The sequence below is a fragment of the Ostrea edulis genome, chromosome 4 (assembly GCF_947568905.1).
Source record: "Ostrea edulis chromosome 4, xbOstEdul1.1, whole genome shotgun sequence".
Taxonomy (NCBI): Eukaryota; Metazoa; Mollusca; class Bivalvia; order Ostreida; family Ostreidae; genus Ostrea; species Ostrea edulis.
In genome coordinates, this window is record NC_079167.1 from 69,675,367 (window position 1) to 69,819,545 (window position 144,179).

The window sequence follows — 144,179 nt, forward strand, 5'->3', positions numbered from 1 at the left end:
GTTTATTGTCTCTCAATAAGGCCTCTTTTGACTTGTGTTTAATCGTAGTGTCGTTGTCCGATGGCAGGAGATGTACTACTACAGATGAAAGAAGATTGAATCTGCAAGAAGAGTCAAATATCCATTTCATGACAGGTAAAGAAAATTCACCATTAAAAATGCGTTGTTGTAAACTAGTTATATTTCACAGACAAGCTGTCCTGTTATTACGCATAGCTTGTTCGGTTTTTTATTTTCCCCCGAAACACTCACAATTTGCTCTTTTGGAATACAAGAATTAACTTGACATGTTTAGTTACAATACACAGTAAGAGGTATATGGACCACATCGCTCACCTACCTAGATCCAAGGTTCATATTAAACTGAGTTGACACTACATATGTATATAAGGATTTTTTTTTTTTTTTTTTTTTACATAATTACAACAACAAAAAATATTTTCCAATAAACCCAATTAATGCTTTAATCCGCTATGGTGCATGACTTTGACATCGAACTCCAATTGATATTACATTATAATGCTTGTATATTTGAAGAAAAAAACTACAGCCTTGGTGGCTATTGAAAAGCATTTCAAGAATGTCTCCGTATAATACGCCATGTATGTAGAACTATGAATTCTCATTGTGGTCCCGCCCAGACTCCCATGATCATAGAATAATAACAGAATCCTTCATTAGTACGACCATGTGATTGGGAAATTTCACTGAGGGACAAGATCGAGGATTTGTCGAGTCCTAGACAGCGAATCTTGTTCCCGAGGTGGAATTTCCTTATCCAACACGAGTAAATAATGAAGGATTACTTTTCTTACATTTTATTCACAGTTTAGTGCATTAATTCAGTTCTAGCTTTGAAAAAAAATCAGAATTATCAAAATCCTCATTTGAACTTAAATGTAAAAACTAATCAAACAATTAGAAAGAACATACCCGAAGATGGCTGTCACCAGAAAGCTACATGTATATCAAATCAAAATTTGAAGAAAACGAAATAAAAATATTCTATTACATGTGACGTCATAAGCAATGGCATCATATCAGTGTAAGACAGAAAACTCTTACACTGGACAAGCCTTTTTAGAATACATGAGAATACTTGACAAATTTTACCCTTGTGGTGTTTTCGTAGAAGAAATCCCCTTTATATATCTTTCAAACACAGCTGTGACCCGGTCACGAGGACATAGTTTGATACACTATACATACATAAGATACTTGCATTTCATTTGTACTATAGGGGTTCTAGAGAAGGTTTCTAACGATTGCTTCATATATTCCATGTAAAACTTTAAACATGTTTTGTGGTCCAGCACTGACCCTTGGGTTCATGTTTTCAACAAACTAAAATCTTCATTATAACTATGTCACATTTGTAAGTTTTTATCACAACAGGTGTAGTACTGCCTTAACATACAATGTAAATGTTTATCACAACAGGTGAAGTACCGCCTTAACATAATTGATTCATGTCATTCAGTCCTGTCCTATTTTGAACAGATGCAGCAAAGTCCCTATTGGTGACAGCTGTTTGAATAGATGAGAATTAAACCTGTTGGAGTTTGAATTATCAAACTGAAAATTGTTTGTGTTGTGTCATTATTTGGTTACTTAAGGACGAAAGGACGACACAGTAAAAATACGATAATACAATTGACATCGTTTCGACCCACAATAACGGAAAGATAACAGAATAAAAAAGAATTTCAGGCAGCAAGACATAAGCAGAGCCTCGTCCTAGACTGCGAATCTTGTCTCAGTTGGAATTTCTCACTACAATCTGCTACTAGCGATCTACTTTTCGCGGTGTTCTGTCGTCTGTTCACGTCGCTGTGATATCTAGATTCAATCATCTTTCTTCTCCTCTATTCAACTAGTGTCCAACCTCTAAAATGCTCCACGCCAGTTTTTCTCTCTGCAAGTCATAGATGCCATAGTTGGAGTCTATTCGGCACCCTGTACTAAGAAAACAGCACGGAATCTTAACGGAGATCCTGAATTCACCTGCAAAAATCCTAGTTTGGGTGTCAGGCGCTCTACTTAGATCCTTGTCACATAGTGTCGGAACAGTGCTTTGGTCTATATGATGTCTAAATTGACTTGACGCTGGATACCACCAGTGGATCCATATATTAAAGTGTCTCGTGTTAATTGAATAGCAAATGTTGTCCTATATAGAGCCCTGTCAACCAGCCTCACAGAGTTCAATAAGGTCTACTGGGTGCCAAGGAGCCCCAAAACAATGACGTTATTGCAGGAGCCCCAAAACAGTGACGTTATTGCAGGAGCCCCAAAACAGTGACGTTATTGCAGGAGCCCCCAAAACAGTGACGTTATTGCTGGAGCTCCAAAATAGTGACGTTATTGCAGGAGATCCAAAAACAGTGAAGTTATTGTTCCATTTACGTCGGAACTCGTCAGGTATTGTGTGCTAGTTTTTTCTTGGACAGTATGAATTGATAATCCGTTTTGAGCTGCAAGTTTAAATCTAATAGATTAATTGCCGGGCGAAATTACGACATTTGCTAAGCTGCAAATAAGAGTGAAGAATAAAAGATTGTAGACAGTAAAGGGAAATGACGACAGAATGGTCGCAGGCCGAGACGAAGGAAAGCAGATCAAAGGGACGACAAAATTGGGTGTTTTGGTCGTCTTTTCCTTCTATTGTCCGGTCGTCTTTTCGATAATTTGGAGAGAGAAACGACAAAATGCAAATCGTCGTTCTGTCGTCTTCTCGCCTTCGAAATAACGAAACGACGACCAGTCACTGCTTCCTGTATATACATGTAACAACCTGACCAAATTGGCTGGGATAATGTTTCTAAATGAAAAACTTAATAGATATTGCGGAAAAGTCCACGGAAATCTAATTTGAAAGTTAATTCAACCAGTACCCAGTGCTCTCGGATAGCAGAGATATCAGAGAGAAACTCGATTAACGGGAAACAAATGACTTTGTAATTTGGTGAACCGTACAACCCTACATTATTATCAAGAACCATTCAAGCATCTTTTCCTTTATAAGTTGTGACAAATCATATTTTAAAGCAAACATGGATAACTGTCGCATTCAGTTTGCAACAACATATTTTTAAACGGCACCGTTGTGTGAATAGTCGAAATCGGAGCAGAAAATGTGACAACTTCCCAGTTTTATTGTCATCAATGACGAATTCTGAGACTCAAATTGATCTCTGAACGTGGCACTCCTTTGGCGTGTTAGTTTGATCGTAAGCGAAGTTGACGGAGGTTGTCTCAGGGGAGGTAATCAGATTTCATTACCAGAAAAATAAAACGGCCCCAGAGCTTTATAATCCAAACAAACACAAGATTTGTACAATATACCATAGTTATGTGTTAAATACATTATATATTAGCCACGAACAAGTTGACACATCCCAGATATTTTTCATGGATTCGTACACTCCAAGATATGTTGGTCTGAATGACGTGGTTTACCATTAAAAACCCGTTAAAAAAATTATGAATTATACATCACGAGGGCTTGGAATTCTTTTAGGGGTGGTGGTGGAGAGGGTGGAGTTTGGAATAGAAAACCAATAACCATAAGATTTTTAGAAACCGTGTACATCAACATGAGATATTATAACTACCTGAGTTTTCTGTCAAATTTGACTTTTTTATTGTGCTCCTTCACAAGATGGTCAATGGATCCGGTAAATTCTAAATAATGAAATGTCGTCGTGGTGACTACTGCGAAATTCGTCCAATTAAACTTCTTCAAAATATCAATCATCAAAATACTTTGATGATATATCGTAGGAGCCATTTGAAGAACTGTAGAATCTTGTTTGTTCTGGAAATATACATCATAGAATCATATACACTAATCATAAAATCAGGTATACTTAAAATGATATCAGTTTCATTGGAATATTTAAAAAACCAAAACTTAGAGACACAGGGTCTTCTTAATGATGTTACTAGATGCAATAATAAGAGTAGCATTGCCATATAAGTTCTTCCTAAACACGTGTGTAATATGTCCTCTTGTTACATAAATTAAACAGTTACCATCATAAAGCATGCCTAGAAATATACGACTTGAATCAGCTCAGGAGTATTTATGAAAGACATTTGGTAACAATCTACATAAATATAGGCAAATCGAAAGCTACAGAATACAATATAACAATGTACTATAAGATGCCTTTATTTAACCATTTTTAAAAATCGCCGGAATTGCGTACCATGTATTTGGAGTTTCAAACCTTTATTTTACATATCAGGAGTACCCAGATGTTTGGAGGCCTTGTGATGCGTAATGCCTTGGGGAGACGATGTTTCGTTTAAATGTTTGTTTTTCTTTCCTTTTTGTATTTCTAATTCATTAGAGTGAATCCACACTCATTAGTCCCTTAACGACGAAGTCAAATGGGACTTTAGGTTTGCGTTCCGTCTGTCTGTCCATCAGATCAGTTTTCCGCACTTTTTTTCTCTGTTCTTGCAGATATTTATTTGATATTTGGTATATTCTCTTCCCGTTGATTTTTCACTTAGTGATGGCCCTTGGACTTACATATGTAGAAAAACAGCATGAATTATCCGTTTTTCAGACTTTTTTCTTGTAGTGCTTGCAGATATTCATTTGATATTTGATACATTGCTTTGTCATTAAAAGTTACAGATATAGTTTGAATTTCGTCTCGGTCCATTGATTTTTCAGTAAGTTATGGCCCTTGGTCTTAGAAAAATAGCACGAGTTATCAGTTTTCTGGACTTTTTTGTTGTTCTTGCAGATATTTATTTGATATTTGGTACGTTGCTTTGCCCCTCGACTTAGAAAAAATTAATTTACATCCACTTTTCCTTTTTCTGTAGATAAGAGTACTACACTCATTAAAACTTCTAGCATAGTAATACAACAATGTAGGTAAATTATTCATGATCACCTACATGTCACAGTTCATTGACTTGGTTAAAGACTTAAACCTTATTATAAATTTGTCTTTTTTCCTGGTCTAGTCTTTGTACCTGAATAGTAGTTGATTTCCAACCATTCCTATCCTGGTTCTCCAATTTTCCCCTTAACCATAACCTACTGAATATTGTTGCGGTACAATAATTTTTGCAACCGGTAGGGGACTATGTATTGCCATGCAGTACTCTCAGAATGCTTGTTAACATTACTGCTTCACAATATCAGAATTAGCCTTGAGTGCATTTTAAATTTATAGCCAAAGGGTGTGTATGTTGCATTTCGGGAAAATGTCACAATTATTGATCATTTCTATACATCGTAATGCACGAATGCATAGTTGCATTGCCTACGAAACAGAAAAAGCGCCAACACCTGTTCAACACCTGATTAGCTGACTAAATATCTGGTCCATTTAGGTAAATTTAAACGGATAGTAGTTTTGAGTCATTTTTTAACCAAGCGAATTTTTACCGGTAATCACTCTTATATGTCCTGTGATAATTCACGTTCACATTTTCGTGAAATTGTAAGCAACTCACTAATGAACACCGTTTTAAGAAATTTTGCTTCCTGGACATAAATTCGATATGCTTAATTTGCATATTCATGACCTTTTTCGGAAATTCACTTCCGCATGCGATCGGGTGCTGATGATGTGGGAAATGCACATGTACACACAAAGTCCTGGCGTGGAGGAAATAAAATATGCATGAAAATGTATCGATACTATGTAAATATTATTTTGATAACAAAAAATTAGCATCGTGTGTTTACCTCCTCATTCATAACTTTACATGTGTATGTCGGAAAATACTTCGGAGTACACATTCAATGCATAATTAATGAGATCGCCGCCATTATCGAATCGGAAGATTGCTAATCAATTTACACTTCGGATACTTTGATTGCTACAGCGGTGTTTTAACGATGTCATTTAAGTTTGAATCTTCGACTTTCGACAACTTTAGACTTGGACATGCATCAAATTATTCAATATCATTTTACTTTTACGACTATCACATTTACTTTTACGACTACCACATTACTTTTACGACTACCACATTACTTGTACGACTATCACCTTTATTTTTACGACTACCACATTACTTTTACAACTACCACATTACTTTTACAACTACCACATTACTTTTACGACTACCACATTACTTGTACGACTATCGCCTTTATTTCTACGACTATCACATTGCTTCTACAACTACCACATTACGTAGAAGGCGACTAAATGGGGCGGTCCTTCGGATGAGACCGTAAAAACCGAGGTCCCGTGTCACAGCAGGTGTGGCACGATAAAGATCCTTCCCTGCTCAAAGGCCATAAGCGTCAAGCATAGGTCTATATTTTGCAGCCCTTCACCGGCAGTGGTGACGTCTCCGTATGAGTGAAATATTCTCGAGAGGGACGTTAAACAATATTCAATCAATCAATCATTACTTTATGACTACCACATTACTTTTACGACTATCACACTACTTTTACGACTATCACATTACTTTCAAGACTATCATTTTATTTTTACGAAGATCTCTTTACTTTTACGACCATCACTTTAACTTTACACTGTGATGTAGATGTAAATTTTCCAGAATGTTGTTATCAATGCATGTATTGTATATAATGACGATGCCACACACTGAAATACCATCGGAATGATAATCTAACTTCCTTATCAGGAGTCATAGTTAAAAATCATTTGAGGAAATGCCATTTTCAGGCTTAGAGAACCGAGCATCAATTCCCTTGGTTTAGTTTGGAGACACCAAGACAGAAGAAAATGGCCTCTCCAAACAGAATTAATACAGACTGGAATGAAAAACTGGGTTCCTATTGTATTTTTTGTTGTTGTTGTTGGTAGAATCAAACGATTGATGCTGTGTCAATACAGATTGTGACTTCGCATAATGCACAGGACACATGTTACACGAAAGCATTAATTCAGCATTCCAATAACGATTTTACATTACTAGGTAATTGATGCCTAGCGAGTAATTTGAAGAAACTAAATAGCCAACTGTTCAGAATACGGAGGACATGAATTTCATACAGCAGTGTCTGGTATCAAGCGAAAAGTTTTGAACTTTAGGAAAAGACTAGTATTATTTATTGTTTTCAATTTTTGTGGTTCAGTTTATTTTATAAAGGTATAAGAATCGCATATATAATGGTTATTGTACGGAATCACATACATGCAATGGTATGCAGGTCAACTGATGCCAATGAGTATTTCATTCTCCTTCCCTCTAATAAAAGCGTCGGACTATTCATTAATGTATTTCGCGGTGAAAATTTGTAACAAATTGAATCCTTCTACCATGCCTCTGTATCAAATCTGAGAGATGTGTAAACTTTTTACTTTTATCACAGCAGACATTTTAAAACAAAATACAAAAAATATATTTCAAAATTTTGAACCTGTTCTAAAACAATACAAAACATCTAGCTGGTGTGACGACAAAAAGAAAACTTCAGCGGATGCAGCAATTTTTTTTCAAATTCTTCGCCGCACTAAAGAATCATTCTTCTTTACAAAACAGACAAGAACCGTAGTGGTTTGGGTGCTAAGCTCGCTTTCATATGGATGAAAAGTGGAGGATATGTGCAACAGTATTTTGAAATTGAAACTTTCAAATTTACTTTATTTAGTCAAGAAATGCAGTTTTAGTAGAAAGCCATCTGATTTAAAAAAAAAAAAAAAAAAAAAAAAAAAAAAAAACTTCTGCTGGACTCGAACCCACAATCTACAGTTCAGCAGTTGACGTGCTAAACTACTGAGCTACTCATCTAGGCGATGATATTTGAAATGAATAAATATTACTGATATTTATTTTTTCATGTATGTTATAAAAGGAAGTCAGCCATTATGACGATGTAGAATATACCTCCTTAAATCTCGGTGCCGTGTCATACCTAGGACATATAAATTCCTTCGACAAGTGCGAAGTCTTGGGTCACGGTAGGCTTTGACACAATAAAGAACCCTTGCTACTACGATCTTGAGCACCTTTTTGGACTAATCTACTGACTTGTACAGAAAACAAAATTGTCTGTGTATTGTATAAATATTTACGTCTGCAACATTCTAAAAAAAGTATTAGCAATTCACAAAATCCTGTCTTCATGTGGTGTCCCAAATATATGGGACGGGCAAGATTCTTTAGACAAAAATATGGTCCTTGCCATTGTCAAACAACGTTAAGTGATCAATTCATTCAAAAATGGGAAAGTGATGTTAATAATTCATCAAAAGGCCAAATTTATAGAATTTCGAAGTCCCACTTTGGTCGTGAAAAGTACCTTGAAAATTTACCTATTAAACTTAGAAAAATATTTATCAAATTCAGAACCTCGAATCATCGGCTCCCAGTAGAGACAGGCAGGTGGGCAAATATTCCTTTGAATCTAAGGTTTTGTACACTTTGTGATTCAGGTCAAATTGCAGACGATTTTCATTTTATTTTAGAAAGCAAATCAATGTGTGCCATAAGAAATAATTTTTACATCCAAGGTATTATACAAATCCAAATGTGGTTAAATTTTCTGAAATAATGTCAACTACAAGTGTTAAAAAATTGAGAAACCTATGTTTGTTTGTAAAAAAAATTATACGATTTAGTCAGTCCTCCATAACTCATACATATATTATATTTTGGTTTTTTCTCGCTTCCTTCTTTTCTGTCCTGCCCTTATCTGAACATGACTATGTTTGTGTCTCTCTTTCCTGTGTCTCTATCCCTTTGGGATGTATCACGTGTACTTGACCTCATGTACCACATATTGTTGGTTTGAGTGCATAAAGAAACTTGAAGCAACTTTCAATGGTACATGTAGTTCGATTACCAACAGCTAGTGACGTCATTATTTGAGTGATGAGACGTAAAACGAAAAAAATCATCACTAGAATAATGTTAACTCTGCACGTGAGAGTAACCGGAACTCTGCACGTGAGAGAGTAACATTAACTCTGCACGTGATAGTAACAGTAATTCTGCACGTGAGAGTAACAGTAACTTTGCACGTGAGAGTAACAGTAACTTTGCACGTGATAGTAACAGTAACTCTGCACGTGAGAGTAACAGAAACTCTGCACGTGAGAGTAACGTTAACTGATCAGATGAATTTTTCGAGATGATTTTCAGTAGTGATTAGTAAAGGGTGGATCGGGGGTTGGGGGGGGGGGGGGGTTCCGGACCTTTCCCCCCTTTCACGAACCCCAAAAATTAAGCTATTTAATATTAACGAGACTTTAAGTCAAAATGATATGAAAATTGGATACTTACATGTAATTCCATCATTCAAATTTATCAACACCAGTATATCATTTAATGCTAGGATAAATAATACGAAACATTGATACATATTTACGATATTTTTGTCAGATACAAGTATCACTTAAGAATTCTTTAAAAAGTACATGAAACATAACAGACCCCTGGTCTGTTGGAAGTAACCTTTAAATCAGCTAAATTATCTAACATCAGATCCGAGTATAGCAATAAAAATGACTAGACGGGATAGGGACAAATAGTAAATAAGCAAAGCATTTTTCGTGTATAAAACTGTTAAGATTCCCTTAAGATGTTATGTACACATGCAAAAGGTGTAAATGAGGGTAGGATGGAGATTGTGAAAAGTAGGTAAAACATCAAGTGCTGGACCCCCCTTTCAAAAATTCCTGGATCCGCCTATGTTATAGTCATTTTGTTGATAACCCTGCGATCAGTGGAGTGAAGACTAATCGGTTTTAAGACATTACTAATTAGTGATCTCTGTAGAGTTCACTAAATGAATCACTAGATTTGTAAGCTTATAACACCGCACGATCATTTTGACAAATTACATGTACTCAATTTGTTGGACTTCATAGGGTATCAGAAGTTAATGCTTTTAGATTTGGTTACTGATACTTGAAGAGGGGAAATAAGTAAGATTTTTTCCAGGAACATTTTTGGTGGTAAATTCATTGCAGAGTGGGAACATCCTTGGCCAAAAACTGAATAAAAATCTAAACCTACCTGTAAAGCACCAGGAAATTCCGAATCCCAGGAAATGACTGGTATTTTAAAGTATTCCGCCATATTGATGATATAGTTTGGTGTAGGATCCTTTGTAGGGTGTAATTGAAAATATAGAATAGTATTTACGTGTGATTTAAAAATAGTATGACAAAATAAATCCAGAATTTCCTGTGGATTTTGTTTGTCTATGATGATATTATTTTGCTTCAAAATATAGTCTGAATATTGCTGAGACCTCTTAAATTCTCGTAGCCCCATTGTGTAAAAAGCTTCAGAGAATGCGCTCTTTAGATTTTTGTTTAGTCTGGCTCTGTCGGGCATTATCAAAAATATCGACGCTTGGGTTGCCTCCCCACACATTAACGGGAATAACTCCGTGATCATCAACACCAAACAGCGGACTATGATAGAGCACATATTTTCCATGTATCACCTTTTGTCATTGAAAGAATCTAATAAAAATGAAAATCCTCCCCTTTCCCTCTTGAAATTGGGTCCAAAATAAGATATTCTCCTCAATTTTCTTTTTATTTACTGCTCCCAAACTTAAAGAATTATCACATCACTTGTTCCATTATTAACCACTTTTATCGAAAGTGAACCAATTGCGAGAACGAAATGGCACAAATTGTTGCTTGTCTGCTGCATGATTTGTTGTGGTGTCATTTCTTCTGCTGAAAGCCGCTCGCAGCTCAAGCGGCCGATAATCCACGCTAGAACATTACTAAGAAGATACAGCAACCTTCCCAATGGGTCCTCTCCGGAATTCTAAAATATACACAACGGTTCCAGTTTCTTTAATCCACTGAACGCTTCCGGGGAATAGGTCCAGCAATAAATGTTGATGCTTGATCTCTTTGTCGCTGTTCGTCATATCAAAATATACAATATGGTGTTGTATTGATCGGGAAAAAAATGCGCAAATGTAATATGTAAGTTTGTTTGACTTTATTATCGACGTCAGAACAAGATACTGAAGATACAGATCCCAAATGAATATTTATGTTTACATTTAATTTTAAACAGTGAATTTGCAGCGAAGATGACCAAAATCTAATTCCAGTTTATAATCTCAATTTTGTTTTTAAACTGAGAGAGAGAGAGAGAGAGAGAGAGAGAGAGAGAGAGAGAGGACCTCATCGCTCTTGATTTACTGTTACTAGAGGAATGACGTTTAAAACAATTTATCAACATGGTTTCTCTGTTGATCATTCTAAACTAACATTTATCTTACTACGACACTGAGTGACGAATTCGTAAAAAAAAAGAATAAATTCACATTTCCCATGGATCTTTCTCCATCTGAAACCCAGAATAGTTGAGTACTATAACAAATGCCGACATTCGTCTGGCTGTATATACTATACCATGTTTCAAACGGATAGCAAAACCACGCTATCATGTTTCTCTGGGAGCTTTTCCTAATTCCGTTTAAAGCAGTTCTTGGTCATAAAAAGTCAATATATACGATGATTCCAAGCAAATCTCAATTTAGCACGTTAATTGTAGCTCATTTATCAAATAAAAAGAATCTTCTTTTTTCATGAAAAATTGCTTGACGTTTGCATTTTAGCCAAATGTGTTATGTTCAAAGGACCCCTGCCTGGCGACACGGCTACCATTCACAAATACTTCTCTATTAGGAAAATTTCTCTCAGATTAATGGGGGAAATTTGGCAAAATCTCATACATCGATTTTATGCCAAAAAACAAGAGATGGTCTGTGTTTCCTCGAATACATTTGTTTAGTTCCTTAAAGAATACCAAACATTACAAGGCAGAAATGTTGGATATTAATAGCCATGTCAAGTAAACTTTGTATCATAAATATGTCTGTCTGTGTTAATTTGATATCTCTACATACAAACATGACTACTTTTTATTGGGAAAGTGGATCACCCTAATATATCGCCGATTTTCTTTCTTTTATCTCTCTGTTGGTATAATAAAAAATGAAAGATTGCGTGTCAATCTATCATACAAGTAGTTTAAAAAAAATATATTTTCATTTGCCTCCGAGGAAATCGTTTTACAAAAACTAGTACAAATTTTCTTTCTTGTGTAATAAGTTTTTTGTCATATTCTTTTGAATTGCTGATTAAAGACGCTATCTTTCAAATTTAAAACGAGAGGCCCGTGGGCCTTAACGGTCACCCGAGCGTCTAACAATAGACAACCATTTTCGCTAGCCAAGGGTTTACGATCCGCTCCGCTTCTCTACAAAACCTTGGCAGATTTAGTGCGATTTTCGTAGCCTCAACTTTCAGCATATATATGATTGGACGCAGGGAACGTCCACTGCTCAATCAGAGAACGTGTTACGTTAGATCACGTGCAAAACAAAGGAATTTAAATACCTACAACTGTCACTCGGCCGTGTATCAAATACATATCCAAACCAATGATGCCACGTGCGCAGTTCAGACTCGTATCTGCGTAAAGAATTGCATTTTATTTACTACAGTACCGTACCACAAGTTTAATACTACGGAAGCATATTAGGGCCGCAGCAGTATCTTTTTTTAGTTTGTTATAACAAATTAGTAATTTGTTATAACAGATTATCAATATCAACAATCGATTACAATATCAACGACAAGACATCATAATAGACAATCATGAATTTTCTCTCCATAGTTTCCACATATCAAAGGTCTATGTCAACTGACAACCAAGAGGCCCATGGGCCACATCGCTCACCTGAGTCACTTTGGTCCATATCAGAAGATTTTCCTTATCTATTTGCATGTAAAACCGTAGTCCCTATTATGGCCCCAACCTACCCCTGGAGGCCATGGTTTTTGCAGACTTGAATCTACACTATGTCAGAAAGCTTTCATGTAAATGTGAACTTCTTTGGCCCAATGGTTCTTGAGAAGAAGATTTTTAAACATTTTTCCTATATATTTGTATGTAAAATTTTAATCCCCTATTGTGGCCCCATCCTACCCCAGGGGGCCATGATTTTAACAAACCTGAATCTGCACTATATCAGAAAGTTTTCATATAAATCTCAGCTTTTCTGGCTTAGTGGTTCTGGGAAGAAGGTTTTTAAAGATTTTTCCTATAAATTTGTATGTAAAACTTTGATGCCCCCCTTGAGGCCCCATCCAATCCCCGGGGTCCATGATTTTAACAAACTTGAATCTGCACTATATCAACAACAACAACAAAAACGAAAAAAAAAAACAAAAAAAACTTTACCCCCTATTGTGGCCCCATCCGATCCCCAGGGGGCCATGATTTTAACAATTTACAATCTGTACTATATCAGGAAGCTTTCATATAAATCTCAGCCTTTCTGGCTCAGTGGTTCTTGGGAAGAAGATTTCTAAAGATTTTTCCTATATATTTGTATGTAAAACTTTGACCCCTATTGTGGCCCCATCCGACCCCCGGGGGCCATGATTTTAACAATTTACAATTTTCATTATATAAGGAAGCTTTCATATAAATCTCAGCTTTTCTGGCTCAGTGGTTCTTGAGAAGAAGATTTCTAAAGATTTTTCCTATATATTTGTATGTAAAACTTTGATCCCCTATTGTGGCCCCATCCGACCCCCGGGGGCCATGATTTTAACAATTTACAATTTTCATTATATAAGGAAGCTTTCATATAAATCTCAGCTTTTCTGGCTCAGTGGTTCTTGAGAAGAAGATTTTTAAAGATTTTCCCTATATATTTGTATGTAAAACTTTGATCCCCTATTGTGGCCCCATCCGACCCCCGGGGGCCATGATTTTAACAATTTAGAATCTTCATTATATAAGAAAGCTTTCATATAAATCTCAGCTTTTCTGGCTCAGTGGTTCTTGAGAAGAAGATTTTTAAAGATTTTCCCTATATATTTGTATGTAAAACTTTGATCCCCTATTGTGGCCCCATCCGACCCCCGGGGGCCATGATTTTAACAATTTAGAATCTGCACTACCTAATAAAGCTTATCTATAAATTTCATCTTTTCTGGCCCAGTGGTTCTTGAGAAGAAGATTTTTTAATGGCCCTACCCTATTTTTACCTTTTCTTGATTATCTCCCCTTGGAAGGTGGCCTGGCCCTTTATTTTAACAATTTAGAATCACCTTTACCTAAGGATGTTTTGTGCCAACTTTGGTTGAAATTGGCCCAGTGGTTGTTGAGAAGAAGTTGAAAATGTGAAAAGTTTACAGACGGACAGACGGACGGACGCCGGAATATGGGTGATCAGAAAAGCTCACTTGAGCTTTCAGCTCAGGTGAGCTAAAAAGCTATGGCCCGGACAAACTTAGTATGAGAAACGGAAGAAGATGAAGAATTCACACTAAAACAATATTTCCCCTTTCTGGGAAGGGGAGGTATATTTATTCATAAATATTCTTAAAGAAAAAATGTGAAATACCACCGGTACAAAAACTTTTCAATCAAGAACATGCATACATTTTCAATATGGGTTTCCTGCAAACTGAAAGTTATGTGCTCAATATATCAGGTCTAGCACCATGTATTAGAAGGCTTTTAAGTTACAATTATAACTAAAGTGGCAATAAAGCAAAACAAGAGGTTCATGGGCCTTAAAGATGGCCTGAGTCTGAGCTAATCTGCAAACGCTAAATATAATATGAATAGAAATTACATATATGTAGCTTAGATATGCAAACAGGAAAATTAGTACCTTCTATTATTCTATTGTTGATTTTTCACTTTTCTTATTATTATTATTATTATTTTTATTCTTTTTTTTTTTTCCTTACCGATTTTGTGCAGAGGATTTCTCAGAGATGGCTTGATCGATTTACTTCAAATTTTTAGGGTTGATGCATTGCTATTTGAAGTTTATATCTTTTTTTGGATTTTTGAAAATTCACTTCCGGTTGGAAGTTATCTCCCTTTTATCGACTTTCAGATGACCAATAAAGCATGTGGGCCTCTTGTTAAATTAATGATTTTAAATAGCAATTTAGTAACTTGAAATAACGAATTGATAATCAGTAATTTGTTATAACAGATTAGTAATTTGTTATAACAGATTAGTAATTTGTTATAACAGATTAGTAATTTGTTATAACAAATTAGTAATTTGTTATAACAAATTAGTAATTTGTTATAACAAACTAAAAAAAGACACTGCTGTGGCCCTAATATGCTTCCGTAAATATCAAACATATCTTGTAATTCGTTGTTTTATGTTCTATCTAGCCCAGATTTGAATAGTTGCGTCAGAGCTATTTTCCTCAATTTGGAATTCACCTTACACACGTGGGGTTATTTTTAGACGTAGACTCAACGACTACATATATTTCATGGGTTTACACATGTTTATTTTCTAAATAATATTCTCACTGATTTCTTTTTCAAGTATGCAATTAAGAGGTTGTTAAATTTATTATTAATATTTTGATTGATTTGCATACCACATTGCGTTACTCTCTGAGCACAGCCATTTCTAAACAACTTTTAAACAGTAGCTGAAACACGATTTTCATTGGATAAGAAGGTTGTTTTCTCCATCCGCTAGAGGGCGCCACTCAAAGCTACGAAAATCGCACTAAATCTGCCAAGGGTTTGTAGAGAAGCGGAGCGGATCGTAAACCCTTGGCTAGCGATGATGATATAGAACATGAATTAGAAGTGTTGTGAACAGAATCCGAGAACTGGATGTCATTGTAATTAGAAAGGATGTTCATTTCTTCTGATTTGTGCCAACAAATGAAACTATCTTTAAATTACTAAGTTGCTCTCCAAACAAATATTTATCTTTTAAGTTTAAACTAAAATCTTTTTATCTATTGATACAAAGTCATACATTCTTAAATAGACTTTACAATCAGTACCCCTTGCTTGTAAGAGGCGACCAAATGGGGCGGTCCTTCGGATGAGACCGCAAAAACCGAGGTCCCGGGTCCCCTGCTCAAAGGCCGTAAGCGCCGAGCATAGGCCTAAATTTTGCAGCCCTTCACCTGTAGTGGTGACGTCACCATATCAGTGAAAGATTCTCGAGAGGGACGTTAAACAATATTTAATCAATCAATACAACCTAAAGTAACATTCCGAATAGGATATGGAGACAATTTCATTACAATGGCATTGAACATGATTCTTGATCGTGACACATTATCCGACTATAAACAATCTTTGTGAAACGTATGAGCCAGAGGTTCGGGAGTAAATAGTATTTCTATAGATGATTGATTGAATATTGTTTAACGTCCCTCTCGGGGATATTTCACTCATATGGAGACGTCACCACTGCCGGTGAAGGGCTGCAAAATTTAGGTCTATGCCCGGCGCTTATGGCCATTGAGCAGGGAGGGATCGTTACTGTGCCACACCTGCTGTGACACGGGACCTCGGTTTTTGCGGTCTCATCCGAAGGACCGCCCCATTTAGTTGCCTCTTACGACAAGCAAGGGGTACTGAGGACCTATGCTAACCCGGATACCCACGGGATTGGCGGAGAATGAAGAGAAATACTGAGTTTGACATGTAAAATTAAAACTTTTGGAAAATATAGCAAAATTACCATGTGCTTCGCACTTTTAGTCAGTTTGTGAGTAAATGTCCAGAGTTTACACATTGATAAATTCTTCAAAAAGACTGTTTAAATAATCCTTTAATGGTTCGTGACGTTTTCGTGGATCATATAGTAATAAATTAAATCTTCACTACTTACCCATTTTGTTTGCTTTCTTAAAGACCCCAAAATCACGGATCACTGGATGTGGGCGGAGCTCATCTATGGTCATTGTTATTTACCTGGCCAAAAGATCAGGGTGTTATGTATACTTTTGATATACACAGGACATGTCTCTGGGGCGTCTGCAGAGTTTCAGTGGTGACAGTGTTTGTATAATGGATGTATCTCCTACGACATTGTCGGAAACCCACGGTCGCTCGCTCTATTCGTTTACCTACTGTGGGTCCCAAGGCCGATATTTTCGCATAACTCATTAAAATGCGTGATCTTACGTGCCCTTTTGAGTACCAATGGAAATCGCCGTAATCATTCCCGGTACTCAAAGTGTAAGCTGTAATGGCGGCGCCCATGAAAGTGTGTTTTGTTGTGCCACTATCAAAGACATAAAGATGAAAATTCCAGATTTGGCACCCAAAATGGCTGATTATTTTAACTAATACTTCTCTTTCACGTGTGCCTTCAGAAATCCTGGATCCGCCTCTTGTATGTTTATTATCATCACTGCTTCATGGCACGTGTTAAAAAAAAATACATTGCTCCCGTATGATGGAACTACGAACTCGTGCTGAACATGTAGACTTGTACATAGACTCGTACACAGTACGATAGTAAACGCTTGGTAACACAAGCTTTTTCCTCCCCTGTCTTTATAGACACAAATACACCCTCCGCTTCAATAATGCAGGTAAAGCATCTCGCTGAAAGTTTTGTAACTTGTTCAACTTAAACGTGGTCAAAATCATGTTTTTCTATGCTACCGAGGACTGGAAATAAGAGGCTTTTTCATTGGTTGAATATCGCAATAAGGAATGGTAAAGCGACCAATCGCATACAGAAGCCGAGACACACCTTCCAGCGAAAATACTGGCCTTGTGACCCACGGTAGGTAAACGAATAGAGCGACCGACCGTGGGTTTCCGACGAAGCTCCAGCGGTAGCTGACACAGTCTACACCCACCACCTACCCCCCCCCCCTCTCTCTCTCTCTCTCTCTCTCTCTCTCTCTCTCTCTCTCTCTCTCTCTCTCTCTCTCTCTCTCTCTCTCTCTCTCTCTCTCATTCATTGGCTGAATGAATAATTTCTTTTATAAATATAGAGCTATCATAAATTGATAAAATCAATTATTTCTGTTTTCAGGAAGTTACACGTATATATATAGAGGAGAAAAGAATACAATTAAATGTTAATAATTGCAAGAAAATAGCAGTGGTGGACAGGTCCATGCTATCAAAACTCTGGTATACTGGGCCTCCTCAAGATCTAAAGAATGCCTGTACTAATTGACTGTTATTGCTATAAAAACACCTCTCTGGGATCCCTCCAGACCACAGTCTCTGCAGATGTCACTCCATTTGGGGGTGTTAACTTAAAATTGGGTCTTTAAATTGTATGGTTGGTATTTTTTTTAAATTTTATTTAACGGTTTTTTTATTTTGGTTGTTGTTGTGTGTGTGTTTTGTTTAATATCCCTTTCGAGAATGTTTTCACTCATAAGGAGACGTCAATGTACGTCACCACTGCCGGTGAAGGGCTGCAAAATTTAGGTCTATGCTCGGCGCTTACGGCCTTTGAGCAGAGGGGGAATCTTTATCGTACCACACCTGTTGGGACACGGGGTCTCGGTAGTTTTTGCGGTCTCGTCAGAACGACCGCCCAATTTACTCGCCTCAAATTACAGTAAGGGGTACTGGGGACCTATGCTTACCCGGACACTAGGACGTGTTTGTGTGTTTATCGCTTCATTAGCATAGTGCAACATTAATCACAATGCTTTTCCAAGGGCCCTGAACAGGTTTTGTGATACACTATAATAGCGGAGCCAGAATTTGTTCAAGGAGTGTGCACTTTACATGGCACTTTTTTGCCCAAGAGAAGAATTACAGTAACCTTTCTTAAATTAAGATTTTTCGACTAAAAGTGCGGTGCGCAACCTCCGTAATACCCCCTCAAAATCGTCCATAATCCTGTGTCTCGTAGCATGGTAACCTCCGAGATTGCGAAATGTTGTTATGAAATATAAAAGACGAGGCATTTATATTTCAAACAACATTTCGAGACCGATGAGTTTATCATGCAATATACACGGTCGACAGGGGATGCTTACTCCTCCTATGCACCTAAGCCCACCCCCAGGTATATCCAGGGGTCCGTGCTTGCCCAACTCCTTATTTTGTATTGCTTATAGGAGTTATGAGATTGATCACTGTTCGTTATCTTTGCCTTTCACGAAAACAAGAACTTTATTACTATTCTACAATAGCCAAAAATATACAGCCGATCATTCACTAATATATAGCTACGAATTAGGCCACCGTGACGTCATGGCAGTTTTCGAATCGGACTAGGCTTACATGTTTTTGCTGACGAAAAGGATGAGATGGTAGGGTATACTATATCTATTTTGAAAAAAAACAACTTATTTCAAGTATTTAGATAATGTTGACGGATTATATCAACTGTTTTGAATGCATAGTCCAAGAAAACTACACATACGTGGAAGAGGGTTAACTTGTCTGTGCATCGCCATGTTTGTTTAAATGTGTAACAATTTCGGAATGCAGACGATTGATTTATATTGAATGACAGATGTTCTTCAGTCATTTATAAATTGGTTTTGCAACATATATTGATTAATTTTTATGATTATATAATTGAATTATCAGTCATAGACTTTTATGTTGTATTTGCAAAACACCAGATGCAAGCGAGAATTGTATCAATTTCATAATCAGTTATTACGTATAAAAGTATATCGTAGAATAATGACCGCGGCATTTTGATCTTTGCAATAACCATGGCAAAATCAAAATCAGATCTTATATACCTGTATCTGCTTCGAGAATACCCGCACACATATTGTCTGTACATGTTTGTTATGTTATGTACGTGAGCGGATCTAACGTCTGATTCTCAAAATTAGATTCTCTCTCTCTCTCTCTCTCCCTCTCTCTCTCTCTCTCTCTCTCTCTCTCTCTCGATCTCTCTCGATATATATATATATATATATCATCATCATCATCATCAAAGTAAATCGATGTTTTGCTGAATTCACAATTTATCATGTCATGTATTGATATAGTTGGTTAAATTAAACCATTACAAATCAATGTTAGTACAAAAATGGATATTGAACATTATTTGTTCTCAACTTGCTGAGTCATAGATTCGTGGGAAGTTCGATCTTCCGCCAACAGATGGTACTAAATATAAAATTAATTAATCGGAGAGACTAAAATACATGTATTTGGACATGGTAATTAACTTGAAAATTGTAAAAGAATTAGTCAATAACTTTAAAAAAGAAGACATTCTCATAACATTTAGAATGTTAAAGCAGACATATGAAATGGTATGCGTTTCTTTCTCTTTCTTTCGTTATTTAAAAATTCTTTTTTATCAGTATACATGTATGTATAACATAATGCCAAACAATGTCATTGAATGGAACAATTTTCCAAGATATTATTTTCACTTATACCATGATAACTTGTGAATTTGATGAAGTAATGTTTGCAGTTTCTCGTGTTAGGTTTTTTTTTCTCCTAGGGGACGGTATATTCACCTGAACGTTCCACCGAAATGAATACAACATTTGATTTCTTTAACATCGGACCAAAACTAAAATGGGAATTTCAAAATTGATACGAGTGTTATCATTATTTATCTATTTTTTGTTTTGTGTGTGTGTCGCGTCTCTACTCACTTTCGACTGTCTTGCACTCAGATTATTAAGAAAAAGTAACTTCTATCACGAACCGGAATTACAATTATTAAAATTAGTAACCGGTATCGCTTGGTAAATTCTACATGTTCTAATAGGCGGTGTTGACCAGGTATCGTTTAGTAGGCTCTAGGAGCCAGATTTACATGTAGTGTTTTAAATTCAATCATATAATAAAACAATTATTGGCATTATCCCGGTCAGTACGATGCTTCAGCTAATCTCCAAGTTCGATATTTACCTCATCATCCAAGCTAGATGGATTTTGTACGTCTCAACGAAGAGTATCATATTTACCCCCCCCCCCCCCCCTCCTCCAAATGGCAATAATTGATTTTTAAGCGTTGTAACACTGCAACTGCATTTTTTAAAAATTAGAATTTATGACCACATTTTCTTTTAGAATTTCAAAATAATTTTCGTGTAGGCTTGTACATGTATGTATACACATGCACTTGGCTTACATACCTAATATGAAATCGTTGTGAAAATTGACACGCATTATTTCCTGGTTACGCTATTGAAGTGATCTACAATCATCTTTAAATGGGAGGAGAAGGTCGTCTATAAGCCCATATTATCGATGGAGGCATTCGCTCACGTCTTTGGTACTTGTATCAGTGGAAAAGTAAAGGAGAGAGAGAGAGAGAGAGAGAGAGAGAGAGAGAGAGAGAGAGAGAAGTAACATGAAAATAATTCAGATAATTTTTCGGTGTTAAAGTTGGTTAAAAAGTTATTTCACATGAATTGTTTACTAGTGTAATTCTCGTCCTTTTAGATCAAAATTCGGTTTGTAAGATAACATTCCATAACAACCCCGTCTGTTTCTCTTTCCGTGAGATAGGTGTGATAAAGATGAGTTTCAGAGTATCAATGAAGAAATCTTTATTCAGCTTCGATGGTAAACGCCGGGATGAACCACAAAAGCTCGTAAACTTCTTCCCAATGTGGGGGTTCTTATTTTGATTTTGCACAGATGTTGGCGTGAGGGGGTCGTTAGTATGGGAAGAAATCGGAATGTCCAAGTAGGCGACCATTACTAATTATAAGGAAACAGACAATCAGATCAATAGTACTACTAGAATTTGTTTTTGTTGTCCCAGTTTTACAAAACAGTTTGAATTTCGTTCACTACCTCATCATGATTTGAATTTAGCGTGATAAAGACACGTGCGGACTCTGACGTAGTGTTATATCTCTCTGTCAAAAAATATATCACAGTTTTCACTAGACAGTTTTATTGGCGCACTGTGAGAACAAACAGAAAATACACAATATTGATACCAAGATAAAAACACCAGCATTGAAATCAGCAACTCTTTGGATTTTTTATGATAAATGGATTGGTGGGGGCTGGTTATTGAAAACTGGCAATTTTGCACCTTTTGTTATTGATATAAACGAAGTAATTTTTTGCTGAATCAGGGATTGGTAGGGAAGTGGTTCAACAGTGCACATGTACTAGGTGAAATCTTAGTATAGAAGATCATCAATGCAAATATTTCCTAATGTAGAGGCTCTTGTTATTGTATGTACATGTAAAAATGCTGGAGTATTTGCATTAGTACTGTGGCACTGTTTCCCCAAGAAAACAGCATATCTCTTACCATACGTTTGTCATTCTATCATAGAAAAAGTCAAACATTTTGAGCAAGATGATTTTTTCTGAATCACGAAACTTACTTTGCTGTCAGCGTGACAATATCAACCATAATTTTATTGTTGAAACCTAATTTTCGTGAGTTTTTGATTTTGTGGCTTTGGTATGATTTCACTGTTTGAATACATGGACTGTTGTCCTTTATTCACTCCTCTTAAGTACATATTCTCTGTTGACATAATTTCGTAGACTTGCTCAATGACAGAAAGAACGAACATCGGTGTTCAACATTAGTATATCCGACGTATTGTATTAGCTCTGTCTAAGCGAGCTTAGTCTAATGACACAAAACTAACTCATGACTCGACCAAAAAGTCGTATATTCTCCAAACCGATCTAAAGGCAGGCGTCTCCAAGGAATAAAAAGGAACCCGATCATTTCCCTCTTTGAATAGCATATTAATTCATATTTGAATTAAAAATATGTATTGCCCAAAACATCTTTACTCTTGGAAGTAGAAAGATCAGATGATTGGAGACTTTTCGCCTGGCAGAAAGTGGAGTAGATAATGGATTTCTTGCAATATTTTATTTGCTTCCCACAGAACGTGAAACTGAATTCAAAATAAGTAATAAACCTAGGGATTTTCACTCTTCCTGTTCATTAAACCTAGAATTTTGTCGAAGAATGTTGCTTAGAAAATGTCTGAAATTGTAATGCAATTACATTAACACTACCGAGACCATATTTTCCGAAGTAGTCTATTTTGTCAAAAAAAAGAGTTTCGTCCGACAAAATGATTGTATCAGGAATTTTTGAATTAGATTGTGAATTGATATCAATAGTATTGATTTAAACGTCTATTTTGGTCAACTTTAACATATGAAAGCATTGAATTCGGCACCTCTGATATTTTGCGTCTGACACGCAAGAAGAATATCTTAAGAAATATGGATGAGAATGGTACGTCTGTAGTCCGGAGGATACCATGTGTTCAAACCGTCAAGCAATAGGAAACACTTCTAGAGCGGTGTGAATATCAATAACGTTAACTGCTTCGTTTGCTTTTACAGAGGACATTTTGAGGCACTTAGTTTTTACCTTACAAGATATATGTGAATGAAAGTACAGGGGCGGACCACAAAATTTTCAAGGGGTGTGTGACCCAAGTTTGTACCCTTTTCGCCAAAAATAGTGGAAGAGCTCAAAACGGCAAATATTAAAAGATCAATTGTGTTAGCATTATTCAACCAAAGTGGGCGTGTAACTATAAATCCGCCACTGAAGTATAAAAGGTGAAGATAACGAACAGTGATCAATCTCATAACTCCTGTAAGTAATTCAAAATAGAGAGTTGGGCAAACACAAACCCATGCATATACCAGAGGTGGGATCAGGTGCCTAGGAGGAGTAAACATTCCCTGTCAACCGGTCACTACCGCCGTGAGCCCTATATCTTGATCAGGTAAACGGAGTGATCTGTAGCCAAAATCAGTGTGCCAAGTATGAATTGTCATTTTATCTCGAAGAAATCAAAACCCTGCAATATCTATAGTACATGTGGTTATATCTTCTTTCTCTCCAGCTAATTCTTTGCAAGTTGATTTACAAAGGCTCCAAAGAGCTGGCGGACTTCCCCTTTCACTGACCTTGAACTTTTATATTTAAATTTGAAGAATAGTAGGAACCAATATGTTGGTGTATAATTGCACCTGAAATCGCATTCAAAGTACACAACAAGTATTACAAGAGAATTATCATATATTCTCCCAGTACATGTCTTTGTAAAAACCAATGCGGAGCCATGCAGAACTTCAATTTATGAAACATTGGTAAGAAAATATAACTTATCAAAGAATTTCGAAAGCTCCATTTCAGTGATCGTCACATTCTAAATATAGCATTGAAAATCAGAACGAACAAATCCTTATAAGCAAAGTCACATTATTGAAAATTTTACAAACGCTAGATAAGACAAACGCTAGATAAGACAAACACTAGATAAGACAAACGCTAGATAAGACAAACACTAGATAAGACAAACGCTAGATAAGACAAACTCTAGGTAAGACAAAAACTAGATAAGACAAACGTTAGATAAGACAAACGCTAGATAAGACAAACACTAGATAAGACAAACACTAGATAAGACAAACACTAGGTAAGACAAACGCTAGATAAGACAAACGTTAGGTAAGACAAACACTAGATGAGACAAACACTAGATGAGACAAACACTAGATGAGACAAACACTAGATAAGACAAACCCTAGGTAAGACAAACACTAGATAAGACAAACATTAGATAAGACAAACACTAGATAAGACAAACGCTAGATAAGACAAACACTAGATAAGACAAAAGCTAGATAAGACAAACTCTAGGTAAGACAAAAACTAGATAAAGCAAACACTAGGTAAGGCAAACGCTACATAAGACAAATACTAGATAAAACAAACGTTAGGTAAGACAAACACTAGATGAGACAAACACTAGATGAGACAAACACTAGAAAAGGCAAACCCTAGGTAAGACAAACACTAGATAAGACAAACATTAGATAAGACAAACACTAGATAAGACAAACACTAGATAAGTCAAACACTAGATAAGACAAAAGCTAGATAAGACAAACTCTAGGTGAGACAAAAACTAGATAAAGCAAACACTAGGTAAGACAAACCCTAGGTAAGACAAACACTAGATAAGACAAACATTAGATAAGACAAACATTAGATAAGACAAACACTAGAGAAGACAAACACTAGGTAAGACAAAAACTAGATAAAGCAAACACTAGGTAAGGCAAACCCTAGGTAAGACAAACACTAGATAAGACAAACATTAGATAAGACAAACATTAGATAAGACAAACACTAGAAAAGACAAACACTAGATAAGTCAAACACTAGATAAGACAAAAGCTAGATAAGACAAACTCTAGGTAAGACAAACACTAGGTAAGTCAAACCCTAGGTAAGACAAACATTAGATAAGACAAACATTAGATAAGACAAACACTAGAGAAGACAAACACTAGGTAAGACAAACGCTAGATAAGGCAAACCCTAGGTAAGACAAACACTAGATAAGGCAAACACTGGGTAAGGCAAACGCTATATAAGACAAACACTAGATGAGACAAACACTAGATAAGACAAACACTAGATAAGACAAACTCAAGGTAAGAATGTCATCATTTTCTTTCCACATTGTTCGAAATACCTTAAATTTTCACCGGTAACTTTGGAAACCTATAGGATACAAAAATATGATACATTATTCCTGTTTGTTTGAAAAAAAGTGGTTGAAAATGTAGCTGAAATTTTCAACAACGAAAAATTTCTGTCAGTGACATTGCAATGAGAGAATCTGTTGAACTCCGAGTTTCTGCATAACAATTTTCCTAAGTTTTTTTCTGTCAATGAACTCGAACTTCGACAAACAAACATGGTTCAAGGTAACAACACGCTGTCTGATCATTAGCAACATTAGTACCACATATAATCTACTGCTTCTCCATCTACTCGTCGAGCGACCTTGACAAATTGATATTAATCCAAGGTCATGAAACATTTTCCTCTCGTAAGCAATTTTCGTGTCTGGGTGTTAGCTTTGCTCCTTTCAAAGGTTGATTACAGGTTCAAGAGTAGAGAAGATAATAGATTTCATGCATTTTCATCGTACGAGCCGCATTAAAATCCCTTACCCAAAGGTCAAGAATATCTCTATGTGTTACATGTACAGTACACGTAGATGCCGCCAATCTCGTTAGTGCTCTGCAAAACACGGATGCTTGATTTTCAGGTGTGACGAGCTTTTTAAACAATTGATGTACTTTCATCACATGGTCCAAAGTGCCTTGTCCATTCATCACAGCCCTCAGTCAGGGGCCACAAATAATATAATTGCAGTAAAAGCACTCTTGGTCGTCGGGACTATGCATACAGTTTTGTCTTCTAGATAGACGTCCTGAGGCGATGAAGAACTTTCTTAAATATTTCAATATTTTCTAAAGGTTTCAACCCCTCCCCTCATTCCCCAGTGGACCAGGGGAAATTTTTTGTCGCCTATAGATATTATACGCTCAATGTGTTACCTTTTTAAAATTGTTATATTCATACTTTTTTTTTTTTAAAAAAACTTCGCCCAGTTGTAAATGAGAAGTTGAAAATGATCAAACGATGACGCATGGTTGGCGATGGACAAAAGCTGATCGCAGTGGGTCACTGAGTGCATCGGATGACCTAAAAACTGAGTAAGTCTTGCACTCAATGCCGAACAAACGAATATTGGAACGAAAGAATGGTAACTGAATATTTTTTTCTTGGGACTGGGGTATGTACACTGTAATGTTATCAACACACCCGTGTAATTGGTTATGCTGGGATAGTCAGACTTAACTACCTGTATATATACAAGAACACTTAAATCACCCAAGGTGTGTAACAAATATTCAAAGACAACGGTACACCACCTCAAAATGTTCAAACACACCGGTACACCACATCAAGGTGTTCAAACACACCAGTACACTACATCAAGGTGTTCAAACACACCAGTACACTATATCAAGGTGTTCAAACACACCAGTACACTACATCAAGGTGTTCAAAAACACCAGTACTCCACATCAAGGTGTTCAAAAACACCAGTACTCCACATCAAGGTGTTCAAAAACACCAGTACTCCACATCAAGGTGTTCAAAAACACCAGTACACCACATCAAGGTGTTCGAAAACACCAGTACACCACATCAAGGTGTTCAAAAACACCAGTACTCCACATCAAGGTGTTCAAACACACCGGTACACCACATCAAGGTGTTCAAACACACCAGTACACTACATCAAGGTATTCAAACACACCAGTACTCCACATCAAGGTGTTCAAACACACCGGTACACCACATCAAGGTGTTCAAAACACCAGTACTCCACATCAAGGTGTTCAAACACATATGTACACCACATCAGGGTGTTCAAAACACCAGTACTCCACATCAAGGTGTTCAAAACACCAGTACTCCACATCAAGGTGTTCAAACACGCCGGTACACCACATCAAGGTGTTCAAACACACCGGTACACCACATCAAGGTGTTCAAACACACCAGTACACTACATCAAGGTGTTCAAAACACCAGTACTCCACTTCAAGGTGTTAAAAACACCAGTACTCCACATCAAGGTGTTCAAAACACCGGTACACCACATCAAGGTGTTCAAACACGCCGGTACACCACATCAAGGTGTTCAAACACACCGGTACACCACATCAAGGTGTTCAAACACACCAGTACACTACATCAAGGTGTTCAAACACGCCGGTACACCACATTAAGGTGTTCAAAAACACCAGTACACCACATCAAGGTGTGTAATAAGACACTGGTACACCACATTAAGGTGTTCAAACACGCCGGTACACCACATCAAGGTGTTCAAACACGCCAGTACACTACATCAAGGTATTCAAATACACCAGTACTCCACATCAAGGTGTTCAAACACGCCGGTACACCACATCAAGGTGTTCAAACACACCGGTACACCACATCAAGGTGTTCAAAACACCAGTACTCCACATCAAGGTGTTCAAACACATATGTACACCACATCAAGGTGTTCAAAACACCAGTACTCCACATCAAGGTGTTCAAAACACCAGTACTCCACATCAAGGTGTTCAAACACGCCGGTACACCACATCAAGGTGTTCAAACACACCGGTACACCACATCAAGGTGTTCAAACACACCAGTACACTACATCAAGGTGTTCAAAACACCAGTACTCCACTTCAAGGTGTTCAAAACACTAGTACTCCACATCAAGGTGTTCAAAACACCAGTACTCCACATCAAGGTGTTCAAACACGCCGGTACACCACATCAAGGTGTTCAAACACACCGGTACACCACATCAAGGTGTTCAAACACACCAGTACACTACATCAAGGTGTTCAAACACGCCGGTACACCACATTAAGGTGTTCAAAAACACCAGTACACCACATCAAGGTGTGTAATAAGACACTGGTACACCACATTAAGGTGTTCAAACACGCCGGTACACCACATCAAGGTGTTCAAACACGCCAGTACACTACATCAAGGTATTCAAAAACACCAGTACTCCACATCAAGGTGTTCAAACACACCGGTACACCACATCAAGGTGTTCAAACACGCCAGTACACTACATCAAGGTGTTCAAACACACCGGTACACCACATCAAGGTGTTCAAACACGCCGGTACACCACATTAAGGTGTTCAAAAACACCAGTACACCACATCAAGGTGTGTAATAAGACACTGGTACACCACATTAAGGTGTTCAAACACACCTGTACACCACATCAAGGTGTGTAATAAGACACTGGTACACCACATCAAGGTGTGTAATAAGACACTGGTACACCACATCAAGGTGTTCAAACACACCTGTACACCACATCAAGGTGTGTAATAAGACACTGGTACACCACATCAAGGTGTGTAATAAGACACTGGTACACCACATCAAGGTGTACAAATACATTCACAATATAATCATTTCTATCTGAACGGAAGTTGGATGATTGGTACCTCAGGCCCCCAAACTGCCCCCCCCCTCCCAATGACATCGTCATTAACTCTAAGCCATATTTGAGACCTCAAGTTTTTACAAAGTCTTTAACTAGAAATATCTGGAATTCTCCTTGATGGAGTCATCGATTCCAGTTCCCTGGCTAGCTCCGTTTTCTATGTATATGTTTAAGCGGGGGTCACAAATTGGCGGTTACCTACAATTTAAACTCAATAATTTTCTGATAAATTTGACATCTAGAATGTAAGGTCATGCAGTCATGTAACCAAAATGGGTAGAAATTCTACGATGTACATGTATATAATATAATCAAACAGTTAATCATGTGATATTTGTATTTCTATTCACCTTTTTAGGGACTGAGAACTTTGAAGTTCGAAATGAAGTCAAGGTTATCTGAAATGTAAACCCTTTAAGAACGTTTTTGAGTTAACCCTTCTGAATTCCTAAACCGCCAAAAAGCTCGATCTGTGCTATTTTCCTCTTTTTCAAAGAAAGTGGACGCTTAATGTGTATGTTAATTGCAGCTAATCATCACCATATTTCATTTTTTTTAACCTGACAATAGACAGCATGAGCATGGATAAAAACTCCCTGATTGTCTAAATGATCAATTACTTAAATTCAGGGGTCAAAATTCGCGAGTCAATTACCTAAATCACTTTTTATACGCCCGTCTTAAGACGGGACGTATTATGGTATGGCGTTCATGTCCGTCCGTCTGTCTGTCTGTCCGTCCGTCTGTTAGCTTTTTCGTGTCCGACCCGTAACTTAAATACTACAAGGCCTAGAATCATCAAACTTTGTCTGGAGATACATCTTGGGTAGAAGGTGTGTCGCACATTAAAACCAGGTCACTGTGACTTTTCATTAAGAAGATATCCGTCTGTCAGCTTTTTCGTGTCCGACCCGTAACTTAAATACTACAAGGCCTAGAATCATCAAACTTTGTCTGTAGATACATCTTGGGTAGAAGGTGTGTCGCACATTAAAACCAGGTCACTGTGACTTTTCATTAAGAAGATATGGCCATATATGGCAAAAACTTGTCCGGCTCATAACTTGAAAACTATTAGACCTAGAATCACCAAAATTGGTCAACTAATGCATCTTAGGTAGAAGGTGTGTCGCATCCTACTTTAAGGTCACTGTGACATTTAATTAAGTTGATATAAAAAAATGTTTTAATGGGTACAATCTATACTGTTAACAATATGTGACGGGCGTATCATGTGCCGTGGCGGTGCACTTTATTGAAAAAGTTTTGATTTTCAATGGACGAAGTACCTCCTGATGACTGTGTCATATTGTAAATTTTTATTTACTGGGTGCATGAGTGTAAATACAAAAATTACAATATGACAACGGAATGAGAAAACCGGACGTTGAAATCAGTGTTGCGGTACACATATATAGTTTGTGTAGATTAATATATGCTGTGGATTGATATCTAATGATGACAATTTTTGTGGATTAAAAAGAATTTGGTTTCGCTGGAGTGTAGATTCTGTACATTAAAATATTATGTAAATTTGGAATTTAGTGGAACTTTTTGAGAACATAAGCACACACAGAATCCAATGAAATTCACCTGCGATGATACCCACAAGGTCCTGCACTTTAAAAGAAGAATTGGGTTCAAACGAAATACGCATGTATAATGATTCCACGCTAATGTCTGTATTCGTCATCAATCAAAGTGACTAAAATCGTAATGAGCCGACCATTTTCGCAAATACTGCTTTAACATTTTTCTCCTTTGTGATCGTGTGATGCAAGCTAGGAAGTTAATGGAAACATTTATAGAAACATTAACTTATAAGACAAAAATAATGTGACACCTCGTTTCTGCAATATAATATTTATCATTAAATCGCTAAGAATTTGTAAAGGGTTCTTCTGCACAAGTCATATAAATTATGTTACAGACAAACCCGTCAGTCGTAATGTTTGTGAAAGAAGAGGAACGAATTGTCTGACGACGTAATTATATATTGTGAGATGGAGGTCCAAGTCTTCTTCCCACAAACTGAAATAGGACTACCATTGTAACTGCACATAATGCATCAAAACCTCAAATTTCCTGTATGGTAACTTTTTGCCTTTAAAATAACAGACATTTTTATATATTTCAATAATTAGAATTCTCAAACAACGTCATATTTACAGAAGAAAGACCAGAATTCCATAGCCTTTGTTTTTTTCTTTCTTCTATAGGTTCTTGGTAACTGTAATCTATTTTATTATAGCTCATTAGGCCAATTTATACATTAGAGAAAGAGGAGAGGGATATAAGAAATCACATTATCGCCCATCTTCGCAGTTAATGTTCGAAACAGACCACGTGCCCTGTAAAGGATACTCCGATACATAAGAGGAAATAAGAAATAGTGGTATATCGAGCAAGTTTTCATGATTCTAATTTGAGAATAGGACACCCATCCCCTATTCCCTTATAACCTCTTCCCTCGAGAATGTTTGACTTATTTTAAACCAAAAAATCACAAACAAAATTCAAATTCTATTTGATTTACATTAATGCCTTTTGTGGGCTCGGATATTGATACGATGTGGTAATTGATTTGGAGGGCCGTAGTGTCTATACTTCAGGTACCTGGGTTTGCAACTCGCAGCTAAGTTATCGTCGAGGCTTCATCGTTATAGCATATCAAACATTGAAATATTTGATATTTTCCGTTTGTATTGTATAATTTGTCATTGGTATTGTATGAATTTTTCCTTTGTATTCTATATTTTCCATTTATATTCTATATTTTCCCATTGGTATTGTACGATTAACATTTGCATGGTAACTATGATCATTAACTTCCCTAAGATATTCGTATAGCACAGGGTGTCCCGTTTATATTTAAAACGTATACATTTCCAATGTTTTTGCCTTTGATATCGCGGGGATTCCTGCATGTTTCAACAATGGAATGAAATTATTTCGGACAGAATTCAGTTATAATTACTTTTATTTGATATATCTATCAAATAGTTTATTCCATCTACTATTCTCATAAACTTGGGTTTTAATCAAGACGTGGTTTTATGAATCTCGCGGGTCACATATTCTAAAATTTGTGACATACAGCATTCAGGAAACATTTTCCTTATACGCTAAATTACTAGTCAACAGAGACCAAATCATGCATGTTTAAACCTGTATTAAATTCTATGTTTTGAAATTGCTTTCCTTAAAACGTTTGCACCTATGTAAGAGTACAAAGCTCTACAACAAATTGAGTTTCCGCAACTAGAGACTAGTAAGCCAGAGAAATTGTTGTTTGGGTTTTGCGTTCAGTCCGAAATAAAAATCTGTCAACCAATAATGGAGATTCAAACAAGAAAAAAGAAGATGCAGAAAGATATTGTAATCACAGTCTGTGCTAATAGTTAAGTGTGACGTGTATTTCAAAACACAATTTTATGTCAAGATGGTAGATTCTTCGTATGAAATCAGCAAAGTTACCATATTCTAGCCAAGCTAGTATACACCAGTGGCTGTCCCTATAAGACATGAAGTGCAGATATAAGCAGAGCAAAGCAAAAATTACTTATAATTCAAACGGACGCAAACAGAGGAATAAACATTTATTGCTTTAATAACCGTCCCACTCATTTATTTTTCAAATTTTATTTTCTTTATCTTAATTTTTTTTTTAATTTTGTAAGTTTAATTAATGTCATTTGTCAATTTCAATAATCAGTATGTTTAGGTACGTAGCCTCATTTTTCAAAGTGGGAGGGACGTGTCAGCCAATGTTTTTACTTTGCGCAATTGTGACTAAATCTTCAGATCCTCATTATCAGATTCGAAAAAAAAACCCACCAACAATTATCTTTCATTTCTACTACAAATGACATGTTGAAGAACTAACTCAGAATTTTGCATAATCAATCTTTCTGTTTTTTGGTTTTTTTTAAATTTTTTATTTTATTTGGATTTTGTATTTCTTGTAAGACATACCGGTCAAATTGTCAATAGTTGACCAATATTGCTGTGTAGCATTTTTTGGGGATGAGAAAAATTATTTCGGCCTCTGCATCAGAGCCTTTAGAAATGATACGATCAAAAGGTTCCTGACAAATTCGTTAAATGCATTATTTCTCAGGGTCTTGGGTTCAGAACCCAGGGCGAGGCGGCATGGATTACATCAACATCTAACAAAACAAACTGAATGTATAGCTTTAAGAAAATTTTAGAACGATATACTATTTAGAATTGTAATGAAGGAAAACTATAGGACATTAGTGATAATGTTGAGGTGTTATAAAGTTTTATATTTTGTCTCATTGTATCAAATGTACAATCTAGTACACTAAAAATATCAAAACTCCATCGGAACTCGAACACATAACATACAAACTACCATAAATCTCTCTCTCTCTCCTGTATTGGCTGTAACGCACTGAGCTAGCTCGACAGTGGGAAACAATTAAAAAGAAGGTTCAGGTCGGTCTACCGGACAAACTGGGTGCATAGTTTTATGGATACACGTATTTGTGCCTAAAAGAATAATTTTGAATTGTTTTGAATATCGAACCGTCATGAGCTGTGGTTGGTTCTTTATTTAAATAGTGAATAACGAATAAATGATCATAGAACGACAAGACGGGGAGACTCTATACCCCCTTCCTCAATTAAATAAAAAATCCAAGATTTAAGGTGGCTATGATAAATCAACGACAAGGCCTTTGAGTAGATTTAAGGTGGCTATGATAAATCAATGACAAGGCCTTTGAGTAGATTTCAGGTGGCTATGATAAATCAATGACAAGGCCTTTGAGTAGATTTAAGGTGGTTATGATAAATCAACGACAAGGTCTTTGAGTAGATTTAAGGTGGCTATGATAAATCAATGGCAAGGCCTTTGAGTAGATTTAAGGTGGCTATGATAAATCAATGGCAAGGCCTTCGAGTAGATTTCGAACATTGACAAGCTCACACTGCGTGCACTATCTAATCCGCCAGAAAACGACAGCATCCCGCGTTCGAAAGACCCTTTTGTCGCAAAAGACCCATTTGTTGCACACAAAGGCCCATTTGTTGCACCATCAACATGCAACACTGTTGTTGTGCAGTGTTTCAGTGAAAGATGAGGCCCACTACCCCCCCCCTTTCCTAAAATTCTTTTGTTTTCGAAATTGCTGTAAGCGAAATCACACTTGGCAGTAATGCGATACTGTAGTTTTTTGTTAAAAATAAAAACAAAAACGCCCGTGAAATGCACTCAGCAAGTGCAAATAATTGAATTTCCTCCATGTCTCGTTTAGATCTGAGAAAATGTAATCCAATTAATTGAAGGGAAAACTCGGGGAATATCATTAGCACCCTTTAATGGCTGAAATATTTCATTATAGAAGGACACAAGAGGCAATAAATATTTGAAAATTGAATTATCAAGGTTTGCTTCACCTAGATTTTCAAACAACTAATTCTGTTAATCTGCAATTTGCTCCTCTCTATGACAAATGACGCATTTTGATTTCATTTCGTCATTTTTTATAGAACCAATCATCAGAAGTAGAGGATTTATCACTCCTTTGTTTTCTCTTTAACATGCCTTTCACTACAAAATGAAATCGTAGTAATTCTCACTTTCAAGTCATGCTGATTACAAGATCAAAGGTAGTTTCTGCTTTAGAACAAACAAACAGTTATTTTGAACATTCAACACAGATGCTATCACTATCATAATATAGCCATTTTATTCTGTGAAAACAAAGTAATTGTTTTCAATTACATCAATGACTTCTTGAATGAAATCATTTGGGGGAATTTTTTTTCTTTTCGTCTCTGAGTACATGTATTTTTCAACAAAGAAATAATTGAATTTCAGAGATATCAAAGAAAGCTTTAATTTCAGGGCAAGACACGGCTATCATTACACATAGTCCTTTAAACTACACTATATATCAGACTGCAAACCTTAATGCAACATTTACAGAAATAAGGAAAACAATAGTAATGCTCATGTTGTAAAAGAAGCCTTTGCAATATATCACCAAAGGATCACCATTCAAACAAAGAATTGTTTTGATAAAAATGGATTTTTTAAAGTATGAAATTGAAGAAAGATGTCATTTTATTAAAGTATAACTTGAGAAATTCTTAAATTTTAAATGAAAGCAAAGGTGAGCAAGCTAATATATCCCACAACAATGGTAATGCTCCACATAATGAATGGTAATGCTCCACATGATGAATGGTAATGCTCCACATGATGAATGGTAATGCTCCACATGATGAATGGTAATGGTCCACATGATGAATGGTAATGCTCCACATGATGAATGGTAATACTCCACATGATGAATGGTAATGCTCCATATAATGAATGATAATGCTCCACATAATGAATGGTAATGCTCTACATGATGAATGGTAATGCTCCACATAATGAATGGTAATGCTCCATATTGAATGGTAATGCTCCACATAATGAATGGTAATGCTCCATATTGAATGGTAATGCTCCACATAATGAATGGCGATGCTCCACATAAAGAATGGTAATGCTCCACATAATGAATGGTAATGCTCCACATGATGAATGGTAATGCTCCACATAATGAATGGTAATGCTCCACATAATGAATGGTAATGCTCCACATGATGAATGGTAATGCTCCACATAATGAATGGTAATGCTCCACATGATGAAAGGTAATGCTCCACATAATGAATGGTAATGCTCCACATAATGAATGGCGATGCTATGCATAAAATACTACTAAGTAGATGGTACTATTGTTTAGAAATGCAAATTATGTAAAATGTTATAAAAGAACCACTCTAATTACACAGGGTTTGAAAACTGCGTGGTTTCCCGCAAGTTGCACCATCTGAGAGTATATTAGGGTCAAACTTTTATGTTCAGAAGGGACAGAACTTCTTGGGAAAAAATCAAATCAGAATTTCCTGTGAATATGCAATCTACAAAGTAACACCCATATTTAAAGCTACATGACATTTTCTGCAGTATTTTCAGAGGAGTTGCGCTGACAAAACTGTTTAAGTGGTATATCTAATTTTGGTCAAACTTTTAAGTTAAAAAGGGATATAACTCCCAGAAAAAAATGAGTCAACAATTTCGGGTAAATATGCACATCTACACAGCAATTTCTTATAACTATACACAGTTTCATGAAATTCTGTTGAGTGGTTTCAGAGGAGGAGGTCAACTTTTAAGTTCAAAAGGGACATTAACCCCTACCCCCATTAATATCAAAACTTCCTGTAAACATGCACATCTACACAACAAGTCCTTACTAACTACAAAATTTCATGAAATTCTGATAAGCAGTTTTAGAGGAGTTAAAAAAATTAACGTTGCTCTGAAAAGCAGAGGACTGATGGACAAAGGGGTCAAAAACATTATACCTTGAAGTTCCACAACTGTTGCACGAGATATAAATATACATGCACCAACAGCACTGAGAGTATGGACATAAAGTTTGATGATCCTAATCTTATTCAGCTTCATGACTATACCCATCTTCCATGTACCAGGTTTGATGATCCTGGCCTTATTCAGCTTCATGACTATACCCATATCTTCCATGTACCAGGTTTGATGATCCTGGCCTTATTCAGCTTCATGACTATACCCATCTTCCATGTACCAGGTTTGATGATCCTGGCCTTATTCAGCTTCATGACTATACCCATCTTCCATGTACCAGGTTTGATGATCCTGGCCTTATTAGTACACCTTTTCACCCTTCACACAAGTTGCTGATGACTGAACAGGAGACACACTGCAACATCCAATACAACCCGTCTATGATGGTTGAATATGTGCATCAAGTTTGATTATCCTAGTAATACAGTACTTCTATCTTGTTTTGTGCCTATAGAATTATCCAGGGAAGTTTCACCCTGTCCTTTAAAAGTTTCTCTAAACTTGAATTTTATATCTTAGTTTTATTAGTACTATTTCCATCTTTGTTTGGTGCCTGCAGAATGCCTCATGTAAGTTTGACCTTGAAAAACAAATATCTATCAAAGTTCCTTCCTGAAATTACTGGGAATACATGTATACCAGACTGGATGACCCTCACTAGTACTATATTTATCTGATCCTCAAGGTGCTGACCGACTGACAAACACACTGCGCCATACAACTAACAAGACCCATCTATGACGGGTGTGTGAAAATTATGGAAAAGGCAAAAATAAATATGTGGAAGTGTTTGGATCCACATGCACCAAATCACATAAATCTAGCTAACTCTATTTACTACATGTATCAATGAACATAACTATAGGCATAGCTCATCATTATGCAACTCAAACACCACAATATAAAATTGATTCTAGCATAATATCTCGATCATTATCACAAAAACAAAATTATCAACAAGAGGCCCATGGGCCACATCGCTCACCTGAGTCACCTTGGTCCATATCAGAAGACTTTCCATACAATGTATATATTTGCATGTAAAACCGTAGTTCCTATTATGGCCCCAACTTACCCCTGGAGGCCATGGTTTTTGCAAACTTGAACCTACACTATGTCAGAAAGCTTTCATGTAAATATCAGCTTTTCTGGCCCAGTGGTTCTTGAGAAGATTTTTAAAGATTGTCCCTATATATTTGTATGTAAAACTTTGATCCCCTATTGTGGCCCCATCCGACCCCCGGGGGCCAGGATTTTAACAATTTAGAATCTGCATTATATCAGTAAGCTTTCATATAAATCTCAGCTTTTCTGGCTCAGTGGTTCTTGAGAAGAAAGATTTTTCCTATATATTTGTATGTAAAACGTTGATCCCCCTGTGGCCCCATCCTACCCCCGGGGGCCATCATTTTAACAAACTTGAATCAGCACTATATCAGAAAGCTTTCATGTAAATCTCAGCTTTTCTGGCTTAGTGGTTCTTAAGAAGAAGATTTTTAAAGATTGTCCCTATATATTTGTATGTAAAACTTTGATTCCCTATTGCGGCCCCATCCAACCCCCGTGGGCCATGATTTGAACAAACTTGAATCTGCACTATGTCAGGAAGCTTTCGTGTAAATTTCAGCTTTTCTGGCCCAGTGGTTCTTGAGACAAAGATTTTTAAATGAACCTACCCTATTTTTGCGATTATCTACCCTTTGAAAGGGACATGACCCTTCATTTGAACAAACTTGAACGCCCTTCACCCAAGGATGCTTTTGGCCAAGTTTGGTTGAAATTGGTCCATTGGTTCTGGAGAAGAAGTCGAAAATGTAAAAAGTTTACAGACACACGGACGGACGGACAGACTACAGACAATGGGCGAGCTTTCAGCTCAAGTCAGCTAAAAAAAACAAACCCCCCCCCCCCCCCCCAAAAAAAAAACAAAACTCATTATCACATTTCTGCAATAATTAATTTAATACCATTAATTTTACATAATGCAATTGTTATATAAGGTGCAAACAACTAGCATTCCCTATCTTTTCTGTTGGTAATCTTTCAGTTGACAATTATACATAAATACAACAATAAATAACAAAGAATCAAATAACAAAATATCATAACCAGAATACATATATATCCCCAAATAATTACTATCAAAGGAGTGACAATATTCATCGCATGGAATCCAGTGTTAATCAACATAATTATACAGATATACCATCAGGTAATTTTGGTGTTGGGAATATTTGGGAAAAATATATATAAGTAGTCTTAAATGTTGGCACTTTACTTCTTGGTATATCATATTCAATGTTTTAAATGAGAAATGTGGTACTTTTACTTTAAGTGAATTTTTCGGTCCTCCAAAAAATAAGCCAACAATTCTTGTACACCGCACTTACCCAATAAAGGGTATATCAAGTTGTATAACTTTTAACACTTACCCTTGAACTGGCTCATCATTTAAAAAAACATAATTACAGGGGATTTATACTTGAGTCAAGTACAGCATGAAATTGATTTTAATATTGCACTACAATTCTAAAAGTGATTTAAAGGCTAGTTAGAAATGACTGTTTGACATTAAATAGACATCACATCTCATTATCTCATCAAAAAACTCATCTTAAGGCCACTTCACACAACGAAGTTCATCCGAATTTACTCAGGACACAGTTGTCTACCTCGCCACATGTTCACAATGGGTTGCAAAGTAGATCAAGTTAAGGAGGTATGCTACACCAGAGAAATTTGATGTAGATGAAAAGTGGAGGATATGTACAACAATATTTTGAACTTGAAAATTTTCAAATTTACTTTATTTTGTCAAAAAATACAGTTTTAGTAGAAGGTAATCTGAAAAAAATTTAAAACCCCTGCTGTACTCGAACCTGCAACCTACAGTTCAGCAGTCGGTATTCTAACCTACTGAGCTACTCGGCTAGGTATTTAAATGGAAAAGGAAAAGTCAAATATTGCTGATATCGATTTTTTCATCCATGTTTTTAAAGGAAGTCAGCCATTATGACGATGTAGAGTACTACCTTAACTCAATTTAGATATTTTTCTTTAGAGGTGACTCAGGTTAAGTTTACCATTTTGAGAACTGCAGTGTGAACATGATATAGGTTAAACAATGTCGAGACAGCTCTTACTAACAAGCATAATTACATTAACTAGATATCCGTTAATGACTAGTGCATCATTATACAAAAGTAAACATATATATATATGCAAATGCATGTAGGCAGAACATTTTCAAAATTAATTGAGATGTGTTTGTGAAAAACTGATGCCCCTGTATGGCCAAACTCCAAGGTCATGAGGTAAAAAATATTGCTACCAAAAGAAAGGTTAATTGTGTAAAAAAAAAAAAAATCAATTAATTAAAAAAAAATAAATAAATAAATAGACATGTGGAATATGTATGAGAGCCACATCAGCAACCATTCGAAAGTTATGGCCAAGGCTAAAGTTTTTCAAAAGAAGGTCAACCCCCAAGGTCAAGATCACAAGGTAAAAAATTTGGTACTTAAAGAAATTAAGGTCTTGTCAGAAGGAATACACATGTGAAATATGAAATCCTTAATTAACACCATCCATTTAAAAGTTAGGACCAAGATCAAAGTTTTTGCAGACAAGCAGACCAAACACTATATGACCTGAATCTCAAAAAACAAGGTACGATTGTATATACATAAAAAGGCCCCCAAATTTTCTCTCTATAAAATGTGTCTGGAATTAATCTTAATCAGCGTTTTAAGAAAGTAAAATATATGCCAGGTATACTATGTCAACAAAATCAGAATGATATTCCTAATTGGATAGCATTATGACATCATGATTAAGACATTTCCTGCCTTTTTTTCAAAATAAGCTTGAAAACTGTCAAATGTCATACAGATTATTGCTCAGGAAAAGATGTGCGCATTTGTCGAACAAAATGAAAATGATATATATTTTGTACTATTTTAAGATGAAAAACATGCTTGAATATGAATTTGCTCGACGCATGCGCTGTATGTTTTCTGAAAGGAAAACCTTATAAATTTGTGGATATTTTCATTGAAAATGGAATTTTTGCAATTTTATGCAAACTTCTAGCTCTTGTCAAACGACACAAATCATTTTGCTGATCAAACTGAGTGGATTTTGGGTTTGCTAATCCATTCCTTATTTGAATGCCAGGGTTTGAGCTCCAAGTGAAATCATCGATATTTTGGGCCAAATGACTTTAGAAACTTCTTACCGGGACTAAAAATACTACACAAATATCTTAATAGAAAGTTTAGTTTGGAAATCAGAAGACAAAAATACTCTCCACTCCCATCAAATTCAAATCCACTAAAATTGTTGCCACGAAAGAAATATTTTACTGCCATATTTACTCAACAATTTCTCTTGAAGTGAAGTAAATATCCTCAGGAATGAATCATTCGAAGATGAAACAGCTGCATTAATTTTATCATAGAGAGCATCACCAAAAATTATTGCACAGTGCTTTGTGCATGTACTACATCAAATAATTTGTTAACATTACACTCAACAACACTAGCATGGAGATTTCATTACTGAACATGCAACACATCAAACAGACTAACAAAGGGAAAATAATCAAAATGATAATTAACAAAAACAGATACTCAAAATTGAATTAATATATATTGATCATTATTCATAGATTTGGCAGTTGATATAAGGGAATATCCTATAGATGCAACATATATCAAAATATTGGCAAAATGGAAAAATATTTGCATACATGTATGGAAATTCATAATCATTATAATATGGCTAGTGATTAATATATACCATGGAATCATCAAATTTCACGGGGACTCAATTTTCGTGGATTTCCTGGGTACCCCTTTATCCCATGAATTTCAAACCACAACTAAATAACAAAATGATGTTTCAATATGTATGGAAATCATATCCACAAAATTAAATCTCTGTAAGACTATAGAATATAAAATGTAAACTGTGAAAGTGTAAAATCTCAGAAATCCACCAAAATTGGCCTCCATGAATTTAAATGATACTGCAGTAAATGAATATATCTGATGACACTATGAGAACTTTACCCCAAAATAAAAACACTTAATGATTAAATGGCTATGACATCAACCTCAGCAAGAAAGCAATTACATGAGCCAGAAAATTTTGGACTTGATAAAGTGCATTTAAAATGACTTCACAATAAATGAAGGATTCAATGACATAAAAAAATATTTGTAGACAAATTTTCCAAAATTTTGATTGATTACATTGGCAATATTAACATATGATATATATGAATAACATTAAAACATTTTTTTAAAACAGACTGAGAGTTAAGAATTAAGACACTGTTGATAATGAAAAGATAGAGACAACCACTATTTCTGTAACAAGTGCTACAAAGGAAATGGTCCGTTAGTTTGGAATATATGCCAACAATAATCTATTTACACACATATACAGGACAAGCTTTCTCTTAATTAAACACATGGGACTCAAAAGTCCCATACCATTACCTAATGGCACAAATCATGTAGTCATAAAAATTATTTACATGCCAACTGTCTGGCTTCGTGAAGAATACTGCAGCACATACCTATGTATTGGGCATTAAGCATGTAGTTTTTAGGAACACTCTTACTAAAATAACAGGGGCCAGTTAAACAAAAGTTAGTTCAGTTTAACTGACAGTTAACTTCAAGTTAATACGCTATATAAATGTTCTCAATAATGGCAAATCAACAGTCAGTTAAAGTTAATTAACCTTCATTCAACTGGGCCCAGGTCCTTAACAGTATTATACAAGCATTAATCATGCCTTCGGTTAAAATGTTCAATGATACTACGAATCCATTTGCTGAAATTATGCAACATGGTTTTCATCCTATAGTAATTACAGTTGAACGTCGATATCTCGAACACCAACATCTCGAATACCATGGATATATCGAAGTGATTTGGAAGTCCTAACCACTTATTCTTTAAGTATTTTACCCTTGATATCCCGAATCCTTGGATATCTCAAAGTTTTTTTCTCGACCCCATGGAGTTCGAGATAACGAGGTTTGACTGTACATGATGGGCAGCATAAAATTTATAACTATATTTTTCACTGCAAAGAAAGTCATTTGCCCACATGAACAACCACATGATCCATGACCAATTCCACGGAGTTATTACGCTTTCATTACAGCTTGCAAACTCTTAATCATTCATAACACTTTCTATTTACATTGTATTTCTAATGAAAATAAAAATGAATGAAATAAATGCTTATTAATTCCCAATTCACCCCCACATAAAAATCATAATTCATCATGTTTGATTCTATTCATCTTCGAATCTGCGTCCCTCAGAATGTCTACAAAACGTTTCTTCAGCGCTGACTGGGACAGTCTCTCTATTGTGTGAGAAAACAGCAGCTTCTGCAGTAGACTAGCTTTCCAGATCTTCCCATGACCATTTCTGTACCTCCTCCACAGCGATCTTAAGGCACCCTCCGTCAGCCTTCCTCCTCGGGCTCGCCTCTGGAGTAGAAGGCTGATCCTGCGCTTGATGTTACGTTGCTTGGCTCGGAGGCAAGTCACGACATGTACGACCCGCTTCCTGTTTTGACTGATACAGGCGTTACTGCACACATCCACCACAGTGTCAGTCTTCAGGTTGTTAGTGGCATGGGTTAATACAAACTTTATCAAGTTGGGCAATGTCTTGGGGACATCAGTTGGATATACCACACTGTCTTCCTTTCTGTAAAGACAAAATGTAAAGGTAAGTTTACAATTAAAGTTTATTCATTTTACGACGATTAACAAACAAGTTCTACAATTCATATTGATGCGTCTCGATAGATCAGATATTGGCGTAAAGGGGTCATCGATGTGGGAGGAAACTAGAGTACCCGGAGGAAACCCACATGCCCGAGTGGGCAACTGCAATATCCTCTCACATACCACTGCCAATCCTTAGGATTGACCTCTGGTCACAGCAGTGAGAAGCTAGTGTGTTAACCACAATGCTACCCAAACACCTTATGTACAGATAAGAAGCACATACACTTTTCAATGTGTATGATTTGCCAAAATGCTTATTCATATACATGTACTAATACGCAATTCAATATTTCTGTCACTTTCAGGTTAAAAAAAATGTTATATGTTGCTTGGCTTTGTTTTAGAAAACATTAACTCTACATCAGTGAGAATATCTTTTAATTTTCTACTACAAATGGTTGTCTTTACATGATCTACATGGCAGAAATATGAAATATGCTATTGAATTCTGCTGTACAATGCTGAACATGAAAGATGACAATAGTTCTTAATAAAAACTCTATGCCTCAAACTATGACCTTGACAAGTAACCTTGACATTTTCCTGACATACAGCTTTCTACCCGATCTTACAACTGCATGACCAGAAAAAATGTCCCAGATTTTAATCCCCAAGATATACATGTATATATCCATGGAAACTCCTACCTCTATGACATCACATCTAATGATAATTTAATCTGTTTTCTATTATGAATGACTATAATAATAATGCCTAAGTTTTGTGAAAAATTCTAGATAATTTTTAGCAATCAAAATGGCTTTATATACATGGTAGTGAGTGCGAGTTGATTTTGTTTTAGTTAATACAATTCAAAGTTAAGTATTGAGAGAGATTGTTCAGAACATTTTGTTTTAATACAATCTTTGAACAAAGTACTGTTCAATTCGATTACTACACATAAGGTGTCTGGAACATCAACGATTTCGCTTAAAAAGCACCATGTATCACATGTTCTCCCTGATGTCAGAGATAAGTCATCAGGAAAAGTAATCATGATTGTGGTGGCTTTAACATTGCAGACTTTCATAGGCCTGCCTACAGTTTGTCTGATTATAACCTTACAGGGGCAATTACCACTGGTCTCTTCCCTCTGAAGACCTCGTCTATTGAATCTGAGCAGTGTTCTGTGATATTCCCTCATAAAATCTTATCCTGTGATGAATACATCATACTTTTGTACAAATACAGGAAAGGACAAGATCAGATTATACTCTAATCTCTGCAAACCTAAATTTAATTGTGCTACGGGGATAAGGAAGATGGAGAAGCTTCTCGCTCAGTCATGCTATTTGCAGTGTCTAGTGGATCTCCTTAATGGGTTTCTCTTGCTTAAGGAGGGCCTTCTGAGCATCCCCGACCTTTCATGGGATATCATTAAACTTTTACTTAAAATAGACAAATATCTTAATTACCTATCTGGTTTATGCAATGCAATGAACATGAGATAGCTACATGCAAATTCATCTGATAAAACAAAATTCATGCATGCACGGCCATTTTTTTCTCGGGTAACCATAATTCATTGTCTGTCTTGATAGCTTGTAGGTGGCTAGGTGCATGCATTTTAGATACAATATTTTGTCTGCTTGCAGTTTATCAGAATCTAAGATCAGCTTGTACATACATGAGTGTTTAGCTGCTGTCAAGGATAGGTCTGTTTTACCAGAAGTCTTCCTGAATATGAAAAATGATCAGGAGGAGGATAGTTGGCATCAGAGAGCAAATATTAATCTGACTCTCTCACTTATCCCCAATAACTGGTTGTAAACAAAATATGTATTTGAATGCTACTGACAGTGCCAATGAAAGACCTCAAATATCAATTAATTCAAAATATCACAAGACATTTATGCCTTGTCGTAATTTTCTTGCAAGAAAAACATCGTTATCAAGCATTTCCATAAAAGAATTAAGGGTCTTCTCCATAACACACTGGGAAAGTGCATCAGCCTTTAAAACAGAATAAAATCAATAGGTCTTATATTCTGACATTCTTTTGGGAAAAGGTAGGATAAATGATGATCAAGAATGGTGACAACATTCGGCTTCAAATAGACGTACATATATCTCCATGATTTTCGGTCATTCTCAATTAACATGCATTTTGGTGAAGACTTCGATGGCCTTGAAGTAATCTTCCCATGTGTAATGAATTGATTTGAAATTCAATTTCAGTGGTAATTTAAAGATCAGCTCCCTATTGGTTGGCACCACCCAAGTGAATTGCTTGTCTGATAGCAGAAGATAAATGTCAATGAGAATCAAGTGGTAATTTTTTTACTAAACATTTTCTTTGGTGCTTTGAACCTTTATACAATTTAGCCTACAATATGCATGTATCACTTAAATAGCACCCCCATGACAGCCCAGTATCACTCCTGCATGACATGAATAACCACTGTGCCAAGTTTCAATCAAATTGATAAATCATTTAATATTCACAACTGCACTAGACAATTCCACTGTCTATAACTAGATTTCTGAAGTAAACTCAACTTTCTTAGAATGCCCCCTCTCTTCTCTCTACACTTTAGTAAACAAATAATGTAGAAAAGAAGGATGTATATATCAAGATAATGGATTCATCGCTCTAAATACTAATTTTAATAACTCTAAAAATCCAATTATAGGAAATGTGATGAAGCTAGTGACAAAGAGATAGAATTGCTGGCTTAAAACACTGAATCCCAGTCCATCATGTACATACAATAATTGACCTGTCAAAAATGATGATGGCTTTACCAAAACAGCACACATTCCATAGAAGTGGGTTTATTATCCACTGAAGTCAGTTTATTAAAACATCAGACTCTTCTACATCGATCATCACAACAATGTACTAGGATGTATCAAAAGAAGGCTTAAAAACTATTGGTAATTCTATTCTACTTGTTCAAAGGAATTCACATATAAAATGCATATTATGGAGTCACCTATTGCAGAATTGCAAATAACTTAGATGGCAGTTTCAAATGTCTTCAACCAGCCCCTATTTATCACTTGAGACGCATTCTCACGGAACCGAGGCAAATGGTGTTGGTGATATACAGGACTGGCCTGATACCTATATATGCATTCTAACTGTAGTTTTAATTCATTTCATAGTTAAAATACCTGTTAACTGTAATATAACACAAGCGTGGGGTTCCAATGATTATTTTTTATCCAATGTATCACCCCGTAACTGCAGAGATCAGCAAACAATGCATGTTGCCACACGATACGGTCTATATAAAAGCCCGTAATTTACACGGGTTGTTTCCACTGATACACAATCTGTATATTGTCAACATATGTAATTGGCATATATATTTTCATTTAATAACACTTTTGCATATATGTTTTTTAAGATCATTAAAATATAGACTATTTTGCTATTGTCATCAAAAGCTTTGAATCTACGAGAATAAGTATTCAATATCGCGTAGACTTAACATTTGATCAGAAATGGGTTATATAATGTATTCACAATAAAGTTTACCGTAGTAGTTACCGTTTTTCTAGTTTATATTTGCCAAAAAATCAAATGTATGCCAGATAGAGGACAAAGATCATTGTTTATTTCCAGTTGTCTCGTAGATTAGTGAAATAGTCTTGTGTATTTTTCTAGCATTAGCAGTAGACAAACAAGATAAAGATGCGAATATAATAGCGTAAAAGGAAAAACACAATGTCCCATCAACTGTTAGAATTGTGTTTTATCGTTGTATAATAGGTTTATGCATTAATGTTTGTATATATGTATAATTATTCAAAATAGCGACTTATTGCCACATCCCTTCCCCCCCAAAATGTATCAAATGAAGTTTTATGGTCCTAATTAAGTCTTACAGTGTGAAAGATATGACACAGACAAATGGATGGGAAAAGTTATATCATAATATAGCCCATCAAAACAAGGGTGTACAATAAATTCTAGAGTGTGACAGACGGAAAGACACACAATGTGAACAGTAGTCTATAAAGTGCTCAATAAGCAACACAAAAATGGAAAAGCGCATTTAAAACATAAATTGTATCTAAAAAGAGGTCACTCTTTATTAATATTAATGTGATATTCTTTTGTATCAAATATGCCTTATCATTCAGTATGATTATTTCTTTTTAATGCATTTCAAGTTTTACAGAGAATTCAAGATTAGATTTCTTGGTAAGAATCCTTCTGCATCATTCTGCTCCTAAGGACTAATATAATCTCCAGCAACAGTTTTCTTTTAGATATCAATGACACAGACCTGTCTTCATATTTCTACCAGTATTGGTAAAAAAACAACAACCCAACCTTCTTTAATATTCAACTCAAATGCTGAAAACCCCTTGAGAGACAGGGGCAATGTCACAACACAAAATTCAACACCACCATTTTGACAGGACTGCCTATCTTAAATATCGCTACGGCAACTGTTCATAATATCAATCAATTTCCAAATATTGGTCTCTCTTACAGAAATAATCTTCATAAGATCAGCAATGGTAATGAAGACAATGAAATGTCTAAACCAATTTTTCTCTATTTGTAAGCGAGGTTAGTGATGATGATATGAATGAACACTTATCATCAATTTGGCTTTGGGGTTGATCAGGAAGACGAACAATACACCAGGCTGTAATTATTTCGCTGTGTCCTTCTTTTGCATATGACAATAACACGTAAATGATTCTCAAAATTGATGAATTTTCGAAAATGGCAAAATGACACCTAGGTTTCTAAAATAGAAGACTATCTATATTTACAATTACTCCTTAAGTTCTGTTGAGAGATTGTATCAAGGGAAATTAAAAAAAAACCCAGTTAAAGTTAGATCACCTTTTCCAAGATTTTGATGAATGACACCAGGAAAAATGGTACATTTAAACCAATTTACTCCCCCCCCCCCCCCCCCATCCCCTTCCCAAGTCTAAAATCCTTCTCAAGGAAACATTGAAGTTTAACAACTTTTGTGTTTATTTTTAATACAATATCATGCCCCCCCCCCTTCCATCTTTATACTTGGCAAACACAATAACATTTCCATCAAATCTGATGTCAATCTGATTTAAAATGTAAAAACTGTGTTCACAAATACCCCCATACATGTACATCAAAATAGCAACGAGAGAGCTACAGAATAGAAATCATCAAAATAGCAATGAGAGAGCTATAGAATAGAAACCCCTAAAGATTGGTTTTACGTAAAAAAGATCAAGGTGTCTTGCAAAACTGTACTTTCTGTCAAGTTTCATATCAAAACATGCACCCACATACATGTACATGTATCAAATCGACCAACTTCACCTTATATAGTACAGAAAATTTATCAATGACAAAAGCAAGAGGCACACGGGCCACATCACTCACCTGAATCACCTTGGCCTTTATCTAAAGATTTTCCCTAAATATTTGCATATAAAATTTTGATACCCTATTGTGGCCCCACCCTACCCCCTGGGGCCATGATTTTACAAACTTACATTTGCAATATGTAAGAAAGCTGCCATATAAATTGGAACATTTTTTGCCCAGTGGTTCTTAAGAAGATGATTTTAAAAGATTTTCCCCTAGATATTCACATGTAAAACTATAATTCCCTATTGTAGCCCCACAATACCTCTGGGGGCAAATATTTGAACAAACTTGAATTGAATCTGCACTATGTCAGGAAGCTTCCATGTAAATTTGAACTTTTCTGGCCCACTTCTTAAGAAGATTTTTAAATGACCCCACCTTATTTTTGCAATTATCTCCCCTTTGAAGGGACATAACGCTTCATTTAAACAAACTTGGACCCTATTAACCCAAGTATGACTTGTACCAAGTATGATTGAAATTGGCTAACTGTTTCTAGAGAAGATTTTAAAAATTTGTCAGTGTATTTTCACTATTTCGCTATTATCTCCCCTTGGAGAAGGGCGTTGCCAATCATTTGAACAAATTTAAATCCCCTTCATCCAGGAATGATTTGTGCCAAGTTTGATTGAACTTGGCCAAGTAGTTCTTGAGAAGAAGATGAAAATGTGAAAAGTTTACATTGACAACGATGACAGACAAAGGAAAGTTTTGATAAAAAAAAGCTCACTTGAGCTAAAAAGATATCTTGAATGATTACATATAGTACCATAGGGGATACACATGCACACTGTTCACAAAATTTGTGACAAACAGACGGACAGGGCAAAGACAATGTCTCCCCATAAAGGGGGGGTGAGGAGTAGAGAGGCATGATTTTAAAAGGACTCCATGCTTATCATAACTATACTTTTATCTGCTGGATGAAAAAAAAATCAAATACTTTCCACAATAATAAAAACCATGCCATCAAGTGTGGTCAGTATAAAGTTTGATGTTTCATTTGAACCAAAACCTCCTAATCCAGATAAATTGAGTGAAATGCATCTCAAAAACACCAGACAGTGGTAGTTACATCTACAGGCCAATTACATGCATCTCCAAAAACACATTTCTAGGCCAATTACATGCATCTCCAAAAACACATCTCTAGGCCAATTACATGCATCTCCAAAAACACATCTCTAAGCCAATTACATGCATCTCCAAAAACACATCTCTAAGCCAATTACATGCATCTCAATTTTTTTTAATATACATGTACCAAATTCAAAACTGCAGCATGGGGTTCAATACACTGGGTAGAAAAGTTACTGAGAAATGGAGCTGCTTGAAATTTAACCTTATCATGCAATCCTGATATCATGGGGGAATAGAAATATGACTGCTAGGGAATGGATCTACTCCTAAAACCTTTTTGAATATATAAAGTTCTGTTTGTTGATGCTTGGGGAAGAGAAGAAACTCTTCACAGTTTATATGAAATCTGAGAGATTTATGTTGAAAGCTACTAGCTGTGTGACAATGGAAACATAGAAAACTTAAAGATAGAAGGTATGTTGTGACCTTGACATTTGACCTTATAATCCTACCATCTATAAGTGTCGTTAGTTAACCCTGCTGTATAAAGTATGAAAGCTTTATGTTGAAAACTATTGAGGATACTGTGTCACAATGAAAGTATAATGATGGACAGATAAACAAACAGGAATGTCAGACAGTTGGATGAACAGACAAAATGATTTCTATAGGGATCAAGCAATTTCAATGTGGGGCCCTAATAATTTCACTGAAGTCATTGACGTCACTGCTAAGAATTTATAGGCAAATGATTTGGTCTTTCAAATTTCCAAAGGGATTGTAGAAGATTTATCAAAGCCAACTCAGTTTAAGTTCACTGACCTGAATAATCACAATTTCTGATAAAGTTCTTCATGATATTTAACATGAATGATAATTTTTGTGTTTTTAATGTTTCTCTTGGGTCGATCTGTGCAGAACATAATTTTTTTCACACTTCAATTTTTCAAAGAAGAATACAGGTAAACATGACAAATACCCGTATTGTATGTGTGTAGGATGACAAATACCCGTATTGTATGTGTGTAGGATGACAAATGCCCGTATTGTATGTGTGTAGGATGACAAATACCCGTATTGTATGTGTGTAGGATGACAAATGCCCGTATTGTATGTGCGTAGGATGACAAATGCCCGTATGGTATGTGCGTAGGATGACAAATGCCCGTATTGTATGTGTGTAGGATGACAAATACCCGTATTGTATGTGTGTAGGATGACAAATACCCGTATTGTATGTGTGTAGGATGACAAATACCCGTATTGTATGTGTGTAGGATGACAAATGCTCGTATTGTATGTGTGTAGGATGACAATTGCCCGTATGGTATGTGCGCAGGAGGACAAATGCCCATATTGTATGTGCATAGGATGACAAATAGGCCTGTATTGTATGTGTGTAGTATGAATGGATTATCAGTGAGAGCTAAATTTTCAAACACAAAGTATGGGTATCAAAATCAATTGATACTCAGTGAAAACCAACATGATGTAAATAAAGGTACCAATCAGAAAAAAAATTGTCACTCAACTCTTTGTTAACCAGTGAATTATTATTTTTTTTTGAAAGATGTAGTCTCATAACTGAAACGGTGTGTGCATACAAATAAATTGTGTTAGGGTGGTATGAAAATTTGTGTGCACACACCATTGCAGTTATGGGACTACATCTTTCAAAAAATAATGATTCAATGCTGATGTTTACATTTTTTAAACCTCTTTTACCGTGAGCATCTTTCAAATATATCTTAAATCTCCTGCCTAATTCTTTCAGTAAGTAGCGATTAACGGAACAGCCATGGAAAGCAAAAGTATGATGTCATGATGTGAAAGAAAAAGAGAGCACAATGCTGAAAAAATACAAGAGGCCCATGGGCCACATCGCTCACCTGAGTCACCTTGGCCCATATCTGAAGACTTTCCATACATATTTACATGTAAAACCTAAGTTCCTATTGTGGCCTCAACCTACCCCTGGAGGCCATGATTTGAACAAACTTAAATCTACACCATGTCAGGAAGCTTTCATGTAAACGTCAGCTCTTCTGGCTCGGAAGTTCTTGAGAAGAAGATTTTTAAAGATTTCCCCCCATTATATTTCTATGTAAAACTTTGATCCCCTATTGTGGCCCCAATCTACCCTCGGGGGCCATGATTTGAACAAACTTAAATCTGCATGGTGTCAGGAAGCTTTCATATAAATCTCAGCTCCTCTGGCTCATTGGTTTTTGGGAAGAAGACTTTTAAAGATTTTCCCTATACATGTATATTTCTATATAAAACTTTGATCCCCTATTGTGGCCCCATCCTACCCCCAGGGGCCATGATTTGAACAAACTTGAATCTGCACTATGTCTGGAAGCTTTCATGTAAATGTCAGCTCCTCTGGCCCAGTGGTTCTTAAGAAGATTTTTAAATGGCCTTGCTCTAATTTGGCATTTTTGTGATTATCTCCACTTTGAAGGGGACATGGCCCTTCATTTAACAAACCTGAGAGCCCTTCACCCAAGGATGCTTTGTGCCAAGTTTGGTTGAAATTGACCCAGTGGTTCTGGAGAAGAAGATAAAAATGTAAAAAGTTTACAACACCGACGACGACTGACAACAGACAATAAATTTTGATCAGAAAAAATAATAGTCCAATTCTTGAATTGATTTTCAATTAATTATCATAAACATCAACTTATTAACAAAGTTGTACAATCTGAACTGGGTTTGAACAGTTCATATCTTTTCAAATCTATCTATAATTGTAAACAATGTAGGAATAGTCACTATAGGTGCTAATCAGCCATGTTGTCACTTTGAGAAATTGAAAGTACAATTACTGAAAGAAGAATTGTTGAAAAATCCCACACTTGGATTAATTTCTTGTGTTTGTTTAGTGATAATAACCACATTAGAGGTAAGATAAACTTCTCTAGCCCATCGAATGAAGTGCACTCGTGTTGTCTGAGACGGGAATGGACTACAAAGCTGTTTTCATTCTTCACACATGCAGCCGAGCACAGAAACTGGTAATTTTGTCTGTAATAATAATATTATAGGGGTCTATCCCATACCATCCCCTTAATAAGTGGTAATAATGATTTTCTTAGTAAGTGGTATGTTATAGACCCCTACTATTATTACAAAACTGCCACTTCCTGTGGGCCAATATGCCAGATGCAGACAACATGCTCGACAGTGTTCATACATCAAACAGATTTATAGTAATTCAGTCTTTGCATTTATAAGCAAATATACTTCAAAACTCTCTAATGCATTTATCACAGGATGAAAGTAAATGTAAATATAGTATATATAAAGTTTTATAGGTATCATGTACATTTACAAAGTCTGCAAGGCCAAGGTTAATATCAATATTTGACAACTAAACTCGACATATTTCATGAACCAACCTTTAACCATGTTCCTTTAAGTGATGAAATACTGTATAATGGGAAATTAACAAGATGTTTTAATTTCACTATGTTCACGGTTTGTTATTAACCCGTGAAATCAAGCCCATAGTGAATAATATATCAAAAATAGTTCAATAAATTTTTTAATCGAAATTTTAAAAATAGATTTTTCTACAACGTGAAATTAAACCTATCGCAACTGTGCCTTAGTAACAAATCATGAAATTTTACTCGAGTCCGTGGAATTAAGCAATTAACTTACAGTGCTAATACAAAGACTACTTATTATACATACGTATAAATCTCTTAGCTATGACCATATTGATTAAAGCTGTGGGTGATATCATGGTGGCATATAAAACTGAATTCATACAAGGTGTAGAGTTAAAGACAGCTTGCTCAGATGACACAAGTATCCAAAGGAGCAATTACTCTGTAACATGCAGTACAAGCAATGCATCAGAAATATCTTGTCTATCAATAATGCAATTTCTCTGTTAACATGCAGTATAAGAAGTGCATCAGAAATACTTTGTGTATTAATAATGGAGTGCCATTACACAATCACTTCATTTCTGAACATGAAACATGACAGTCAATTGTCTTTCTGAACCAAACATAACCTCTGATCATGTACTTCATAAATCACACAATTAGTCTTTTTGACTTGTAATCAATATCTCTGATTCCTCTGTTTATTCCCCGATCCCTCCCCCTGGCTTATTGGTTCATTTACTGCACTAGATGTCTCCCAAGCCACCAGCTATTTAGTCATCTCCTGTCAAAGCAGAAGTGTCTTTCTACAATTCTTCATTAAGATTACGGTCTTTATTTCATAAATTATACCAATGAAAAAGTGTTTTGTAAATTCAGTATGACACTAGTCTGTGTTGCGCCCCGCTGAACATTTTCCTCATCTGTTACCAACACTTGACATCTGATATGGTCTGTTAATTAGCTTAGTACAATATCTCTTTATACTTTGTGAATGAAATGCATCTGTTGCTTTTGATGAAAAGTATGCAGGATTGATTACTCCAACAAAAAGAATGTAGAGTTTCATGAGACAGGTACAACCCTTCACACCATGTGTGAGATGTACACAGACTACCCATAATTCACACCATGTGTTACATCACAGAGATCAGCAATCTCCCTAAGTCTCGTGTTATCTCGCGACACACGGTACTTCTGTAAAAATACACACATTGATATAAAAAAGTTCAAATCTTACAAACCCCATCACCAACATTTAATACTTATTGATGTTGAATCCAAGTTTTTCTAACTAAAAGCGTCTTGGATTGCACATCTGCTAAATACTAAATCCAGTCTCTTAACATTTCTTGAACATAAATTTCAAAAAGAAAATCTATTGCTGAGGAATATAATTAAAACAAACTTAAGAGATGTAAAAGAATATAAAGATATGACATTTCTGCCGTTGTTCTATAAAGAAGTAATTTGCGCTTTTAACAAAACTAAAATGATTAAAGATATCTCTATGACTACTTCAGACGAATTCTTATCTTTACCAATTTGGAAAAATAACCTATTTCAGTTCAAAAACCATCCAATTTATTTTCCCAATTGGGTCAAGTCAGGAGTTCTATACACCAAAGATTTATATGATAACAATGGTGTATTTAGAGATTTAAAATATTTTCAAGATTTAATCTCTCATAGAAACAATATTATCTGTGAATACTATATTTTATTTTAAAAACAATGTTCAACCGCTTTACTCGTATATTTGAATGCAAAAAAGCTCCCTATATTAATATTAAAGACAACATGCATGTATTATTTAAAGGAAATAACTTTGTAAATATATTGAATATCAAATCATCTTTCTTCTATAACATATTAGTTGATAACAAGTTCATTAAACCAATCACAAAAAACTTTTGGACGGAAAAGTTTGACATTCCGAAATCTTTATGGAAGACAATTTATCTCTTAAAAGTCGCAAAAATTTCAGATAAACAAATATCAGAGTTTAACTATAAATTGTTACATAAACTTTTGAATAATAATCTGAATGTTAGCAAATGGAATCCAAATATACAAAAATATTGTGAAAACTGCAGTGAAATTGAAAACATAGAACACCTTATTTATGCCTGCAGAACGTCCAAAAGAATATGGAAAAGGATTAATAATGTACTAAATCTTGATATTTCTTGGAAACATATCGTCATAGGCTTTTATAATGAAACAAATCTATCAGAGGCTCTTAATATTTTTATTTCTTTCATTGCACTGAAGATTTATAAATATAAAATGAAATGTAGACTAACTGAAACCTCTTGTAACAGTGAAAATTTATATATCTCAGTGAAATGGGCTTTAAATACATATCAATACATTGCAGAAAAATCGTATTCAAATGTATGTATTAAAAATATATTTAAGAAAGTTTGTACAACTTTTGATACTTCTTGATTTGAATTTTGTATATGAGAGGCCCGATGTGGAGGGAGACGGCTCCTTCACATTTTGTTTACCTGGAGGCAATTGGACTCTTCCTGTATGTGGTAGTGTGCCTTTCAGGTAAACAAGGGTAGCCTTTCATGCGATAAATAATAGTGTTTTTTGTGTGTGTGTATTTATGAATAGTATGACTTGACAATCCAATCTAACTATTGTAAACTTTATTGCACGAAATTGCATTATGTTGATAAATTATTTATATATTTGTTGATATTGAATTAAATAAAAGATAAAAAAAAAACCCAACATTTAATACTTGATATTTTCACATGGTTTGCCAAAACCAGCAAGAATGCTAATAATTTGCCTAATTTTGTTTTTATATTAATACACGTAGTATAGTTGTTAATCATTGAATCATTCAAAAACTTGTCCAATTTATAATAGGAATGAAATAAACTTAATTTACCATCAATTTATCAAACTAATGAATAGAAATTAATAATCAATAGGTGGGTGGGTAACATATTTTAAGGATCAAACATACTGCTGAAGGCATTGCTTTTCTCTGTTGTATATGTCTCCAGTTACATCCACAGATGCACCTCATCACACCATGTGTTACACAAGCATTATTAAGTGCAGTGCTACATCATTTTACTATTCCATTTTTATCAATGACAGTTTTTAAGTGCTTCGTCTCTACAGATTTCAATTCCCACTTTAATTTTGATGTGAAAAGACCCCCAACAACAAGGCTCTGTCTCTTAAAAGATAATGAGCGAATCTGTTACATGTATGAAACCTACCAGATGCACCCAGAAATTTCTTAAAGGCTCAATTTCAAATCCGGATTCTTTAGTATCCTTTACATGGATTAGGAAAAAGACATCCAATATCTTAAAACTGTCTGCAGGAAAAAGTGACTACCTGGTAGTTTATATTCCAACAAAGATCACATTAGTCCAAAAAAAAAAATAATATAAATATTGATCTATCTTTACCACTTTGCTGTTTCATTAAAAACAACATTGTAAATAAAATTGACTTTAGACAACATACCTTCGGGAAAAAAGCGAGAGCACTGAAAATCTAATGGGATAATTTAGACAACATTGTCTTGACACACATCGACAACAATCTCATAAAACTTTTTCAAGTAACTGGACACCTACACATACTTGACTCTTTTAACTTAAAAAGTTATTTTTTCAAACTCCATGAAGAAAATTCACTGTACTGATAGAAATTGTTTTGTCTTTTAACAGTGTCTCTTCATGTTTCTAATTTTTCTTTTGTCAAGTGACCATACTTCTCTTTACTTTTAACAAACTATATGTCTGTTGTTAACAGCCATATCACACAATTTTTAATTAGAAAAAAAGAACTTCTGATATGACATGAACCTATATCTATAAACACTGCGGGAACATTTCTAGTCTACAAACACTGTGGGACATTTCTAGTCTATAAACACTGCAGGGACATTTCTAGTCTATAAACACTGCGGGACATTTCTAGTCTATAAATACTGTGGGACATTTCTAGTCTATAAACACTGCGGGACATTTCTAGTCTACAAACACTGCGGGGACATTTCTAGTCTATAAACACTGCGGGGACATTTTTAGTCTATAAACACTACAGGAACATTTCTAGTCTACAAATACTGCAGGGACATTTCTAGTCTACAAACACTGCGGGGACATTTCTAGTCTACAAACACTGCGGGGACATTTCTAGTCTACAAACACTGTGGGACATTTCTAGTCTATAAACATTGCGGGGACATTTCTAGTCTATAAACACTACAGGAACATTTATAAACACTGCAGGGACATTTCTAGTCTATAAACACTGTGGGACATTTCTAGTCTATAAATACTGCAGGGACATTTCTAGTCTACAAACACTGCAGGGACATTTCTAATCTATAAACACTGCTGGGACATTTCTAGTCTATAAACACTGCGGGGACATTTCTAGTCTATAAACACTACAGGAACATTTCTAGTCTACAAACACTGCGGGGACATTTCTAGTCTATAAACACTGCGGGACATTTCTAGTTTATAAATACTGTGGGGACATTTCTAGTCTATAAACACTGCGAAGACATTTCTAGTCTATAAACACTGCGGGGACATTTCTAGTCTATAAATACTGCGGGACATTCCTAGTCTATAAACACTGCGGGGACATTTCTAGTCTATAAACACTGCGGGACATTTCTAGTCTATGAACACTGCGGGGACATTTCTAGCCAAATGTAGGTGAATGATGTTGATCATTGATCTTGAAAGGTCTTAAATAAAATTATTTATCCAGAAAATCACCTCAGAAATAGAGAGCTTTCAAAATGGACATTCTGAATAATAGTGATGGCTGGCACTGAATTGTGGATTTGGGGAAACAGAAAGAATTGTAATACTGATTTTGCTTACCTCTGAGCTGGGAAGAAGAGAATTGTGGGATATGAATCCAATGTGAACTCCCACTTGAGATCATTTTTGTCTGCATCAATTCTAAATAAAGCAAGCATTACCTGTTAAAAAGTTAAATAACCTGTAAATAAGAAATATAAGATCTCTATAAAGTAGGGCATTTATTTCATTGCAATATGGCATAGCCCCTGCAAGTGTTACTGGAATCAGAACACAATGAATTTTGGAGTACTTGAAAATAAGAACATATGAATCCAATCTTAAAGGTAAAAATAGCTCCCCCCCCCCCCCCCCCCCCCCCCCCATGCAAGAGTCATCGAAATCAGAAACAAAATATAAAACAAGCGCTAGTTTATGAGGAAATTAAGAGTGTCCTTTCCAATGATCGTAACCTTTAACATTAACATTTCTTGAAAACCAACAGGGACCCAGATCAAAACCAACAGGGACCCAGATCATTCTGCAAGGTTTCATTCTAAAGAGCAAATGAAAAATTTAACAAAAAATGTAACATACATGCATCTTGCTCAATTTTTGGAGGGGGGGGGGGGATTTTCCCTTCTATTACCATGACATTTTATACTAAGGTTTGGAAACCAAAAAGAATCATATCTTCACGCAAAGTATCCATTCCTGATTGTCTTATAAAAACTGGAACAGAACTGTTGTCTAAATTTTGTCCACAAGAAATAACAGATTTCTCTATGACTGACCTTGAACTTTCCCCGTAACCTTCACAACCAAAAGAAACCAGAGTATCTTATAACTCCTGCAAGTTTCACTGAAATGTATACTTTTAACCCATAGGAACCAATGTTTTTATACAATGAATCATTCCTGCAAGACTGATAAAAACTGGATAAGAGCTGTCTTTTAAACCTTGTATACTAAACCATACACAGATGCTTGCAGATGAATGGCCAAGTTTTAAACTATATTCCTCCACAATGCTCTTGTAAGGGAACAATGAAAAGACAGAGTTATGTACATGTGCAATGTATATGGAATGAGAGACTTAAATTCAAGTCACAGAAATCCTTATTTAAACAAAGATACCTTGCAAACATCAGATCCCTGGAAGAGGAGAAATATGTTCTTAACTGAAGGTACGTGTGTGAGAAACTGGAACAAAAACCACACCACTTGGCAGTCATCAATAACACCACATCCTGAAAAAGAATTCAAACTATCTAATAAATCTATAGTTTTAAACTCACTGAACTGAAAAAAAAAGCTCTTCTTCCTCCACAATGGTTACCTTTTTGGACTGCATGACAACAGAATGGAATGTCTCAGAAGTAACTTCCTGTACGCAGACATTGTCATGTGACTGTGTATCACAGGAGTGCTTGGGACTCTCGGAACGCAGATGGCGCTCTAATGCACTTTCTGTATAATTCTGAATGAATCTTGCTGCAAGATGAAATCAAAATAAGTGTATGTATAAAACATTTGCATTCTTTACAAATTTTGTAGAACTGCGTTATGAAGCAGAAGTTGCAATAATAAACAAAGTGCAATTACAATGTGACTTAAAATATACTTACCCAAGACTTTTCTAGAGAAGGATTCCCTGAGAATATAATTAGCTTCATTCTGAAAGTAAGAGCATGCTTGATTATGACAACTGTAGTGATAATATAATTTGCTTCATTCTGAAAATAAAATTACAGTACTTCTGCGCACCATTCTTCAGATAATTATATTGACTTGTCAGATCTCTATATCGATTTGCCAGAAACTTGTAATTACAATTGCGCATTAACTTAAAATAGGATCTATCGACATGTCAGAAAATATACATTGATATTAAAGAACTATTAGATGGCAGTTAATGGCATTAAGATGCCTTTCTAGACCTTTATCTGATGAGTCAACATAAAGATCTGACACATTGACATAAAGTTCAAGCAAGTCAATTACGTGCAAGTAGCAGCTTTATTCATATTTTAATTGGCCCTAATTATGATTATAGTCTATAGACAATCATATAGGATTCAAGTGTTGATATGAAATGATTGTTCAGATAACTTTAGCATTGAATCCTGAGTGTACTATGTATCCTCTCAAAATGTCAATCATTACTGTATATGTAGTTATTTTAGCGAGATTCATATTTTCCCACCTTTGTTAATGAAGCAAGAGTGCAAATTCATGGTTGAGATAAAATATAAAATCCTCTATCTATTCATTATCATATATACAAAAGAACTGCTAAATGAGCCTGAATCATACAAATGCCATATAATATATATTAATGGAGATTCAACCAAATTTTGAATAATTAAATTGCTAAAATAAATATACCCACAGGGACTGATTTTCTAAGCATATAAGCATTTCAGCTCTCTGAAATTGTGGGTATTATGTGTGAACCATGATGAAATTGAAAAGTTGAATCTTTTATCTACATGTTGCAAGTATGGTTCATGCATGGTGCCCATGACTTTTAAGCATCAAACTGCCAACAAAATTGACATTTTAGACAATTTTCAAGGTAAGTCAACAAGAAGTCCACGGGTCACCATGCTCACCAGAGTCATCTTGGCCCTGGTGTTCTTCATCAGAAGATTTTTACCCTCTTTAATACAATGACAAATTTTGATCCCATATTACGACCCAAACCTAGCCCCAAGGGGTTATGATTTTACCAAATTCAAATCCACGCATCATGGGGATGTTATAATATACAGACCCTGAAACGTGCTACTACACCTTAAAAACGAACCGAACCTTTCCGTGCAAGAAACGAACCGTACCATTCAAGAAACGTACCGTACCGTGCAAAAAACGAACCGTACCGTTCAAGAAACGTACCGTCCCGTTCAAGAAACGAACCGTATCGTTCAAAAAGCGTACCGTACCGTGCAGAAAGCATGCAGGATAATATTATGCAAACCCCGCCCCCAAAAGCCCGAAAGCGTACCATACCGTGCAGAAAGCGTGCAATTTATGTCACGTGACCCACTTTTTCAGCCACAGTATATTATTTTCACAATGGCGCCCGATGGGAAAGGAGGTCATAGACTATCGCTGGCTATTCGAAGCATTATCCTCAAACATCACGAATCAATAATTTTGACAGATCTTTTTCTCTTCTACATTGATAACGACCCATATAGATAGATGTAGATTGGCGGATTTATTATATACACTAATAAACAATTTTTAATTACATCGACAGAGAAATAGATACATACGTGTAAAAGAATGTAAACAAGTTAAATTGATGCAAAGCATCAAATCGGCCGCAAAAAATTATTCATTTCAGCATTTTCAAGTATTTCAACAATATATAGAAAAGGTATATGAAACATTTTTATTGCAAACTATACACTTGCCTTACTTTTCTGTTAATTTTTTTTAATTCAATTTTCAGTGATCAAAAATAAAGTCAGGGAAATGAAAATCGGACTTCGCGTGATAAAGGATAGGAATATATATGTATTATCATCATTTTATTTGATTCAAAGACAAATGCAACAGATATCTAACATTATTGATTATGAATGACTGAATGCTGACAAAAAAGGACGTACAAACTTCACGTGCAGATATCCTGGATCTTTCATAATGCCGATGATAAATCACAATAAATGTGAAGTGCAGAAAATAATCATTGTGTCATTTGCGACTTTAGTGTATTCAAAACAAAATTCACTTCTTCTTAAAAACTTTTCCAATTTAGGCACTGTAATTTATATCCGGAAACTTAATACGCTTTGTTTTTACACTTACGCACGCCCATGTCGGGGAGCAGTTCATGTAACAACTTTTTATAAAATCGTAAATTAATAAATGTCTGATGAGAAATGAAATACAAATTGAAACGTAATAACAACCATTAAGACTTAGACTTAAGCAAATTCTAAAAACTTTTATTCATAACTTTTATGTACGTTATCAATATGGAATTATTCCATCGAAGCAATCAAAAATAACGTCTCATTTCCCCATGTGCACATTCTAACACAACCACAAATCCTGCAGCCGATAATCAAAGAGCCGAATAAGACCGATCGAGTGAAAACAAACTATCGAAACGTACAATTTATACGAAGTCAAAGCGTTCAGGCCACGCCCACCTCATTAATAAAACGTACAAACCGTTCACAAAGCGTGCAGCTAGTTTTAGCAAACCGTACCGTGCAAGAAGCGTACCGTACCGTGCAAGAAACGAACCGTACCGTTCAAGAAACGAACCGTACCGTTCATAAAGTGTACCAAACCGTACCGTGCAACTGGTGTAGTAGCACGTTTCAGGGTCTGTAAATATGATTAACATGGCCTTGCTGTTCAGAAGATTTTTACATTGATTTTACACCCTATTTTCCAAAAAAAAAAAAACAACAACCAAAAACCAAAAAAAAAAACAAAAAAAACAACACAACTTACTGAGTAAAAGCTATTTTCCCCAGTCATTTGAGAAAGGGAAAAAACCTCAAAATTGTAATTCAGGTCCAATAAAACTGGTAAAATTTAATATATTTACCTTCTTATCAATAATTATCACAGAAGGTTTTTGAACTGCCACAGAACTGGGAATACTAAGTTTCTCTAGTAAGGCTGAATTTAGTGAGCTATCTAAGAAAAACAGATTAAGTGTTCTGTTTGTCCTGCAAGCAGAGCCAGTAAAATTCACAGGAATGAAAATGGCATCAAAGTCACTACTAAACTGGTTTGGCTTCAGTAAATTTTGAGTTTTTTGCAGTGTCATTTTCTTGCATATATTTTTCTTCCATGAAGATTCACTTTGGCGAACAAATTTATCACTGCTTCTTCTGGATGAAACGGAAGCACAAGTCTTGTAGGATAAATCTATCTTACATTCTCGACAACACAACGTCCTATATTCATTGGTATTATAATTTTCAAATGTGTCTAAACAAAACGGAGTCTGGATACCACTACCGAAAACTGCATCCTCAGCAAAAAAAGAAGATAATCCAAGGTTACATGGCTGGGACGAAGCTGGAGTTAATTTCTTCTCCATGTATCGACAAAAATCACAAATTTTCTTGGAGTTGTGTAAACCGTTGTCTGCGCCTACAAGTGATACACAACAGTTTCTGTCTGGATAAGAGAACTGGCTCTCCTGCACATCATGGAAATTTCTACAGAGAGTCTGTTGGTCTGCGTAACTATGGAGAACGCTGGCTCTGTCTCTCATACTCTGACGGAGAAAAAATTCCAGGTATGGCACCTGATGGCAGTAGTGGTACAATAGGCCAACTTCCCTCACCTGTCGAAAGAATTCATCAAAAGTAGCGACACCTTAATTCACAACTGATAAAAAAATCAAGGGCAAACATGTGACCCATTTTACTGAGAGCATAGTAAACATGTTGATTTTTTTTTATACCATATTTAGATAGTAGTTCGTGTGGTACACATGATTCACCGGAGCAAACACCAGAACTGCTGGCCCTTTACCAATGGCTGTTGACAGCTCCAAGCTTTTGTATCCCGGCAAATTAAGCCATTGTACGATGGGCTACAAAGACACATTTCAAATCCAATAAAACAAAAATATCTCACCAATGTGTTTACATTTAATACAATATAACATCTCAGGGTGAAGGCATTCATACGAAAATCAACATCTATTTATGATGAAGTGAAATTCAATTCTATCTGGAAAGCAAAACAACAGCATGTATTTTTCAGCTGCAAAGCAAGGAATGCTGTTTTCATGGCTTTGAACACAAGGATAAATATTCGCTGTTACAAGCTACAAGTGAGCATGATTTTAAAGACGCAACAGATCATGGCCCAATGGGTGTGAAGGAAAGTTTCAATATACATGTACCTCAGGTTTACGTAAGGAATTCTCTCATAGATGCCTGGCAAGAATTTCTTTGTCTAATATTATGATTCACTCAGAAGCTTTCCATAGTCGTTTATTGAAGGATTAGAAATTTTAACTAGTATATATAAATGATAAATTTTTCACCTGCATGTAAAATATCATGATCATATTCATCTGTTAACTAAGAAATGTAATGCTCTATGTTCCAGCATTAAATATGCATGCTTCACTTTGAAATGATCTGCAATTTAATATTCACAAAAGAAAAAAATGATCCCTCTCAAAGTTGCTCTAGACATGAATGTTATAATATCCTAATGGCTTCATAAGATTTCTCTTGAAAGAAATTTTTACCAATCCTCAATTTGAATGTTTTCACCATAAAATGTAACACAAATCTGTTAAGGCAAGTTTGGGAAATATTACTTCATTTTACTACTTCAATTTCCCAAAACATGGCTAATGGGTGTAATAATCTGCTTTTCTGCAATCCCACTATATCATTTCACTGAAAGATGACTCTTTTAAGAATCCTTTTATTCTGCTCTTCTTTGCATGTTTCTATGATACCTTGGTAATAATGAGTATTGAAAAACACTAACAGTATGTTTTAATTGCCATCAAAAATTAATTTCTTTGAAAGTAGAACTCCATAAAGCAGCAACTCACATAACATTTTAAGATGAATTGGTCTCAAATGACTAAAAACTCTAAAAATCAAGATGTCATAGAAAACTTTACTATTCTAACATCCCCAGAAGCAGAAAGCAAAGTTTCAACATCTGTTAAAAGCGAAAATTTACATTAATTTACACGTCACATTATGACATTTAACATTCCCATCTTTTATGTCAAATGGGACGATAAAGTTTTATTGCCTCACATACAACTAAATAGGTCAATCAAAGAACTCCCAAGTCACATTGTTTCATACAGCTCCCAGGGAAACAATGGTGTAGGATTACTGACATTCGGAGGGCACATTATGGCCACAAAGAGGCCACCAATAAATCAATTATCCCTAATGATGTTGAATCATTGTTATTATCAAAGGAAGTATAATTTTCCTTCTGCCAATGCCTACAAAGTCCATGTTTCATCCAAAATAGCTAATGTGAAAGATTTTAATACTCTGAGGAAAAATTTGATAAGCTCTTGTTTCATCTTGCAACATGGTCTTGAACACTGGCAGAACATGAATGGTTCAATAACAGTTACATCCCTCTAGCAGTATTTAACAAGATGAGTACAGAGGAAGATGGTTACTCAGAAGAAATATTTTCAGATGTCCCTCCGTCACATCCATAATCTGTTCAATGACAGCCCTAACTTCATTAATTGATAAAAAGATATACTTCTTTACAAGATCATTTAGAGACAGCAAAACTCTATCAAGGCCCTGTGATGTATCGGTGACATTTTTCAGCATTTAGCATGTCTCTCCCATAAGGACTTGGATAAAAGATAAATTATAGTATTTATTTAATAAACCATATGCTTAATACTTATGTTATACATGTAATACCCCCAGTAGAAAGTCTTTTACTATCCACTCGTGGTATCATAACATACTCTTGAAGAGTAAAAGGTTTATTTTAAATAATTCATTATATCTTTATTTAAGTACCTATGGTCTCTCCAGGTTTCAAAATTTAATCAGCTCTTGCAACTCAACAAATCCAAGTTTTGTGAAAATTCTAATTAATACACACTGCAATCTAATTAAGATTTGATCCTTTGATCCGCTCACCTACTACTGCTTCACAAAGCATCTAACAACTCCCCATTAGAGGTCATCTCAGATTGAACTTTTGCATTAACCAATCAGTGATTACCTTCAAAATCTTGGTGATGGTATACTTTCAGAACGATTAAATTTTTAACATTATATAAACGATTTTCAAGATTCACAAAGATAATTATTTTTAGAAAACAGACAAAAAAAATATGGATTTTTCTTTTGACGCTTGACAGTCTAAGAAACTTCCCAATAATCCAATCATAGGAAATGAATCAACTCTGTACGCAATTAAAAGAGACTATATTGAGCCGGTAGTCCAATTGTAAGGACTACCTTTGAGTGATTTTAACAATGGGAAAAATCATTTTTCAATGATATAGCAAAAAATAACATGGGCCAAAAATGTCCCAATATGCAGTATATAATATAGGAAATAAATTTCATTTTTGAAAATACTTGAGGGTATGAACTGCAACGCCATCATACTTCATGAAGTGCAATAGGGCTTGGTGAAAAGTATACCAAGGTGAAGAATTGCAGTTCATAACCTCATGCATTTTCAAAATGAAATTTGTTTCTAATAATTGACATTTTAGTTTCATTTTTTGTTGGAATAATAGATGTATGAAATAATTCTGAATTCCTTCGTGCATTGTTTACAACTGCAGTGTATTTGTGAGGAAATGCCTGTCATTACAATTTGTAAAGATATCAAAGGCAAAATCATCTGAAATGTAAATAATAAGTAAAACATATGGGTATTTCCTGAGAATAACAGGTCACTGTGTTTTATGTATACTTGCATGCATACAGTATTGCTGTAATTCTTAATTACCGTGGTACATCTAATGTACACATCAGTTATTATAGTACAATTTGTAAGTTTTTTTTTTTTTTTTTTATTGGCTCTTTTTGGACATATATTATCATATAAACAGGATGTTACATGCAACTTCAATATTTCAACAAACATGTTAAACACTGTGTGAAAATTAATAGCAATATTGTACAATTACTTTGAAGATAAAGAGAGACTAGTATATGAAATATGCATAACTAATTCATTTAAGGAAGATACATCTTACATTGAAATTATTTTGTCTTCTATCTTTTTCCATACTTGGTTATAATAATCAAGATTTCTTCTGCCACAATAAATTGATTTTTTAACAAACAGTTTTCTTCTCAAAAATTGCAAAAAAATATATAAAGAAGGACCACTGTGCCCTGTATCTGAATTAAACACAAACTGTATATAATATTTAGAAAGCAGTATACAATAATTCAGACTTTCACACTTTTCTTCATAAAATCCAAATATTATGTCTTGATAAGAGATATCATTTATATAAGTAATGTTTAATCTATTCCACCAAGTTTGGAAATGCTTCCAATAAGTACCAACATATTCACAAAAGTAAAACCTGTGCTCTATTGTATAATTTGTAAGTTACTGGTACATATAATAAACAGAATTGTCAACAAGTAATTCCAATACCAAAGACTAACTTAAAAATAGATTTTCGAATACTCAGAGAGAAAATAAAATCCTGCATGTTTTAATGCTGTTATCATTTCAGTACCTTTTTATTCAATGCTTTATTTCCAGATCTTAACAAAACAACAGAGCATCAGAATATGACAGTTATAAAGACATGTAAGAAATATTACTTCAGGGATTTTAATTATCATAAATCAACTTACTGTTTGTTCATTTTAATTTTTATAAATCACCTTACTGTTTGGTAATTCTAATTAACATTGATTACTTTTAATTACTGTTTGGTAATTTTAATTATCATAGATTACCTTACTGTTTGGTAATTTTATTTATTATCATAGATTACTTTACTGTTTGGTAATTTTAATTATCATAGATTACCTTACTGTTTGCTAATTCTAATTATCATAGATTACTTTACTGTTTGGTAATTTTAATTATCATAGTTTACCTTACTGTTTGCTAATTCTAATTATCATAGATTACTTTACTGTTTGGTAATTTTAATTATCATAGATTACCTTACTGCTTGGTAATTTTAATTATCATAAATTACTTTACTGTTTGCTAATTTTAATTATCATAAATCACCTTACTGTTTGCTAATTTTAATTATCCTAGATCACTTTACTGTTTGTTAAATTACCCATCTAGTTGAATTTTAAATTCTGTCTTGTTTTGACAACAATCCACATCTTCACACTTCAGTGAAGGGATATCGCTCAGCTTGTTACAGCGCCTGGGGCACGCCACGTGTGGAAACTTTTTACATTAAAAAAATAAATTAAATACAGTTTAATTAATTCCATAATTAATTAGCTAACACAAAATTTAGTGCAGGTTCGTATATTGGCTGGAACAAACCTGCCATAGCCAAAGTACAAAGATACTCTATTGTATTAAGCTTTCTTCACATCACCACATTATTTTCTTGAACAAAACTTCAGTGTCTAATGATATAATATGTGTTATACATTATCCTTCTTTATTATCTATTATCAAAATACTAATTCATCACTTTATCATAATGGAATTTCCCTTTCTCTTACTAAATAATGACTCGACCGGAAAATCGGGCGAGTGACCGCTTACCTACAATTGATCAATTTGACAACCCTATAATAATAGGCACATAAAACATAGTCTGTCAAGTACTCAAGCAGAGGGTCTCGATTCAGCTCCTAAATATTGAATGGATGCTATACACAATTCAACTGTACAACAATATACTAATACCTGTTCCTTGTAATGAAGAGCCCACTTCCAGATATTGGAACTTGTCATGTTTTTTGTCCTTGGATACAGCTACAAGTAAAATTAAATACTATCACAATCTGCTTTTTACACTCGTTCACACACTATAAATTTACGAATGTCTTAAACAAATAACTGTGAAAATTGATGTAATTCATTTTTTAATTCACATATACTTTAATATAGTTTTTATTTATTATTTGAATCAATTTCATCTGCAAAATTTATTTGTGACAACCCAATATATGCCCTAGCTACTCCGTGTAATTACATGCATTACAGAGTCGTAACAGACTGACACATAACTACAGTAGTTACATGTATTACAGAGTCGTAACAGACACATAACTACAGTAGTTACATGTATTACAGAGTCGTAACAGACTGACATAACTACAGTAGTTACATGTTTTACAGAGATGTAACAGACACATAACTACAGTAGTTACATGTATTACAGAGTCATAACAGACACATAACTACAGTAGTTACATGTATTACAGAGTCGTAACAGACAGACACATAACTACAGTAGTTACATGTATTACAGAGTCGTAACAGACACATAACTACAGTAGTTACATGTATTACAGAGTCGTAACAGACTGACACATAACTACAGTAGTTACATGTATTACAGAGTCATAACAGACACATAACTACAGTAGTTACATGTATTACAGAGTCGTAACAGACACATAACTACAGTAGTTACATGTATTACAGAGTCGTAACAGACTGACATAACTACAGTAGTTACATGTATTACAGAGTCGTAACAGACACATAACTACAGTAGTTACATGTATTACAGAGTCGTAACAGACTGACATAACTACAGTAGTTACATGTATTACAGAGTCATAACAGACACATAACTACAGTAGTTACATGTATTACAGAGTCGTAACAGACTGACATAACTACAGTAGTTACATGTATTACAGAGTCGTAACAGACACATAACTACAGTAGTTACATGTATTATAGAGTCGTAACAGACTGACATAACTACAGTAGTTACATGTATTACAGAGTCGTAACAGACACATAACTACAGTAGTTACATGTATTACAGAGTCGTAACAGACTGACATAACTACAGTAGTTACACGTATTACAGAGTCGTAACAGACACATAACTACAGTAGTTACACGTATTACAGAGTCGTAACAGACTGACATAACTACAGTAGTTACATGTATTACAGAGTCGTAACAGACACATAACTACAGTAGTTACATGTATTACAGAGTCGTAACAGACTGACATAACTACAGTAGTTACATGTATTACAGAGTCGTAACAGACACATAACTACAGTAGTTACATGTATTATAGAGTCGTAACAGACTGACATAACTACAGTAGTTACATGTATTACAGAGTCGTAACAGACACATAACTACAGTAGTTACATGTATTACAGAGTCGTAACAGACACATAACTACAGTAGTTACATGTATTATAGAGTCGTAACAGACTGACATAACTACAGTAGTTACATGTATTACAGAGTCGTAACAGACACATAACTACAGTAGTTACATGTATTATAGAGTCGTAACAGACTGACATAACTACAGTAGTTACACGTATTACAGAGTCGTAACAGACACATAACTACAGTAGTTACATGTATTACAGAGTCGTAACAGACTGACATAACTACAGTAGTTACATGTATTACAGAGTCATAACAGACACATAACTACAGTAGTTACATGTATTACAGAGTCGTAACAGACAGACACATAACTACAGTAACTGGTTGACAAAGAATACACTAAAGAGTTTAAGATTAAATTTGCATATATTTCTTCTACTTGAAATGGAAGCTTGTCAAGAGATTTAAAAATGATAACCATTTTTATATGTTAAATTTTTCTTGCTGGGAACTAGCTGCAATAATGTAGCCCTCTCAGACTTTTTTTTTCGGTGGTGGTGGTGGTGGTGGGGGGGATACACATCAGAAAAAAAATCGGAGAGGGCTACATTATTGCACAGCTAGCTGGGAACATGCATTGACATCTTCCCTCCAATGGATGAAATATTGACAGGATGTTACTTGAATTATACAGAGTTATTCCACTTTGACTGGCCAAGTACATACCAAGGATTGATTGAAGGTCCTGATTATAATGATTTCCTCAGTGTCTGTCATACCAAGCTCATCGGCCAGATACTGCTGGGTGATAATGCCACATCGAATCGGCTGGAGGGGGTCTGTGATCAAACAATACTTATAAGAGTCCTCAATAAACATTCAATTTGTAAACCCAAAAACTTTTACAAGACCTCTCAGCTTTCAGTCTTAGTAAAGCCACTTTATATAAGATGCATTTTTATTTCACACTGTACTTACTAGCTGTCAGAATTTAGTGTTACTTTTGCTCGTTCTCAGCATTCAACCATAGGCAGGATATGAACATGTGATAAAAATATGATATGTCAAAAAATAAACGTCATAATAGTGGCTGCTGTCGCTTTACTAACTATGACATCATAGCCTACTAAAATATATTGTTATACCCCTTTAAAACAGTTCCTATGTAACACCTTATGAAAGAAAGTCCAACATTTCGACTGTTCTGGCAACTGTTGGACCGGGAACTGTTAAAATCTACTGTTCAAAAAGACTGTTGACCGATGATGTCATATGGCGCTAACTCGAGTTATGTTTTCCAGCATTTTGCAGCAGCAACGGAAGATGAAATTCAATTATTTTTTCAAAGTAGGGACAGGAAGAACGTAAAAAATTATTTGTTCATCATTTTCTAGAATTAACTGTATAAAATTAAGTTTATATATTTTTATTTCATTCTTGTTAAAGCTGTTATACGCAAGTTATGTGTACATGATTCTTGGTCTGCTGATTTGTTTACGTAATGGCGAGGTTCACTGATTTGACTCCTGATGATATACAGAATTCATTATATGAAAAGTAGAGCAGAAACACGAAAAATATAACTATCTATTAGGATATTGGGTATATTTTCTTTTAAACTAGTGGAATCGGTGATAAATGTATGTGGTCTTGATGTAATGTATATAGATTACATTTAAATCTTTCATTAAAAGAGCCATGTAGTTAAATAATTTCATAACTTATTTAGTAAACAGAAGATTTATTAATTGCTAACGTCATTTTCCGTCAAAAAAATGTGACATTAGCAACAATTTTTTTAAAAATAAAATTAAAAGTGAAAGGAAAGAAAACTTTTATAATTCTATTTTTTTTTTTTTTTTTTTTTTTTTTTTTTTTTTACATTTTCTTGATCCTGAGTGTTAATATTTTTAGTTTACCTAAAAAAAAATCACCACAGTTTGGCACTTTCAAAAGACATTCCCAATGGGAGTCAATACAAACCTTTTTCATGGAATATGTCTTATGTCCTCGAACCCAGTCAATAACTGTATATTATGTCTTGTAGTAGTCTATGATGTCATAGCAATTTTAGGGATTTTTTTCTTCATTTTTCTCAAATTTTTCCACCACTCCTCCTTTGAATATGATTAATTGTTTTTTATGTCCCTCCTCCTTTGAATATGATTAATCGTTTTTTATGTCCCTCCTCTTTTGAATATGATTGATTGTTTTTATGTCCCTCCTCCTTTGAATATAATTGATTGTTTTTATGTCCCATCAAGAATTTTTTCATATTCAGACATTACCAGCTGTAGGTGAACCACAAATTTAGACCTACATGTAGTATGCTTAGCGCTCAGTGACCCTATTCACAAAATATCTGATGACTAAGATCAAAATTTACAAACACTGCAATTTTCTTATTTTTCATTTCTTGTAGACTTCCTTAATTAATATGTAATGCACATCCATGGTTTATAATGACCTTGTGATTCAGTATTTGATTATCAGACAGATTATTTTTTCAGAAAAGATTGAAAAATATACAGATTTGTATAGTTCTCTGAAATTCTTAAATATAAACACTGAAGGTATACCATTTCAGTATATACGATGAAAAATGGCAGTTATAGTAGTGGAAGAGCAGTTGTAGAGAAGAAGACTTTCGAAAATTGGTAAATTTTTGATAGTTTTTGCCCCACCCCTGGGGCCCCAGGGGTGCAGGAGTCCTGAAATTTACAATTCATGTCCCTGTTGTCCCAAAGATGATTCATACCAAGTTTGAAAAGAATTGGAATATTATAGTAGTTAAGAAGAAGTTAAAAGTGTTCCAATTGTTAACGGACAACAACCAATTGCAATAGGTCACCTGAGTTTACCTTAAAATTATTGAAAAGTTTTCCATTCCCAATAGTCTATGCAAGTTTTAGACAGAAATTGATTTCAGAGAAAGTTTAAACAAGACTATGAGGTAATGTTAATCATTTTCACTGGTTTTCAGGGAAGATAACTCTTCCTTGCCCAAAACTCATTTCAATGACAAAAATCCTTACATGAATTGGACATCTTTGTATTTAGTCTCCCCTTTACTATGATTTTACCAAGTATGAAGAAAATTCATTGGAAAATTCATCATTCAGTGAGTTTTTTAAGCCACTGCCCTGCTTATCCTTAAACTTTTTCATATACTGCAACATGAAATGTTTGATATTTACATGTGCAGTGAATGAAACATCAGTGTTAATTCAAGCAAATCATTTAAATTTTAATCAAGTCGTGGCATGTAGAGACTAGCGATAAAAAAAAGTTGCATGTTCTGGTCAAGCAAAGGTACCACTAAATTCTGGCTGGGCCGTATATATCACTATACTACGAGGAAAATAACTACCGACATCGCTCATGTGTGTCTTGTAGATGTACATCATCGCAACCCCACTGTCAGTCTCGCTTCAGAAGGAAGACACTAACAATGGGCTTCCAATGATGCTTTAAATGTAATTCATTAACAAAATCATCTGTAAAAATTTACTTTTCTCCAGCAATCTCATTGCTGCATAGTAAAACTGGATATATCCTGGGGGCTGTGGTGATGAATTGAAATCAAAAAATCCAATGAGGGAATTCTACAAGTATAAATATATATTATGCATATATTTTTCAGTAAGAACAGCTTTACAGAATAATCATTATATCTAAACAGGAGTGTGAGACTGTTTCATTATGGAAATCATGACCGTGTGATAATGGTCAATTAGTTACATTGCCCAATGAAAAAGCCAGCATATTTGAATTATGTAAAATTACTTACATCTTCTTTTGAGACAAAATTCAAAATCATGTCCTCCGAGTACAGAAAGGTCAAAGGATACATAATTTCTTCTACAAATCGGACAATATACTCTGCTAACAGAGGGCCTACAAAACAGAATCAGATAAACGTATTAATTGTGATTAACAGAGGGCCTACAAAACACAGAATCAGATAACATATTAATTGTGGCTAACAGAGGGCCTGCAAAACACAGAATCAGATAAACGTATTAATTGTGGCTAACAGAGGGCCTACAAAACACAGAATCAGATAAACATATTAATTGTGGCTAACAGAGGGCCTACAAAACACAGAATCAGATAAACGTATTAATTGTGGCTAACAGAGGGCCTACAAAACACAGAATCAGATAAACGTATTAATTGTGGCTAACAGAGGGCCTACAAAACACAGAATCAGATAAACGTATCAATTGTGGTACACGTACAATACAACAAAGCATGGACTTTAATGTTGATAAGAACAGTCATATCAATGACAGTCATTTAAGAAATGAACAGCACTTTTGAGCTGTTCATGGTCAATATGAATGGATTTGAATTTGAGGCAAATTCTGTGAATCGCATTAGTGATTCACTAACGCGATTCACAGAGAATTTGCCTCAAATCCAAATTAGTTCATATTGACCATGAACAGTTCAAAAGTGCTGTTCATTTCTTATATTTATATTTATTTACTAAATCACCATTTGTTTACATTGTTTGTATAAGTCAGGAAATATTTTGTTGCATAAAACGAACTCCTAAAATCCACCTATGTCACAGTCGTATTGTGGCGTACGTCAAAACATAGACATGACGTCACACTTTAGCCTGCCTTTTATCAACATCGTACTGTATTTTGGAGCTAGGAGACCACAAGATCTGGATGATAATCCACATAAGTTCACAATCTTAATCCAGGGTGGGACTTTGCGAGATCTTTGTAACACATGTTGTATTTTTTCAAATCATTACACTCTCTCCGTCGCATGGTTTAAACTAGTTCATAATCCGTTCATAGTCAATATAAACGGATTTTTCACTTGCTGAAATTGGTTGGTACATAGAGGAAAATGCGATTTGTAATATAAATATAAGTTAATCAATCAATTTAAAAGATAGGTAAAGCATTGTAACGAGATCTATCAGTACTGAGTCTGTAGAATGCAGTCAGTGACGTCATGGTTTCAAATATCAATCCCCAAAAGTCTTCATCATATATTATATTAATATTGCATGTAGTTGAGGGTAACATTGAAAATTTTCACCCCAAGAAAACAATTGTCAACCGAGGTGTAGCTTGATGTACATCTTGATTACATCTTGGTTTCTTGAGGGTTGAAAATTTTCGCTAGAGTTTTTTTAACAGGACTAATACATATATCCCTGCGATAACACACTGACAACTGGGTCTATTTAAGAAACTGTTAATTGAAACCTCTATCTGGAAAACCTTTGACTTGTAAATTTCTGTTACATACATGTACACTGTACAATTATTAAAATCTTCAATCTTTAGGTCATTGAAGTATTTGAAGTTGCTTTGACTAAGCATCAGAGCATCATGACACACCTTTTAGTCAAAAAGACGCCTGTGTTACTGGGTAACAAGATAAACATTGTAAAATTATTGCTCGTATCAAATCTTAAATCCTTAATTTCATTGTCCTTGAAATTTTCAAAGTTGCTTTGGCTGAGCATCAGAGCATCATAACACAGTTTTTAATCATAAGACACCTAGCTGTGTTAATCTCCCAACAAGATGGTAGCAGATGTACATGCATGGACGAGCTGTGTTGATGTTACAGCTTGTAATTGGGTGGCAAATTGTCAACATTGGAACTACATTTGGAGTGATCACCCTTTGATCCATTAAAAAAACAAGTATCACATTTTGAAAAAATATGGATAATCAGCATCATGATTATAATAATGTTATACTTTTTGTGTACTATGTCAAAATAGTAGTTAGGGTTTTGACAAACAGTGAACTTCCCTTTGGATCATGCATTACAGTGTATTTGTCAAAACCCTGACTAATAATTTGGCATTGTATATGAAAAATGTAACATTAATATATAAATATTTAACTTTTCTACAAATGTTATTAAGGCCAAAGAAAGTAACAAGTACATGTATCTGTTCACCCTTGACTCAAATACATTTCTGCAGACTTATAGATTAAGTTAAAACAGTATTTTTTCCATATGTCAGTAAATAATGAATTTTTAAAAGTTCAAACTTTGACTGATAATGAATTTTACTTTTGCTTTATTACATGCAGTATAATTATGGGTTAACTGAATAATGAATACAATAAATTAATTCTTAAGAAAAAAGGATAGTCTGGCTTTATAAAATGGTTATAGATATAGATTGGTATCATTATGGACAATTAACAGAAATCAGATAGTAACAACTTGATAGTTTTAACCATGTTTTCATGATAAAGATTTTATAAGAACTCTTTAACCATTTTTGAATTCATTTTTGGCCTTATTAAGATGATTCTTCACCCCACCCCTGCCTAAAAAAGTTTTCAAAGACTATTACAAATACATCAATATCATCCTGATAAAAACACATAATTATATATATATATATCAAATAACTATATATATAAATATATACATTAAATATAACAATATATATACACACATTTCCAATGTTTATGCACTTGATGATATCTTTACAAAATTGTCATGATAGCCACTTCATCATGGATGCACTGCAGTTGTGAACTATGCCCGTATAAATCTTGATAAATCATTATATGTTTAATCAAATGGCTGCTGATTCCAACAGAAATGAAAGTAGAATCTAAATATAAAAAATAAGTTTCATTTTTCAAAATATATGTTGGTATGAACTGCAACATATCACAATGGCAAACTTTTCATGAAACTTTAACATGCTTCATGAAGAACGCCAGCATGAAGCTTTGCAGTTCATACCCTCACATATTTTCAAATATGTGAAATTTATTTTTTGAACATCCTCCCAGATTTTGATAATTAACTGACCTGAGTAACGCAGTCCATCTATGGTCGTGTGGTACACAAAGATTTCTGGGAATCTGAGGAACTTATAATTTGTCTTGCAAGGTCCCTGTGGCCACCAGCAGTTGATTGCTACAAATGGCACCTGCAACACAAGTAAAATCTGAACTTCTGCTCTGAATGAATGGTGCATGTCATAAAAGAAAGGTGATCAGAAAAGTGACGCTGAGAGTTCTCAAAGTATATAGCATTGTGCAAAATCATATTGTATTGTGCAAGAAAAATCCAGAATTTTCTGTATGTATTCACAATTTGATTATATTCAGAGATAATTTCATAATTAATCTGTAAACAGTTACGAATACTGAAACAGATTTTAGAGTGATTCCCCTTGTCAGTATGTGATGCCAAGTGATGATACATTTAGTACACAACATATATATCTGGATAACAAAGAAGTCAGAAATTGACAACAGAAATATTCCCTAAATTCATAAATAAAAGTGGAGCCGCATCAGCACAGAAATAGTGTGATAATCTGATGAAATTTTGTGATGGGAATTCAGAGATACAGCATCCAGGATCTGGCCAGAAGAAAATTGTTGATGCTAAAAACCAATGAAGGACTGCACAAATTGCTGCTTCTCATCCTTTGAGATCATCACAGCAAATTGTGAGTGACTGTGCTAAGAGGGTCCAAATGGACTATGAGATGGACTTTAGCTCAAAGAAACTATTCAATTACCGGGCACTCTAGATATGTTCCTCAGAAGGGGTGGCACCTAGCAGACACCACAGAACCTAAATAGAAATCAGACACCCATGTGCATCACATAAGTATCAAAATTTTTTTCATAATGAAAGGTGAAGACAACGAACAATCTCATAACTCCTATAAGCAATACAAAATAGATTGTTGGGCAAACACGGACCCCTGGATATAGCAGGTGGGATCAGGTGACATGGAGGAGTAATATGACTTTTTAATACAGATGAAAGCCTTTATCAATTTAACAAATGTACTAGGAAAAGGTGGGCAAGTTTGGACATTGTTAGAAAATTATGTTAAAGTTCTCATCAGCTGTGTTTTAGTATGGAATAAGCAAGTTGGATTTGACATCGCTTGTTTCTGTGAATGGGCATATATCCACTATAAAATATCACAAAAATTTGGAAGAGGTACTTGTTTCTGAATGGAGCTATGATTAGATGTATGTTCTGCAACAGGACAATGTGAGATTCCACACAGCAGCGAACATCCAGGACTGGTTCTCACAGAATCACCACTAACCATTATGGAATGGTCCGCCGCCTTACAGAAAATGTATCACAGCAGGCAGTGAAAGATTGTGTGAGAAAAAGCAGCTAGGAAGCATTTCGACTGGAAAGCTGGTCATGAATGTCTGGATTAGTCTGGATTTAAGTTACATAGACAATATTGTATTAGACAGTATGCCTCAGCAAATCACGGTATAGAGAGACACAGGGCTTAACTGACTAGTGGCTTCAAGTATATAAACTTTTGGACACATGTGGGTTTCCTCCGGGTACTCCGGTTTCCTCCCACATAAATGACCCCCTAGCGCAAACATCCGTGCATCAAAGGACCCCATTGGAAATAAGCTTTCAAGGGTTATCCTTGGTATTTATGTATGTAATATGTTTGTATGTAATACCGAATAAACATTTATTTATTATTTTTTAATAAAAGAAAAATCAAATCAAAATGAAAACTAGATTTCTTTTTCATGTATTACGATTTGTTTTTTTTTTTTGGTTTTGTTTTGTTGTTGTTTTTTGCACAATACTATATTTGCTTAGTCATATGAATCAGAAATCTTCATGAACTCATTCATTAAATTTCAAAATCCATGAGCAAATGTTTTCAATATGAAAATTCATTTGCTGCAGTGATGGACAATGAAATAATGTTCAATTCTCTGATTTAATATGAAGATTTCTGTGAACTTGTATATGGTATTTTACTTTGTCCTGCAAGAATCTGGCTGCTTTTGAATACTCTGATCTCGCTCGCATCGACTCTTCACACCATGGAGCATAATAAAGCACAACCAGAAGCTCCTCTCTGATCAGAATGTCGGCCACTGGCATCAAGTCACCCCAGGGGTAATCCAATACCGGGGACCCAGGAGGGAAGAATGGATGTGGGGTTTTTGGCGGAGACAACACATCTTTATCTAGAACACTGTAATAATAAAAGGAAAAAGGAGATCTCATTCAAACAAAATTTCTACTAATGGTCTCCAGGCCTGATCCCTGACAGGATAAGGCTTCACACAGTGAGAAACAGTAACACGAATTTATCATTTATTTGTAAATTAATAGGCAGTAGTGTCTTTAACAAAATTACCGTATTCAGTTCAAGTTGTACAATGTTTTACTGTATATAAAATGAGTAAACTTTTATATCTTATAATATATTACACATGTATATTTCAATAAAATGACTTTAAAGCCATTTCTGCTAATATCATAATAATGAAAGTGAAGGATTAAAGCGGCCTCTGTACTCCATATCCATTTCTGCATTGAGATGTAATAATGTTGCAAGTCAATTCAAACCTTGTTAACTATTGCATTTATTTGTGTTTCCATTACCATAGTTTTCATGTTATTTTTAACTACCCATAAACAAAAAAAGTAGCTCCTTCAGATGTATAGTAAATTAGGCCAAATAAAAAAATATGTGTGGTTCCGGTTACCCGACCGTCCCTAGTTTTTTAACCCCAACCCTAAACCTTTTTTTTGACTATTTCCAAAATCAGTTACCGTATTTTGCCGAATATAATGCACACTTTTTTCAAGATTTTCTTTTATGAGAAGGGATGCATAATATATACCACTATACATATAGTTTTTTGACCCGTTTTCCTTCAGGTGAAGCTTGACCACAAGTTCATTCATACATGTAGCTAATATATAAATACCGCTAAAATGCTAAGCTGTAAACACTTACTACAGGCCATCTAACACTAGACAGAAAGTGACTTAGAACTAAAGAGTGCTTACATAGACAATAGTGCAAATTTCAGGTTGTTTGAATATACCGAGCAATCACCCTCCTTATTTTTGAAAAAAATTGGATAGATTTAAAAACTTGGAAGGGCTTAAAAACAGTACTCTGGTTGAAATATCATTTCCTATTTTCATGTTCAAAAACATGATTTTGGCAAATGCACTGATTTTTTTTCTGTATTTTTTTATTTTTTTTTTTTATTTTAAAATATTGTCAAAACTAGGGTGATCCCTACCAATTTTGATAGGTATATATCACACCATATAAATAAGTGGTACATGCAAAGAAGTGAAAGTAAAGAAAATTGTGTTTCCAGCTAAAATCTATCATTAAAAAAAATAAATAAAAAAAATAAAATAAAATCCCTACCTACCTACCCTATTTCTTCAATGGAGTATAACTGGAACCACATATATCATTTTATTTGGCCTTAGGGAGTGTTGAAAATTAATTCTGGTATCTATATATTGAATATGAAAAACTTACAATATTCAAATCTCGCTAAACAATTATTTTTTAAAGCAAGTTAGAATAACTTTAACTGATATAATTTAGTACAGAATTACTTCGATATTTTTGTTTGTAAATATGAAGTGATAATATTGAAACATATATGACTTCAGTAATTTTTTGAAGGTTTGTCCTTGTGGGTAAATGTGTAAGTAATTCTTTGACAATAAAGAATAATCTCAAGGTGGCAATGTAAAAATACAGAGACACAACACCTGAATAAACTTTTAACAGGTTAAGAAAATAGTTGTTGCAAACTTCCACCTGCCATAGGTTTCATAAGAGAGAGATTTACAGCTCACACTGGTTTAAGCTCCCCTCGGAGAGCTATACTATCCCCCCCCCCCCCCGAGGGGGGGGGGGGGGAGGGGGTTTGAGGGTGGGCGGGGCTAAAGTTCTGCAGATTAGCACTGCACTACATTGTATAGTTTCATTCGTCGAGGAAATTCGAACTTAATACAATATCAAGTTACACGTTATCTTTGCAAATTTCATTATAACATCCATAGAAATCGTTATAGATTTGATCATTCATATCAACAAATGGAGGAGCATGTCAATCGTTGTGATACAAAACATATGTTGTGTTGATTTGAAAGTGCAAGTTGAAAATGAAAGTTCATACAAGTTGTGTATAGTCAAATATGATGCCAAATAACGATTTTCTACCTTACCTTGTACTGTATTTAGAAATTATAGACGTGATAATTACAAAAATCCCGAAACATAGCTCTGGATGCTTCGCCATCAAAGTATAAACGGTAGTGGCAACAAGTCGAACCCCCTTTGGTCCCTCTTGTTTTGATTCCGCCATTGACTGAAAACCACGTCAGTTTTTCCTAATCTCACTGACGTAGCGAGAGTAAAAGTTTGCCAAATATTGGCGCCAAATTTGAAACCAAATGGATCGTAAGAGCTTTCACTCTGACTTTTAAAATTAGTCAATCAAATACAAAAGTAATTAAATTAGTCTGCCAAACTAGGCTCAATTACAATTAATTTAAAAAGGGATAGTAAAGGCCATTTTGTTCAATTTTTTTAAAGGAATTAAATTGTGTCCAAATATGACTCGTACAAGTCACATTCTGTCATATTAATCATGATTTCAGTCGAAGTTGAAGAATATCATTCATATAATTTTTAAATCATATTAAAAATATATATAATGATTTAGGACGACAATTTTCCCCCACCAAAATGAGTTTTACTATCTCTTTAGATTAAAATGGCTAAGGGGTTATTATACAAGCTTGAAAAAATTGGAATTCGTGGTGAATTACTCGCTTGGTTTAGAAGTTACTTATATGATAGGAAACAGTACGTCGTTATTAATGGTAGTAAATCAGACATAGGATACATTAGGTCTGGGGTGCCCCAAGGGAGTATACTTGGTCCTCTACTTTTTCTTACTTATATAAATGACTTGGTCATTGATATTGCATGTGTGGCCAAACTGTTTACTGATGATACATCACTTTATATTGTTGTCGATAATGCAGACACTTCAGCATCTTTGCTTAATGAAGATCTCGAAAAAATCAACAAATGGTCAATACAATGGCTTGTATCTTTTAATCCCACTAAAACAGAATGTCTAACTATATCTAATAAGGTCAAGAAACCTTTCCATTCTTCACTGATATTTAACGATGTTCATCTAAAAGAAGTCGAATCTCATAAACATTTAGGGGTCATTTTCAGTAGTAATTTATCTTGGCAAGTCCATATAGACGAAATAGTGAAAAAAGCCTATTCACGCCTGAGTATATTACGAAGGGTCAAGTTTATCTTAGATAGAAAAAACTCTGCAAAAAATATATTTTTCATTTGCAAGACCCGTCCTAGAATATGCTAATATTATATGGGACAATATACCAGAATATTTAGTTAATAAAATTGAAAACATACAGTTAGAAGCAGCCAGAATAGTTACGGGAGGTAATAGACTAGCATCCAGGCATCTTCTACATAAGGAAACGGGATGGGATCCATTGTCAAAGCGTAGAGAAAATCATTGACTTATTCAACTCCACAAGATATACCATAACATGACTCCCAATTATCTAAACAATATAATTCAGTCTCTGAGAAATCAAGGTCACAACTACAACACAAGAGCAACTAATTCACTGCAAGAAATCAACTCTAGAACCAAGCTATACTTTAATTCATTTTTTCCATCTACAATAAGGAAATGGAATGCACTTCCTCGAAATGTCCAATTAAATCCATCTCTATCTAGCTTTAAGAAATATCTTAATATAAGTGTCATTAATATTCCAAACAATTTTTATTTAGGAACAAGAATCGGACAAACTCTTCATGCAAAATTGAAATTAGAATGCAGTGCTCTTAATCTTCATATGTTTCAAAGAAAATTATTTAATTCACCCCTTTGCATTTGTGGAGAAGTAGAAAGTATTGATCATTTTCTTTTACGCTGTAATATGTACTCAAGAGTTAGGACCAATACTATTCTGACACTGCCATATCCACTTAATGTAGAATTATTGTTATACAGTAATGAAAATTTATCTGAAAGTGAGAACAACAGCATTTTTTATTTAGCCCAGAAATTTCTTGTTGAAAGTAGAAGGTTCTGAAAGCTGTTCTACTACATCTACATGTAATACTGTCATATTGTATATAAAATATACTCATGTGCATCAAGGTTAATTGTAATAAGTGGAAAACCTGTGTTTATTACTTATTGTTTATATGGCACAACTCTACAATTTATTATTTCAACTTTGTCTATAGTTTATATGCATTTGATCTGTATCGACACTTATCATACATATAAACGTGTGTTATTTTATCTCGCAATACTCAATTCCAGCTTTTCTCTCTTATTCCTATTTCTCTTTGCATGTATTGTAATAATTAGTATACGACTTATTTTACTTAGAATTTTCATTCACCTCTTACTTGTAAGATATTTAGAGCGAGATTAACATAAGCCTTTTGGCTTGTTTCTCAATCTATTTCATGTATAAGACATTGTTTGTAAACATTATCTAATTATTTACGAATAAATATTGTTTAAACTAAAATGGCTATGTGAAAGAATTATATTAAAAAATTCCATTTCCATCCGTTTTCAATTTTAGTTATTCTATCAACAAATGTTTAAACAGATCGAGACATCTCTGAAAAAGCATTCATGATGTGGATATCAATAATATTTCCCCGTGCAATGTTTAATTTTAGAGTGTTCACAGGGGTGTAAAGTTCTGTGTGTACATGTAACAGGAAGGAGAAAATGCATCAAAATTGGTACCGTATAAGTTTTATATTATATCGGACCCGCAACCAGCAGACCGGGGTTCCCTGAATCTCCAGCCAGGTGCTCCACCAACTGAACTATCTGGCCACCTCGATCTACACCCCCCCCCCCTTCTTAATTGTCTTCAAACTTAAAAACCTAGGATCTTTAATTGTCTAGAACTTTGGCATTATGGCGCACCAAATTAACATAAACTCAAATAATTGAAGATATCTTCAATTCAATCATTGCTCTCTTTACTTGAATTAATGCACGCATTATATCAATTATTGCTCTCTTCAATTGAATTGTAGCACGCATCAATTCAATATTGTTGATGTCATTAATTCATTTTTAAAGAGATCATTAATTCAATTAAAGCGCGTATCAATTTAGCTGAAGGATTTGAAATGCTATCATCAATTCAATTCATGCCCGCAATAATTCAGAATTCAAGATACATATGTATCATTGATTATTTGAAGAGATCTTTAATTAAATTGTTGCGCGCATCAAATGAATTGATGATATCTTCAAATAATTGAAGATATCTTCAATTATTTGAGTTCATATTAATTTGGCGCTACATACTATGGAGCGCCAAATTAACATAAACTCAAATAATTGAAGATATCTTCAATTATTTGAAGATAACATCAATTCAATTATTGCTCTCTTTAATTGAATTAATGCGCGCATTAAATCAATTATTGCTCTCATCAAATGAATTGATGCGCGCATCAATTCAATTATTGCTCTCCTCAATAGATTTAATGCGCGCATTATATCAATTATTGCTCTCTTCAATTGAATTGTAGCGCGCATCAATTAAATTGTTGATATCATTAATTCATTTGAAGAGATCATTAATTCAATTAAAGCGCGCATCAAATCAGCTGAAGAATTAATGCTCTCATCAATTCAATTAATGCGCGCAATAATTCAGAATTGAAGATATCATTAATTATTTGAAGAGATCTTTAATTAAATTGTTGCGCGCATCAAATGAATTGATATCTTCAAATAATTGAAGATATCTTCAATTATTTGAGTTTATGTTAATTTGGCGCTCCATAGATTTCAGCATAATTTATTGTAAGATTTAGTAATCTGGAAATTTCAAACAAGGGTCACAATGTTATTCAAAGATATCCGGCTTTTCAGTTAAAAAATCACAAATTATGATGTAATGTAAATGTATCATGTATTTCCCAACTATACCCAATTATAAACTAATTAACGTATCTTAGTGTATCTAATGTAATCCCCAGGATCTTATCTAAAATAAACAAGGAAGTATACCGAGGCCTACATGTATATACAATGAACGTTTCGTATAAAATTTATAAACTGCCATAGTCTCGGACGCAATCGTCGTGTACTCAGACTCGGGAACGGTGATTGCCGAACACAATCGGGATGCAGAGACCAAAGTCATCTGACGTGATTGAATACAATATTTCGTTTGTTCAAAATATTACATCGTGTCATGAATGATTTTATATATAAAATAATGATACACATTTTAATGTGCCACTCAAATGAAATTTCTATAAATTGGCATTAGCTATAGGCAAATCTCAATCTAATTAAATGGGCAAATATGACAATTGCACAGTGCCCCTCTTCCACATTTTTTCACAACTGGTGACCTCCGAGGTCAATGCACATCGGATATTACTCCCAGGAAGACAATAACTCACGAATCGCCATTTTCTGCTGATTTGACACGTGTTTACTGCTTCAGATCCACTCCAATTCAAAGAGATTATATTTATCTAGTGAATCACAGATATGTTCTTCTATTCTTCAATTTATTTAACTTCAGTTTCAACTTGTATTGCTTTAATTAAATTAATTAAATTAATTAAACCCTCGACTTTTGGAAGGTGTGGTAAACTATCATGATAAACTGATAGAAATTATTTGAGAATCGTTTGTATATATTTTTAATGTATTATATCTATACACATATATCAAGAAATATATACATATATTTGTATAGCAGTTATATATAGGGTGCTTGTTTCACAGCCAGTAGGCCCAGATTGGATTCCCAATCCCGTCGCCGCGTCAAACAATTGGTGTTTACATAAGTAGTGACTATATTCCCTCGCATACTGTAGTGTATGGAGCACCAAATTACATGTAACATAAACGCAAATAATTGAAGGTATATAATTGATTATTTGAAGATAACATTGTGGGCGATAATCGAATTGATCGATGTGCGCATCAAGTGAAATATTGCGCGCAATAATTGAATTGACAAATATGCGCGCATCAAATTAACTATTGTTCTTGACGATTGACTTGATGCGCGCATCAATGTGATAAATACTATTGCTCGCAAAAGACATCAGATCTTTAATTATTTACAACTATTTTTTATAAGGAAGAGACCATTCATTCAATAACTCTCTCTCTCTCTCTCTCTCTCTCTCTCTCTCTCTCTCTGAGTTATTGCACGCATATTTTCAGTTATTTGAGTTTATGTTAGAACCCTCACTTCTACAGCCCTGGAAGCTAAGTTACGACCTCTCACTTAAAGCTCGTGACGTCTCTACATGAACGAAAAAAGAATCGAACAGGGTGTAAACAATATACAAACAATATACGTGTAAGGAACAGTGATCAATCTCATAACTCCAATAAGGAATACAAAATAGAGAGTTGGACAAGCACGGACCCCTGGACACACCAGAGGTGGGATCAGGTGCCTAGGAGGAGTAAGCATCCCCTGTCAAACGGCCACACTCACCATGAACCCTATGTCTTGATAAGGTAAACGGAGTGTTCCGTAGTCAAAATCTGTGTGCAAAGAACGGCCTAACAATTGATATGAAACACGTCAGACAGCATTTGACCCAATGATAGGTTGTATTAGTAAACTATATCATCATAAGGACCATAGAATTTGCAAAATGTTGACTTTAAACGAGACCGTTGAAACCTGTGTACATAACATCAACTTGTTTTTCAGTAGCCTGTCTCGATTTAAAAACTAGCTGATCATACGCAAAACAAGCTGAAAATATCTCGTTTGTCAGAATGTTGAGTTGTTAGTTTGCCGTTAACATTCATTTTCAATCAGATATCTATAAAGTACGAAGCAGATGTGGAGGACTCTGTGGTGTCTTTTATTTCGGGTTCAAAGGGATACATCGAATCTACATATGAATGAAAATGATTATTGTTAATAGATAAAACACCGTCGATATATCTAAATGTCGAGTTGAAGGCCACATCTAGAGATTTTTTCTTCTAATCTAGAAGCTTTTGAATAAAATCTGCTTCATAAGAATATAAAAACAGGTCAGCTAACAAAGGAGCACAATTAGTGTCAATGGTATTTCCAACAGACCGTTGGAAGACCATATCACCAAAGACTACGAAAATATTGTCAATGAGGAACTCCAGCATATTTTTATTTCAACTTCAGAGAACTTGTGTGTGGAATCAGTAAAGTTTAACAAAGTGATTTTTAGGATTGATTACTAGATATAGTGTATGAATATTTCCTTTTTCCATCTTTATAAAAGAAGCAACTGCTGTGATGTGAAGAAGTCTAGTTTTAATCTATCGTGAGAAATGGTTGCGTAAAGTGTTGAAAAGTCATACTTTTTGATGTTGTTGATTTAAGGAAAGTTTTGCGATTTCAAATTTATTAAAAGTTTATAAAAGATTTTTTAGAATCCACATTTGATTTACACCAACTTCTGGCATATGTTATTGCACAGTACGTTTGAAGTTTTTCCTTCACAGCTGTTAATATTTTTCGTGAGGAGCAGATAAATCAAGACACACCAAAATAAACGAAGTAAATGTACAAACAATAACTATCATACACGCACGTTTTATATAAAACTATGGTGTTGATGATATATAATCATTGCAAATACAGTTTTAGAACACTCTACTAAGGTGCTTTGTCTGCCCACCATTACGTGATGTTAGCATAATAGACGTGAAAGAACAATGCTTCTTTTTACCTGTACGTTGAGTTCTCTTTCCTGCTCAATATAATTTTCTCCACTCATTCTCCTAGATCTGCCCTTGCCCGTATATAGATGTAGCTTGGTGTATACTGAGAACTCAATATTGTTTAATTACTAACCATTTAATAAACCAATTAACTCATGATTCCTCAGTGATGACAATCCAAGTTTGGTTTATATCATTTATAAGTTCCCTATGTGGAAATTAAGAACAAAAATTTAAGAAACACTTCGTTTAATTGTCCATAAAAACGATCGTCCTCGATCTCTGTATTTGTAGAAGTAGTATATGGTCAATAATTGTTGAACCTGTTATCAATTCAATTATGGCAAATCTGTCATTACTTTTTATTAGATAAAACAGTTGAGCAGGCTCCAGAAATGCCATTCAAGGCGTACTAGAATGATATTTATTGTCTGACTTTTGGCGCCCCTATCTTTGCTTACGAGGTCTATGTACACGATATAGTCATTTTATATCCTTTCCTGCACAGATTGATCAAGCTCTCATAAATAGAAAATCAATAGAAAGTTAATACAATATACGTTAATATTAATAATCTCCTCACAGAATCTATCAATTTTTGGTCCTTCAACCCTACTAAATCGCTTCATCGCTCACTACAGACTTGCTATACTCTTGGGTCATGGCAGCGGTATTCATGATGAGAATGCTAATCAAATTTTTGTCTTTCTACAGGAGGCTTTTTTTATCTGTATTAGTAAAGAGAACATTTGAGTACTATTGATTCAGCAAGCTTTTCCTTGGCCGCATTACCGCCGTGTGATCAATAACTACAAACAAGGCACGTGTATCATTCTTGCCGTTGAACATTATTTATACTTAAATGTGCCTAAATGTATTGTAAGAACTGTGGAGGATGAAGCTCAATCCTGGTCTTAATACAGAGTCACCCACACAGTCCTCTAAACGCTTTGTGTGATACAGTAGGCCAATTGCGTCTTGTATTTCCCCCCCTGTTGGATTAGAACTGATGATGATTCATACACATCACAGGTAAGGATGTTGAACTCAAAAGTCTTAACTGAGATAAGACTACTTGTATTTTAAACGAAAGCTTAATTTATTGGCATATTGTTATACTTGCTACTTTACAATGAAAGGACTGTTTGTGATGTGAGTTAAATGAGCATAGCAAAAATTATTTTTCATCACCGTTAAATTCTTTATTGATATATTTCCAGCAGAAGGCGGATAAATGAATGATGCACACTGTGATTTCCTGGAGAAGTCGGCCAGAATCACGCCGGTATATACGATATGAGAATCCCTGTATCGTCCTTCTAGGAAACGCAATTTGCTACGTAATATCCGGTCTCATTCTATTGGTTGTAGGGGTCATCATTACGTCACTTACATTTCAAAATCTGGAACGCTACGAACATGAAAAAACCGAAAGATATGCTGGTCCCATACTGATCGTTGTAGGGATATTAATACTTGCCCGAGGAGCTTTCACACAAATCAAGGCTAAAAGAGCTAATAATCAACAGCGTTTTGTCATCAGGAGTTACACGGGTGAACTTCTTACCCGCCCTATAATGGAGGTGAATATTGCTATATGATTCTATATATTAGATCGCTTCCTTACTGCTACCATGAATGTTGTTGTTTGGCTTGAATAGTTTCACAATATCGCTTTATCTGAACATCCGAGGTACTACTGTTTTTTAAAAAATTAATCACCAAAACGTGTACGTTCTAAACCTGAATATTTAACTAACGTAGTTGCAAAAAGTAATTAATCTAAACGATTTACCTTCCCTGTTTAGTATACTGTCAATCAAGTAATTTGTTTTAAATGTGGCTCACAGTCTTCGTGGCATAAAAAAGAAAATCGCAGACGAATCCCATCAAATGCTCTTATTGTCTATGAGCACGGGCTTTCTTTGTGACAAATTAAATTCTACAGTTCGTGTATGCAAAAGCTCTTTAGTTTTCCTCCTCTTTTGAAATAACCTATCAGAAAATTATCCCAATTGATATATTTGCTTACAGAAATACTCGTAAATGTTCTGAGGCAAGACAAATGGATGTATTTCATCTCGCAGAACAAATATAATGTGACTTATTGCAATGATTAAGTCATGTTGCAATAAAGCTTAGATGGAAATGTCAAAAATCCATTTGCAATTCAATTAGCAGCAGTTATTGTATCACAATGTTATTTACTGTTCTTTTTTTCAATGCCCACATGCATTTATTGTGTTGCAGTATAGCAGCAATTCTTTGACAATGTGCAGTGTCAGCATCGCCGAGGCACATGAATACCCAAGGTAAATGTTCTATGATTGAGTTATATAATATCTTGAATGTGTTCTCAACTAAAGATTTTTTTTTTACCATGTAACCAATAACGTAAAGGTTTCTAAAATACACCTGAATTGATAGTATTCTAATTTTAACAAGGATATCCATTTATGATGACGAACCACCCTCTTACCACACTGTAATTAATAACCAGCGTCATGTGATACAGACACGTGACGAATCTACCCAATCACCAGAGGATTATGCAGACCCACCACCCACGTATGAGGAGTTCATTCGGCATGCAACGGACACAACTGACTCCTCCTCCGAGTCAAACAGTCTTCCAGAGATTGCCGAGCAGAGCAAAGGCGGTCATTAGAAATCACCAGGAGATTAAGAACTCTATGCAAGATTCTATCATCATCGTCTGCCAATATGTTTGTATATATATATTGATCTCTGCATAATGGGGTTTTTGTATAGAAATATACGTAGAAATGATTTATGAATACTTTTTTAAATTTGATACCCAATAGTTTAATATACAAAAGCTTGATTTTTGTATAAGACATAGATACTAGGATTTTGCAGGTGTGAATGTGGTTTAGTTGTTTAATGTTTCAATATAAAGGATTATAACAGAACACAACGATTCATGATAATAAAGTTTTCCAATAATGAATATGTTTTAAAAAATGAACTTTGTACATCCACTGTAGCTTCGCCTCGACTCTGAACCCCATGATTCTAACAAAATGTATATTTACATGACATTAGTTTGTCCCCATGATTCTAACAAAATGTATATTTACATGACATTAGTTTGTCCCCATGACTCTAACAAAAATGTATATTTACATGGCATTAGTTTGTCCCCATGCACTCTTTTATATGGCCATTGTGCATAAAAAGACACCTCGACGCCTTTACATGCTATATTATTACGTGTTCCCTAAGATATCCAAGATATTTATCAAATTGAAGTGTAAAGTATACAACACTTCTTTCATTTGACTTTTATTAATCATGTCTGATACAAACCGATTTTTTAAAAACCCAACACTCTCCTGTCGCAGATTCCCTTGGGGATCTGAGTTAGAAAAGGTCCACAGTACCCCTTGCTTGTCGTAGGAGGCAACTAAATGGGGCGGTCCTTCGGATGAGACCGCAAAAACCGAGGTCCCGTGTCACAACAGGTTATGTATAGACATAATAATGACTAATATTCGATTATTTTTATTTCTAAATTCCAATATATCATTTTTGCCTTTATATTTACATGCTATACAATAAAAGTTACCTATTCTAGCTCGGTATAACGATAGATGAATATTCATCATATGATTGGGAAGTTCCTAGTGTTGAATTTATGGGTAAATATAGATATGATGGCGTCATGACATGAAAGGAAAGGCGAAGACAACGAACAGTGATCAATTTCATAACTCCTATAAGGAATACAAAAAGAAGGGTTAGGTAAACACGAACTCCTGGACATACAAGAGGTTGGATCAGGTGCCCAAGAGGAGTAAGCATTACCCGTTGACCGGTCACACCCGTCGTGAGCCCTATGTCTTGATCAGGTAAACGGAGTAATTCGTTGTCAAAATCAGTGTGCCAAGAACAGCCTAAAAATCGGTATGAAACAAATCAGACAGCATTTCACCCAATGATAGGTTGTTCTAGCAAACTAAATCATCATAACAATAGAATTTGCGAAATGCTGACTTTTGAAACCCATGTAACATCAACTTGTTTGTCAGTAACTTGCCTTGATTTTAAAACTGATGATACACAGAATAGGCTCTTGTGTATCGAATCAGTTGAGAGATAACTGTATGAACACCATATGTAGGTGATAATGGAATATTGTTACATAAATATGGGAAGTTGACTATGGAGAAGCTGAAATCATGCCGTTTGTCATAAGTTGAGTTGTTAGTTTGCCGTTAGTATTCATTTTCAATAAAATATCTAAGTATGAATCAGATGTGGAGGACTCTCTGGTTTCTTTTATTTCGAGTTAACAGAGATATCGAATCGAAATATGAATGAAAATGATTTTTGTTAATAGATAAAATGTCGTCGATATATCTAAATGTCGAATTGAAGGCCACATCAAGAGATTTTTTTCTTTAATATGTAGAAGCTTTTGAATAAACTCTGCTTCACACGAATAAAAAAAACCCAGGTCAAGTAACAGATTGTAGGAAAACCTGATCACCAAAGAATACGAAGATATTGTCAATGAGGAATTTCAGCATATTTTATTTCAACTTCAGAGTACTTTTGTGTGGTATCAGAGTGGTGTTAACAAAATAATATTTGGATGACTGATTACTAGAAACGAGTATTCCATTTTTTGTGACGAAGCTGCTGTCTGTGATGTCAAAAAGTCTATTATTTAATTCATCGTGAAGTCGTGTAAAGTGTTGAAAAGTCATACGTCTTGATGTTGTTGATTTGAGAATCCACATTTGATTTACCCCCACTTCTAGCATACATGTATGTTGTGGCACAGTACGCTTGAAGTTTCTCATTCACAGGTTTTGATATTCTTGTGAGGAGCAAAGATAGGGGTTTGGTGGAATATTTAACGGATCCAACAATGTATTTTCCTTTTAAGGGTTTTTGTGAAGTTTAGGAATCCAGTAAACTCAAATTAATTCATCCCCTTGACAAGGATATTAAATGGGTTTAAAACTGAAGCATTATTTAGAAGAATATCATCTTATGAAAGGACTATTAGAGTATAAGAACGATTCCCAAATGTGGAATTTATGCCAAGTTCGTTTAAAATACAGTTATACTAATGAACCATACAAAGAAAGACAATGTCGTTACAAGCTTTGTCAGCAGGAACCAAAACATATTCCTGATGTAACTTATCTAATTCTGTGATCACTTCTGGTTTACTAAATACAGAAGGGTACATGTATGTGGTACACGTGTACCTACGTTTGTGTTAATATGTCTAATACGGGATTTTAATATTCCTCTTACACTTTTAATCCATTTCTGACAAAGTATCAAGTTTTTTTGTTTTGTTTTTTATTTTTCATATTTAGCCCATCGTCGGAAATAATTTTCGACAGAATTCATAACTGAGATGAAGTTCTGTTGCCAATTGAAAGACCGAGGTTTTCTGAATTTAGGACCTTTTAGAATAAGTGATTTGAGGTCCTCATTTTCAACTACATCTGTATATCAACATCACCAGTAATGACATGTCCAGCTGGACTATAGTTGCAAGAAGACGAAGAACAAGACCACGGAGGTGGATTAAGTATGAGATGGTCTATATCTAGGCAAAGTTTGTTTGTAAATAAAAAGTTTGGATGCAATAGTAGAAGTGTATATACATGTAGGAAATACAGGGTTGTAGACTTGAATTTGAGGTCTGTTGGAATACAAGTCTGAACTTGTTTATAACGAAGGATGTTGCTGATATTGACGGCATCTATTCTTTTGTTAGGAAATTTAAGTTTAAGGAACTGGAGGCAGGGTTAGAATAGGAATAGGAATATCGTCCATAACCCGTGGGGTTTAAAGACCCTGTGATAGACAACATCAAAAATCTAAGATTTCAGTCTATATTCTGGTGTTGAAATATCCAAGTAGGAACTAGCTTTGACTTCTTCAAATAACATATTAAAAACTCTCAATAGAATATATTAAAGATTTGTGCGAATATGATGTGGACCTGATTGTCTGTTGACGAAAGATAAACATGAATCAAGTGTGTACTTGGTCTTTCAAATGAACGATGTCCATGACTGCGTTTACGTCTTTGTGTATTTGGAGAAAGTCCCACCACATTCACGTTATTTCCTTGTGGACTAGTAAAATTTTCTGTATACATCATCATTATATATGTATGGAACTGCAGCACGTAGAGTCCTTAATCAGTGATATTCTCGTTGTTTACTTAAAGTTGGATTGTTTATATGATGGTTGGTTTTTTTTGGGGGGGGGGTGAATTCTGACCCTCATGGACAACATGGATTGCTTAGGGGAATTAAAATGTTTATAGAGAAGTTAGATATCATCATTATTTATTTGGCATCTGTGTCCCGATATTCGTTTGTTAAGTTAACCCTTAGTTTCCCCGACGTGAATTAAACCAAAGAGGTTACACTTAATAGCGTAGACAACGTTAGAAGATTTACAGGCCAAATTCTCAAAGCTTTTGGTACAAAACACTACGTCTGGTAAGATTAATAGTAAATGACTTTCTAGTTATCAATATATTCCAAGTTTTACAATTTTTTACAGAACATTTGGAAATCTGAAAAGAAATCATGAAACATTTCTTAATGGAACATGATAGTCTTTAATTTGGATATATGGATTTTCATTTCTGTATCAAAGTTGACTATTTGAAGACTGACCATATGACGAATGTTTGATATCTCGAAGGATAATCCGAGGGACACCAACTATTCTGTTAAGAGTCTGTGCCCCTTGTAGACTCCACAGAGGGACTCTTTTTATACTGTGCGACGTGTCAGCCTGTACTGTTATATTCACTGAAGAACATATATCAAGCGAAAAGTATCCTCGGGGACATAGTGTCCACCAGCAGAGATACACGCTCAATTGTTAAATGAAAAGTGAAGATAACCAACAGTGATCAATCCCATAACTCCTACAAGGAATACAAAATAGAGAGTTGGACAAACACAGGTCCCTGGATATACCAGAGGGGGTTCAGGTGCATGCAATGCAATAAACATTATTTAGTTCACGCCATAAAGCTGTTGAGTACAGAATTTATCTGAAATGAAAGTGATATTCTGATAAACACGGAATTAAACATTTTTATGGCAAACTGTATGCAAGATAATTCATTACCAAACACCACCTTGATGATGCTACTACTTTCAGTACTTTGATTTTTAAAAAACAAACTAGTTATCAAAATGGTTAATGATATGACAATACACGTAATGTCCCTCTAGATCTATGACAATGGGTCTTATAAAATGCTAAGACATGCTTAATACTTTACATGTTTTATGGGTGTTCACTTATTCCTACGGCACGTTGATTTCAAGTGTTAAATTTAAAAAATTGAGCTTCTTGAACCATCATCTAAACGGTCTGAGTAAGGCGCATGTTGATGAATATCGTAACGGGAACAACAGAGATAAGAAACATGCTATCTTCAGCTGTGAACAGGTCAGTCGTGTTTGTATTACAGTCTGCCGTTAAAGGTCGTGTCTTAGCGTACACACAACTAAGGAATATGGGAGAAAGCGGAACAAAGGTGTGAGTTATAAAACTTGTCCTAATTCTTATAATTAGTCCCCTACAAAGTTCTTTTTATGAAATAGTTCAGGAAATCTAGTTTTGAAAGAGATTCCAAACATCCAAAGGGTGTTGCTATTATTGAGTTCTCAAAAGTATAAAGTATATAATTGATTTATAGAGGATTTGCTAACACCAACAACTGTAAGTAGCTGATATTTTTACTATATGATTAAATGCAAATAATGAATTTAAATAAATAATTAAGCTTTTCTTTAGCACACAACACAAAGTTAGTAAGTAGCGCAGCGCAATATGTATTGAAGTGAATGAATGTGAATGGCAATATAAAAATATAAAACTAAACTAAGTACAACTACCACAAAAATACCAGGATTATCAACTGCGAAAATTACTCATCAATATCAAAGAATAGAATAAATCATTATTATTATCATTACTAAACACGGGAATTGTTTAGTTAGAAAGTTCTGAATAAGAGAAAAATGCAAGAGCTTTCAGTTATGAATTTAACTCTTATACATGTACATGTAGCGAAGAACGAGCAACGAACGCTGGTACGTGTACGAAAATGAGGCAGTTTCAGTTATCAAAAATCTTTTCTGTAAATTAGCTCACCTGAAGAGTGATAACCATTGCTTTGTAACAAAAGAAATCAACAAAGGAAATCTTTTGAGCAAGTGTTGTAAGGAAGCAGGATTAAATAATGAAACAAACACTTTCTCTGTAATATCTGGTGAATAATACCTCCATCCTGTGACTGGTATAAAAAATTGTGCATTAGCTCACCTGATTTTGACATTGCGCATAACCTAGTAAGAAAACGTGTAACACGAGTTTTATGACTGCTTTTAGAGCTGTAATCTGTGAAGATTTAGTACCCTCTACCTCAATCAATGGATACATTATCCTTGTCACCTCTCAAGGAGTAGAAATGGGGACTCGAAATCCGTCCCGACCCCCGGGAGCCACTTGGTGGTACCACTACAGCCCCAAATTGAAAGTGGCAAATGATAGTCCTAGGGGTCCTCTACCTTGCCTTGATGTTCCTTCCGCCTTGTCGTCAAAGATTAATGCTGTAAAAGCAGTCATAAAACCCCCTCTTTCATTACGAGAAACGAAAAATGTCAAAGTTCAGGTGAGCTAAACAATACTTCCGGGTATCCTAGAACTCTTCTTTACATGGCGTCGAGTAGCCCATGGTACCCTCTACCTCAATCAATGGATACATTGTCCTTGTCATTCCTCGTTGAGTAGAAATAGGGACTCGAAAGCTGCCCCGACCCCTGGCAGCCACCTGGTGGTACCACTAAAGCCCCAAACTGAAAGTGGTAAATGATAGTTCTAGGGGTCATCTACTTTGCCTTGATGTTTCTTCCGCCTTCTATTCAAAGATTAATGCTGGAAGAGGAGTCATAAAACCCCCTCTTTCATTTCGAAAAACGAAAAATGTCAAAGTTCAGGTGAGCTAAACAATACTTCTGGGTATCCCAGAGCTCTTCTTTACATGGTATCGAGTAGCCCATAGTACTCTCTACCTCAACCAATGGATACATTGTCCTTGTCACCCCTCCTCGAATAGAAATAGGGACTCGAAATCTGCCCCGACCCCCGGGAGTCCCAAATTGAAACAGCCCCAAATTGAAAGTGGCAAATGATAGTCCTAGGGGTCATTTACCACTTTCAATTTGGGACTGTAGTGGTACCACCAAGTGGCTCCCGGGGGTTGGGACGGATTTCGAGTCATCATTTCTACTCAACAAGGGGTGACAAGGACAATGTATCCATTGATTGAGGTAGAGGGTACTAAGGGGTACTCGATGCCATGTAAAGAAGAGCTCTGAGATACTCGTAAGTATTGTTTAGCTCACCTGAACTTTGACAGTTTTCGTTTCTCGTAATGAAAAAGGGGGTTTTATGACTGGTTTTCCAGCATTAATCTTTGAAGACAAGGCGGAAGGAACATCAAGGCTAGGTCAAGGACCCCTAGGACTATCATTTACTACTTTCAGTTTGGGGCTGTAGTTGTACCACCAGGTGGCTGCCGGGGATCGTTACAGATTTCGAGTCCCTATTTCTAGTAATTGAGGGGTGACAAGTACAATATATCCATTGATTGAGGTAGAGGGCACTAAGGGGTACTCGATGCCATCTAAAGAAGAGCCTTGGGATAGTCTGGACAGATTTTGACTCCCCATTTCTACTCTAGGAGGGGTGACAAGGACAATGTATCCATTGATTAAGGTATAGGGTACTAAGGGATATTCGATGTCATGTAAAGAAGAGCTTTGGGATACCTAGAAGTATTGTTTAACTCAACTAAAGAAGGGGTTTGTGATACCGGAAAGTATTGTTTAGGTCATCTGAATTTTTCATACATATAATTATCTGATGTATAGAGACTGCTCGGTATAATGCATTTCGTCTTTCCATCGTAAAGATTTTCCATTTCTAGATTTATGATTCCACCCATTCTGTTGGAAGCCGTTGCGGTACCACGTGGTGGCCCTAGTGGGTCGTGATAGATTGATGGTCTTTACGTCTAGTCTTTCATATACTTAGGAAGGGTCAAAGAGACGTGAGATGATTGGTCTTTGAGGAAGAAGCAAATTATTTAAAAAAAATATAGAATGATTTTCCTTAGATAATTGCGCGTAGTACAAAGTATCCCAATATTGTGAACGAACATAGGTAGGTACTATGGAGAATTGATATAGATTTAGCTAACGACCGCCATTTAAATGAACTGGTGACCGCCATTTAATTTAAGTGGTGACTGCCATTCATTATCTGGCGGCGCAACTTAATTCAAGTGACGGAAGCCACTTCTTGTATGGCAACCGCCACTTATTATCTAGCGGCAGCCACTTAAGCTGAATGGCGTCCACCACATAATTTACCTAATTGTCTAACTGCCGGCGGTCACTTAATTCAGTTGTTGGCCGCGAATTGATGGTTGTTTTTTTTTTAATTTATGTGGCGATCACCACGTCAGTTACTGTAAACCAACTTTTATTCGCAGCTACTTTTATTTCGCGATTTACCTGCGGTAAACTGGTTGGCGGCGAGTAATTTTCACGATCAACCGTTTTTCGGGCCTGTGACAGACGTTCAAGGACTGGTTCACGACTACAGATATATAATCAATTTTGTACTGTTGGATTGAGCGCCAAATTAACATAAACTCAAATAATAGAAGATATCTTTAATTATTTGAAGATATCATCAATTCATTTGAAGCGCGCAACAAATCCATTAAATATCTCCGCAAATAATTGATATCTTCAATTCTAAATTATTGCGCACATTAATTGAATTGTTGATAGCATTAATCATTCCGCTGAATTGATGAGCGCTATTAATGATTTCATTTAAAGAGATCAACAATTCGATTATTGCGCGCATTAATTGAATTGATGCGCGCTACAATTTAATTGAAAAGAGCAATAATTCAATTATTGCAAGCATTAAATGAATTATTGCTCTCTTCAATTGAATTGTTGCGCGCATTTAATTCAATTATTGATATCATATTAATGCGTGACGCCTCCATATGAGTGAAATATTCTCGTGAGGGACGTTAAACAATATACAATCAATCAATCAATCATATTAATGCGCGCAATAATATTGATTTGATGCTCTCCTCAATCGAATTAATGATATTATTGATTCAGTTGATGTGCGCAATAATTATTTTAGAGAGAGGCCAACTACATGAATATAATTAGAGACATCTTCAATTCAACAAATTCACAGTAATATTGAATTGTTGCTCGCATTAATTCTTTATATGAAAGCGTTATAATTAGTTAAAGATATCTTCAATTAAAGAGATCATCAAATCATTTACATCGATCTCCAAATGTAAAGTTGCGAGCAATAACTACACCACTTTGATGCACCCATCACTGGAATCGATGAGAGCAATAAACTGAATTGATGCGTGCATCAAATCAATAATTGCTCTCATCAGTTGAAGTAATGGTGGATTTATTTCTTCAGCCTACACTATCTTTTGATGCTTGCATATTGATACATGTACGACTAAGCATGGCAGGCACTGTATGAGAAAAAAAGTTTTCCTTGTATATTCCCTTTGTTCCATACTGTGGTCCCACCCTAAGTGAGGCAATAATTTGAGCAAATTTGAATCTACACTTCGTGTGGATGTTTGCAAATTAACATTACTAATCCTGGTCGGTTGCGGTAGCTCAGTGGTAGGGCCTTCGCTTCTTAACCGGAAGGTCGTGAGTTATAGCCCCGCTTATGCCATGGCCGCGTCAAACCTAAGACCTAAATATTAGTAGTCATTGCTCCTTTGCCAAACACTCGGCATTTAGAAGTGGGATCTTTCTTATATGACCTTTAAACGGAGGTTCCCTCTCGCAGCAGGCATAGGTAAATGAAAGAACTCTCATTGCTGCGGCCCTGGGCGCTAAGAAATGGTCTAAATTTGTGGTACGTTGTTCGTGAAAAGGATTTTTTAAAAATGTCCAATATATCCCAATCCCTTATTGTGGTTCCAGGACTGTTATTTTTGCATTTCATTAAAGAACCTCTCACATAAGTTTTGTATTTTCTAGTTCAGTGGTTCTTCAGATTGGAGATCAGGTTTTCCAACAGTCTGTTGGAATTCCCATGAGCACGAATAGTGCTCCTTTATTAGCTGACCTGTTTTTATATTCTTCTGAAGCACGGTTTATTCAAACGTTTCTACATGAGAAGGACAAAATCTCTTGTTGTGGCCTTCAACTGGACATTTTGATAAATCGACGACGTTTTATCTATTTACAATAATCCTTTGCATTCATGAAAAGTGAAGTAACGAACAGTGACCAATCTCATAACTCCTATAAACAATACAAAATAGATAGTCAACCAGTCAACGGTCAAAAGGAGTTGCTTACTCCTCCTAGGGACCTGATCCCACCTCTGGTGTGTCCAGGGGTCCGTGTTTTCTATTTTGTATCGGTTACAGGAGTTATGAGATTGATCACTATTCGTTATCTTCACCTTGTGTAGTTAAGAAAACACGGACCCCTGGACATATCGTCGCTGTAGAGGCAGACGGTCATATGTGTATGCAAAGTTTGAGTTCAAATAAGAGAGAAAAACACAAAGAAAAAGCAAAACCTGATCCAAAACTTTTCGATATGGTACAAAGTGTCTAAATCGATTTAGAAACATATAGAAATACTTTAATGTTGTTTTATATCTGTTTTCAAACCTATTTTCACATATACGTCCTTTTGGTTTGGTAGTATTCAATCATTGTTTACTTTACTTAAGGTCGTAACTTCCACTTACCACCTTTTTTAAATTATCCAGAATGGGAATGAAACAGATATTACGTAAGTGAATCATGTTTAAAAAAATCATTCATTCATTCCATTTATAAAATGATATTTCAAAACAAAAATATCTGAATTTGTCATTCAACAAAACACACACCCATGAATAGTGTGAAAAATACTTTCATTATTTCATCCCACAAATCAACATCAGTTCAGCTTGCTAATCTAGTAACATTCACAAATAATCGTCAATGGGTAGCTACATTTATATCAGAAATCTTCGAAAATGTGATCTACAAAAACCAGATAGATTAATAGAACACGCATCAACATCGGATTCCGCATCAACATCAGAAAAAAGAAACAAACCTGTTTTGTGGGTTTGTACAAATGGAATCATGTGATAAAAATGAATTCTTGGAACGCTACTTGGCAAAACTGACAAACAAAAGCCACACAGTGCACAGATTATGAGATGCTCTACCGTAATCTTGAGTCAATCTGAACTGTCTTCTTTATCGGGTTCTTCCAGAACGTTGCACACATTTTGTCTTGACATTTGTACTTGCATTTGCAAGTTAATTCTTTCTATGTTCTCCCAGAGATTTTACTGCCCTTGCAGTTTGCGTATGCCTTTCCTTTATTGCAAAGCTGCTTGGCTTTATTTCTTTTCCATTCTGTTGTGTTTCTTTGCTTTCGTCCAAATCTCAATGTACTAGTCGTACAAGTAGATGGTTCATTAAGACTGCTGTTGCAACTGTCTTCACATTCATTTTCATTAGCACATACATTTTTTGTCTTTCTAAATGTACGTTTCATTTTTTATCTTCCCCAGAGAACTTGAACTATTAAGCCATTTTCTCTTACCTCCACTTGGAAGTACATATTCATCTGAAGAATCTTCAATTAGATCGAAACTGCTTTCATATGTTGTACTTTCTGCATCTTGTGAATCGTTAGCTAACGTATGATTAGATTATGTCAATCTTGATATAATGTTTCCTTCACCTGTACTGGTAAGCTCAACTATCACTTCATCGCAAGGGATGTCACCAATAGCACTAAGTATTTTATCTAATTGCTCCACTGTGAGAAAAGCATTCATGCTCTCGTTGGGTACATGCACCTCACAGTCTTGTGTAACCTCTGTTAGAACATTAGAATCTACGTTCTACTCTGTTTCAACTGCTGATTCTGTGTTGTGTATGATGTCTTTCGCTGATTCTATGTTGCCTATGGTGTTTTTCGCTGATTCTATGTTGCCTATGATGTATTTCGCTGATTATGTGCTGTCTATAGTGTCTTTTGTTAAATCTGTGTTGTGTATGATGTCTTGCGCTAATTCTGGGTTGTCTATGGTGTCTTACGCTGATTCTGGGTTGCCCAGGGTGTCTTTCGCTGATTCTGGGTTGTTTATGGTGTCTTGTGCTGATTCTGGGTTGCCAAGGGTGTCTTTTGGTGATTCTGGGTTGCCTATGATATCTTTTGCCGATCCTATGCTGCCTATGATGTATTTCGCTGATTCTTTGTGGTCTATAGTGTCTTTTGTTGATTCTGTGTTGTGTATGATGTCTTGCGCTTATTCTGGACTGTCTATGATGTCTTTCACTGATTCTGTGTTCTCCATTGTGCCTTTCGCTAATTCTGTTTTGTTCATGATGTCCTTTGCCGATTCTGTGTCCTCGGTGTCTTTTACTGATTTTGCTGTTGTCGGGTGTTCCGTCATGTCTATTGTTCTGTGTGAGAACTTGTTTTCTTACAGTTTTTCTGTATTTTGCTAGGCGTATTATCGTCACTACTATCAGAATCATAATTCCCCCCTTCGTGAGCCCGGTATAATATCATATCTTCATCACCGTTAACGTCTTTTTCAATTTCCGTCATATTTAGGCTAAATGTTGCGCAAAGTGACCAGTTTCTATATGTTCTTTATACGCCTTGTTGTAGTATTTTATCTTATCAGACAGTATACCAATTCTTATTTTAACCTTCAGTACATGGATTTACCATATGAATTTTACTTCAACTGGCACCGAAGGATGAAATACATGGTCTTTAAAGGTTGTACGGGCCAAATTATAATTGTTCAAACTAATTTCCTGCTGCATATGTCGATTCGATATATCCTTATGGCAAACGGGATGAGCTTTTCCATCGTCAACTTCCCATATTTATGTACCAATATTCCATTATCACCTGCATATGGTGTATAAATCTCTCAACTGATTCGATGCGCAAGAACTTGTTATACGTGTGATCAGTTTTTAAATCGATACACGTTACTTGCAAACAAGTTGATGCTACAGGGGTTTAAACAATCTCGTGTAAAGTCAGCATTTCGCAAATTCTTTGGTCGTTATAATGATCTAGTTTGCCAATACAACAGTTCATTGGGTCAAATGCTGTCTGACGTGTTTCATACCAATTGTTAGGCAGTTCTTGGCTCATTGATTTGACTACGGATTACACCGTTTAACTGATCAAGAGATAGAGTTCAGTGGTGGTGTGACCGGTCAACAGGGGATACTCCGTCCTCCTAGGTACACGATTCCACCTCTGGTATATCCAGGGGTCTATGTTTGCCCAACTCTCTATTTTGCATTCCGTTTAGGAGTAATGAGATTGATCACTGTTAGTTATCTTCACCTTTCATTACCTTCCCCATTTTCCCTTTTCTTGAATGCGAAGGCGCTCCTTCGTTTGTACAAACTTCAAATTCCTACACATAGGGATAGCGTGTGCTAAGGTTCGTTGAAATTAAACCATGGTGCTAGAGAATATGAAATTGTGGGGGGGGGGGGGGAGGGGGGGGAAGACGAGACAAGCAAAACACATTTATCTGTCAAGAACAATTGTATGTAAAGCAATGATTATATGTAGTAATTGTGCGCGAGTTTTACAATTAAGAGCATTGTTGTCTGTGAAACTTTTGGTTAATTTACAAAGTAGACCCCAACTCTCGGACCTTTGTAAATGTTTCCATGTTGTATAGATTCAATTTTTTTGTATTCCCGCAACTATAGTAGGGGTATATATATTGTTTTTCCCGTCGCTCTGTCAAAATTTTTAATCTGGTTCATAACGTATGAATGGTGATCGATAGAGGTATCATATCTCATATGCAAATTCCTTATTTTCATACCAAGTTTTTTTTAACCAGATGAGCTTGGTATTTAACCTACGAGTACATTTAAGAAAACCTATTTAAAACATCCTGGACTATTTCAAGTAATGTTTTCATAATTGCATATTATATATTTCTTGTGGTAAGCCCTTAGCATTTCGTGCATAAAAGGTATACAAGGTCATAGATCATGCATGAAATGTTAAGTGCTTACCACAGGAGATGAAAGTAGAAATGGCATAGATCATGGTATTGCATGAAAGTTATTACCATAAGGAATTTGTATACAAAGTATGGAAGCTCTACCTTAAATAGTTAATAAGATATTTAATCGTTTAGGCTTTCTTAGAAGTAGGAGGAACTCGAAGGCTAACCTTCACCTTCTCAAGAAAAAACAAGGTTATGTTAGCCATAATTCAAGTGCGGTTATGACGTGATTTTTTGATCCGAAGTTGTGGCCACACTGTGTTAGCAAAATTAAAATTACATCAGGTGAAAATCAACAGAGCCAAGGTGACTCACATGAGCGATGTGATCCATGGGCCTCTTTTTTTTTATATAGCAGTAGTGAATGGTAGGAATGCTAGGAATGTGATCTTGAACTAAAGAACTGAACGCATGCTATGAAGGACGAACCACAAACCAAGCCTAATCAATGAAGTTTGGGCAAAAGAGAAATGTTTAGATAGTATTATGTTACACCTGACGAGAATTTTAAACAATTTTGAAGACAACTTCTGCAGCTGCCACCCCCACCACCACCTAAAGTATGAGCCAAGCAAAAATATTTGGCCCGTAGAATGTCTACAAGCTTTTCTAAACAAGTTTCGAAGTGACATTGACCTTTTGACCCAAATATCAGCAAAACTTCGACAAAAGCTACATATTCAATTAGTGATAACTACCATATAAACTAAGTGGAGGCCACCAGATATTAAATAGTGGCTGCAAGTTAAATTAAGTGGCGATCAATACATAAATCAATATCAATTATCTATCCTTTCACTTGCCGCCTTTCGTATAAAATGCATACTGTAGAATCATTTAAATTCGTGGGGCCAATTTTCGTGGATTGCTGAATTTTCACGGATTCGTGCGGACGTAATTTCGTGGATTTATATATTTGTAAGAAAGATAACTCTGGAATGTCTTTATTCGTTGAGGATATTCCTTCCGCTTTGTCTTCAAAGATTAATGCTGGAAAACCAGTCATAAAACCCCCTTTTTCATTACGAGAAACGAAAAATGTCAAAGTTCAGGTGAGCTAAACAATACTTACGAGTATCTCAGAGCTCTTCTTTACATGGCATCGAGTACCCCTTAGTACCCTCTACCCCAATCAATGGATACATTGTCCTTGTCACCCCTAAAGGAGTAGAAATGGGGACTCGAAATCCGTCCCGACCCCAGGAACCACTTAGTGGTACCGCTACAGCCCCAAATTGAAAGTGGTAAATGATAGTCCTAGGGGTCCTCTATCTTGCCTTGATGTTCCTTTTGCCTTGTCTTCAAAGATTAAAGCTGGAAAACCTGTCATAAAACCCCTCTTTTATTACGAGAAACGAAAAATGTCAAAGTTCAGGTGAGCTAAACAATACTTCCGGGTTTCCCAGAGCTCTTCTTTACATGGTATCGTCGAGTAGCCCATAGTACCCTCTGCCTCAATCAATGGATACATTGTCCTTATCGCCCCTTTTAGAGTAGAAATAGGGATTCGAAATCTGCCCCGACCCCCCTGAGCCACCTGGTGGTACCACTACAGCCCCGAACTGAAAGTGTTAAATGATAGTCCTAGGGGTCCTCTACCTTGCCGTGATGTTTCTTTCGTCAAAGATTAATGCTGTAAAAGCAGTCATAAAACCCCCTCCTTCATTACGAGAAACGAAAAATGTCAAAGTTCAGCTGAGTTAAACAATACTTCCGGGAATCCCAGTGCTCTTCTTTACATGGGATCGTGTATCCCTTAGTACTCTCTACCTTAATCAATGGATACATTGTCCTTGTCACCCCTTTTAGAGTAGAAATGGGAACTCGAAATCTGTCCCGACCTCCGAGAGCCACCTGGTGGTACCACTACAGCCCCAAACTGAAAGTGGTAAATGATAGTCCTAGGGGTCCTCTACCTTGCCTTGATGTTCCTTTCGCCTTGTCTTCAAAGATTGACGCAGTCATAAACCCCCTTTCATTACGAGAAACGAAAAATGTCAAAGTTCAGGTGAGCTAAACAATACTTCCGGGTATCCTAGAACTCTTCTTTACATGGCGTCGAGTAGCCCATGGTACTCTCTACCTCAATCAATGGATACATTGTCCTTGTCATTCCTTGTTGAGTAGAAATAGGGACTCGAAATCTGCCCCGACCCCCGGGAGCCACCTGGTGGTACCACTACAGCCCCAAACTGAAAGTGGTAAATGATAGTTCTAGGGGTCCTCTATCTTGCCTTGATGTGTCTTCCGCCTTGTCTTCAAAGATTAATGCTGGAAGAGGAGTCATAAAACCCCCTCTTTCATTTCGAGAAACGAAAAATGTCAAAGTTCAGGTGAGCTAAACAGTACTTCTGGATATCCCAGAGCTCTTCTTTACATGGTATCGAGTAGCCCATAGTACTCGCTACCTCAACCAATGGATACATTGTCCTTGTCACCCCTCGTTGAGTAGAAATAGGGACTAGAAATCTGCCCGGGAGCCACATGGTGGTACCACTACAGCCCCAAACTGAAGGTGGTAAATGATAGTTCTAGGGGTCCTCTATCTTGCCTTGATGTGTCTTCCGCCTTGTCGTCAAAGATTAATGCTGGAAGAGGAGTCATAAAACCCCCTCTTTCATTTCGAGAAACGAAAAATGTCAAAGTTCAGGTGAGCTAAACAGTACTTCTGGGTATCCCAGAGCTCTTCTTTACATGGTATCGAGTAGCCCATAGTACTCGCTACCTCAACCAATGGATACATTGTCCTTGTCACCCCTCGTTGAGTAGAAATAGGGACTAGAAATCTGCCCGGGAGCCACATGGTGGTACCACTACAGCCCCAAACTGAAGGTGGTAAATGATAGTTCTAGGGGTCCTCTATCTTGCCTTGATGTGTCTTCCGCCTTGTCGTCAAAGATTAATGCTGGAAGAGGAGTCATAAAACCCCCTCTTTCATTTCGAGAAACGAAAAATGTCAAAGTTCAGGTGAGCTAAACAGTACTTCTGGATATCCCAGAGCTCTTCTTTACATGGTATCGAGTAGCCCATAGTACTCGCTACCTCAACCAATGGATACATTGTCCTTGTCACCCCTCGTTGAGTAGAAATAGGGACTAGAAATCTACCCGGGAGCCACATGGTGGTACCACTACAGCCCCAAACTGAAGGTGGTAAATGATAGTCCTAGGGGTCCTCTACCTTGCCTTGATGTTCCTTTCGCCTTGTCGTCAAAGATTAATGCTGTAAAAGCAGTCATAAAACCCCCCTCCTTCATTTCGAGAAACAAAAAATGTCAAAGTTCAGGTGAGCTAAACAGTACTTCTGGGTATCCCAGAGCTCTTCTTTACATGGTATCGAGTAGCCCATAGTACTCGCTACCTCAACCAATGGATACATTGTCCTTGTCACCCCTCGTTGAGTAGAAATAGGGACTAGAAATCTACCCGGGAGCCACATGGTGGTACCACTACAGCCCCAAACTGAAGGTGGTAAATGATAGTCCTAGGGGTCCTCTACCTTGCCTTGATGTTCCTTTCGCCTTGTCGTCAAAGATTAATGCTGTAAAAGCAGTCATAAAACCCCCCTCCTTCATTACGAGAAACGAAAAATGTCAAAGTTCAGATGAGCTAAACAATACTTCCGGGTATCCCAGAACTCTTTTTTTTTTTTACATGGCATCGAGTAGCCTCAATCAATGGATACATTGTCCTTTTCATTCCTCGTTGAGTAGAAATTGGGACTTGAAATCCGTCCCGACCCCCGGAAGCCACTTTGTGGTACCACTACATCCCCAAACTGAAAGTGGTAAATGATAGTTCTAGGGGTCCTCTACCTTGCCTTGATGTTCCTTCCGCCTTGTCTTCACAGATTACAGCTCTAAAAGCAGTCATAAAACTCGTGTTACACGTTTTCTTACTAGGTTATGCGCAATGTCAAAATCAGGTGAGCTAATGCACAATTTTTTATACCAGTCACAGGATGGAGGTATTATTCACCAGATAGTACAGAGAAAGTGTTTGTTTCATTATCTAATCCTGCTTCCTTACAACACTTGCTCAAAAGATTTCCTTTGTTGATTTCTTTTGTTACAAAGCAATGGTTATCACTCTTCAGGTGAGCTAATTTACAGAAAAGATTTTTGAATGCAATATGATTTCAAATGGATTGGCACATGAAAATAGGATCAGTCTTGAGATAATAAAGCACCCCACATCATATAATTTCCCCTATCATATCAATCTATTCATAGGTACTTAATAACTGATTGTAATATTCTGGTGAGCTAAATTATCAATGTGCACTTACTTTCGTGCATGTAAGCTGAGAAATTGTTCAAAAAGATCAGAAAATGAAATGTGTGGTCAATTTTATTTCCTTTCATTACAAATTACTGATATAAATTCATTTCACCATTGGTGTACAATCTCTCAGGTGAGCTAAGTTGCCCATGAGTGTTGCGATTGACATTTATTAATTCAAAACATTAATTAAATTAAAAATTTTCCTCTAGAATAGGTTTCAAATTAAATATTTTTCTATGAGTACTCTCAGTCTTTTGATGATTTTCCTTTCTACGTGCTTATTGGCTGCTGGTTAGTAGCTGTTAGCTTCAGCCTGGTACAAATTCGCCCTAAGTTCTTCCAATAAAGTATTCAAGAAATCAAAAGATTTGGAAATTTATTTCTCCGGGAATGAAACAAATTATTGCTTCTTTTATCGTTTAGTATATTTTTCAAAAGAAAAGACCACCATTTACCTTAAATTTGAAAGTTTTAGGTGTGTGTGTGTGTGTGTGGTGGTGGTGGTGGTGGGGGGGGGGGGGGGGCGCCGTCTCTTAGGTGAAAATCTATCATCACAGTCAATTGCCTTCCATGCAAATACCATCAACAATTAGCTTCCCGAAAAAAAGGTAAGAGAAACATGGACGAAGACCAAGTAAAGGCGTTGAATCTGGCCAACAAGACCATAAACGTCCAAAAACATTTCGCAGTGTGATAGGTATTTTTTCATGAAAATCCGAAAGCGCCCTGAAAGTAGTCTGGTCCCCGCCCCGCCACTCCTTGATCACTCGTTTTAGGGTCCCAAAACGAGTGATCAAAGAGTGGCGGGGGTGGGGACCAGACTACCATGAAAGCACAATTTGCAATGCTCAAAATAACATTCGTTTATCAAAAGGTGTTACTCTATATAAACAAAATATTTCATCTAGCCACTTCCATGTGTTCAGTTTTAAATTCGGTCTGAAAATGAAATAGTATCATTTCTTTGGGTACTTAATGAAAAGAATCAAAATTTTATGTTATAAGATTAAACAAACAGCATGCCACCAAGAAGCACATGTGCATGCATCGCACACATACGTGTTATTTGTGTACAGTGCGCATAATGATGATGATAATTAAAACAACTACTCTCTTCCAACCCCCAAACCCCATATCATTTTAGATCATAATCAAACATTGTTCTGTTTTGATCTAACCTTCAAGTATTCACTTTCTCACCACCATTATGCTCCAAATCATAATTAAGAGTCTTCAGTCATTCGATATGCAATAGCTTTTTCTGCGTATGGTCAGTTAAAAAATTGAGGCAGGCTACTGACAAACAAGTTGATGGTGCAGGGGTTTCAACAATCTCGTTTAAAATCAGCATTTCGCAAATTATATGGTTGTTATAACGATCTAGTTTGCCGATACAACCTATCATTGGGTCAAATACTGTCTGACCTGTTTCATACCGATTGTTAGGCCGTTCTTGGCACACTGATTTGGACTACGGATAACTCCGTTTACCTATCAAGATATAGGGTTCACAGCGGGTTTAATTGGTCGACAGGGATGCTTACTCCTCCTAGGCACCTGATTCCACCTCTGGTGTGTCCAGGGGTCCGTGTTTGTCCAACTCTCTATTTTGTATTGCTTATAGGAGTTATGCGATTGATCACTCTTCGTTATCTTTACCTTTCATTGACACGTCAGCGAAATAGCGTTGTTAACATTTTGACTTCTGCTTGGTTTTCTCATCTGTAATTGGGAAGATCATAGATGTAACATCCTTTACATTTCTGCACATAATCTGGATTCTTTACCACATTTAGTAACATGGGTGGTTTAAGTATGTTGACCATTGAAGTACAATTTACAAGCTGTAAGGATGCGCAGACATGTTGACAAGTGTTCATCGCCAGTAGTGATAAGGCATTATACAAACAGCTACCATTTCCTGTACAATCACGACACATCAATTTCCTTCTGTCCATGTCATCTGGTACCAGGGAGACAACAAACCTGTCCTCTGTAAGACTTTCATAGCAGCTGTTTACAGCAATAATTAATATTTGGGGTAAATTGTGAAATAATAAACTCATCAAAAGTAAATTAAGAGTAAGACATTATTAGATTCATTACGCATGCAACCAATCATGTAGTCAAAACAAATACTGTTCAATCTGTCAAGAATTGAATGCATCATCTCTTTAAAGTATCGCACTTGTGTAATCTAAAAAATTGCCATTTCTGTAATAGGAAAAGAATAAACAGGTAGTTCAGGCGAAGATTGTTACATAGCTCTACCTTACGATGATTGCCGATTGTGGGTGGAAAGTAGCAAATGTTTAAGATGCTAGAGAGAAGCAAAAATGTTGATCTTTATGAGCGTCATAGTACAGAATACTGGTGATGAAGTTGTTCCTAACACAGCAATAGAACTCGAGGCCGAGGATATGAGTAGTATAACGCAGCTAGATAGGGGGTTCAACTGAGTGCAGTTTTGAGTGTAGTTTGGAGTGCGGGATTTTATAGAGGGGTCAAGCAGTTGGCCAGGTGGCCGGGGCCACCTGGCGCGGTCAAGCGGGGTTGGCGCGGTCAAGCTGGGCAGGTGGGGAGAGCTGTTTACGAAATACCCGCGTTTCCGAGAAATGAAAACGAAACCTGACGCCTAAGCTGTTAGACGAGGTCAGTAAATTATGTGCGTGTCAATAAATGTGTAAACTTTCAACCATTGTTCTTTAATTCTTTTTATTTGAAAATTTAACATAAAGGAATACACCAGGAATACAAAACGTTCACACGCTATCCCCCCACCTCGCCTGCTGCACATCGCCAGCTCTCCCCACCTGCCCAGCTTGACCGCGCCAACCCCGTTTGACCGCGCCAGGTGGCCCCGGCCACCTGGCCAACTGCTTGACCCCTCTATAAAACCCCGCACTTCAAACTACACTCAAAACTGCACTCAGTTGAACCGCCTATCGGCCCGCTCTCTAAACTGCACTCAGTTGAACCCCTATCTAGCCGCGTTATACTACTCATATGAATGAAGCGTTGTTTGATGTAGCGAAAATGATATCTTCGATTGTAGATGATTGTTGACATGTTTGAATATCAAGATGAAAGAAAAGGCAAAAAGTGATACAATTGAAATTTCAAGGCCGGTCATAGTCCCGGCAATATGTATACACTTATCAAATTTTATTTTCCTTCTTACATGTATTGTATCATTTATTTATTTTCATTTCATTATGCATAAACTGTTGACATAAGACTATGTACGCAGAATATTACGCAAACGAATTTATTTGGGACCGATAGGGGACATGTATTGCTATGCATTACAAACAGAATGATTGTTTCATTAAACTTGATCGATTGGTTACATTATCAGAATACATACTATGAATTTTTACAGGCCTTTAAGAATTTCAAGGTTGTTGGTTCTGTTGCAGCACCATTTACACCCTTTCGCAGTGATGGGTAAGTTAATTTTCATTAGAAATCCTACTCACTTAAAGTTCTTCCAGGATCTATGGCAAGCAGTTTTATTGTTTATTCAGAAAATAAGATATCTCTATAATTCAAATTTTAGAAGATATCTGATCTTTCACTTAGAGAGAAACCTCATTTATAATCATGATTTTTTTTCATTTATAATAGTGTCTCTTTTACTTTTGAGAGATATTTCTTTCACCTAGAGAGACATCTCTTTAAATCAAAAAGATATATCTTTAACCGAAAGAGATATATTTTAAAGAATTTGCATGAGAGATATCTTTAAGAACATAAGAGAGATTTCTTTACGTGCCCAAATGAGATATTTCTCAAACAAAAAAAGATGTCTAAGATTATGCCAGAAGATGGGCTAAATATGAAAAAGAAGAGCTTGATACCTTGTCAGAATGAATAAAATGTATAAGAACTTTTAGTAAACTTGAAATCACAGAATTTTTCCCAAATCAATAGCATTAAGACCTATGACTTTTCAACACTATACATGACCATTCCTCACGATAAATTAAAGACTAGACTTTTTGACATCATAGACAGTTGCTTCTTCAACAAAAACGGAAAACGGAAATATTCATATCTAGTGATCAGTCATTCAAAAACTTACTTTGTTAAACACCACTCTGATTCCACGCACAAGTACTCTGAAGTTGAAATAAAAAATATGCTAGAGTTCCTCATTGACAATATCTTCGTGGTCTTTGGTGATCAGGTCTTCCAACAGTCTGTTGGAATTCCCATGGGCACGAATTGTGCTCCTTTGTTAGCTGACCTGTTTTTATATTCATATGAAGCAGAATTTATTCAAAAACTTCTACGTGAGAAGAAAAAATCTCTCGCTGTGACCTTCAATTCGACTTTTAGATATATCGATGACGTTTTGTCTATTAACAATGATAGCTTTCATTCATATGTCGATTTGATATATCCCTGTGAGCTCGAAATAAAGGACACCACAGAGTCGTCCACTTCTGCTTCATACTTAGATATTTTATTGAAAGTAGACATTAACGGCAAACTAACAACTCAACAGTATGACAAACGGGATTTTCAGCTTCTCTATCGTCAACTTCCCACATTTATGTAGCAATATTCCATTATCACCTGCATATGGTGTTTATATATCTCAACTGATTCGATATGCAAGAGCTTGTTCTGGGTATAGTCAGTTTTTAAATCGAGGTAAACTACTGACAAACAAGTTGATGGTACAGGGATTTCAACAGTCTCGATTGAAGTCAGCATTTCGCAAATTCTATTGTCGTTATAACGATCTAGTTCGTCAATACAACCTCGGATTGGGTCAAATGCTGTCTGACGTGTTTCATACCGATTGTTAAGCCGTTCTTGGCACACTGATTTTGACTGCGGATAACTCCGTTTACCTGATCAGGATATGGGGCTCACGGCAGGTGTGACCGGTCAACAGGGGATGCTTACACCTCCTAGGCACCTGATCCCACCTCTGGTGTGTCCAGGGGTCCGTGTTTGCCCAACTCTCTATTTTGTATTGCTTGTAGGAGTTATGAGATTGATCACTGTTCGTTATCTTCACCTTGCATAAGAGGAATATCAAAATCCCGTATTAGACATATCAAAACAAAAGTACGTACCATCTATGCTGCTGTGTTTAGTAAACCAGAAGTGATTAAATAATTAGATAGGTTGCATGAGGAATATGTTTTGGTTCCAGCTGGTAAAGCTTGTAACAACAATGTCTTTATTTATTATTTATAAGGTCCATTATTACTACTGCAGTGTAAACAAACTTGGCATTAATTCCACATTTGGTAATATTGTCTATATGGATGAAGGCTATGCATGTCCAATTTTCTGAAGTGTATCTGTATGCTGACGTCATGCGCAAAGAATTTAGTTATGCCTGATTTGTCGGTGTTGGGGCCATTTATACGAGGATACTATCGCGTTAGTCACAATTAACTTATAGAATAATAACCCGATTACTGAATCCCTATTTTCCAATATGACCTCTTCGACTCTACAGAACAAACGTAGAGAGTATCGGATCACTATATTTACTAACCTTTCGCAAAGAATATTCAGCATGTGCCCAAGAATTCATTTTTAACTATTACGGACCCAGTAAATTGCCGTCTTCCTTAAATTGCTATTTATCTTATATGGAAGTTTCTCAATCCGTTGGTTAATATTTTACACCTCCTGCCTACGGTGAACACCTTTTCATACCTAGTGTACCTTCTAGTAAATGTCAAATTCAGCACCTTCCAATATCTATTGTACCTTTCAGAGAAAATTAAGTCAGCACCCCGAGATAGAGGAAGTCAACCTTTTGGTTACTTGTACTTTAAAAGTTTATCTAGCACATATGTTTATAGAAATATACTAAATATTTTATTTGTTGATGAAAATTGTTTCAAAAGCTGGAATGGTAATAAGAAAATTAAACCTTTTTTAACAGGGAAATCAACTTTGATAAGTTTGAGGAATATGTGGAATACTTGAAAGATCATCAATTCCAGTATGTTTTTGGTGAGTATGAAAGTTTATAATTAATTGCAGGAAAATGTCACACTTGCTTTTCTCCGTACTTAATATTGTGGAATTTGTGGGTACGTCCACAGTATGTATTTACTTTTCAAACAGTTAATGGAACGTTAGCGGAGGGAATGTCGATGACTTTGGAAGAAAGGAAGAAGGTAGCAGAAGCATGGATGAAAGCGGCGAAAGGAAAGTAAGGATACCACGTGGTCATCTATATTTAGATTTCTTTGTTATTTTCTTGATTACTTTTAAACAAAGAAATGTTTTATCTGTACAATAGATTGAAAATTATCCTGCATGTCGGAACCAGCAATATCAAAGATTCTCAAGATCTAGTAAGTAGTGTAACCTGTCACTTGATTTTCTACTTTTAACATGTTTGGATCAATAATAATTAGTGACATTGTATTGTGCATTACGATGTATTCCTTCAGAAATGGTCCCATATATTTTGACATGTCTCATGTTTACACGTGTTCCGAGAGTTAAGTTATTCATTTACGAGTTTAGAGCAATCTCGAGTCATTTCATGTACTTACGTGCATTCCCTTGAATAATTCCTGTTCTAATTACCAGTTTTAGTTTCACGAGGGGTAGTAGTAGTAATAATATTGGGGAATGTCGGGTGGATATTCACATTTCATGTTTTTGGCTGCCATCATCTTTTTACGAGTGCAGTATCACTCGTCACTTCCGGTTTGGTGACGAAGATATTTACGATGGTTGTGAGATAGTATTTACTATGTGAATCATTTAGACATATGAATTAATGTTCTTTAACAATTTGAGGTTGAGAATTCGTTGTTATTTATTACATACTACATGTAACCAGTCATATCTTAAGGAACTATATTTGTTTACGGTATCGTTGATAGTAACTGTATTCGTGCGCACACAAGACAGAATATGTTTAACCCACATGCATGAGATATTGTGATATTTATTTACTTGTTTAGATTAGCAAATTGAGCTTCTTAATGTATGTTACTCAGTTTTAATTATCGGTACTCATTGATATTCCTTTCGTGCTTGTATGGTAGCCTGTACGGGAAAAAGTAGTTGTGTGTGGGAAATTGTGTGGGAGCCGATGTCACCGTACAAGTCGCTGATTGGTTAGAGGCCTGTACGGCATATTTTGATTGGTTAACTGTAGTCATGTGGTCTAGGACCGAAGGTTATATAAGTAAACTCGCTACGTTACTACGGTAGATTTCTACAAGTTGAGCGGCGGTAACATTCAAATCTCTTAGAAGAAAATTAAGGTGAGACTACTCATAATGTAATAATCATAGTAAAAACTTAGTTAGAAATCTCCTACCACACTGGACAACCAAAACTTGTATTTCTGAAAATTCAGCACTTGTATAAAGCCTGTCGTAGTATACAGAGTTCACCACATGAAGAGATTTTATTTGTGCCTTGTTTTGTTTATTCATCATAATAAATACATATTAAGACTGAAAAGTTTCTAGTATTCTTCACCAAAAATGGAAGAGAATTGTGACCGAGATATTGTTTATTGAAGTTAAATGATCTTTAGAATTATCCTGACATGAGTGGATCTGCTGAGGATTCAGAAATATACAAGCAAACCCCTATCCTTGGGTAGCTTACAGTATAATCCCATCGGCTAGCTTTTTTCGTGTACGCATATTTTAAAATGTTAATATTAATTTCTATTTATATACAAATTATAGAAGTTTTTGCAAAACTGTGATTCTAAATGTAGGCTAAACACGCCAGCTCTATTGGCGTAGAAGCAATGGCATCCCTCTGTCCTTCATATATTAAACCTACCAATGAAGGTCAGTTATATTTTAGCTCCATTTGATATTTTTCTCTGTTCTATAACGACATTCTCTGTATTAAGCAAAATTCTTCAACATTCTGACGTTTCATATGATTACACCACGCCTTTTTTGCCAACTGTTAAATGAATTGTGAATATGTTTGATCAGAAACCCTGGTGGACACTATGTGCGAGATCGCCAAAGTAGCACCAGAAGTACCTTTCTTCTACTACTGCATCAATTTTGTTACTGGAATTTACTGTAAGTGCGAAGCAATAACTTTTGACAATGGAATAATTTCCAGAAGAATTTTTTTTATTTTCAAATGATGTTGTTGCCTCTATACAGTGGATCCTTTCAAATTCCTCCTGCTAGCAAAAGACAGAATTCCGAATTTGGTCGGTCTTAAGCATTCCTCAAAGGAACTGAACAACGCTTATAACTGCACTCTGGTAGATCCTAATAGGTTCCAAGTATTGATGGGAACTGATGCAGTAAGTTTTTAAACCATTCACACTACCAGTATCTTATGAATTCTATGTAGCTTGAAAGGAAGAATGATGTTGCACGACTGTGTTATTTGCACGTGATACTCATTAGCATCGTTCGATCTAAAATATAAACTTGTCAACAGCAATTTTTACCGTATTTCACCTTTGGGATTAATGTCCCTGTGACGGCGCCATACATGGGAACCCTATTCTACAAGTTGAAAAAGGCATATGATTCCAGAGACAGGGAAACCGCCCAGGCAATTCAGGTAAGTGTTACAATAAATCAATTCAGAGGTGAAAATGGTGAATTCTGTTTTGTCGGTCAACACGAAATTTCCTTACCATCTTTATACATGTACGTTAAACCTTCATATTGCCTCCACCACTTCCAACTCCACGATTCATTCATTAGGTATTCCACAATCCTTAATTGTCGAGCAAAGATTTACAAAAAACTGAGTCCTCAATTTTTTCTTTTGTAGACTCGCATTTTGGAACTGAATAACATAAGAGGCAAATATGGTAAATAGTTATTTCACATTTATGTTCTGCATTATTTGAAAATTCATCCGTGCGTAATTTTCTATACTAAAAGTTTTCCGCCAGACATATACCATTTCACGGAAACTAATTTTCACGATTTTCAACTACATGTACATGTACATGCAAAAGTCAAGAATGTGTCAATGTGAAAATTAACTTTATGAAAAGTTTGATGTGGATAATTGCTTCATTGGATTAATTTCAATTTTTACTTTAGGAGCCGGGATAGAAATAGCAAAGGCGATGTTTGGTATTTTAAGTGGAATTGATATAGGTCCAGTTAGACTGCCAATCACACGATTAACAGCAGACAGACAAAATATGTTGAAGAAGGACTTGGAGGCATTTGGTCCAGTGGAATAAGATTTACTACACAATTACGTGTACATTACTTGTTCCCAAGTTCATGCTCAAAGATTTCTGGTAGAACCAAAATCTCATATTCTGAAAAGACATATAAGCGGTCAAATTAATTTCTACTATATTCAATTCAAGATGTGTACATGTACATTAACATAATTTTGTACGACATAAAAATACTTGTGTAAAAGCTTTCTTGAAGTCTCGATTTTGCAAGGGGTATATGAATGGATTCACCACTGAATTTAGAATTCCCAGAAAAGCCGAAGTATCTGTAAACTTTACAACAGTCGGGTTGACTTCGCTCTCTGTTATGTCGTATATCTGTGTCACGGCAAAAGGCGTCCAACAAAAAACAAACACAATCAAGATAAGGGCCATCAACCGAGCAGCTCTCAGCTCTCGTTCAAGTCTCAGAACGCGAGAGCTTAACACGAATCCCTGATCGACTGATATAGTTCGTCTTCTGTTAAGAGCGGTTCTGCAGATATGGCAGTAGATGTAGCACATTATTATCAAAATCGAAAAATACTGAAATGGCATAAATCCCACGTATACGTGCGACACGTGCTGTTTCATAACACAGTCAGGAGTTGTTTGAATATCCTGGTTGTAAAAACGGAAAGGGTAAAAAGCTACAACAACTGCATAAATCCACATACAGACAATGGCGCCAGTTGTCCTCTTGATGGTGACTGTTTTGTAATAAGAAATACATCGACATACGCCAAGATAACGGTCGACTGCAGTCAACAGTACTGCAAAGAGTGACGAAAATGACGCCAGTACCATTGTCGATATTCTTGCAGAACAGACAGAATCATTTTCGGCAAATGATACGCTGAGCCTCGACGCCACCTGAACCGGAAGTACCAGTCCCATCACAATGTCGGCTACTGTTAGATTGATGATCAGAAGACATGCTGGTGTCAGTCGGCGCAGGTATTTTATCACTGCTATAAGTACTATTCCGTTCTCCAATACAATAAAGAAAGCCAGTATCAACTGAAAAACAGAGAAAACCCATGGAGTATTCGAAGACGGAACAATTCCCTGATTTCCGCTTAAATTCATCTTGATGAATAACCAACGATTATTATACTAAATACTGTGTAGGAGTCTGAGATCAGCAACAGATGCCAGACGCAATCAAACTGTAAAACGCGATCAATCTGCTTAGGACGAAGTATCACTTTTAGTATCATAAACTCCCCACTGGTTTAACGCTACATTTTGAGTTTGATTTGTCATGTGATTGATTGATAGAAATTGCGTAGAATGTTCTTAAAAGAAACCCTGAATACACCGTCGTGTTGCAATCAGATACGAGAACTTATATCCCATCATTTGTATGATGAAAGGTGAAGATAACGAACAGTGATCAATGAAAGGTGAAGATAACGAACAGCGATCAATCTCATAACTCCTATAAGCAATACAAAACAGATAGTTGGGCAAACACGGACCCCTGGACATACCAGAGATGGGATCAGGTGCCTAGGAGGAGTAAACTTCCCCTGTCGACCGGTCACACTTTATTTAATTCATAAATATGTCTTCACAGTCGTAGATATATTAGTTTTCATAGCTGATCAGGCACTATACCACGAGAAATAATGAAATGAATAAATTCGTATGTTAAATATCTATATTTACATCTTAAATGCTTCCGTCTTTGATATCCCTACAAAATGTAATGACAGTCATTTCCTTATGAATGCGCTACAGCTGTAAACGCGTTTGAACATAGTTCGTCTATTCTAATGACTGGAAATTCCGACAGAAATGAAAGTAGAATGTATAAATACAAGAATAAAACTTAGCGCTTCATGAAATCAGATCGGCGTGAAGCGTTGCACTTCATAACCTCATGAATTTTCAAAATGGAAAGGTATTTCTTAATTGCTAACACTATATTCTGATCATGTAATGACATATAAATAACATTATTTAGAAAATCCAGACCCAATGAAATGGAATTGATGAATCTGCTTTTAACAGAAATGTGATTTGGTACATGTACATGTATATTGTAGAATACCTATATGATATGAAATTACTACTGTAGACAATAAAAGTTCTGTTCAGTTATAAACTCACCCAGAAGTTCGTGAAAATAAATATGCAATCAAATACATGTATCATTATCATATATGTAAGTTTTGATGATATGAGGGAAAATGGAATGAAAAATAACTTCGAGTGAACCGAAATCTCTTACTGTATGGAATGGCGTTCCTACATGTAATATCGATACTGATCGCATAGCCTAGTGAAAGTCGGGGATCTTCTGAATATGACCTTAAAATTGCAGGTATTAGCACGAGAAAGAACCCTCACTGCTACGGCCCTGAGCGCTAAGCATAGGTCTAAATTTGTGGTACTTCACCTACAGCCGGTGACGTCTCTATATTGGTGAAAAATTCTCGATGTCCCAAAGCAACATGCAAAAAATCAAATGATGTTGTCTTGGACCCCCTCTAACGCGATAGATTTTTTCAGAGTATCTTTGATATTAAAAATCAATTTCTAATTACATAGTCTACATGTAAAATGCAAGTCGCGGTAGCTCAATGGTAGAGCGTTCGTTTCGTAACCGAAAGGTCGTGAGTTCGAGCCCCGCTCGAGATATGACCGTGTCAAACCTAAGACGTTAAAATATGTAGCAATTGCTTCTTCCCTAAACGCTTGGATATTATTGTGACCTTAAAAACCGAGGTCCCGCGTAGCGGCAGTCGTTGGCGCCTGGTACTTAATCACCTACAGCTGGAGACGTCTCAACATGATGTAAAACTTATACGGTACCAATTTTGATGCACCAGATGCGCATTTCGACAAATAATGTCTCTTCAGTGATGCTCAACCGAAATGTTTGAAATCCGAAATAACTATCTTTTGAAGTTTTAGAGCTAAATATAGCCAAAAATAGCGTGCCAAAAAAGTGGAGCCAAATTCGTCCAAGGATAAGAGCTATGCATGAGGGAGATAATCCTTAATTTTGAAATGAATTTCTAAATTTTATAACAGCAATTAAATATACATCCGTATTTTCAAGCTAGTAACGAAGTACTTAGCTACTGGGCTGTAGAGACCCTCGGGGACTAACAGTCCACCAGCAGAGGCCTCGACCCAGGGGTCATAATGTAAAACTTATACGGTACCAATTTTGATGCACCAGATGCGCATTTCGACAAATAATGTCTCTTCACGAGTGAGAAATTCTCTTCATGAGTGAGAGATTCTTGACGGGACATCAAACAAACAGACAAGTCGATGATTGCTGCAATATTTTCAACATCGAAGTTACAATCAAAGTGAGGATCACACACATGGCTTATATTTTTACGATGCTTTAAGGCTGATTCGAAATGTGAATGGCATTGCGTTCTAAACATTACAACCACGTACCCAGGGGAATACATTAATGCTTTCTCCGCCAACATTTTTCTAAAACGTCGACTCTACGGCTTTAAAAAATATACAAATTTTAAGATTGAATTATGTTGTTCATCGTTGCATAGAATTACCACTGACAAAATTTACGAAATGTCGCCTTTACTACAAACGGACAAAATATACGATTGATTGATTGTATCTTGCTTAACGTCTTGCTCGAGAATTTTTCACTCATATGGAGACGTCACCAAGACCGGTGAAGGGCTTCAAATTTATGCCTATGCTCGGCGCTTATGGCCATTGAGCAGCGAGTGTTCTTTAGCGTGCCACACCTACTGTGACACGGGCCATCCGTTTTTAAGGTCATCTCCGAGGACAAGTGACATTCACACCTGATGCCAAGCGTTTGGCGGTGGAACTGTCACTACCTGTTTTAACGACTTAGGTCTTTCGCGGCCGGGATTCGAACCCCGGCCTTCTGCATGCGGGGCTAACGCTCTAACCTCTCAGCCACCGCGGCGGTCAAAATATACGATATGTCGCCATAGAATTACCACTGACAAAATATACGAAATATCGCCATAGAATTACCACTGACAAAATATACGAAATGTCGTCATAGAATTACCACTGACAAAATATACGAAATATCGCCATAGAATTACCACTGACAAAATATACTGTGATGATTAATAGTTATAGTGTATTAGGTCCATGTCTTCCAAACGCAGAAGTGATTTACGATTTGGAATAATCCAAGGACCTGATCGCCCCTTTTGGATAGACATGGTCCAGTAGTATATAAGAGCCAGCAGTCGAAATATCAGTTAGTCTGATGTGAACAGCTAAAGAAGGAAGAAGGAGTAATAATTGGTAGGCTAAAAATAGAAATAGGCTAGGGAGAAAAGGAATAAGCATAAGTGAAAAGAGCTTAAGGAATTGCAGTGGGGTACTGGGTGCAATTATCCTGAATAAGGGTGAGGTACCCTGTACTTTCACTAAGCAATAGGAACTTGGCTCAGGAACACAGTGCAAGTAGCCCAGCCAACGAACTACCCTCTGTGTATGATTAGAAACCCGAGATAAGTAACTAGGTACCAATCAAAGCTCGGACAGAGAAATAGAGAAAATTGTTTTAATGATAAATCAATAGCTCAAGTAGAGTAAGAGGAAAATTATAAATATCTGACCCCATCTCTTGTAAAGAACCCAGTAACACGTTACAATACGAAATGTCGCCTTTACTACAAACTGACAAAATATACGAATGTCGTCATAGAATTATCACTGACAAAATATACGAAATGTGGCCTTTACTACAAAATATTTTCGATCGAGATGAAGTACGCGGTCCTTAACCATCTAGTCAATCTGTGGTAAAAATAATGTATGTATAACAAAATGAAAATCACTGTGTCAAATCTTACATCATACTGTAAGTTATGATTAGCAAGAATATTCTATCTTCATTTGAAAACAATTTGAATGTGTAATAAAATCAAAAGAGTAGCAGGTACTCGGGTGAAATACAAATAATGTTAGATGGTTATCATTTTGTCATTGGTTAACAGGAAAAACAAACGAACACAAGTATGCCTTAAATGGATATCTAATCAATATTCATCTTTTGAATTTTGACGATGACATTATCATAATATTTGGAATAACATAAATAAAATGTGAAGAAAAGCATGAATGGAAACAAACTTCCTGAATATTCCTGTGAGGTGTAATTCTGATATTAGAATTTATGTAACCAAGATATCAAGTTTATTGAGGATTTTGTTGATGGTGGTTGTATTTTATTACGAAAATGTCTTTTTAAAAAATGTTGGTTTCACTGATGGTTTAGTTTGTATCATGCAATACAACACTATCATACAAGCAATACTTATCATTTCCATTAGTGGAACTCTTCAAATTAAAGGCGCGTAAAGTCGTGCTACCGGTACAGCATAATGTAAGCACATTACTCAGGCATACGTAATATAAATTATGGTATCGAATACCTGTACATATTATAACCGACTGCAAACCACAACACTGACTAAAATTCTAAAGTCAAATTTAGGAATTGGTTATTCTTACAAGAAAACAGACGAACTTATTAAACTATGTGAGGGAGAGAAGGTACTAAATTTGCCAAATCTGACAGATATAAAGCATCAATCGCAAGAAGAACTGTGAAGGGAAAAACCTATATGCACATCCAACACAAGAACTTATCTTGTAATTAATGGGATTCATATGTTTTTAAAGTTATTCTGTCAGACTATGAAGACATTCTATTTTATCATACAATTAGGACAGGTTCATATGGCATGGACTTTGTAATCGCACCCCCCCCCCTCAATTTCCATATTTTAGAACAAGTAATATATGTGCCAAACTGCATTTTTTAAAGACGTTTATAACACTAATTAACACAACTAATGCGTTTCCAAACTGCATCTAAGCTATTTTGAAAATTACAAAATATTGATGGACTTAGGACAGAGAGCATGTACGCTTATTGATAATAGAAGGAATAGGATTCTGAATCCTTTATTTAATCCAGGATATGCCTGGATATATTAAAATAAATTAATTATACACCTAAATGGGAAGTTTAATATCAAGATATAAAGCTCTCTGTATTCTAGTTTAAATTAGACACACACACACTTAAATTTATCAAATAATTCTTTATACGATAACGCATCGGTGCTAGAGGCCAACTATCTATTAAAGACAGTGGTCTAACGCGTCTTCTATATGGCTTTTTCTAAAGTCATGGACATGCGAGCTTGGTCAACTCCACGTTAAACACTTTCGGCCATAAATACATTTGCACACACAACTATCCTTCTGCTTTCGGCCAGTAACTAAGGAAATTTAGGCGACTATCTAAATTATTTAGACAAATTCAAGCACAGAACTGGTGGGTTTCTGCACTGGATCCGATGGGATACTCCCTCCGTACCTCCTTTGCTGTGTCCTCAACACAGTCTTCAAGAAGACCGTCTCCCCGATTTTACTGAGGGAGATCCGAGGGTCGATCGACCGCAGATGAAGAAAAGCAAGCTATCTTCAAGAAGCCATTCCTCCGACTATACTGTGGGGATCCATGGGCGATCGATTCTAGGAAGAGTAAATGGACCCATCCACCACCTTCTGGAGGACATAACCATCCCCGGATCTTCAAGAAGACCCGTCCCTGTTTTCAGGGGATTCGAGGGTCGACCATCATCGTCGCCTCGCCGCAACAAACCTAGTGTAGCAGGGCCCCTACTGGGCAGTCTGCACTATAAATCTACACCGTCATCATCTTAGTCAGTTCCAGACTGATGTCGGCAAGAGTCAGTCATTTATACTGCTAAGATGAGAAAATTAAACTTGTTTAACAAGTTTTACGTGCTTGTATAAGGCTTTCGAGACTTTGTTGGTGAATATCTAGTGATCAGTCATCCGAAACATTACTTCGTTAAACACCACTTTGATTCTACACACAAGTGCAAGTAGAAATTTAAAATAACCTGGAGTTCCTCGTTGACAATATCGTCGTAGTCTTTGGTGATCAGATCTTCCAACAGTCTGTTGGAATTTCCATGGACATGAATTGTGCTCCTTTGTTAGCTGACCTGTTTTAATATTGATATGAAGCAGAATTTATTCAAACACTTCTACATGAGAAGAAAAAATCTTTTGTAGTGGCCCTGGATTCGACATTTAGGTATATCGACAATGTTTTATCTATTATCAATAATAACTTTCATTCATATGTCGATTGGATATATCCCTGTGAACTCGAAACAAAAGACATCACAGAGTCGTCCACTTCTGCTCCATACTTAGATATTTTATTGAAAGTAGATATTGACGGCAAACTAACAACTCAACTTTATGACAAATGGGATGATTTCAACTTCTCCATCATCAACTCCCCATGTTTATGTAACAATATTCCATTATCACCTGCATATGGTGTTTACATCTCTCAACTGATTTGATACGCAAGAGCTTGTTCTGTGTATGGTAAGTTTTTTAATCGAAGCAGGCTACTGACAAACAAGTTGATGGTGCAGGGTTTCAACAGTCTCGTTTGAAATCAGCATTTTGCAAATTCTATAGTCGCTATAATGATCTACAAAATGTAGTTTGCCACTACCACCTATCATTTGGGTCAAATGCTGTTTGTCGTGTTTTGTGCCGATTGTTAGGTCATTCCTGGCACACTGATTTTGACTACGGATAAATCCGTTTTACTTGATGAAGATATCGGGCTCACGGCAGGTGTGACCGGTGGACGGGGGATGTTTACTCCTCCTAGGCACCTAATTCCCTCTTCTGGTATATCCAGGGGTCTGTATTTGCCCAACTCTCTATTATGTATTGCTTAAAGGAGTTATGAGATTGATCAATGTTCGTTATCTTCGCCTTCCATTCCATTATCATCTGTATATGGTGTTTATATCTCTCAACTGATTCGATACGCAAGAGCATGTTCTGCGTAATATCAGTTTTTAAATCGAGACAGGCTACTGACAAACAAATCGATGGTGCAGGGATTTCAACAGTCTTGTTTAAAGTCAGCATTTCGCAAATTCTATGGTCGTTACAACGATCTAGTTTGCCAATACAACCTATCATTGGGTCAAATGCTGTCTGACCTGTTTCATGCCGAGTGTTAGGCTGTTCTTGGTTCACTGATTTTGACTACGGATAACTCCGTTTACCTGATCAAGATATAGGTCTCACGACGGGTGTGACAGGTCGACAGGGAATGCTTACTCCTCCTACGCACCTGGTCCCCTCTCTGGTATAACCAGGGCTCTGTATTTGCCCAAGTATCTATTTTGTATTGCTTATATGAGTTGTGAGATTGATCACTGTTCGTTATCTTCATCTTTCATGAGGATACTTGTATACCAATTTAATAAATGAAAACAAGTACGGAGCTAGATTTACTTCACTTTTTTAAGGTGAATACAGTATCTCCAAATACTGTAGATACTAACATCTCATGGTTCAAACTTTCCGCGAAAACTGGATAGGGTAACCTTGTTTATTACAAGAAATTGGTACAAACTAGGCCAGCCAATGAGAAAATAATATAGTGTACAAGACCAATTTCACCTTAATCATTCTGTGGGACGCACTACATACTGTAAAACAGTTACGTAACATTGCTATATAGACAGGAGACATAACCCAATGTAGCATCGAAATCCATACTAAGATTTTTTAATATGTCCAATGTAAGAATTCAAACTCTCCCTGACTCCGGGGATCATTGCACAAACTTTAATCTACACCACATGGAGATATTTGCATTTCAATATGAAAATTGTAGACATGTGGTTCTTTTAAAAGAAGAAGATTCCATCTCAGATTTTCTTATGTGACAGTGTGTTTAGTTTTGGCCTCGCCCAGATCCTGAGGGGCAAGGGTCAAGACATTTCCGCAATATCAATATTTGATAAATTAAAGACCGTGATTGTAGTCCGGAAGTTTTTCCAGGAACTACTCTTGACCTTTAAAGATGATTCGTTACTGTTTGTAGATGTGTAGCTGAACTAATCTTTTTACCCCCGAAATTGCAGAATTGTTAAAAGGAAGACTTACTTTGTGCAGCTTTAAACTTCTCTTATGATTCCACCCTCGTCCCAAACTTAAGTTTTTATCATATAAAGAAGCTTTCATGCAATCTGTCTAAAGTACAGACCTATAATAATATAGGTCTGTACTTTAATCAGATTGGCTTTCATGCAAATTGCATCTTCTCTGGTTTTTAGTGATTCTTGGGGAGTTTTTTTTTTTAACAATCACCCTGCGTTTATTGTTTCCCCAATTATTTCCCCCTTCGAAAATTGCATGGCCCATCATTTGAAGATACTTTATGTCGAATATGGTTAAAGTTAGCTAAGTGGTTCTGGAGAGATAAAAAAAAAAAAAAAAAAAAAAAAAAACCACCGCACACACACAAACGACAGACTTTGATCAAGTAGTAAAGATACCTTGAGCTTAAAGCGCAGGTAATTTAAAATGTGTTCTCCTTCCTCGTTGGATATCTTCTAAATCGATTCTTGGTCTCCGAAGAATTCAAACTAAAACTGAAAGTATGTATTGAAAACACAGGATGTATCTACGACGCAATTACTAATAGAGGGTTATTTTGTTTCTCTGTAATAAAGAGAAGGATATACATGGGTTGAAAGACGTTCACCTGAAAGAAAGGCGAAGAAATACTGACAAGGAAAAGGGAGGTAAGGATGTCTCAAATTTATGTTGACTCACCAAATGCTATGTAGGTTGAATCACGTTTTATCACACGAGTGTTTTAAATCATTGGCACTTATATAAAGGGTACAAAACAGTTACAGTAACAATACAAAATAGGTAAATTGGTCAAAATGGCCTTCATGCTCCTCCATACACAGTTAGCAGGTTAAACCATTTAATTCGCTTTATCGATTTTGATTGTTGACCTAAAAATAAATATGTCCTTAAAGGGAAAGGCAGCCCAAAAGATTTTTACATGATAAATGATAGGATTTATCATATGATAAAGATTTGTCATACAATTATGTTGATATATGGCCTAGATAAGCTTCAGTACTAGTTTGAAAACGTAAAAAATGAAATTCCCGCGATCTATAGAGGCTGCTATGATGTGTAACTCTTTTGTATTCAAGACCACAAAAATCAATAATTTTGACGTCACACTGTCTGTTCCGGTTTTGATGAGATTCTAAGATCATCCACAGGTGCTTGGGTTCAGGACCCCCCTCCCCCCCCCCTTCCGAATAAATTACATGAGTTGATTTTATTATTTTATTTTTCTTTAAAATATTTCTAATGCTTGTTAACAACGTCTTGCATACCCATAAAGTCCAAAATAATTCAAAATAAGCCCTTTGAACAAAATACCCTCATTGTGTATTATAACAGAACTTATAATAACCAGTGCGGGTATTTTTTTAAAAGGGCTTATTTTGAATTACATGTATTTTGGACTTTATGGGTATGCAAGACGTTGACATGCATTAGAAATATTTTCAACAAAAACATTAATTAAATCAACTTATGGCGGGGATGGGGGTGGGGGTGTCCTGAACCAAAGCACCTGTGAGATCATCAAAGTTGTGCATGTGGTAGATTTTACGAATAAATAGGTTGATGCCTTCCTGGCAAGCAGTTAATTACTCTGATGCGAAGAGGAGATGTGAATAATGGTTGGGTTTTCTCTCTCGAAATTCCCGACTCAACCAAGTTATTTGAAAAGAAAAGACTACGTAAATTGGATCCATCATTTGCGTAATGACAAGTTGAGGTTCAAGACATATGTATGAAGAAACGTTTACCGTCTGCCTGGTCTGCTGCTCGACTGCACGTCTTCTTTTCTCAATTTCTTCTGGCGAAAGAACAGGCTCAAATCTATATGGCTCCAAACTTAACTGTTCGTGACTTGTCATGTTTACAGTGCTGCTGATGAAATAAACCGGAATAGACGGTGTGACGTCACAAATTACACTTTAATGGCCACTCTCTTAGCGGCTGGTATTAATTTAAAATACATGATAGATTAATATTTATTTAATTGTTAATCAAGGATTTTTGTTGTTAAAGACTGTCAATTACGATATCAGTAAGTAATACTTTATTCATAAAAGCAAATATGTGGTTAGGGTTGCCTTTCCCTTAAATGTTATATTTATAAATCATATATATATATATATATATATATATATATATATCTGCCTTTGCTAAATAGATGAATGGGGAAAACTTTCTATCCTCATCTATAGTGCCAGTCTTCCTATAGATCCTGTAAACGGTGACCCTCTTCTGCACGACCAGGCACATAGAACTTTCCTTGCTCCTTGTAACTATGAATAATTAATGCAAATTAGGTGACCTATGACGTCGCAACATTGAAGCGGGCCGTATATTGATACGACCCTCTCAGGTATGCGCATTTCTATTTTCAGACGGGATTTTCCCTTTGCACATGCACACTGATCTGAAATTGAGAGAATATAAATAAGCGCTTCGTTGGGGAAAAAATTATAGAAATTGATCAAGAAATGAATTTTTAATGAATTTTTTAATATTTTCGACTGGTTGTGATTAAAGAGATTGATATACTCCCAACTCGGTGATTAAACTAATAATTGTTATGAGGATATTTTGATTTGAATCTTCGATTTTTGTAAGTAGCTTGAATTTCCTCTGACGATTAAGTTGCAGTAAGTCCGATTCAGAGTTTTTTCCTCATTTTCTGGACAAATCATATTTCCTTACAGCAAATTTTGAGAAAAATACTACTTCCGGTTGATTGTTTTCATTATTAAACGTAATTTTTCGTTAGATTTTTAAATTTTTCTCGGCTTTTGAAATGATATTTCAAAGAGAATTTGATTCAAATATGCATTCTTATCTCTAAGTTTTCAAATTTAGGGAATACACTTGAATTTAGTTCCCATTTCTATATAAACCTCCCTACAATAAAAGAAAATCATCAGTTATCTTCGTCAAGATTCAATAATGACTTGTTCTGGCAGATGGGGCAGTGCCTGTCTGAACTGTTTTACTTATTGTCCCTACACCACAGTCAACAATGTTTATTGTCCACTTGCTTTCATTTATATCAAAATTTAAAAATCATCTGATGTGCTAAGCTAAATGTGTTTTTATCCAGCCCTCTGCATACAATATTTTGTACAAAGACTACAAGCTTTTGACTGAAGAGGGGGAAATGCTAATCCTGAAGAGATTATTTTGCCAATGGCATGGCCTATATTGAGACATCAGATTCCGTAACAAGGAAATCAAAATTTGTTGTAAGTCAAGATGATTCTTTCATTCGTTTGGCACCTAGCGCCCCCACTGAGCATGTAACTAGATTACTTCACCGTCTGATAATTCTTCTATTTTTAATTTCATATATGAATTTTCTTCTTGAGGTGGATAAGTAAAATTTTTAATTTCCAACTCTACTTTTCGCCATGTACGTAGCCTTACTAGACTCAGCTCAGGGAAGGTAGAAATCGCCAAGACATCGTTTACTGAAAATTTACATACACGTGCTTCCGCTTCTAAAAATACACCGGATGTTGATATTTTCTTACCCATTTACGTATGGCGCATTCCCTAAAACACGCATATTAAGTACATCCGGTAGGAGCATTATTAGTTCAAGGAAAGTACACACATGTTTACAAGTGCAGTCATTTTGTGTGCAGAACCAGAACCCCTTCTGTTAAAACGATCAGGTACACACATTGTAATTGATAAGATGGATTTGTCAGTAATCACATATAATAGAGGACCTCTAACTATAAATTTCAGTTATTTTAAAATATAAATACGTTGCAATATCAAGTACTAACGTTTGGCAAGAAGTGTTTATGAATAATGCTGGACGTGACACACAACTTGGATTGAGTGGAAATGCAGCTTTTTCTAACGTCTGAGGATCTGAATCAATGAACGGATGGATAAAATTCATTGTAAAATAAATATACAGGAATAAAAATGATTTGTAACTTAATTTTTAGCAACAAATTAGGATCTAGAATTTTCACTCCCCGCACATTGGGTCGATTTAAGCGACATTCACATATCTCGCTGCACTGGGCTTGCACTTCAATGTCTGGATACGCTCTATCTCAGCTCAAGAATTAAAAAAATAATATATTACGTTTTGGATCTTCAAAGGTATAAGCACAACGATTAAAGTTATTTATAGTCTTCGGAGAATCCATATCAAAACCGAAAGTAACCACAATGAATATACCCGAAAGATAGAATGAGGTGACAAAAGTGGAGGAAGAATGGATTGGAAAATGCCATGTTATTCACTTTACTTTCATGAGGAGAAGACAAGAAAGAACTGATTGGAAGGTATAAGGAATGTTTTTTTTTGGGGGGGGGGGGGTTGAATCGTAGAAAATATAAAAATTATCTGCATGCCTATTTTTTGTTATACAAAAGTGTAATACCTTAGAAATACAATTATACGATAAAGTGATGCTATCTATAAAAGGTTATTCTTCTCACCGAACGGTCCATTGATTAATATTTTGTAAGTAACATGTTACCTAATGCATACTTATGACATTCCACAGAATATGTTTGTTGATTTCTGGCAAGCGGAAAAAAGAAGATTTGATTAATGTTTGATTCTGCTTGAAGCAACCTTCAACATATCCATGTATATTCTGCAATGAATTGTACCAAACATGATGTGTTATATATATATATATATATATATATATATATATATATATATATAAAACTTATACGGTACCAATTTTGATGCACCAGATGCGCATTTCGACAAATAATGTCTCTTCAGTGATGCTCAACCGAAATGTTTGAAATAAATATATATATATATATATATATATATATAATGAAGCATGTGAAAGTTCAAACCAATACCGGTATGTTTATACATAATTATGCACTCATTGTAAACATGACATGTTGACTTAGTACCAATGCACCGTCCCGTGGTATCTTTTGCATTACAGTCAATCATATGTACTTGTACTACGTGCCTTTTACTATTATTATGTGTCATTGCATATATTGTTATTATTTTCTTCCTGTGTGCATTTCTGACTGTTTTGCATTAGGATACACGATGGTATTTACATATATTACACCAAGTAATGTCTCATGTTATGTACATTGTCTAAGCTCATACTACTAGTATTACTGTATATTATGTGTGAACCATATGAAATCATATTTGCACATATACACTCATTATAAACATGACATGTTGACCTAGTACCAATGCACCGTCCCGTGGTATCTTTTGCGTTACAGTGGAGTATTAATCATATGTACTTATACTACCTTTACTATTATTACATGTAGTGTTGTTATGTACATGTATACATGTATATATATATATATTTTCCTTTTTTTCTGTGTGTATTTCTGACTGTTTTGCATTAGGATACACGGTGGTACTTACATGTAATACAAATAAGTATTATCATGTTCAAAATGTCTCATGTATGAACATTGCTCATACTAATAGTGCATATTTTGCTCTTGTTTTGTTCTTTTCTTTTTTATCATCATTTTTAAAAAAATAAACATTGCACATTGAAATGTTAACAATCATGCATGCTGTATGCCCGAAAGGGCTCTAATTTGGAAATAAATCATATTCTCTCTCTCTCTCTCTCTCTCTCTCTCTCTCTCTCTCTCTCTCTCTCTATATATATATATATAGGTATTGACTTTTACTGAGGTAGAACCTCGATTTATCCACCTCCGGAAAGCGCAGCTATGTTAAGGCTTCCCGGAGTTTGAAATGCGTTAAAAACATACATTGAATTGCGGGGTCGGTTTTTGGTTTTCACTTGTAATTTATATGTTTAAGTACAGATAATTTATATAGAAGGTTCTCTCGACTATATATTAGCATATCTGATATGATATCACATGACTTCGTTAATCACGTGACGGTCATTAATAATTGTTTGAAGTGTTTCACATAAATCGCTTCAGCTCAGATCATTTAACAATCATTTTTAACTTTTTGTTTGATAAATGAACTCACCGTATCCTTGTGTACCCGAAATTTGCTTGGGTAAAATGGTAGTATTACTTGCGTACAAAATACACGTATTTCATGAAGAATTCAACTTACCGACACACTTACCTACACATTTGAGGGTAATCTGTATTCAAACAAAGCCATCACACATTTAACCAAGCAAGACTCGGGTAGAGAATAAACTCCTCTTACGATTTCCGCAATAAATCTCAAATGAATCCTCATAAATTACCTGCGCTAGACTCTTTTATAAACACATCATAAATTCTACCTCTTATCACTGGTATAAAACAGAGAACATTTCAAAAGTATATTTTTCCAAAGCAGTGTAAACACGCTGAATTTCAATTAAGGGTAATTAAACAAACTATTTTAAAATAGCCGGACATATAAGATATTAAAATACAATTCAGACATGTGAATTTTGCAATAGGGTTCTGACATCTTAAGTATAGGCAGTTTGAAATAAGGTCTAAAGTTTTTGACATTCTCCCCGTCATAACAGCTCAGGTGTACAGTGACTTGACGTCATTTTCCATTATGACGGCATATATTGGTAGTTCAGAGAAGTAAAGGCATAAAGTGCACTATGATATTCTATAATAAGGGAATCCTTAACCTACCCGCGAGTGATATCCACCTCTGTTGAAATATCAATTCATTGAGTCCAGGACCGAGGTGAATATAGCTTCCCTTCCTTTTATATGCTTGTATTCTTTGACCAATTCACCAAATAGTAATATTTAATCTCAAACAGGTCTGTATGCCACTCCCATCCCCACCCCCAAACAACAATATTTAGGTGAACATCTTATTTATATATTACTAGTATATCAAATTTACAGGTGAGGTATTACATTCATCAGGAAACCTTATGATCTAAAGCGTAGAATATATTTTTGAGTGTTTTCTTCATGTTTTACAGCAAGAGTAAATATACATCTCTATAGGATGACGAGGAATGGATCAGGGGTGAGAGAGAAAAGACAAAAATCCAACAAGTGTAGGGGAGGTAATGATTGAAGAAATGCCTAGTCTGTTTGTATTCTATCATAATAAAAGTAACTTATATGAATATGCAGAAATCCATGTTCATGTATATATCATTATTTCAGAGCTCTTTTAACAACTCGTCACGTAAACGTACGGATTCCTTAGTCAGGTACGGATGAAAAAACAAATAATCATTAGCAGAATTTAATACACGACATTTCAAAAACTTGAATTATCGGACATTTCATAGGTAATTATTAACATGTTTAAATCACTCGAGTAAGTTTACAGTGTATCTGATATACTATATGTTTTTCTGTATGGATGTTCGATGCTTCTGATCGATTTTTCTTCTTCAAACCATGACCTAAGGTTCATGGCAGAGTCAAGGGGTTAGAATTTTAAATGAGACTATGTGTTCACAAGACTTTATATATTTCAAACATTCCCCGTAAGAACGGCAAGTATACACGTTTTTCATTCATAAAAAGAAACAAAGTAGTGTAAAACATTTTACGTACAAGAAAATGTAAGGATTTCTTCTGAAATACTACAAAGTTGAATAGATGCAGTGTTGTCAATTCAAGTTTATTAAACTCTTATATGGCCTTTAAAATAAATGTGTGAAAGGTGTATTTCAAAATATGCATACATGTACATGTAGATCAAGATGTGGAAGACGGATACATAAGATGTGGACCATTAACCTCATGTTCTTATTTTTCGCATTTTTTTTTTGTATCTACATGTATAATAATCAAACTTTGGAAAGACTAACGCAATGAAAGTTCCACGGAATAGGATAATTTTATGAAAAGTACAGACTTTGAATTTTATATGCACGGTATCAAAAGTGAGAAAGAATTCCTTTGAGATATAAACCCCAAAGTATTTCATTATTCAAATAGATTATTGTTCATTTAATGGAAAATATATAATCAAATACTTTCAGGAACATTTCCGAGGAAACTGTCGTTAAAGATGTCTTCCAGTGCTGAAACATCACAACTAACAACGAAAAAGAAAGTTAACTTTGCTCGCTTATCCCGCATTGTTATTGATCTATTTGCACGGATTATGAGGGATATCCTTCTCTCCTATTACCCACGTCCTGAAGATTTACAGAGAAAAATAAAAGACATCCACCTGGAGCGTAAATTCAAAAATTATATGGATCGAGTGTTGGAAGGTAGTGAGTATGAAAAATGTGACGTTTCCTTACTTCACAAACTGATCAGGTCGGCATGCCGTATTATACCACCAACGCGAAGGGGATGGGGTGGAGATAAAATTCCAGCCCGAGAATGCACAACATTAGGTGATGACCTGGAAAGAATGAGAATCATACGAAACAAAGTATGTGCTCACATTCACAGCACAGAAGTAGAAAAGAGTTTGTTCGAAAAGTACTTGAGCATATCCCGGGGCATATGTGAGAGACTGAGAGGAGACTACGGCACAAAAGACTATGTTAAAGAACTGGAAACCATACAACACTGTAGAATGGAAGAGGACATGCTCGTTATATTGACAGAGAGTGTCAAGGAAGACATTGAAAGGAATGAAGAGTTGCTGGATTACGTCATCGAAGATTCAAGTATATTGCTCTCTCTCTCTCTCTCTCTCTCTCTCTCTCTCTCTCTCTCTCAGATAGGAATTAGACGTTACATAACCAAAAAATATGACTATTTTGAATATTTTCAGAAAAAATCAATGTCATCAGTGAGACAGTGAACGAATTACTGGAGGAGGTGAAAAAATTAAGTATGTTATACAACATACGTAGAATTGCATGTATTCATACATCTGTTCAATACAAACTCGTTATTATGATGATTTAAAAAGATGCGAAAAATGACTAAACAAGATATCAAATAATTGTTTGCCTGAACTTTCCATATTTAAGATGAACACAACGCAAAATCAGAACCCGTTTTCAGCCGAAACAGTGAGGGCAAGATAACATCTCTGACCGATAATGGTTGGAAGGTGATCAAAAGGAACTCAGAGACAGGTGGGTTTTTTACGGATTTGTATCATGCTAAAGCAAAAACAAGAAATAAGATATATGCTAATGAGATAACCTATTCCTTAATTATTTCATAGGATTATTTTCAATAAGAAATGGTATTATATAACTCTCTTTTTAATATAATCCTTTGAACGACATTATGCAATATACTAGAATTCATTGAGTTTTTTCATTAGTGATTCTTATTCTTTTCTTCCATTTCAAAGAACCAGAACAAGCAAACCTGGAAATGAGTGAGGAAACCAGACACATTATAGATGCAATAATAACAAACCTTTGCGGAAACGAAGATGGGATGAATTTACAAAGGTTAGAAATACATTTTCGGGATATATTTCGTGATTCATTCAGATCCAAAGTCGGAACTAAACTACTTCAATATCTGATAAAGAACGATAACCAATTTACAGTGAACCATATTAAAGGTGGTCAATGGAAAGTGTACTTAGCTGGGTGTAAGTCATGCAAGAAGAGAACAATGCAAAGGAAGAAAAAACACCAAAGAGATCAGCAGATCAGAAAACCAATGCAAGTTGAAGAATTCGATATAAAGCATTTTTATCCTTATCGGGAATTCCAAAACGACGAAACCGATAAAATAGATGTGCAAGCTGAGGTTTCTGCAGATCCCAAGGGACAGGATCCCAAAATTTACTCAAATCAGGAATTACAATCCTACGATTCTTCAACAGACCTTCAAGGTGATGATAGAAATTGGGACGATGATGAGATTGATCTCACACTTACAGAGGAAATGTTCTTTGTAGAGGAAGAGAAACCCTTGCATTTATCTGGTGATCAAAAACAAGTGACAAGTGTTCGCCCAACTGACATTCGTGAAGGTGTCAACTCCTACAATCTTACAAAAGGAAACGTTCCTGTAAACTACTGGACGAATGAAGAAAGGAAAGAACTTAGAAAAGAAATTCAGTGTAAACCCGTTTCGTCTAAATCACAAGCAGTAAAATACTCAAAAGAAAACACCAAAGCACAAATATCAAATGAATATCAATCGAAAATGTTGAAAAAGCAAGCCATAAATGACCAAACAGTGTCTCCACTATCCTCAGAAGAAGTATCACGATCATTAACTCAATTTTTAGAAAAGGTCCACAATTTTGAAAGAAGCTCGGAGTCATTTGCTCTTGTGGTAGGGAAAACAGATGTTTTACCGAAAATTGAGTCCCTAGCTCTTATACCATGGTTATGTGTGTTTGATTTTGACATGTTTAGTCGGGAAGATGGGTTAATGTCAGTGCTTGAGGGTCATATAAGAACGGTTCATCCTTGCACCTTGAAAGATTGTCCCCGATTTTCGTTTTCGTATACTTACTGGTGCCAGTTGAGAGGAGACTCGCAAGTCCCAGATACATGCATAAAATCCAATGTTAAATCTTGGATTAAGCTGGTAAAATCGGATCTAGAAGAACATCTAGAAACTCTATCTCGGTATATTTCAAATAACACTATTATGAAAGTTATACTTTTATGGCCTGAAAATGATGAAGATATGCGATTTATCCATCGGTTTTTGTTAAGAATGGAGGAAATCGTTGACCCGTCGCCAGACATTTTTGTGATATATCCCAATCTGCAGTGTGAATCCCTATACATGAGCCAGATCGATCCAACATTTAAATTACAAGTCCCTCTAAAACAATTTTACTCTTTTTTGAAGACAAATTTGAAATATGACATGCCAAGAAGACCGGTTAGATACAGTTTGCCAACTTACGACAAATCCAATGATCCAGGTATTGATGATTTTACTGCTTCTCATTTACAGGAAGATTTGAACATTCTCTATCTTCACGATGTACAAAGGTCGCGTTATGATGTTTACGATATTAAAGAAGAAGGAGAGAATTTCTTGCGGGGAAGGACTCTTAGTTGGTTTGTGTACTATGAAGACGATGCTTGTTATTTTGATGTGAAAAGAGATGAAATGGATACAATTCTTCATGACATCAGAAGAGCGTACATAAGTCGATCACTATCAGCAATTGTGAAAGTGTATCATTCTCCTGGAGCTGGAGGTACGACACTTTCACAGCGCATTTTGTGGGAACTACATAAAGAAATACCATGTGTACAAGTTAAATCCAATTTTCAGTCAACAACTTCTGACATTGCAGAGCATATCAAATTGCTTTTCGAGAAAACACGCCTCCCCATTCTGATTTTGCTGGATGGACGAGAAGATCCGGAAGTTATGCATTTGTACAAACAACTTAGGCTACAGTCAATTAATGTTATCATTGTACACGTTAAAAGACTTCGACAAGAACTGAAGGACAAAATGCGGGAAACGGGAAAATACTGGATGGAAGGACATGTGTCAAAGCGCGAAGCCAAACAGTTTTACATGCGATACTTTAATTTCTGCGATACAGAAGAAAAGAGACAGAATCTAGAGACAATTGCAGACGATGTAGCAAGCGGCGAACTTCACCAAGTTTACGAATTCGGTTTAACAACATTTGCATACGAATATAAAGGCGTTGATGCATATGTTAAAGGTTACTTGCAGCTACGCGAAGAGGACGGACTTGATGCAACCCAGAAATTGCTTGGATATTTGTCACTTATCTATTTCTATGGCCAGATGTCAGTTCCCTGCGAGTTGTTTTCGAAACTCCTTAATAAACAAGGACTAACTTTTGATGATCTGCCCTTTGTGGTACGCCAGTTGGTTGTAAAAAGTAGCAATCATCAACACGTCGGATTTATAAGAATATGTCACCAAATTGTAGCCAAGGAAATACTCGAACAAATACTTACAAGGAATGTTCAAAGACCCGAGAAGCCTTCAAGTCAAAATTTAAGTGAAGACGCATGCAGAAACCTGGCGGATTTTGGTTTTGAATTCATCAAAGATATGATGGCAAAGTATGATCGGAAGATAAATTGGAGCAAAAACATCATTGTTGAAATTATAACTAAAACTTTTGTTCATAGAGATGCACAAGAGATTGATGAATACACCTGTCGAAAACCGAAGTTTTCAGGAATTTTTATGGATATTGAAAAACATACCTCAAAACATGGTCGAATTCGAATAATGGAAAAGATAACATCTTGTTTCCCACAAAATCCGAATTTCCACGCCCATCTCGGACGCATGTATACTCTGTATTTTCCCGGGGAAGATGACATGGCAGAGAAACATTTTAAAAAAGCAGTATCGCTGTGTGAAAAAGAATACAGAGGTAAAAGGAAAGAAAGCAGTTGTGCTTTCAAAGAACGCACTACCCATTCAACGGTGTATCATATGTATGGCATGCATTTTTATTACAGAATAAGAAGGGCAGCAAAAGATTCTGATGAAGCGGTGGCATATAATCAGAATGTGGAAAACATTGTAAAGTATGCGCGTAATGCGTGTCTACATTTTGAAACAGCGCACGAAAATTCATTTACAGATCTCGGAAAATTGTTTGGTCTAACGGGCGAAATAATGGTAAGAACTGAAGTGTGTAATTATGTCAACAAAAATTCAGATACAAGTTTGTTGGAATTCATAACATCGCCAACGTCTCCAGTGACAGTGTTTGTTAGAGAGAGCATGGTGCATATCTGTGAATTGATCACGCAATGCTACATTACCGTTGATAAAGACCTGCTCCCTTTCTCGATGTCTCATTTTGTCAATATTTACAAAGAGTTATTCAAAGGTCAAGAAATGGCCCAACTATGTACTTATGATGGACCACTTGATTACACAAGGAGGCGTTACCTCGTCACGCAAATAAAACTCAGATACGACGTTTATGATGTCCTGTCGCTGAACAATAAAACACCATCTGAGGACATCCATGACATCGTGCGCAATCTGGAGGGAAATTTCATGGACTTGGAAAAAAAAGGAGCAAACGATTTAGATAAAAGTTCATTTGAGTTTGACTTTAAAGACTGGGTCAATGTCATTCGTTTAAATCAATATGACAGAGATGTCGAACTAGAGGATGTGCTTCAAAGAGTGAACCAATGGCATGAAGTTATGAACACTCCCACTTCAAAATTCTATGTTTTTGTTATGTGTACTTTATTAACACTTCTAAAGAAGGACACAAACTGTTATATTGAGGCAAGGGACATGCTTGACGAGGTCAAAAAACACAGAAATTATTTTCAAAAACCGCATAAACCAAACGAATGGCTGGGTATAAGTTCAGGAATAAAATGTTTAATTCCTGGGTCATTCTTGAAACCAAAAGGTGATAGTGGTGTCAATGAGGTTGACATTGACAAGGGTCATGATCATGGCGTTCGACCCAAGTATTTGAAGGGCACTATTTCTGGGAGGTGCAAACAATTTTGTGGAACCATATGTCTCGATGTCTGCAATGGTTCTCAGTTTGATGTGAGCTTTGTTCCCGTTCGAACAAAAGAAAAGTTAGTGGGGTCAACATATGCAAACCAACGAGTAGAGTTTATCTTGGGATTCAATGCATCCAGTGGTCTCACGGCTTATAATGTCAAAAGATTGGAAACACTGCCTTGTGAAAAATGCCTGAGGAAGGTTGAGTTTGTAACGGATCAAAATTTTGCTACTTGCAAATGCGGTGAGAACGTGCAAAAACTGAAAACAGAAGATGTGTTCTACCCTACATTTGATTGAAAACGAAAAGATGAAAGAAAAGAAAGAAATAATGACATGCGATTTGATTTTTTGAAAGATGTGTCGTTATCTACTTTTCCCAATATTTCTCGGATTTTGCTTTGCACTAATAGAATGGTATTCGTATGTATGTCTGTGCATGTGTTCTTACATATTTTGAAGAAACGACACTGAACTCAATTAAGCATAGTCTATTAGTAGAAAAGATGTAAGTCATGTATTTTACTTCTTATGTTGAGACATTTTTCATTTATAGGTATTTTGATAAGTATTTTATGCATTGATGATTGCTTTATTATTTACTAATTTAAATCGAAGCTTATTCATGTTGTCATTACCGACTTTTTTTTTTATAGATATGTGTTACTATATACTGAATTGTGCATAGGGAATATGGAGAAATAGGACAGAAGCACAAATTAAAGAATGAAAATGTTCTAACTGTTTTTTAAAATGTCTATGCTTTTTAATGCCTTTTAACAATGTTTATGCTGTCACAAGTCGGTAATTGTCAGTGGAAACTTTCTCCATGTTTTTATACACCCTTCTTGAAGGCTCTTATATTGGTGCAGTAATGTATGTATGTCCGTCCGTGGGGTTTCTGTACTACCCTGTCTTGTTTTCACTGACTGAATTGAAGTGCCTATGTAAAAGATGTTCTCAATTTTTCCGCGGTTTACCACTTAATATATATATATATGTATGTATACCGTCATAGTTGTCAAACTGGGGCCTTGACGTTTGCTGACGATGTGCTAACTGCTTGGATTTTTTGCGTGGACTGTCACGACCTTTTTTTGAAAATACGACCTAACAGAGTAACACGTGACCGCACATAAATGCACAATGCATGTTTATCGAGATCAGTTATGTTTCATAAACAAGAGCATAAAAGTGTTCTTTATATTTTGTAAAGACAGTTTTTAGTGTTCTCAATTAAAAAGATACACGTTATGGAGTCTGATTTATTCATTTATACATACATGACTCCGCCACTTAATCTAGCTGGCGGCCACCACTTACCATCTGGTATCCGCCACTTAATTTATATGGCGGCTGCCAGTCATTTAACTGCTCTCTCTAGCTATCCCTCTGCTTCAAAATGAAAGAGTTCAACCCCTGTAATCTCCTCCAATAAATTAGTGATATGCATTATTGTTTATCGATTGTGCTGTTAATTTACAAAGTTATATAAATGTTTATATATTCCGTTATTTTCACATGCAAAATAAGATAAACATCGGCGAATTGGCCCCACTCCACTCTTTTGATGGTAGTAATGAATGGTAAAATGTAATAATGAATGAACTGATGAATTGAAGGACGAACGGAGCCCCCCACTCCAACCCCTATCCAATTTAAGAGTATGATGATTGAGCAAAATAGAATCTTTTAGGTTCTTTTATGCTTGTCAACAATTCAAGACCATTTCTCCGACTTTCAGTTAAAGTTTCGGACAGACAGACAGTACAAAAACGATATTGTTGTGTAATACATTTCTGCGCGATATTGTTGATTGACACATGCGACCTATTTCAATTTTTAGAACAATGGTTTGGAGACTTCAATAAAAATGTAACATAATCTGTTTGTATACTTTCTAGAAATAGAATTCTCTAGAGGTTTGTTTTAGTACTGTAAATTTTGTGGTAAGAATCACTCTGGAGAATTACACTGGATATTACATTTCTGGGGACCGAACTGGACTTAACGTCCGATTCGACAGAACTGAACTACAAACAGACCTAAATTTTCGTGTAAGAGTTCAACTCGGCGGTAAACCAACAACAGACTCTCTTTTGTGAGTTGAGTTTAATACAAATTAGTATTTTTTCATCAATTTTGATGTATTTTATAGTAAATAAATTCTTTATTCTTTTCATTGTGTGATTGATTTTTTCCTGGTCTTGGGTTTTTCTGATTCATCACATTATGCTTCCCTGACTCTCGATACGGGATCATGAAAGTGACGTGTGACCTTAATATGAAATTTTATGATTAAGTCTGTTGACTTGCAAAATATCACGATTGTTTGTAGTACATCAGATTAAATCGCTTTGAACAGATTCTTTGTGATATACATGTATTCGGTATATTGAGTACGTCTCTTCCATCTGGTTTTACTGTAGAAAACATGGTATCACGGATAACCGAGTATCCTCGCTTTGCATAAGCTACTTCAAACTACTTCGGGCTATCCGTGAGGGAAGCTTTCTTTTTGGTCCATGGAAATTTGAATTTTATTTTATAACATATTTTTCTCTCCCGAACTGCCTTTTTTAATTCATTTTCTGTGTCTCTTAAACATCCCCTCGTCTGCTGTTCCTCGTCCTTGCCCGGTTGGTCCAAAAACATACTTGCTTTCTGTGGACACTCATCCTGTTTGTCTTCTTCTGGTTGATATATCCGACATGTTTTTTTTTATAGAGTTGGATTTCTTATCGGTGCTTTTATCCGACCATAGCTGTGTGTTACTGCAACTCCGTGTTTCCATTTCTGGTTCCATGTAAAACTATGTTTGGAACGAAATGGTTAGATGACTAGGATGCATCAAGGCGAGTATTTAATGTATTTGTCCACATAGTGTACAGTGGCTCCCCATTCTCAGGCTGAAGAGGTTTCATTGATTGATGTAACATATCCCTATTAATTGCAATGTTGGTAACATTGGGATATATGGACACTATATTTCGGTATATGGCATTTGCAGCTGCATATAAATGTACTATGGAGCTGTATGATCCTAGTACAAGTGTCCGAAATATTTCATCTGTCATTGATTCTTCATTGTCCATTTCATAATCAAGCATAGACGTCTGAACCACGCTTTCTACTAAGCCGTCCACTTTGGGATTGACATTTCGTGAAGTGTGTCACCATAGAGATAATCTTCCCAATTATCAATCAACTCCAATGCCAACTCGTTGACGGATCTTCAGATGATGGACTTCGGATCTGAAAAGTAGTGTTGAGATGGCTCTGTAAAGACAGTTTCCATCTCCAAGACACTTCGCGGGTTTTAATCTAGGCGAAGCATCATGTGGATATATTTTTGCAGCAGTAGTATCAACCTCGGGAGAATGATCCTTCTAAAACCTTTCTTTGGGAATTGTGGAGGTTTGGGGGGATTTTAGTGAATTGAAGGCTGGAGACGCAACTCATTCCATCCTGCGAATGCTGCATCTACGAGATCCTCATAGATAGCATGGAAGAAAGCTATTCTAATGTTGATCTGATATAAATTCAAATATATGACATTTATCGACGGTCTGAAATGAATGTAAGTATACACATACATGTATAACATTGATCGACTCCATCGGGTTCGTATTGTTTACTTTGTTCTCCATTTTAACATGGACACAATATCATATTTTGGAAAGCCTTAAAGTGATTAAACATAAAATACTGGTAGCATTAGTAGAACAGAGAGGGGAATTCCTCTGGAGCAATGAAAGGTTTTGGTATCGGTCTCAGATTTCACTGGAAATATTGATACTGAGGTGAAATTGAGACCATCATTATTACAGCCATGTGTCAGGACCCCGGGGGAACTAATGTACATTCAGATCAAAATATGAACGATATCAGTGTAGGGTCACTGGAACATTTGCATAAAGTATTGTGACATCTTTATATCCTATTAACTTTTCTATCTGTAAAATAGCATACAAACTTTGTAGAGAAGTAGATTTTGTCTTTACCAATCTAAAGCTATGGCGGTCATATTGAAATTTGTGTGTATGTTTTCCCCTACAAGAAATACATTTTCATGATCACTAATGAACCCGTATGAATTGTGGTAATTTGGGTTAAGAGCCGTTAAAAGGAAGTTTTTTACAGACACGGACGACATAGGATTGACAGGTACCGTGTTATGGCAATAACTGATACTAGAGGCGTGCACAAACTGACCTGACACACGTGTCTACAGTAACAAGCGAAATTTATTGAAGCTGCGAGTGTTTGGTTTACATGGGGCATAATGAATGTATGAAGGTAGTCTTTTGAAATAAGGGAAAATCTATTGATTTTTATACGTCTGTCGTTAGATGGGACGTATTATGGCGCTGTCCGTCTGTCTTTGGTCAAGTTTTCCGGACTTTTCCGTAACGGATGCTTGTACAGTGTTGAAATTTGGTCACAATCTCTCCCTTAAGGTAGCTCACTACACTAAAGCTTATACTCTGTATGACACCACATCACAAGATGCCGATTGAAATATTTTGTGAAATTATTTGTATCGATCGATTGGTTTGTATATTATCGTAGCTCAATTGTTAAAGCATTGGGCTGGTGAACCGCAGACCTCGAGTTCAAATCCCGCAGAGTCTTTTGTTCATATGTGTTGAAATAAGTTTTTTTGAAAATCATGTTTTTATCCAAATTTGTATATTTTTTGCCTTTTTGGCATATATACTTATTGTATATCATCATATCTTTCATAATTAAATCAATTCGTACTGATTTCAGGGTGTAGTGAGCCACCTTAAGAAGAGTAAGAGTACTTTACATTTTAGCTGGATTGATGAACCTTCAGCTAGTTTAGGGCTGAAAGTAGGTCAAACAGTTTTCCAAGACTGCTCACTAGTACTCAGTATGTTAGAAATCAGCTACTTTGTAGTAGATAGTGGGAGTCATTAGATCGGTTTACAATGGGGAGTGGGGGTGAAATATTTCTGATTAAATCTGAAAGCAACGAATCAGATTACGACACCGACAATGTCGTAAAAGATATTCTAGGAATGGAGGAGAATGCTGTTGTGAACTTCAATATAAATTTTGAGGACACTCAAAAAATGCCGACAATGCAGGTACAATGGAGAATTCTCGGTTTGCGGAACCCCTGTCAGAGACTGATATGATTGACCTCATCAAGAGTGCTGTTCCGCAGAACACTGAAAGGAAATCCAGATGGACTATTGAAACAAGAAACATTAAAGAAACTATTTTGTCTATGGACAATGCAGCCTTAAACAAATGTACAGTATCTGTAGTTTCATAACTGAAGTAAGAAACAGAGCTGGCGATCATTACCGAGCAAACACTCTTTACGATATCATAATTTTAATCCAGCGCTGTTTACGTCAAAATGGCAAAGAACAAGAGCCACGAATACCCAAATATGGCCCTGTAATTTTGAGTAA

General features: G+C 35.7%; 6 protein-coding genes across 12 annotated transcripts in view; 3 read left to right on the forward strand and 3 right to left on the reverse strand.

Moving 5' to 3' along the window:
• LOC125671917 (glutamate receptor ionotropic, NMDA 2B-like) overlaps nucleotides 1–10,848 on the reverse strand; it is a 33,228-nt gene extending 22,380 nt beyond the window's left edge. Inside the window, exons 1-3 of the mRNA XM_048907904.2 lie at nucleotides 9,973–10,848; nucleotides 3,615–3,817; nucleotides 1–101 (exon numbers count right to left, since the gene is read on the reverse strand). The exon at nucleotides 1–101 is cut by the window's left edge and continues 31 nt beyond it. Coding sequence (XP_048763861.2) covers nucleotides 1–101; nucleotides 3,615–3,817; nucleotides 9,973–10,401 — 733 coding nt within the window. The 5' untranslated portion in view covers nucleotides 10,402–10,848. The remainder of the gene's footprint in view (nucleotides 102–3,614; nucleotides 3,818–9,972) is intronic.
• Nucleotides 10,849–37,911: 27,063 nt separating this feature from the next.
• LOC125671920 (thioredoxin domain-containing protein 11-like) lies at nucleotides 37,912–80,363 on the reverse strand. The gene is made up of 14 exons (XM_056163629.1): nucleotides 80,198–80,363; nucleotides 77,963–78,182; nucleotides 76,001–76,121; nucleotides 72,972–73,078; nucleotides 72,693–72,786; nucleotides 69,908–70,020; nucleotides 67,775–67,843; nucleotides 62,850–62,981; nucleotides 61,980–62,729; nucleotides 59,035–59,083; nucleotides 58,746–58,900; nucleotides 58,544–58,656; nucleotides 57,488–57,568; nucleotides 37,912–42,714 (listed from the first exon to the last, which is right to left on the reverse strand). The coding sequence occupies exons 1-14, from the start codon at nucleotides 80,335–80,337 to the stop codon at nucleotides 42,270–42,272; spliced, it is 2,589 nt and encodes an 862-aa protein (XP_056019604.1). The 5' UTR covers nucleotides 80,338–80,363; the 3' UTR covers nucleotides 37,912–42,269.
• Nucleotides 80,364–87,593: 7,230 nt separating this feature from the next.
• LOC125671941 (uncharacterized) lies at nucleotides 87,594–89,740 on the forward strand. 2 transcript variants are annotated; one of them, XM_048907940.2, is made up of 4 exons: nucleotides 87,594–87,804; nucleotides 87,993–88,355; nucleotides 89,023–89,084; nucleotides 89,218–89,740. In XM_048907940.2, exons 2-4 carry the CDS (start codon nucleotides 88,011–88,013, stop codon nucleotides 89,438–89,440), a joined length of 630 nt encoding a protein of 209 aa, XP_048763897.1. In that variant the 5' UTR covers nucleotides 87,594–87,804; nucleotides 87,993–88,010; the 3' UTR covers nucleotides 89,441–89,740. The 2 variants fall into 2 exon arrangements, with proteins under 2 accessions (XP_048763897.1, XP_048763899.1); XM_048907942.2 differs by having other exon boundaries at nucleotides 87,600–87,804; nucleotides 87,996–88,355.
• Nucleotides 89,741–94,225: 4,485 nt separating this feature from the next.
• Nucleotides 94,226–116,620, forward strand: LOC125671938 (N-acetylneuraminate lyase-like). Of its 3 annotated transcripts, none has more exons than XM_048907935.2 (11): nucleotides 94,226–94,330; nucleotides 110,626–110,690; nucleotides 113,161–113,231; nucleotides 113,346–113,433; nucleotides 113,524–113,578; nucleotides 114,973–115,048; nucleotides 115,202–115,294; nucleotides 115,382–115,527; nucleotides 115,668–115,793; nucleotides 116,010–116,049; nucleotides 116,288–116,620. In XM_048907935.2, the coding sequence occupies exons 1-11, from the start codon at nucleotides 94,310–94,312 to the stop codon at nucleotides 116,431–116,433; spliced, it is 927 nt and encodes a 308-aa protein (XP_048763892.2). In that variant the 5' UTR covers nucleotides 94,226–94,309; the 3' UTR covers nucleotides 116,434–116,620. The 3 variants fall into 3 exon arrangements, with proteins under 3 accessions (XP_048763892.2, XP_048763894.2, XP_048763893.2); XM_048907937.2 differs by lacking the exon at nucleotides 94,226–94,330 and adding an exon at nucleotides 109,814–109,895; XM_048907936.2 differs by lacking the exon at nucleotides 94,226–94,330 and adding an exon at nucleotides 110,242–110,338.
• LOC130054296 (adenosine receptor A2b-like) lies at nucleotides 116,581–117,719 on the reverse strand. The gene has a single exon (XM_056163630.1). It carries the CDS (start codon nucleotides 117,502–117,504, stop codon nucleotides 116,581–116,583), a length of 924 nt encoding a protein of 307 aa, XP_056019605.1. The 5' UTR covers nucleotides 117,505–117,719.
• Nucleotides 117,720–125,808: 8,089 nt separating this feature from the next.
• On the forward strand, nucleotides 125,809–140,914 carry LOC125669128 (uncharacterized). Of its 4 annotated transcripts, XM_056163633.1 has the most exons (8): nucleotides 128,985–129,080; nucleotides 129,526–129,711; nucleotides 132,312–132,398; nucleotides 132,502–132,548; nucleotides 133,332–133,976; nucleotides 134,084–134,143; nucleotides 134,286–134,393; nucleotides 134,618–140,914. In XM_056163633.1, the coding sequence occupies exons 5-8, from the start codon at nucleotides 133,361–133,363 to the stop codon at nucleotides 139,030–139,032; spliced, it is 5,199 nt and encodes a 1,732-aa protein (XP_056019608.1). In that variant the 5' UTR covers nucleotides 128,985–129,080; nucleotides 129,526–129,711; nucleotides 132,312–132,398; nucleotides 132,502–132,548; nucleotides 133,332–133,360; the 3' UTR covers nucleotides 139,033–140,914. The 4 variants fall into 4 exon arrangements, with proteins under 4 accessions (XP_056019607.1, XP_056019609.1, XP_056019608.1 ...); XM_056163632.1 differs by lacking the exons at nucleotides 128,985–129,080; nucleotides 129,526–129,711 and adding an exon at nucleotides 125,809–126,071; XM_056163634.1 differs by lacking the exon at nucleotides 129,526–129,711 and having other exon boundaries at nucleotides 128,977–129,080.
• Nucleotides 140,915–144,179: the final 3,265 nt, after the last annotated feature.

Excerpts from the sequence above, each read along its gene's own strand:
- LOC125671920 (XM_056163629.1), bottom strand. The coding sequence starts at position 80,337 with ATGGCGGAATCAAAACAAGAGGGACCAAAGGGGGTTCGACTTGTTGCC. Across the intron at positions 62,982-67,774 it reads CTCTTCATTACAAGGAACAG|CCCATCGTACAATGGCTTAA; the intron begins GTATTAGTATAT and ends GTGTCTTTGTAG. Across the intron at positions 62,730-62,849 it reads CGAACTACTATCTAAATATG|GTGAGGGAAGTTGGCCTATT; the intron begins GTATAAAAAAAA and ends TTCTTTCGACAG.
- LOC125671941 (XM_048907940.2), top strand. The coding sequence starts at position 88,011 with ATGATGCACACTGTGATTTCCTGGAGAAGTCGGCCAGAATCACGCCGG. Across the intron at positions 88,356-89,022 it reads TTACCCGCCCTATAATGGAG|TATAGCAGCAATTCTTTGAC; the intron begins GTGAATATTGCT and ends ATTGTGTTGCAG. Across the intron at positions 89,085-89,217 it reads GAGGCACATGAATACCCAAG|GATATCCATTTATGATGACG; the intron begins GTAAATGTTCTA and ends AATTTTAACAAG.
- LOC125671938 (XM_048907935.2), top strand. The coding sequence starts at position 94,310 with ATGGGAGAAAGCGGAACAAAG. Across the intron at positions 115,049-115,201 it reads TATTAAACCTACCAATGAAG|AAACCCTGGTGGACACTATG; the intron begins GTCAGTTATATT and ends ATGTTTGATCAG. Across the intron at positions 115,794-116,009 it reads AAACCGCCCAGGCAATTCAG|ACTCGCATTTTGGAACTGAA; the intron begins GTAAGTGTTACA and ends TTTCTTTTGTAG.
- LOC130054296 (XM_056163630.1), bottom strand. The coding sequence starts at position 117,504 with ATGAATTTAAGCGGAAATCAGGGAATTGTTCCGTCTTCGAATACTCCA.
- LOC125669128 (XM_056163632.1), top strand. The coding sequence starts at position 133,361 with ATGTCTTCCAGTGCTGAAACATCACAACTAACAACGAAAAAGAAAGTT. Across the intron at positions 133,977-134,083 it reads TTACGTCATCGAAGATTCAA|AAAAAATCAATGTCATCAGT; the intron begins GTATATTGCTCT and ends GAATATTTTCAG. Across the intron at positions 134,394-134,617 it reads CAAAAGGAACTCAGAGACAG|AACCAGAACAAGCAAACCTG; the intron begins GTGGGTTTTTTA and ends TCCATTTCAAAG.